Source organism: Hibiscus syriacus, unplaced genomic scaffold (genome assembly GCF_006381635.1).
Source record: "Hibiscus syriacus cultivar Baekdansim isolate YM2019G1 unplaced genomic scaffold, ASM638163v2 tig00111198_pilon, whole genome shotgun sequence".
Taxonomy (NCBI): domain Eukaryota; kingdom Viridiplantae; phylum Streptophyta; class Magnoliopsida; order Malvales; family Malvaceae; genus Hibiscus; species Hibiscus syriacus.
The window spans coordinates 47,395-168,856 of record NW_024063014.1 but is presented as its reverse complement, the minus strand read 5'-3'; the positions used below and the strand labels follow the sequence as shown (position 1 = coordinate 168,856).

The 121,462-nt window shown below is 34.7% G+C and overlaps 1 protein-coding gene and 1 pseudogene across 2 annotated transcripts in view; one reads left to right on the top strand and one right to left on the bottom strand.

Annotated features, from left to right (window-relative positions):
* Window positions 1-19,333: 19,333 nt before the first annotated feature.
* On the bottom strand, window positions 19,334-67,981 carry LOC120155584 (annotated as a pseudogene).
* A 51,941-nt stretch (window positions 67,982-119,922) lies between these two features.
* LOC120155574 (polyadenylate-binding protein RBP47-like) overlaps window positions 119,923-121,462 on the top strand; it is a 3,755-nt gene continuing 2,215 nt past the window's right edge. The window contains exons 1-2 of one of the 2 annotated variants that reach the window (XM_039167101.1): window positions 119,923-120,417; window positions 121,358-121,462. The exon at window positions 121,358-121,462 is cut by the window's right edge and continues 376 nt beyond it. In XM_039167101.1, coding sequence (XP_039023032.1) covers window positions 120,067-120,417; window positions 121,358-121,462 — 456 coding nt within the window. In that variant the 5' untranslated portion in view covers window positions 119,923-120,066. The remainder of the gene's footprint in view (window positions 120,418-121,357) is intronic. The other variant, XM_039167100.1, reaches the window with a different exon arrangement.

Here is a 121,462-nt window from a genome sequence, read left to right as displayed (position 1 = left end):
CATCATTTGATGGATCAACTTTGCCAGGTAGAGTTCATAATGAGAAGAACTCGTCATCTGAAGAAAGAAGAAGAAGTTCATAATGAGAAGAACTTGTTCAATCTTTTGCTTGAATTCATCATTTGATGGATCATCATCCCCAGCAGAAAGTTCATAATGAGAGAACTCATCTGAAGAAAGAGAAGAATTTATTCAATATCTCCATTATAATCAGTGAAGCCAAATGGATAAAAATTTTTATTATCTTTTCATCTTTGCCCTATTCTTGTTAACACAATAATGAGCAAAGAGGGGCAGCTGAAGATATTAATTTTTTATCCATATTATTATTATTATTATTATTATTATTATTATTATTATTATTATTATTATTATTATTATTATTATTATTATTAATTTATATTAAATATATTAAATACATAATAATATTTACAGGCCTAATTACAACTGGACCGGTCCAGTTACAAACCAACCAGAACCGGTCCAAAACTAACTAGAAACCCTAAATGTTTAGGTTTCCAGTTAGGGTTTCCTAACCCTAATTAATCAGCCGCCTCAGCTCACAGCCGTTGGATCTGGCAAGATCCAACGGTCCAGATGATGCCAGAAGGAAACCCTAGGGTTTGATACCCTAGGGCCACGCGGCGCCGCTCCAGCTTCCACGCGGCTGCCGACAGCCCTCGCCGCCTCCGCCGCTGCCACATCCCAACCAAAGACTCCAGAAGATCATATACCAGCCGTCCATGCAAGGCTACGGGGTGAGTCACCACTGGTAGTCCGGTGACTCACCGAAGCCCCCTCTTCGGACCGGTCCGAGACGAACACCGGTGGTGGCTATAAAAGCCACCACCCACCTGCGAAAAAAAAAAAGAAAAAACAGAGAGAAACAGAAAGAAGAGACAGGAACAGAAAAAAAATACAGAGAAAAGAAAAAAAAACAACAAACTAGTACCAAAGATCTCAGCAGCAAAGAACCAGAAGAAAAAAGAGAGAAAAAGGAAGAAGAGACTTACCGAGGAAAGATACACCACCACCGGAGTAACCACACGCCTCCACGCTCCACAGCAAACCTTCGAAAACCGAAGGTATTTTTCAAGATTTGCTCCGATTAGGAGCTGTTTAACGAAAAATAACATCGGAACCGTCATTAGGACGGTCCGATCTACGTTTAGATAAAAGAAAAATTTTTCCGGCCACCGAAAACGGTGGCCGGCGGCGGTGGTTGACGGCGGACGAACGCCGGCTAACGGCTGCCGGCCGACTGAGCTTCTCTCAGTTTAGAGAGAAGACAGAGAGTTCTTCTCTCTGTTTGAGAGAAAGAAAAAAAAAGGAAAGAAGAAATGAAATGGCTGGCCCTTCGGGCCAGCCGATTTGGACTCTTATAGTCCTTCCCGAACGACGTCGTTTCGGGAAGGACTATGCGCGTAATTATGGAAAAGTTAAATCCCTTCCGCAGTCCTTCATATTTGTAAATTTTACATTTTGGTCACTAAACTGAATTTATAATAATTTTAATTCAGTTTTTGAATTTTAATTTTATTCATTTTAGTCCTTTTTATTAAAATAATATATTTAGGATAAATGACAGATTTAATCCCTTAATTTTAATAAATAATTTTTTTTATCCCTAGTTCATATTTTTAATTTATTCTATTATAAATTTAAATTTTAAATAATTTCATTTTGGTTACTAAATTATTAAATTAGAAAATAAAATATTTAAACCCTATAATTTCAATTAATTAGGAATTAGATTTAGTTTTATTTTTATTTATTTTATATGTTTCATTTTAATGCTTAAAATATATTGTTTTAGTGATATTTTATTTTATTATATTATTAAATATTTTTCATAAATATACATATAATGAATAGTTTTTTTTAATATTTATTTTTAATATCGAAGAAAAGGACAGTCTTAATACAACTGGATGTCTTATTCTGATATTTTAAAATTAAAAAGTAAACAATATTATTTAAATCAATATTTATCAATATCAAAGAAAAGAGCTGTCTTAAGGCACCTAGAAGTTCTTTTCAGATATTAAAAATAAATAAATATTTTTTATATAATTTTGAAATAATAGGATTATAAATTAAATATATTTTTGAATTTTTAAATTTTAATAAAAGAGACAATTTATAATTAAAAAGTACCAATTTTGGGCGTTGTAGGGGTGCTAATCCTTCCCTAAACGTAACCGACCACGAATCCCTTTTTATTATTAAAAAGAACGAATTTTTGGTTATAAAACGCAGATCAGTTCATCTTTTAAATATGGTTTTCTTAAAAACTATTTTTAAAGATAATTTTAGGTATTCGACCTACCTGATCCAAAAGGCCGATGGCGACTCACAAATTATTTTCAAAATTATTTATTAACATTAATTTCCCCGCCAAAATTTAATATTTCGTGCCCGGACGAAAACCGGTTACGACAATTTCAATTTCAATATGTTTAAATGATTACTTTAATTATTATTTTATTATTATATTAGTCATATATATATATATATATTTGTTTAATTAATAATATTTATTTATTTTTCAAATATCGAAGAAAATGGCAGTCTTAAAGCAACTAGATGTCCTATTCTGATATTTTAAAAATTGAATAAATATCTTACTTATAAAAACCAGAAAATACATATTATTTAAATTATTTTCTATAAAAAATAATTATATTTTAAATATATATTTATTTTTTAATATAAAGAAATGGCAGTCTTAAAGCAACTAGATGTCCGTTTTCTAATATATTTAAAATAAATAAATATTTTTATTTTTTTACAAAGTGTATATATTTAAATTATTTTTAGATAAATATTTAATATTTATTTATTTTTTAATATTAAGGAAAGAGCTGTCTTAAAGCACCTAGACGTCATTTTCTGATATTTCTAAATAAATAAAATATTTATATATTAATAGATTTTCTTTATATTAATAAATTTGAAGTAACAGAATTATAAATTAAATATATCTTTGAATTTTTAAATTTCTGATAATAGAGACCGTTTATAATTAATAAAGTACCGATTTTGGGCATTTTAGGGGTGTTAATCCTTCCCTAAACGTAATCGACCACGAATCATTTTTTGCTAAATTTTTTTGTTATAAGCAGATCAGTTTTATCTTTTAAATAATGTTTTATTCAAAACTATTTTAAAAGATTATTTTTAGGTATTTGACCTACCTAACCCAAAAAAAGGTCAATGGCGACTCCCAAAATATTATTTTATAAAAATAATTTATTTATTCATTTTAAATTTTCCCCACCAAGTAAAAATTCGTACCCGGGCGAAAACCGATTACGACAGCTTGGCGACTCCACTGGAGACCTGGTCAAACTTTAAAATTAATTACAAATTGTCTCTATTAATTAGAAATTAAAAATACATATATTTAATTTATAATTCTTTCTTTTCAAAATTTTTATATATACTTATTATTTTCATAATATTTATCTATATTATTTTATTAATGTTTTATTTTATTTTTCAAGTATTAAATTTCATTATTGTCTGTCAGAGGTTTGAATATTTATCCTCACACACAACACTTGCATTGCATAACATAAGCTTTATAATCAAGCTTGTCCCTTTTAAGTGGGAGTGAAAGCGACGTCTTCGTGAGAATTTATTCTCCGTGTCAGACCTAGCAAGTAGCTTTCGGGGTTCATATGCTCTATGTCTTTGTGAGAATTTATTCTCCGTGTCAGGCATAGAGAAGTGTATCCCCTCGAATTAAACTCGATCCATTTTAGTCTGTGATGGACTAGGATTGAGGGTTAGCAGCCTAAGGGGCACTAACAAGGACAATTCGGGTACCTTTTTCTTAGATCTGAAACTCTACATATAATAAACCCTAGAAACTCTTCCGATCTGAAGCCATGCCAAAATTTTGTCCAAAATAGGTGTACACACAGGAGAAATGAATTCTAACTTTTCCTTTTAATTAATTTATTTATTTTTACTGAATAAATTACATGTGAATTTAAATTATTTAAAGTATGTAGAAAGCATGTTTAAATAAAGATATTTAGGTAGGTGTTATTATTAAATTAATTATTTCCCTTTATTATGTGAACTAATTCATTTCTTTTTGTGTGTTCTTTTATTTTTGCTGTTTGCATAGCATCATACAGGATAAAAGGTATTGATCTTCAAGTTAATCGTCTCATTGGAAAACCTTCATCTATGGATAAAAAGTGTTCAAATCAAATAGTTCCAAACTCATAAGTAAGACAGTGGGATGAAGACTTACAGAGACAAGGGGGAGACAGTCTACAGGATGATTATGTGCCTGAATTGGCAAGTTATGCTCCGGTTTCAATAAAAAGAAATTATATGCAAGATTTGTGAGGCATTTGGGAGAGTTGGGATTCAAATAAAAAGTTGCAGTTTTACCAGTCTTACGGGGGCATCCCATATTTTCTCTATGTTGAATTGATGATGACTTGCTTCGAGCCCTAATTCAATTATAGAATCCCAGTTATAATTGTTTCACTTTCAATAAGGAGGATTTGGTTCCTACTATTGAAAAATACACAACTTTGTTACATATAGAAGGGGCTTTGGAGAATCGAATATTTTCAAGGTCAATTAAAACTCAACCTTTCCGAGTTAAATTAGCAAAGATTGCAGGAGTACGAGAAGAATGGGTGGTATCCCGCACAAAACAAAAGGGCGAAGGCGAAGGCATTGCTTATACCAATATTAAAGAAATTATTCAGAGTCATCCAGACGATAAAGTACGATTTGATATTTTTGCTCTGGGTATATATGGTATGGTCATCTTCCCGAAAGCGTTGGGATACATCGAGGCTGCAGTAGTAGATTTGTTCGAGTAGCTACCAAAAAGGATTAATCATGTTTCTGTAATTCTAGCAGAGACTTTTCGATCGTTAAGCACTTGCAGAAGGCTAGGAGGTGGACGATTTTCAGGATGTGCACCATTGTTATATGTATGGATCCGTAGCCATTTTTGGAGGACAGAAAAGGTCTCTTACCGTCGCTTTAGTGCTGATTACTCACCGTTGAAAGAGTTTCTAGAGCAACAATGGTCGAAAGAAGTCACAAAAGATATGTGGATCAATGCCTTTTGAAATCTACAAAGCGATGATATCGTTTAGCGTGCCCCGTGGCAAATTCAAAGGGAGTTCTTTTATAAATGTGGTGACTACAACTGGGTGATACTACTGATTAATATCCCTCTACCGGATCAAAATGAGGATATCTCTATGGAATTTCGCATTAGGTTAGTTCCATCAGAGATTGAAATATTAAGAGCTGAGTTTGAAGTAGAAATATAAGGTTGGTCAAAAGAATTAGAGCAAATGAGACGAGATAAAGCTATGTTGGGCGTTGACGTTGACTTTCATTCAGCGCAATGTGCAATGCTGAGGGAAAACAAAGAAAAAGTTGATGATGAGTTCAGAACATTAAAGAAGAATTACCATGAGCTACACAAATCCCGGAGAGCGTCAGCATAGATGACCAAAGAATTGAACATTGAGAAATGTCGAGTTAAAGATTTGAAAGAAAAGAATAGCCGTTTACTCAAAAGCCTTGAGATAGGAAAGCAGAAAATGGAGGATTTTGAGGTTGACAGAAGGGAGCGAATTATAAAGCACAAAGCTGAAAGTCGCGAGATCATGAATGAAATGCAGAGAGAAAGGGATCGAGCCAAGGAATTAGAAGAGATGAAGAACAGTATGCTTGAGGGATTTAAGGTTGAGAAAAACACCATGTTCAAAGGATTTGAATCTAAAATGAATAATATGATTGACGAACTTGAAGTTAGGGTACAAAGGATTGAAGAGTTCAATGTTTAAAAAGGAAAATGGGAGCTGGAAAGAAAGAATTTCAACACCAGACTTAAAGTAGAGCAAGAAGTGGCCAGCACTTGGATGCAACGATGTAGAAACAAGAATGTGCAAATCCAGAAGCTTAATCAAATAACACAAGAAGCACGAACAAAGCTTGAAGAGGATCTGGATCAGTCTAGAAACAAAAACTCAGAGTTTAATACTTATATCTTGCAACTTGAAGAATCATTATTCCAAGAGAAGGTTTGTCTAGGACCTAGTGATCTTAAAGAGAGTTATGAGGAGAACGCTTCACTACGAAGACGAATCTGAGATCTTGAAAAAACTCTGCACAGCTGTCAAGTTAGAATCACTGAACTAGAGCAGACTCTCGAGGGAACTAACGAACAATGGTAAAAATCTACTGATTTCCATGAAGAAAGAAATGAAGAAAGAAGCAGTATGGTATTCGAGGCCATGGTACAAATGAGTGAGGTTGCCAGATATATTGGGGAGTTAGTTACTGAAGAAAAGATTATTGAGCATCACGTTGATTCAGTTTCTAAGTTTGGAAAGAAGATGTCATGGCTGATGAAAGAAATAATAGAGCTTAATAGGAAAGCTATGCCATATTTGTAGTTATGAACTATTATAAAGAAACTTTTGTATGTCGATGGAAGTTGTTCTATGACAGTTAACTTTTTAGGATCAATACCTTTTTGCATACATTCATTTTGCACACATTCATTATTCATTGTATTATTTTCATTATAGTTTTTACTTTGCATTAAAACAAACATTCATTAAATAAAATAAAAAATGATAATATAAAAAGGGTTTTCAATCGCAGTTATTCTGGCCAAACGAGAAATTCAACATCACTACGGTACTAGACAAGCTACTAAGAAAATCATGGAGGACAAAATACAACGTCTTGAAGAACAACATAATAAAGAACAAGCATAAATGAAAATGAAGTTAGAAAAGATTGAATCCAACATTGCAAATTCATAAGATAATATGATGTAGAAAATAGAAGAAATGTTCAGGAAGTAAGCTACCATTGGAAAAATGCATGAAAATCCTATACCTTTATATCAGGAACCTATGTATCCTTTAGGTTTCACACCAGAACCGGTTTATCATTCTGGTATCACACCTGTGCAAATCCATGCTCGCACATCGGCACTTCAAGAGACTAAACCAGATGATAGTCAACAAGTGGATCCTGCTTCTTCAAGCAAAAATCCGCTTATACCAGATGTGAAGATAGTGGAATTTAATACTGAGCATTTGATTCCAGATTTGAATGAGCTGAATGAGAAAGAAAAAGCCAATGAAGAATTGACCAAACAGATCAAGAGCTTAGAAGAAAGAATAAAATTTGTGGAAGTAACTGAATCGTTCTATGGGTTTGAAGCTAGTGAGTTGAGCTTGGTCCTGGACTTAATCCTCCCTATCAAGTTCAAAGTTCCTGAATTTGACAGATATGACGGTACTATATGCCCTTCGTTCCATATTACCATGTTTTGCCACAGAATGACAGGTCATGTGAAAGACGAGAAATTATTAATTCATTGTTTTCAAGATAGTTTGACAGGACCAGCCTTAAAGTGGTATACTCAACTGACCAAAGCCAGCATTAGATCATGGAAGGATCTGGCAATGGCTTTCCTAGAACAGTACCGCCACGTGACAGATATGGTCCCGGATAGATGGACTCTCCAAAATATGGAGAAAAATAACAATAAAACATTCAGACAATATGCTCAGAGATGGCGTAACACAGCGGCCCAAGTCCAGCCACCTTTATCAAAAAAAGAAGCCACAGTGATGTTCGTCCATACTTTAAAAGCTCCCTATTTAAGTCATTTAATGGAAAATGCAACCAGAAATTTTGCAGATCTGGTCATATCTGGAGAACTCATTGAAAATGTCATGAAAAGTGGCAAAATGGAATCAAGTGAGGGGTCTAGTTCCAAAAGACCCATGTACAGGAAAAAAGAGAATGAAGTTAACAATGCGAATGCTTACAACAAGGATACCTCGAAAAGTGTTACAATAACCCAGCCAAGGGTTAAGAAGGAGGAAACAAACACTAATCGAACGGAATCCAGAGGATCTCGCAGGGAAAATGAAAGACCTTCTTTTGCACCATTACCAATACCATATGCTGAGATCTATGTTTCGCTGTTAAAGGCAGACGTCATAAGGCCCTATCCTTTGATCCCCATGCAACCACCATTTCCTCCATGGTATGATGTGAAAGCACATTGTGTTTATCATGACGGAATTATGGGTCACTCTATTGAAAACTGTTTGGCATTCAAAAGAGTGGTCCAAAATTTGATTAATACTGGAAAGCTGGAATTCAATTCACCAACTACATCAAATCATCCGCTGCCAAATCATGGAGACAAAAACATGAGCGCGATTCAGGAAGAGAGCAGAAGGAAAGCCAAAATTGATGTTTCTGAGATTAAATCCCCCTTTGGTTGGATATTTCAACAACTTTCCCTATCTGGTATAATTCAGCAACAATTCAAACCAAAGCACGATGTAGACGAGAATTATTGTGAATATCATCAAGAAAAAGGACATAGAATTTAATTATGTCCCGAATTCAAGGTTTTGGTGCAAAAACTGATGAATGACAAAGAGATAGAGTTCTTTGAAGAAGAACCAGGAAAAAGAGAAGATGAAGTTTGCGCATCAGAAGATTCTATGCCTAAATAAAGAACAAGTGATCCCGTGATCATTAATGTAAAATCATCTACAGTGAATCCTTCTCCAATAAAGTCGAAGGTGGTTATCATAACTCTATTACCATTTCCATATAAAGATACCCGTAGGGTACCTTGGAATTATACTACCAATGTTTCAATGGTAGGAGGATATGTTTCTCTGAAAAAAAACTGAAGAGAAAGTACAGAGTATGAATTTAACATCTGAATCAGTAAGTGAAGTCAGGTTCTTTACAAGAAGTGGGAGATGTTATTCTCCTGAGTCATCGAATGCATCAGAACAGACAAAGGCAAAAGGAAAAGCTACGGTAATACCCCAAAAGGTATTTGATGATGAATCCCATCCAGCATTCAATGAGCCTGTAACATAAAAACAAGTACAAGAATTTTTGAAATTTCTGAAACATAGTGAATATAGTGTGGTTGAGCAGTTACATAAACAACAAGCGCGGATTTCAATTCTTGATCTATTGATGAATTCAGAAGCACACAGAAACGCCCTGATGAAAATGCTTAATCAAACCTTTATCCCTGAAGATATATCCCTCAACAAGCTTGACAGGATTGTGGGGCACATAGCCCCTGACAATTACATAACGTTCACGGATGATTAAATACCAGAAGGCGGAATGGGATCAGTGAAAGCCCTGAACATTACCACACATTGTCATGGCCATATTTTACCAGGAGTATTGATTGACAATGGATCTGCTCTTAACTTAATACCTCTGGTTACACTTCAAAGAATGCCAGTGGATAAACTACACATTAAGAATTATCAGAACATAGTGCGAGCTTTCGATGGCACTCAGAAAGAGGTGCTTGGAAAAATGGAAATACCACTGCTTATCGGACCAGTTATATAAAACATTGACTTTGTGATAATGGATATCCACCCTACATATAATTGTTTATTAGGGAGGCCGTGGATTCATTATGCATGAGCTGTTCCTTCGTCGTTGCATCAAAAACTGAAATTCGTTGTTGATGGTCAATTGATCTGTGTAAGAGCAGAGGAATAAATCATTACATCTGTAACAAGTGATGCTCCTTATATTGAAACCAATGATGATGCTCTTGAATGCTCTTTCCGAGCTTTAGAATTTGTTAATGCAACCTTTATTACTGAGGGAAACAAAATTCCACATCCCAAATTATCCGATTACACCAAAATGATGGTACAACAGACTCTAGGCATTGGAGCTAAAACTGGGAAATGATTGGGAAAGAATATTCAAGGGATTTCAGTTCCTATAAGTATGAAGATGAAGAAAGATCGTTTTGGGCTTGGATTTAAGCCCAATTTTCAGCAAAAGAACAAAGAGATGAGAAGAAGATGCGAAGATAGAAAGGCAAGGTTGAAAGGAGAAGAAATCCCTTGGGAACAAATGTTTTCCCTCAGTTAAAGACCATGTTCAAATCAAGAGGAACGGTTAATGTAGAACAACAGCTTGTTGATGCCCTTAAAGAAGAAAAGTTGACAAAAGATCAAAGCATAGTTGAAGAAGCTATGGGAGGATTATTTATCAACATGATCACAAATAACAACAAGACTGGAAAATACTTGGTTGGGATTCGCCCTTGTCTCCCTGGAGAAATACTCAACAATTGGACTGCTGAAGATTTCCCTATAGTTTTTAGTATTAACACAGAGTAATACTCAGAACTAATCTTATGCTTTAGCCCAGGAATATGAAAACTTTTTGTTATCTTGTAAGGGAAATTATGTTAAGTTTACCTAATATCAAATATAAGAAGTTTTCTTTAAAATTCTAAAATGGCAATCATTATTTACATTCTTTACATTTTTACATTCATTATTTTTCATTTGTTTCATAAATATACTATATCCTTTCGGAAATATGTCCAATTTAAATTTTCAGGTGTCACAATGTTAAGAGCATGCTTATTCCTAAATTTAATCATGAGATAAATTTAGAGCGGCCCATACGTCTGGAGGAAATCAATGAGTGTGAGGATGAAGTAGAATGTGATGTTCCTACTGAATTGTTAAGACTGGTAGAAAAAGAAGACAAACAAATTTTACCTCGCAAAGAAGAAGTTGAGAATGTAAATCTGGGAACTGATGAAGAAATGAAAGAAGTGAAAATTGGTATTACTTTGTCAACCCAGATAAAACTAAAATTGATAGATCTCCTCCAAGAGTTCAAAGATATCTTCGCCTGGTCTTATCAAGATATGCCTGGTTTGAGTACAGATATAGTGGTCCATAAACTTCCAATCAGTCCAACATATAAACCTGTTCAACAAAAGCTCAGACGAATGAGACCAAAAATGTTATTGCAAATTAAAGAATAAGTGATGAAGCAAATCAATGTAGGTTTCCTACAGGCAGTCAAATATCCAGAATGGGTAGCCAACATAGTTCTTGTACCAAAGAAGAATGGAAAAGTTTGAATGTGTGTGGATTACAGAGATCTCAACAAAGCTAGTCCGAAAGATAGTTTTCCATTACCTCACATAGACACATTGGTGGACAATACTGCAAGACATGCATGGTTTTCATTCATGGATGGCTTTTCAGGATATAATCAGATAAAAATGAACCCTGAAGACATGGAAAAAAACAACATTTGTAACTATGTGGGGCACTTTCTGTTACAAAGTAATGCCATTTGGATTGAAAAATGCAGGGCCAACGTATCAGAGAGCAATGGTTACTCTGTTTCATGACATGATGCACAAAGAGATTGAAGTATATGTGGATGACATGATTGCCAAGTCCCGAACTGAAGAAGAACATATTCAAAATTTGAGAAAGCTTTTCCAAAGATTGAGAAAGTATCAATTAAAGCTCAACCCCGCTAAATGCACTTTTGAGGTGACATCAGGAAAGCTTTTGAGATTTGTAGTCAGCCAAAAAGGAATCGAGATTGATCCATATAAAGTAAAAGCAATTCAAGATCTTCCACCACCAAATACAAAGAAAGAAGTTCGAGGCTTTTTGGGAAGATTAAATTATATATCTCGGTTCATTTCTTAATTAACTGACAAATGTGATATAGTGTTCAAATTACTCTGAAAGAACAATCCTGAAGTCTGGAATAATGAATGTCAAGAAACTTTGGATATTATTAAGAAATATTTATCAAATGCCCCCATTTTAGTATCACCAGTGCCTGATAGACCGTTAATTCTCTATTTGACAGTCTTTGAAAATTCGATGGGATGTGTACTGGGACAACATGATGAATCCGGAAGAAAAGAGAAAGCCAATTATTATCTGAGTAAGAAATTTACTGATTTTGAAATTTGATACCCACCAATTCAAAAATTATGTTGCGCCTTGGTGTGGGCTACTCGAAGGCTCAGACAATACATGTTATATCATACCACTTGGTTGATATCTAGACTTGATCCTTTAAAGTTCTTGATGGAATCGCCAGCTTTGACAGGAAAAATGGCTACATGGAAGATGTTATTATCCGAATTTGATATTGTATATGTCAACCAAAAAGCAATAAAAGGAAGTGTCATAGCTGATTTTCTGGCCAGTCATGTAACAGATGATTATCAGTCTCTGAGTTTTAATTTTCCAGATGAAGATTTGTTATGCATATCCATGAATGAAGAAGTCACAACAAATGATGAATCCTGGAAGCTTTATTTTGATGGAGCATCCAACGCCTTGGGAAGAGGAATTGGAGTAGTATTGATTTCTCCAGAAAATATTTATTATCCTTTCACAAGCATACTGGACTTCTTTTGCACCAATAACATGGCAGAATATGAAGCTTGTGTCATGGGATTGAAGGCAGCCATAGAAAGGAAAATTAAATTTCTCACGATATACGGAGATTCATCATTAGTGGTGTATCAATTACGAGGAGAATGAGAAACAAAAGATCCCAAATTAGTGGAATACCGAAATTTTACCATCGTATTAGTGAAAGAATTTGAGAAAGTCACCTTTAATTATCTCCCTCGAGAGGAAAATCAAATGGCAGATGCTTTGGCTACATTAGCTGCTATGTTTCAGGCAACTAAAAAAGTTGATATGATGCCAATCAAAATGCAAGTCTATGAAATTCCTGCACATTGCTACAGTGTGGAAAAAGAGGCAGATGGCAAGCCATGGTATGATGATATCTTGCAATATATCAAGTATCAAAGCTATCCATAAAATACATCTGAAATTGATAAAAGAACCTTGAGAAGAATGGATGATGGATACTTTCTTGATGGCAAGACTTTATACAGAAGAAGCAATAATCAAATGCTATTGAGATGTTTAAATACTAACGAAGCCAGAAGCATCATTGAGGAAGTCCATAGTGGGATATGTGGAACACATGCAAATGGTCTTTCCATGGCTAGAAAAATAATGAGATATGGATATTATTGGGCTACCATGAACACAGATTGCATTGATTTTGCAAGAAGATGTCATAAATGCCAGGTATATGCAGATAAGATTCATGTACCTCCATCACCTTTACATGTAATGACTGCACCTTGGCCATTTTCTATGTGGGGAATAGACATCATTGGGGCAATCACACCAAGAGCATCAAAGGGACATTGTTTCATCTTAGTGGCAATTGACTATTTTACCAAGTGGGTTGAAGCTGCTTCATATGCCAATATTAAGAGGTCTACAGTTTACAAATTTATAAAGAAAGAAATAATTTGCCGGTATGGGCTACCAGAGAGAATCATCACAGACAATGCTCTGAACCTGAACAACAAAATGATGACCGAACTTTGTGCACAGTTTAAGATCAAGCATGCAAATTCAGTGGCGTATCGTCCAAAGATGAATGAGGAAGTTGAAGCAGCAAATAAGAACATCAAGAGAATCATTACAAAGACTACTGAAACCTACAAAGATTGGCACAAAAAGTTACCTTTTGCTTTATATGCCTATCGAACTACTGTTCGAGCATCAACTGGGTAACACCTTTTTCTTTAGTCTATGGGATGGAAGCAGTCTTACCAATTGAAGTTGAAATCCCATCACTTCGAATTTTGAGAGAGGTAAAATTGGATGAATCTGAATGGATCCAAGCTCGATTTGATCAGTTTAACCTTATTGATGAGAATAGATTTAAAGCTATTTGCCATGGACAAATGTATCAGAAACAGATGATGAAGTCTCATGACAAGAGAGTGCATCCAAGAGAATTCCAAGAGGGTGATTTAGTGCTGAAAAAGATCTCGCCTATACATAAAGATTTTCGTGGGAAATGGATGCCTAATTGGGAAGGGCCATATATTGTAAAAAAGGCCTTTTCCGGAGGAGCGTTGATCTTGGCAGAAATGGATGGAAAAGTTCTGAGAAACCCAATAAACTCAGATTCTGTCAAGAAATATTATGCTTGAAGAAAAAATGAAAATGAAAAAAAATGAAAATGAAAAAGAAAAAAAATTGAATGAAAAATGATAAATATATATATATATAGAAAATGAGGGTCAAGATGAAAACCCGCAAAGAGCGTCTTGCAACTAAAGGAAGGATTTGAGTTGAAAACCTGAAAGGGCTGCTCAAATACATGTTGATATTAGGCATCTGACAATCAAACCCTCTTAAGAGCTTGATAGTTTGGGAGGAACTTTACATCTACAAGCATTCTGGCAACGTTTGAGATCTTCCAGACATAAGCTTACCTCAGTGCTCTAAATTACATCAAGTTGATTAGTTTAAAAATACTTATGCTAATGATTTATTGAGTCATTTGAATTTTTATCATTCTTATATTTGCCATGGCTTTGAATAAGTTTTTATATATATTTATTATATATTCCAAGATTATCTTTTTGAAATTCAATTTCTTTTGTTTGAAATTCAATTTATTTTTCACATAAACATCCTGTAAATAGATTAACATAATCTTAAAAACAAACAAAATATTTCTGGCTATTACTTCATGTTAATACTTATCGACATTTACAATCACTGTTGAAAAGCAAACAAGTTATGTCCATCATAGAGTCATTTGGAAGTGGAACAAGAGGAAATTTGTTCTCAATTGAAATATTATGAATATAGCCCCTTTTCCATGCAGCAGCGCAAACATACTTCGAATCTACAAATTCTGGCTCTACATTTGTATAAGTATCGTGACATTTCAGCCCAAATACAACTGTAGCAAATACCACATTCTCGTAGTAGAAATAAGGAGGCCCAATAGCATCTTCTGGAAGTGTTCTTTGAGTTATCTGATCTGGTTTGGTAAGAACCCCAAAACCAATCATTGGATTAGGAAGATGAACTGCATGATTGTCTTCATTAAGAAGCTTCTTTTCAAGCTACCTCTTCTTCTTCTTTTTCTAAGAAAATCATAGCCTAAGTTTCGCCTTTTCTTATAATTGGGATCATTGCATAATGGCTCCCTATCTTCTACCGGAAGAAGTACGTCAGCAACCTTAGCCATTTGAGCAGTACATATAAAATCTGTCAACTCTGCAATTGATGAATCCTTACCACATCTCTACGACTATTGAAGACTCAGTATCTGAGTATCCCATTTTCGTCAAGTATAACAGTTTACTCTCCTCATCAGAATCAGAATTCAGGATTTCCTCAGTATCAGAAGAACTATCAATATCTGTGAAATCATCCTGAAAAATCACTTCATAATCAGATGAGTAGTTATCAGAATCAACATGTTGCATGAGTGCGGACCTTTCAAGAGCCTACACCATTGAGTTTTGTTCTCAAGTGGTTTTGTGACATCATGCAAAAATTTAGGCATATCTACATCTACACTCTCCAAAGATGATAAATTCTCTTTTCAAAGAAGAAAGATTTATGGGATTTCTACACAATTGAAGAAAGACCGAGTTCACCACTTTGAGATGAACTTAACATTCATGCATCATATTTAGACATTTGCAAAATAGGAGCATTTTCATTCATTTTATCCATGTTAAATATTTGACAGGAATTTCAAAGATTTTAGCAAAAATTTGAATCCATCACTCAATGGATCAACTTTTCCAGAGAAAGTTCATAATGAGAATAACTCATCTGAAGAAGGAAGAAGAAGTTCATAATAAGAAGAGCTTGTTCAACCTTTGCATGACTCTATCATAGAAGGAGATAGATCAGCATCAACTTTTCCAGAGAAAGTTCATAATGAGAAGAACTCATCTGAAGAAGGGAGAAGAAGTTCATAATGAGAAGAACTTGTTCAACCTTTGCATGACTCTATCATAGAAGGAGATAGATCATCATCAAATTTTCCAGAGAAAGTTCACAATGAGAAGAACTTAACTGAAGATGAAGAAGAAGTTCATAATGAGAAGAACTTGTTCAACCTTTTGCATGACTCTATCACAGAAGGAGATAGATCAACATTTCCAGAAGTGTTCATAATGAGAAGAATTCATTTGAAAAAGAAGAAGTTCATAATGAGAAGAATTTGTTCAACTTTAAGAGATAAATTGTCATCCCCAGTGGAAAAGTTCATAACGAGAAGAACTAATCCCAAAGAAGAAGAATCGGTTCAACATTGCCATCATAATCAAGTGAAGTCAAATAAAAAAAAACTTATTATCTTTTCGTCTTTGATATATTCTCGTTAATACAAGAATAAGCAAAGAGGGGCAGCTGAAGATACTCGTTTTATTTATTTATTTTATTTGATTATTATCATTATTATTATTACTAAATAATTTTATTTACAAACATGCCCAATACCCGAGGCCCACTTACAACCAAACCCAAACCCGAAGCCTAATGGAAACCCTAAACTGATTAGGGTTTCGATCATCCCATCCCAGGCGCCGCTTCAGCTTCCAGCAGCCATGGCCGATAGTCCACTTCCAGTACCACGAAAACAAGGAAATACCAAACAAAAAAACAAAAAAAAAGATACACAACCACACCGAACGAACCACACAACCAACAGTAGCAAACGAGAGGAAAAACTCACCTACGGTCACGGTGGAAACCAAACGATGCCGAAATCGTCGTTTAATTAAAGGTAAAAACCTTTGGTTTATTTTAGATTTAGGGTTATCTAAGGGTTGTTAGGTAAAAGTAAGGTTAGATTTAGGACGAGGGAGAATCGAGCTTCAATTTGGGTAAGAAATTTTATTTCCGGCCACCATGTACGGTGGTCGACGGTGACGTTTGATGGCAGATCATGGCTGTCGGCTGATGGTCGGTTCTCCCAAAGAGGAGAAAAACCAGAGAGAATGGAGAGTTCTCCAGGAAAAAGAAATGAGGAGAACGGCTTATAGGGGAGCCGATTTTTGGGTTTATAAACCCCTCCCCAAACGACGTTATTTTGGGGAGGGGTATCTGTGTAATTTTAGAAAGGGTAAACCCTTTATGCAACCCTTATAGTTCTGTAATTCTTCAATTTAGTCACTAAAAGCAATTCCTGGTTATTTCAGTTCGGCCTTATAATTTTAGTTAATTTATAATTTAGTCATTACTCATATTTATATATATTTAGGGTAAATACCTAATTTAGTCCCTTACAGTTTAGTAATCATTATTTTAACCCTAATTAATTAAATAAGGCTAAATTACATTATTAGTACTCTGACTTTTTATTATTCGAGTTAGAGCCTTTAATTTTAATAATTATTATTTTAATCACCTATTAATAATTAGGGTTAATTACACCATTAGTAATTATATTTTTATAATACTATAAATAAGGGCTATAAATTTTAATATTTTATATTTTAATCCTATTACTTTAATTTTATATGTTTTAGTCACTGTTTAATTGCAATTTAATTTGTATTATTATCATTTCAATTCCAATATGTTTAAATGATTACTTTAATTATTATTTTATTATTATATTAGTCATATAAATATATATATATATATATATATATATATATATATATATATATTTGTTTAATTAAATAATATTTATTTATTTTTCAAATATCGAAGAAAATAGCAATCTTAAAGCAACTAGATGTCCTATTCTGGTATTTTAAAAATTAAATAAATATCTTACTTATAAAACCCAGAAAATACATATTATTTAAATTATTTTCTATAAAAAATAATTATATTTTAAATATATATTTATTTTTTTAATATAAAGAAAGGGCAGTCTTAAAGCAATTAGATATTCGTTTTCTGATATATTTAAAATAAATAAATATTTTTATTTTTTTACAAAGTGTATATATTTAAATTAATTTTAGATAAATGTTTTAATATTTATTTATTTTTTAATATTAAGGAAAGAGCTGTCTTAAAGCACCTAGAAGCCCTTTTCTGATATTTCTAAATAAATAAAATATCTTATATATTAATAAATTTGAAGTAACAAAATTATAAATTAAATTTATCTTTGAATTTTTAAATTTCTGATAATGGAGACCGTTTATAATTAATAAAGTATCGATTTTGGGCGTTTTAGGTGTGCTAATCATTCCCTAAACGTAATCGACCACGAATCATTTTTTACTAAAATTTTTGGTTATAAGCAGATCAATTTTATCTTTTAAATAATGTTTTATTCAAAACTATTTTAAAAGATTATTTTTAGGTATTTGACCTACCTAATCCAAAAAAAGGTCAATGGCGACTCCCAAAATATTATTTTATAAAAATCATTTATTTATTCATTTTAAATTTTCCCCGCCAAGTAAAAATTCATACCCGGGCGAAAACCGATTACGACATCCTCTTTGCAAAGTATACACGTTCAAGAGTTTTACATAAACAATATTTTTTTTCATATAACATCAGTCATTGGTTGATTAATTTAAAGTGGATGTAATAAAAATCTATGAGGTGATTCTTTCAACTTAATATTTTATATTTACAACGTCAAAATCCAATTTCATGATATATAAAGAATGTATGGACCTGCAAAATCAGGCATAATAAGATTATTTCAGTACAATCTAACCTGGGATAGGTAAGTTGGGATAGGAGGTCGCCCGGAAGGCATGGCGACCTCCAACCCTGAATGGCGTGTATGGCAACCTTCAATAGCTCGCCCGGAAGGCATGGCAACCTATGGCTAACATTGTGGATTTCACCTTATATCATCAATTAATCCGGCCAACGCATTGTCTCGTGAAATAATTTTTTCGAGAACATTATCTCCAGAGTTTTGCCTATTCTGCCCCCATCCACTCATGGGGTGTTGAGAATATTTCTTTTTTGTTTTTTATATTGATAATATGTTTTTGTGCATTTTAAATTTTGTAAGTTTTATTCTCTAAAATATTATAAGTTCACCCCTAACATAATATTGCTTAAATTAAAAATGATAAAAGAAAATTTACATTGATAGGTCTCTATCAAGAATCAAAACAATATAGAATACTACAGAATAACTACTAATACTGAACATTTGAATCAGGGTCAGCCCTGGGCCAGGGTAAGAGGGACGCCCGCCCAGGGCCCATATTATTTTCCATAGTGTCTATTAAATTAAAACTACAAGATTTTATAGTAACAATGGTCCGTTAAACAATTGATTCAGACAAACAACACTTACTTGGCACTAAATAAAGAAATAAATATGGCTCATTTCTTTTATTTCACCCTGGGCAAAAAAATAAAAAACATAAATAGGGGTCTATTTATTTTATTTACATAAATAGGGGCTCATTAATTTTATTTCGTCCCGGGTCAAAAAATACCCAGAGCCGGCCCTGATTTGAATGATGATAGCCATCTAAACACCACCATTAACAACGCCAACGCCGTGACTACATCCGATCATATGTTCACCAGTTTCACATGGAACCTTTCTTTTTTATTAACCATTTTTTATTGCTTCCTAAATGTAAGAATTGCAATGGATATTCATATTAGAACAAAGATCATCTAGATGCAAAATCATGTTCCTCGGTTTGTCTAATAATAAATTGGTCAACTATCTTCACAGTGTTCACTGGATCTAGTTGAATTGCAGATGCACTCCAATTGCTCGGATGTTCTCAGGTGGCTCCACTTCAGTGGCTTTTTCGCCTCCGCATCCCAATCGGGATCTAACTTCCATTCCTTGGGAAGCTGTACGTCAAATGTATATACAATGTGATGTAAGGCGAATCTACACACTTTGGTGAGAAGAGTAGATAGCCTTATTGTGTCCCGATCTAGGATTGACAAGTACTGATGTCCTTGAATTAATAAGCTTGAGCTGCAAAATAATAAGACAGAAATATGATTAATAATGGGTTTAAGAAATGAATAATAATATAAGTAATGGAATGAAAGAATAAGAATAGAGATGGCTGCGGAATTGATGGATTGATGGGTGTTGTTGATGATGGAAATGACGAAATGGAGATGGTGGTGATAGTATCCCAAACACGCCAAAGAGGAAACTATGCTATGTAGCACAATCCCGGTCTTTACAAACTTGCTTGAGGGGTGGTGATCGTGTCTTCAACCCACTAGATAACAATCTAGGAATTTAGGAATCAAAATGGAAGGAATGACGCCACAAGTATATGAATTATACTTGCTTAATCGATAAAGTTCACAAAGAACTTTGAAGAGAAATAACTCACAAGAGTATGTTTTATATAAGAGATGAGATATAAGTTACAAATGAAATGGAAATCTATTTATAGGCCTAAGAGATGTCTAGGATGCACATACAAGATTTAATGATTGAACATTCATGGATGAATGTTCATTCCTTAAGTAGATACAATGTACGTCCCCTATGCAAGTTCATGGACTAATAAAATAAATGAATGTTCATCCATTTAAGTGAATACATCTTCATAGCCGAATTCATCCTCTCTTGATGTGAACATGTTGGTTCATTTCCTTGCATGAATTTGGAGGAATGTTTCATTGTATGTTCGGTCCCTTTGGAATGCATGTACCAAGTGTGAACGTGACTCATAGGCTCCCTTCATGCACTTGGATTTGATGAATGAGTTTGAAAATAATGCACCATCTCCCTTGAATGTGAACAAGTCCTTTAGCCTCATTGTATGATTGTACACGCCATAAATGGATTCATGAAGGTGGAAATACATCAGGTGTGAACATGGCTCTTCATTTGGTTGTAAATCCCGTACTTATTTCCAGCCTGCACTGTCTTAATTAATCTGGGCATATCTTGGGCTCCCAATATCAGATTGATACGATTCAAAGTGCGTTAGAAAGATAAGATATAGGGCATTCAATGTTAAGAAGACTTCATCAACCAAAGATTCTTGGAACATGTTCAAAATGACGATCAATCTGACTGACGTGAACTGTCCATCCAACTCTTCAATTGCCTTTAGTCTATTTAGCATCCAATGTACCTAGACAAAGTATGTAAACAAATAATTAGATAGGAATTGAGCTATTATAAATATGAGTGCATTCTTCCACCAATGTTAGAATGCAAATATGTTAGAATGCAAATGAGCTAACTATGAATGCATATGGATGAATGAGTTATATAAAGTTGTGAATTAATGAGTCATGCATGAATATCATATATTATACATATAAATGACAGCATATAATATTCAAGCAAAAATTAAGAATAAGATAAACATATTCACGTGACATGTAATGCATAAATGAGTAAATAAATAATAAAATAAGGCAAGACTCCCTTAGAATCATCTTGGAAAAACTTCAAAGTTGTGAGCATGTTTTGTTTGAACTTGGTGGTCGGTAGGATCACATCATCCCCCCTTCTTTAAGGCGATTTGTCCCCAAATCGATGCTTGGTACATAAGGGAACAACTTTGATGTTCGTTGAATGGAAATTCTTTCATTCTCATCTTGCATCGTTTTCTTTGCTCAAAATGCTTCACATGTTCAAGTCTTTGCTTTTGAATCAACAATCTGAAAAATAGAACAAAGTTAGAAGTAGATAATTTAGAATCAAAGGAAAGGAAAGGATTAAATTCATGAATGAATGAGTTTGGACTCTTAATGTTCTCCATGGTTAGGTTCATTGAATCTTCCCTTCTATAAGGTTCATTCGATCTTGAGTATGAGGTGAATGTACTTTGAAGGTTAATGAACATGTTCTTTATAATTTCAAGTGACACATCTTTTAGAATTTCAAAAGAAATGATGCTTGAATCATCTGAATGTCCCTTGGAATAACCTGCAAATTCAAAGAATGAATAGAAGAAAAAAATTGATTAGTATAAAGAAAAACTTCATTCTCCTTGCATTCGTTCCTTTCATGCTCATGTTTTCAACACACTCATCTTCACTCTCATTTTCAACTCCAAATGTCTTGGTTTTCTCACAATGTTCTTCTTTGAATTGTGCATGTTCAACTCCATCATATCTTTTAACCACAACCTCACTTGTAATCTTTTCATTTTCTCTTCCACACGTACTTCCCCCTTTGCTCCCAAATTCAATCTTTTCAACTTTCTCATTTTCGACTCCAACGTTTCTCACATCAATTTTCTCATTTTTATTTTGATCTCCCTCCACTGTTATTTGTTTCTCTCGTGAAACTTCTCTTTCAACTTTCTTCATGGCTTTAGTTTTCTTCCATTCCTCTATACATGATTTGACGATAACTTGGCATTCATGGACTTGATTTGGGCACATTGGAACCAACAAGATCTTTCTCCCTTGGTGTTTGAATGAATACTTGTTGGAGAACCCATCATACAATGCTCGTTTATCAAACTGCCAAGGACGTCCGAGGAGTAGATGGCTTGAATTCATAGAAATAACATCACACAAGACTTCATCTTCATATCTCCCAATTGAAAATGACACAAGTACTTGCTCTATGACTTCTAACTCTTCATCTTCATTTAATCCTTGCAAAAAATATGGACTGGGATGTTTGAATGTTATAAGACCCAACTTCTCAACCATGTATGTGCTTGCAAGATTTGCACAACTACCACCGTCAATAGCTACAAGACACACTTTACCATTTACATGGCAACGAGTGTGAAATGTGTTTGTTCTTTGCTGTTCGTTCTCCATTGTTTGGAAAGATGAAAGATCATAAGACATTGTTAGTAGAAAGAAAGAAAGAAAAAAAAAATTAAAAACCTTACCAGCACACTCTCAAAGCCTCACAATCTTCACTCCAAAGAAAATTAAGAGATCACTCCACTCAACACTCGTGTTTACTCTCGGGAATATAATTTGGCTTTTAACAATTTCCCTTCTGATCTCACTCTCTCAGTTAGCCTTTTTCCACTCAATTTCTCTTGTTAAGTCCTTTGAGGAACTTACTCAAGATTAGAACAAGTTAATTCTTTCCTTGTGTGCTTCGGCTGCAAATAGGTTAGGGTAGAAAGAATAGAAGAAATGTAAAGTAGAAGAAAGGATTTAAAGGTATTAAAAGATAAAAATGGTTGAAGACAAGGAAAATGAAAGGATAGAAAAGGAAGAGGTGACTTACAATTCAAGAAACAACAATTACTGCAACCTTTCTCAAGAAACAATAAGGTTATCTTCTCTTAGTGTAGATAGGCCTCTTTGATGTACTTTGCAATGGTAGAGCACTTTCCTTGGCTTGCTTTATCTTTTTGAACTTCTCTTTTTCTTTTCTTTTCTTTTCTTCTTTTCTGATTTTTCTCTTCTTTTTGCACCCCAATTTGTTGAAGGAGTCTTTTTCTCTTTTGAATTTCTTTTTGCTTTGTACGCCAATGACACTTTTGTTGTCAATCCAACTATGCTCTGATTACCGCTTGATGTAAGGCGAATCTACACACTTTGGTGAGAAGAGTAGATAGCCTTATTGTGTCCCGATCTAGGATTGACAAGTACTGATGTCCTTGAATTAATAAGCTTGAGCTGCAAAATAATAAGACAGAAATATGATTAATAATGGGTTTAAGAAATGAATAATAATATAAGTAATGGAATGAAAGAATAAGAATAGAGATGGCTGCGGAATTGATGGATTGATGGGTGTTGTTGATGATGGAAATGCCGAAATGGAGATGGTGGTGATAGTATCCCAAACACGCCAAAGAGGAAACTATGCTATGTAGCACAATCCCGGTCTTTACAAACTTGCTTGAGGGGTGGTGATCGTGTCTTCAACCCACTAGATAACAATCTAGGAATTTAGGAATCAAAATGGAAGGAATGACGCCACAAGTATATGAATTATACTTGCTTAATCGATAAAGTTCACAAAGAACTTTGAAGAGAAATAACTCACAAGAGTATGTTTTATATAAGAGATGAGATATAAGTTACAAATGAAATGGAAAGCTATTTATAGGCCTAAGAGATGTCTAGGATGCACATACAAGATTTAATGATTGAACATTCATGGATGAATGTTCATTCCTTAAGTAGATACAATGTACGTCCCCTATGCAAGTTCATGGACTAATAAAATAAATGAATGTTCATCCATTTAAGTGAATACATCTTCATAGCCGAATTCATCCTCTCTTGATGTGAACATGTTGGTTCATTTCCTTGCATGAATTTGGAGGAATGTTTCATTGTATGTTCGGTCCCTTTGGAATGCATGTACCAAGTGTGAACGTGACTCATAGGCTCCCTTCATGCACTTGGATTGATGAATGAGTTTGAAAATAATGCACCATCTCCCTTGAATGTGAACAAGTCCTTTAGCCTCATTGTATGATTGTACACGCCATAAATGGATTCATGAAGGTGGAAATACATCAGGTGTGAACATGGCTCTTCATTTGGTTGTAAATCCCGTACTTATTTCCAGCCTGCACTGTCTTAATTAATCTGGGCATATCTTGGGCTCCCAATATCAGATTGATACGATTCAAAGTGCGTTAGAAAGATAAGAGATAGGGCATTCAATGTTAAGAAGACTTCATCAACCAAAGATTCTTGGAACATGTTCAAAAATGACGATCAATCTGACTGACGTGAACTGTCCATCCAACTCTTCAATTGCCTTTAGTCTATTAGCATCCAATGTACCTAGACAAAGTATGTAAACAAATAATTAGATAGGAATTGAGCTATTATAAATATGAGTGCATTCTTCCACCAATGTTAGAATGCAAATATGTTAGAATGCAAATGAGCTAACTATGAATGCATATGGATTGAATGAGTTATATAAAGATGTGAATTAATGAGTCATGCATGAATATCATATATTATACATATAAATGACAGCATATAATATTCAAGCAAAAATTAAGAATAAGATAAACATATTCACGTGACATGTAATGCATAAATGAGTAAATAAATAATAAAATAAGGCAAGACTCCCTTAGAATCATCTTGGAAAAACTTCAAAGTTGTGAGCATGTTTTGTTTGAACTTGGTGGTCGGTAGGATCACATCATCCCCCCTTCTTTAAGGCGATTTGTCCCCAAATCGATGCTTGGTACATAAGGGAACAACTTTGATGTTCGTTTGAATGGAAATTCTTTCATTCTCATCTTGCATCGTTTTCTTTGCTCAAAATGCTTCACATGTTCAAGTCTTTGCTTTTGAATCAACAATCTGAAAAATAGAACAAAGTTAGAAGTAGATAATTTAGAATCAAAGGAAAGGAAAGGATTAAATTCATGAATGAATGAGTTTGGACTCTTAATGTTCTCCATGGTTAGGTTCATTGAATCTTCCCTTCTATAAGGTTCATTCGATCTTGAGTATGAGGTGAATGTACTTTGAAGGTTAATGAACATGTTCTTTATAATTTCAAGTGACACATCTTTTAGAATTTCAAAAGAAATGATGCTTGAATCATCTTGAATGTCCCTTGGAATAACCTGCAAATTCAAAGAATGAATAGAAGAAAAAAATTGATTAGTATAAAGAAAAACTTCATTCTCCTTGCATTCGTTCCTTTCATGCTCATGTTTTTCAACACACTCATCTTCACTCTCATTTTCAACTCCAAATGTCTTGGTTTTCTCACAATGTTCTTCTTTGAATTGTGCATGTTCAACTCCATCATATCTTTTAACCACAACCTCACTTGTAATCTTTTCATTTTCTCTTCCACACGTACTTCCCCCTTTGCTCCCAAATTCAATCTTTTCAACTTTCTCATTTTCGACTCCAACGTTTCTCACATCAATTTTCTCATTTTTATTTTGATCTCCCTCCACTATTATTTGTTTCTCTCGTGAAACTTCTCTTTCAACTTTCTTCATGGCTTTAGTTTTCTTCCATTCCTCTATACGTGATTTGACGATAACTTGGCATTCATGGACTTGATTTGGGCACATTGGAACCAACAAGATCTTTCTCCCTTGGTGTTTGAATGAATACTTGTTGGAGAACCCATCATACAATGCTCGTTTATCAAACTGCCAAGGACGTCCGAGGAGTAGATGGCTTGAATTCATAGAAATAACATCACACAAGACTTCATCTTCATATCTCCCAATTGAAAATGACACAAGTACTTGCTCTATGACTTCTAACTCTTCATCTTCATTTAATCCTTGCAAAAAATATGGACTGGGATGTTTGAATGTTATAAGACCCAACTTCTCAACCATGTATGTGCTTGCAAGATTTGCACAACTACCACCGTCAATAGCTACAAGACACACTTTACCATTTACATGGCAACGAGTGTGAAATGTGTTTGTTCTTTGCTGTTCGTTCTCCATTGTTTGGAAAGATGAAAGATCATAAGACATTGTTAGTAGAAAGAAAGAAAGAAAAAAAAAATTAAAAACCTTACCAGCACACTCTCAAAGCCTCACAATCTTCACTCCAAAGAAAATTAAGAGATCACTCCACTCAACACTCGTGTTTACTCTCGGGAATATAATTTGGCTTTTAACAATTTCCCTTCTGATCTCACTCTCTCAGTTAGCCTTTTTCCACTCAATTTCTCTTGTTAAGTCCTTTGAGGAACTTACTCAAGATTAGAACAAGTTAATTCTTTCCTTGTGTGCTTCGGCTGCAAATAGGTTAGGGTAGAAAGAATAGAAGAAATGTAAAGTAGAAGAAAGGATTTAAAGGTATTAAAAGATAAAAATGGTTGAAGACAAGGAAAATGAAAGGATAGAAAGGAAGAGGTGACTTACAATTCAAGAAACAACAATTACTGCAACCTTTCTCAAGAAACAATAAGGTTATCTTCTCTAGTGTAGATAGGCCTCTTTGATGTACTTTGCAATGGTAGAGCACTTTCCTTGGCTTGCTTTATCTTTTTGAACTTCTCTTTTTTTCTTTTCTTTTCTTCTTTCTGATTTTTCTCTTCTTTTTGCACCCCAATTTGTTGAAGGAGTCTTTTTCTCTTTTGAATTTCTTTTGCTTGTACGCCAATGACACTTTTGTTGTCAATCCAACTATGCTCTGATTACCGCTTGATGTAAGGCGAATCTACACACTTTGGTGAGAAGAGTAGATAGCCTTATTGTGTCCCGATCTAGGATTGACAAGTACTGATGTCCTTGAATTAATAAGCTTGAGCTGCAAAATAATAAGACAGAAATATGATTAATAATGGGTTTAAGAAATGAATAATAATATAAGTAATGGAATGAAAGAATAAGAATAGAGATGGCTGCGGAATTGATGGATTGATGGGTGTTGTTGATGATGGAAATGCCGAAATGGAGATGGTGGTGATAGTATCCCAAACACGCCAAAGAGGAAACTATGCTATGTAGCACAATCCCGGTCTTTACAAACTTGCTTGAGGGGTGGTGATCGTGTCTTCAACCCACTAGATAACAATCTAGGAATTTAGGAATCAAAATGGAAGGAATGACGCCACAAGTATATGAATTATACTTGCTTAATCGATAAAGTTCACAAAGAACTTTGAAGAGAAATAACTCACAAGAGTATGTTTTATATAAGAGATGAGATATAAGTTACAAATGAAATGGAAAGCTATTTATAGGCCTAAGAGATGTCTAGGATGCACATACAAGATTTAATGATTGAACATTCATGGATGAATGTTCATTCCTTAAGTAGATACAATGTACGTCCCCTATGCAAGTTCATGGACTAATAAAATAAATGAATGTTCATCCATTTAAGTGAATACATCTTCATAGCCGAATTCATCCTCTCTTGATGTGAACATGTTGGTTCATTTCCTTGCATGAATTTGGAGGAATGTTTCATTGTATGTTCGGTCCCTTTGGAATGCATGTACCAAGTGTGAACGTGACTCATAGGCTCCCTTCATGCACTTGGATTTGATGAATGAGTTTGAAAATAATGCACCATCTCCCTTGAATGTGAACAAGTCCTTTAGCTCATTGTATGATTGTACACGCCATAAATGGATTCATGAAGGTGGAAATACATCAGGTGTGAACATGGCTCTTCATTTGGTTGTAAATCCCGTACTTATTTCCAGCCTGCACTGTCTTAATTAATCTGGGCATATCTTGGGCTCCCAATATCAGATTGATACGATTCAAAGTGCGTTAGAAAGATAAGAGATAGGGCATTCAATGTTAAGAAGACTTCATCAACCAAAGATTCTTGGAACATGTTCAAAAATGACGATCAATCTGACTGACGTGAACTGTCCATCCAACTCTTCAATTGCCTTTAGTCTATTTAGCATCCAATGTACCTAGACAAAGTATGTAAACAAATAATTAGATAGGAATTGAGCTATTATAAATATGAGTGCATTCTTCCACCAATGTTAGAATGCAAATATGTTAGAATGCAAATGAGCTAACTATGAATGCATATGGATTGAATGAGTTATATAAAGATGTGAATTAATGAGTCATGCATGAATATCATATATTATACATATAAATGACAGCATATAATATTCAAGCAAAAATTAAGAATAAGATAAACATATTCACGTGACATGTAATGCATAAATGAGTAAATAAATAATAAAATAAGGCAAGACTCCCTTAGAATCATCTTGGAAAAACTTCAAAGTTGTGAGCATGTTTTGTTTGAACTTGGTGGTCGGTAGGATCACATCACAATGTATACATTCCGAAATTTGAAACTTGAAATAACTCATTGATCGTCATGTGTGTGAAGGCTGAAAAGGTGTTTGAGGTGGCGGTGTTCTTAACACGCAGATAAACGAAAAGCCGACGAGAAACCTAAAGAAAAGTATGACAAGGGTATAAATACCAGTTTCTTACCGTATCGATTGCAAGAGTGAAAACTTCAAGATCGTCGTCGGGATTGATATGGAATCGTGTGAATGACTTGTAATTAGCAATTCTAAGAGATGAGAATGCTTCATCAAAGTGTATGTGAAGCCAGTTAATGCAGATATACAAGTAGCTCCCGAACACAAGCGAAACGACAGGAGTCGAAGACACCCAGAAGAAGAGAAAAACAGAAGCATAATATATGATGGCACCTCCTCGGGAGAGTGACTGTATTCCATTCTTGCAAATATTGGTCCGAGTGGCAGCAGCAATAACCTAACAGACAATGTTTCCTCCAGGCTCCATCAATGTTAACAAGTGAAAAAGTTATCAGATCTACCAAGCAAGGGGAGGCTTCTCACCTCTGGAATATCAAATGCAGACATAAGATATTTAATACATGCTGGATAAAAGCCAAATTGTTCTATCCGTTCTCGAAGACCGGTGGGATCAGGAAAATGTTCACTTTCCACCGATCTGTACCACTGGTACAAGGAGTGATAACCTAGACACAACAACTAATTGTTACTACCTTCACTTATAAAGACAACATGAATCCAGCATCACAAAACTATCATGAAGAAAACAATAAAACCATAAGGTAGTACACATGAAAGTTAGAAAGCTAATAGTAGGGCTGCATTGTTTCATGAACAAATTTAAACTACTCGAGCAAACTACGAAATAAAGATTTGGAGTTCAAGTGCTCAAAGGAAACAGAATTCATAATCTTACTACTGCAGAAGAGATAATTAAAATGTAACTCACCAGAAGTAGCTATCAATTTATGCTGGATACATGTCTCTAGACCTAGCTCCAAGAGCAGCATAAGAATGAGGGCAGAAGCTAGATGTGCAGAAACATGAAGAATTCCAATTATTGCACGTTTCTTGCGAGCCAACTTGGAAGGAACAAAAGCAATTGACGCAATCAACAATAGCACCACACCAGTCAATGTCACAAAAGAATGTTTCAGAATATATACAAAAGAATTCCATACTGTGCCAAAGAAACTCATCAGATGATCAGAAAATGAATCATCTTGCAATATGTGATCGAGCTTACACTGAAAAAATGGAAACAGATTAGTCAGTACAACAGTACCTATGTGTGAGTTATGTTGTTTAGATGTAACTATTAGTGTCTTACTCTAATACTAACTCGAGAATCCTACTTTATAGATAAGATAGCTATTAGTGTCCCACTTTAATACTAGAATCCTACTTTGTAAATAAAATAACCTCTAGTCTATCTAGGACTCTTGACAATTGCTTGGATAAATATCTCTGTTGTATTCTCACAATTTGTGATGTGAATAAAATGATTTTATTTTTCCAAGAATCCTATTTCTACATGTTATCAGTTTAGGTTAGATCCTAGCCTATTTTTTTTCAACGATGGTCCATTCTCAATTGTCCACGGTTCCTCCGGAGGTAGGCACCTCTGTCTGTCACCCGATTTCTGCCGATGCAGGTTCAACCTTCTTCACATGTCATCGCTTGTATGGAAAAAATTATCTTCCCTAGTACCAACTTAGTTTTAAAAGGCGCATCGAGGCGCAAAGGGTACCTAGAGCTTAGGCTCGAGGCGCATGACGAAGGCGTGAACCTTTTGTAGGCGAGCACACTTGTATACTAAAAAAATCTATAAATCAATCATATAACATATTTTGTACTCATAAAGTTATGATCAATATTAAATATTTAATATTAATTCATTATGTTGTTTAAAATAATGTTAAGTATTCAACATTAATAACATAATCATATATACATGTTTAAAGTAATATAAATTAAATTCAATAAATATAGATAAAAGATAATACGTTAAGTATTAATAATTCACTGTTGTACTACATAATTTGGGAAAAGATAATGTAATAAATAATATATTGGGAAAAGAATATGGCATTAATGTTATAATTTGAGAAAAGATAATGTATTAAATAACACATTGGCGAAAGAAGATGACATTGTTGCTATTAACAATTATTGTACCTGCATAATTTGGGAAACGATGATGCATTTAATATTTATAATTCACCCTATTTGAGTATAATATATATCCGACTCCTACAGGTTGTTGGAGTTCTCTTATCTGCTTTTCTATTTTTTCAGTTCTTAGAGAAAAGTGGTGGTTATACATGTTAGCATAAATGAATAAAATAAAGAAAAAATTGAGTGTAAGTGTACGACGAAGAAGAGAGACGACTTGGTGGTTGACAGTTAGTGACTAGCACCGTGCGACGATGGCATGGTGGTTGCGCTGTGGTGACAGGAGAGACAGGGGACTTCCTTTTAGAACTAATTTTCCCTCCCCGAAAGTCACTACTCTAAAAAAGCGCTAAAAGTGCAAGAACCGCCCGCCGTTCATTGCCTCACCAGTGTTTCCGGAGGCGATTTTTACAATTTCCACCTACGTCTGGCACCTTAGGTGAACTTTTTAAAACTAAGGGTCCCAATCAGTACGCCTCTTCATGGTCGCCGACAACAGCAGTACCTTTCGGCAAGTATGTCCGTTTCAGATTATTCTGATCTTCAATACGACACTGGCAGCAACTTCATTCTCTGTCATCAGTTGGTGGAACTCAAGAAAATCTTCGGTCAATTATAGTCATCTTTCGTGCCCAAACACGCATGTGTAGTACATGAATGTGGCCCTAACTTGGCTTAGTTATCTTCATGTTTTGTTTCATGGATTGTTGACTCAGGCGCTAGTGATCATATGACTGGTGATTTCACCCTCTTTGAGAATTTTACAAAGGCAATTTCTTCCTATAATGTTCGTATGGCTGATGGTCCACTTTCATCTATTGCGGGTAGTGGCTCCATTCGGATTAATCTCCATATTATTTTATCTAATGTTTTTATGTTTCAAATTTGGCTTACAACCTTTTTTTGGATAGTAAATTGTCTGCAGATTTGGGTTGCACTTCCCGTTTAACTTTGATATTTGTGAATTTCAAGATTTGAGCTTAGGAATGGTGATTGGCAATGCTAAATGTCGTGACAGACTCTACATCCTTGAACCCCCTCATCCGGTTAAAAATATGTACCCTCTACTTTTATGTCCTCATTTGTTTCCATATCTCCATCTCCTAATGATGTGTCCGTTGAAATTATTTTATGGCAGTTTAGGTTAGGTCACCCAATTTTGCTTATCTTGCAAAGTTGTTTCCCAAACTATTCATTAATAAAAACCCTACAACTTTTTCTTGTGATATTTTCCATCTTACCAAACACATTCAATGTATATATCCTTCTTCTTTTTTATCATTATTCCAAACATTTTCAATGATACACAATGATATTTGGGATCCATATCGTGTAAAAGGCTTGAATAGGGTCTATTGGTTAGTTTCTTTTATCGATGACTACTCTCGTACCACATGGACTTTTCTCATTTGGGATAAATCTGAGGTTGAGGGTATTTTTAAATTCTTTCATAAAATGATTGAGACCCAATTTCATAGCTCTATTGGTATTCTTAAGTCTGATAATGGTAGTGAATATTTTTATAATTTGTTAGGGTATTTCTTTCAGGAAAAAAGATTGTTCGTCTCACTTCTTGTGTCGATACACCACAACAAAATGGGGTAGTCGAACGTAAAAATCATCATCTTCTTCAGGTAACTCGAGCCCTTTTTTTTTCTACTCATGTTCCTAACTACCTTTGGGGTGAGGCTCTTTTAACTATGACTTATCTCATTAATTGCATGCCCAGTAATGTTCTTGGATTTAAATGTCCTCGGGAGGGATTTTTCTTCTTAATTTTCCCTCATTTTAAACCATTCACTACAGTTGTTCCTCTTCATGTATTTAGTTGTACTATTTTTGTTTATTATCATACCCACACTAAGTCTAAACTTGATCCCTGGGCAGTTCGATGCGTCTTTGTTGGGTACTCCTCTCTTTAAAGGGTTATCAGTGTCACTCTCCTTCTACTAAAAACTTTTACTTCAATGGGTGTTACTTTCCTTGAACATAAACCTTTTTTTCTCTAAGTCTGAAATCCAAGACTAAAGTGAGTGTGTATTTCAGCTCTTTCCAGTTAATATTGAACTACCCATCACCTATCTCCTACTAAACCTACCGAAACTCAGCCATCGCCTGAAACAATCACTCAAATACCTGATACTGAAAACCTACACCAAACCATTAACCCAATGGAATCGACTCAAACACCAAATCCATTTGTGTATCAATTCATTTACCAAACTAATCTTCTTACCTACAAAAGGTGACCCAAACACACCTCACTTGTCCCCACACCACTAACACATTGTTAAGAGCTAGAACCAGGTTTAAATTCCTTAGAAAGTGAAGAAGGCAATTAGAGTAATTTGGATGTTTTGGTTGATACTAGTGCGTTATCGATTACTTAAAGAAATTGAGTAAAAAGGTCTACAACTCATCCTATTAATAAATTTGTTGCTTATGGTAAACTAATGTATGGTTTTAATACATTTACAGCTAAGATTAACAACATCTATATTCCAAAGACCATAGAAGAATTTTTAAAAAGTCCCGAATAGAAGAAGACGATGAAAAAGAACTTTCAGCTCTTGAAAACAACAAAACCTAAATTATTGGTGATCTTCCTAAAGACAAGAACGCAATTGGCTGCAAATGGGTCTTTACATTCAAATACAAGGTAGATGACTACATTAAGCGGTATAAGGTCAAACTTATGGAAAAAGGGTTCACTCAAACTCATGTTGTAGACTATCAAGAGACTTTTGCTCCAGTTGTGAAACTCTACACTGTAAGAGTAATTTTATCCTTAGCAGTTAATAAGGATTTGATACTTCATCAACTTGATTTCAATAATACATTCCTCAATGGGAATCTTGAAGATGAGGTTTATATACAAATTCCACTGGGTATAGATGCAATCGAAAAATCAACAAGTGTGTAAGTTGTTGAAGTCATTATATAGACTGAAACAATCTCCTCAGGCTTGGTTCAATAGATTCACAAAGGTACTTTTGCAAGACAACTATAAGCAATGTCAATATAATCACACTCTATTTGTAAAGACCGCTCCAAACAAGAAAAAGACAATCTTAATTGTCTATGTTGATGACATCATCATCGCAGGTGATGACTCGGAAGAAATCGAGAAATTAAAGGCATTACTAGCAAGAGGATTTGAAACTAAAGACTTAGGGACCTTGAGATATTTTTGGGCATGAAAGTGGCGAGATCAAAAGAATGGATAATCACAAACCAAAGAAAGTACCTTATGAACCTACTTTCTAAAATTGGTTTTATTGGTTGCAAGCCTGTGGAAACTCCCATGGAAGCAAATCTGAAGTTAAAGAAAGATGGAAGTCTAGTAAATAATGAAGTTAGTAGGTAAACTCATCTATTTGTCACTTACTCAACCAGATATAGTCTTTTATATTAGTATTGTGAGTCGGTACATGAATGATCATAGAGAAAAACATTTTGAGGCAATATATCAAATTTTGAGGTATTTAAAGATGACACCGAGACATGGGTTAATTTTTAGAAAACATGAAGATAGAATAATCAAGATTTTATCAGATTCAAGTTGGGCTGGAGAATTAACAGATAGGAGATCAACTACGGTTTATTGTTCATTTGTATGGGGAAACTTGGTGACTTGGAGAATCAAGAAACAAATTGTAGTTCAAGGAGTAGTGTTAAAGCAGAATATCAAAAAATAAACTTGGAATCTATGAAGACATTTTTGTTGAACCAAGTTTTTATTTTGATATAACATGAAATTTTAAATGATTTAAGTTGTTAAAATTTGCATTTCATAATTTTATAAATAATTTGTCATAATAGATTTTAAAGTGTTTTTTAAGTGTGAAAAATAATCATAAGTGTTCTTGAGTAATTTCACAAATTGTAAGTATTATTTTAAAGCTCAAAACACTTGTATTTTAGCCAAAACCCCTCCCAGTCTCGAGACCAGTGTGCTTGTCTCGATATCAAAATCCTAGAAGGCTTTTCAGTTTTGAGACCATGGTCCTAGTATCGAGATCGATGGTTGAGTATCGATACTCATTCAAATAGTATCGATACCAAGGATTCAACGACTATAAATTTGATCATCAGGATGCTCGGTCTCGATACCAACATTCGGTATTGATACCAAAAGTGTAGGTGAGCATTAAATACTCAAAATTAATGATTCCAACGCTCAAATCAATCCCCCAACAACTAGATTGATGTTAGAAGAAATAAAAGGGACCAAGATCCAAATGGAGAACAATAAGAAAGTCAATTGCAATATCAAACCAACATCAATAGAGTTTTAGAGAAAAAATTATCAACTTCTTTGTAATACACTTGTGAGCTAGATTGTTAAATTTGCTCATGTGTGATTTTTGGTGAGTGCTTGATTTGTGCAAACATATTTCCTTTCGTGAGGTTGTTCTTTTGTTTGCTAAATTTGTAATTACTCTTTGGGAGAGTATGTATTCAATGTTTTGGGGTATAATCCTTGAAGTGTTTGTAAGGTTACATTTTGTCCTTAAAGGTTTGTAAATCTAGTGGATTTGATAAATCCTTAGTGTGGATGCTACCGTAGTGGATGTAGAATTAGGTTTAGAAAGTCGAACCACTCTAAATTCCTTATGTAAAAGTTTTTTATAACTTCCACTACAAAGTTTTAAAATGCTAATTCACCCCCTCTTGGCTATTTCGGTTGATCGATAAAGTCAACAATTGGTATTAGAGTAGGTCACAATCAACAGTTTAACAACCTTGTGAAGATTCTAGAAGAGCTCTATCAATTTATTCTATCAACCGATAAAGAAGGCTTCAACTTCTAGTTCTTACAGTATTGACGAATCTCAATCCATTTCAAGACCTCCATACTTCAATGGTGTAAACTATACTATTGGAAGAATAGAATGAGTTTGTTCATTCAAGCCACCAATCTTGATGTTTGGGTTGTAATTTTCGATGATTCTCCTAACCCTCCAAGAAACCGATCGGAGTGGACCAATGAAGATAAGAAGCTTGCCCAACTCAACGCTAATGCCATGCACATTCTCTTTTGTGCACTTAGCCTAAACGAATATGGTAGAGTATCTTCATTCTCTAATGCTAAGGATATATGGGACAAGTTGGAAGTCACTCATGAAGGAACAAGCCAAGTGAATAAATTCAATATCGGCATTCTCACTCTTAATTACGATAACTTCAAGATGAAGCCCGATGAAGACATAAAGACGATGTATGATTGGTTCACTTCAATAATAAACGATTTGAATAACTTTGGGAAGGTATATCCCAATGAAGAAGTAGTGAGAAATATGTTTGCCTCGTTGCCTACATCCTGAGAAGGCAAAGCAGCCGCCATCGAAGAGTAAAGGATTTGAATTTGTACACCCTCGATGAGCTAATTGGGTCATTGCATACTCATGAAAAAAGCTTCAAAGGAAAGAAAAAAAGAGAAAGAATGAGAAAAAGAAAAAAATGTTGGCATTGCTCTTAAATCCACCAATGAACACAAAGAAGATTCAAATGAAGATATGGATGATGAAGATGAAGAGATGGCCAAACTCTTCAAGAAATTCAAGAGATTCATGTCATCCAAAGAAACAGAAAGGAATTATGAATCAAAGAAGGAGAATAATCCTATCATATGCTACCATTGCCAAAAAATATGACACTTTAATATGATTATCCCCACTTAAAGAAGAAATGATCAAGCAAGTCAATGAAGAAAGCTTTTATGGCTACATGGAGTGATGAAGACGTCATCGATGACGAAGGGAATGGATTAGCCAATATTTGCGTCATGTATAATTTAACTCATCTAATTCAAATTCATATATGTTTGATGAGTTGCAAGATGCCTATGATGAATTAGTGTTAAAATGTGAAGTCATGATTTCAAAACATAAAAAGATTCATTCAAAATTAAAAAAAAAATCAAATTAAATGTTTTTTGAGAAAAAGAATTTAGGCTTACAAAACTTGCTTTCCAAAGTTCATGAGGATCATCAAAGGAAAATTGATGATCTTGAGAAAGAAAAGGCTAATTTTGACAAAATTATCAAAAGTAAATTTGAAAGAGGAAATTGCTCCAAATCAAATTTTGTCAAAATTACTTTTACAATAGACATACTTATTCCCTTAAATTTTATAAAATAAAAATGGTTAAGAGTATGGGTCCCTAAAGGAATCATTGTTATCGAAAATTTGGATATCCTATCGTCATGGATACCTAAGGGAACTAGATTGTTCAAAACTAACATGAATGAACCCAAAAAAATTGGGTACAAAAAATTCCATAATTGTCTATTGTAGGTGTGTTGGAGTTATTGCGAACAAAGTCAAGCTATTTTGGAGCTTCAAAAACAAACTAAGGAATAAAACTTGAATAAAGGAGACTTAACAAATCAACCTTACTTCAAGTGGTAAAATGTTTTAATCTCATGCAATTTTATGCTTTTATGTGATTATATTTATTTTTGTGCTTGATTGTATGTCCCCTCTTAATGCCTTGTTACATTTAGTTAGGGGAGTTAATATTGCATAAACTGGATTCTTATGGCCTTATATGCTTAATTTGATATCTTGTGACCTTAAATTTTTTTGTGATATATTTTGGACCTTGTTTGATGTAGATAGTAAATTCTTCAAAAATCCATAACATACACTTTAGTAAAGTACCTAGCAAAACATTAATTTTGGTATCAAATATTTATCTATAGTGCCTAAATAAGTTTCTGGTGCTTCATATAGTCTTAAAATAATTAGGTGCTTATTCCGGAATGCTTTGAGGGTTTAAAATGTTAATTTTGGCATTTTCAAGTTGTTGGTATCGAGACCATTTCATCGATATTGAGACCAAAATTCCAATAACCAAAGTCGTTATATAATACCGCCTATCAGTATCAATACCCATCAGTGAGTCTCGAGACCTTCTGTCTCGGTATCAAAACCATGCCCCTGTATGCGAGGAATCGTGCTTTTTACTTCAAAAATGGCCAAATTCTTCATTATTTTTAAAACCCTAATTGACCATTTATTAAAATCCCCTCAAATACACTTTACGAATATCCAATTTCACCCAAAATTTCACTCACATTCATAATCCTTGCATAGTATCAAGTGGATTTACATCAAGGGACTCATCAAAAAATCAATCTTTTTGTCAAAATTTTGAGGTATTTTAGAATGGACTCCTTGATATAATTTTTAAAATTTATTTATTGACTCTAATCATGTTTTTATGATGATTCTTAACACTAAAATTTATTATATATACTTTGAACACATTTCCAACTCATTAAAAACATGTTTTCTTAAAGAATCTTTCAAAATTGTTTAATATAGGATTGCAATTTTTTAACTTATGCAATTTTTGAACAAAATTGATGAAATTGATTGGTTTATTGGGTTGTATTATATGTGTTTTCATTGTAGGAGGATAACCCATTCACCAATATTTTCTTAGAACCATTGTTTTAGGCTTATACACAGTGTTCGAAAAAATCCCAAGAGAATTTTTTTTTCTTTACCAATGTTTTTTTGTCTAATTATGCCTCCTAGAACGAACCTAAAGTGTCTTAGGACTAGTGACACTACCGAACATGGTCAAACCTCAAATATCGCTAGTTTTAAAAACACATGCTTTCGTAATCCTAATGCTCTTGAACTCTTTAATATTTTTTTCAAAACAAAACCTCTTCGAACTGAACGTACCATCGATTCAAACTTTCTTATGTCGGAATTATCAATTTCCTATTTTTGAAACTTTTGTCACTAGGGGTGGGTTGGATTTGTTTAGCATTCATTCTTTAGTCAATCCTAATCTCGTTTAAGCTTTCTTCTCGAATGTTGTTCTTATCCATGAAGAGGATGATGTAAAAAAAGTTGTAAGGATAAATTCATACCTCATGAGAAAGACTTTCACTCTTAGTCCCGCTTCAATTGGCTCATTCTTAAAATTTAATAATGTTAATGGTTTTTAAAGAAAAATGCACATGTTCTTATAGAGTGATTTCCAAATGATAACCCTATCTCTCTCGAGTTCCCCGATTGTCTCCTTTTACTTCTTATTACATGGTTTTTTCGTCCTTCTGATGGTAAAGCTACCAATATGCGTATTTACTATTATTGGTGGTTTTATCATATCAAGAATGACATCCGTCCTAACATTTCCATGATAATTTTCCTTGAGCTTGTCAATTTCGTCTCTAAAGTGACAAACTATGCCAAAATTCTTCCCTATAGTTGTATCCTTAGTTACATCTTTAGCAATAAGCTTAGAGTGTCCACCGTCTATGACCCCTCCATTTATCTCGTTAGCATCATCGATCTTAAATCGCCCACAAGGCCAATTAGGATTTCGATGTAAGAACCAGTGAGTGGTGTGCTTTTAGATGACATCTTGAGGACATCATCGAAGAACAAGAATAAGAAATGGATGACCCACCGATGCCCCCTCCTCAAGAGGAGATATCGATGAAGACCATGTATGATTTTATGGTTCAAACCTTCGGGAACATAAATGCTCGCTTTGATACGCTTGAGAATGATTTTCGTTCGATACGTTATCATTTGATGTCTCCCTCTCATTCTCTACTGCATTTGAAAAAAATAGGAATATTTATGATGCTTTTAGGATTATTGCATTATGATTGGCTTTCATGCACTTTATGTTGCTTTGTCTTTGATACTATTTATTTTGGTACTTTATGTTTGAACTACTCTTGTGATGAATTTATGCTTATTTGATCTTATGAACTTGTTTAACTTATGTTAAGGATGAATATGATCATATGTTTATTGTTGTATATATGAGTTCCCTATTACACTAACATATTTTCTTTTTTAAAGCTAAATTTGATTTTGTTATTATATAATTTTCAAAAATGTTTTAAAACCTATATATTATATATAAGTTTTCAAAAACGTTTTAAAAAACTATATAATATATATTTTCGAAAACCATTTTTTGAAAACTATATATTATATTTTTCAAAAACATTTTAAAAAATTATACTATATTATTATATATATATGCATCACAAGCAGGACAGCCATTAGATCAGATCAGCAGATCCAACGGCCTACAACAAATTAGGGGATTAGGGTTTGTAAAACCCTAGGGCATCATTTACGCAGCCAAATTTGGACCGTTGGATTTGACCCAATCAAACGGCCAAAAACTGATCTGCCAATTGGCCGAGATAATTAGGATGACTCTGAGATCCCCGTCACCCAAATACGGAAAATCAAGTAACAACAGCCCGGAGAATGGGTATCCCATAGACTGAAAATTGCGCCACAAACACCAAACGGGACTGACCAATCCCGTGATGTTTGCCAACGTTCACCGGCCGAGAGGGTATAAATACCCCCACAAAGAATGAGACCACAACATCAAGGAAGCACCATCGAGAGTCAGTGAAACAACGGTACCAAAACGACCATCACAGTAAACCGAGAACCATCAAAACATCATCGTAACCAAAAAACCACAACACAAGTCAACAACCAAAACCCGAATTTATTTTTCACAAAAAACTAAATTGACAAATCATTTTTAAAGCTAAAGAAAATTTTCACAAAGTGTTTTGTTATATCAAAAAGGGTGAGATTGTTGAACCAACTTTTGATTTTGATATAACATGATTTTTTAAATGATTTAAGTTGTTAAAATTTGCATTTCAATATTTTATAAATAATTTGTCATAAATGATTTTAAAGTGTTTTTAAGTGTGAAAAATAATCATAAGTGTTTCTGAGTAATTTCACAAATAGTAAGTTTTGTTTTAAAGCTCAAGACACTTGTAGTTTAGCCAAAACCCCTCCCAGACTCGAGACCAGTGTGGTAGTCTTGATACCAAAATCCCAAAAGGCTTTTCAATCTCGAGACCATGTTCATAGTATCGAGACTGGTGTTTAAGTTTCGACATTCATTCAAACAGCATCGATAACAAGGGTTCAACGGCTATAATTTTATCGTTAGGATGATCAGTCTTGATACCAACACCAAATATGCAGGTGATCATTAAATACTCAAAATTAATGATTCCAACTACTCAAATCAATCTCCAACAGTGATATTGGTGTTAGAAGACATAAAAGGGACCAAGATTCAAATGGAGAACAACAAGAAAGTTAATTGCAAGATCAAACCAACATCAATAGAGTTTTAAAGAAAAATTGTCAAATTATTTGTAACACACTTGTGATCATTAATTTGTGCAAACATATTTGCCATTGTGAGGTTTTTTTTGTTCGTTAAATTTGTAATTACTTTTTGGGAGAGTGTGTATTCAAGGTTTTGGGTATAAACCTTGAAGTGTTTGTAAGGTTACACCTTGTCCTTAAAGGTTTACAAATCTAGTGGATTTGAGAAATCCTTAGTATGGATGTCAAGGTAGCAGATGTAGACTTTGGTTTAGAAAGTTGAAGCACTCTAAACTCCTTATGCAAAAGTTTATTTTTTGATAGTGTAGACACTCATTTTCGTCCGAATTTGTCTTACTTTTTATTTATTTTATTATAGGTATATATATATATATAATATAGTATAATTTTTTAAAATGTTTTTGAAAAATATAATATATAGTTTTCAAAAAATGGTTTTCGAAAATATATATTATATAGTTTTTAAAACGTTTTTGAAAACTTATATATAATATATAAGTTTTAAAACATTTTGAAAATTATATAATATATAGTTTTGAAATCATTTTGAAAATATAATGTATAGTTTTTAAAAACATTTTGAAAATTTATATAATATATAGTTTTAAAAAATGATTTTGAAAACTTATATAATATTTTTAAAATCATTTTTGAAAACTATATAATATATAGTTTTCAAAACATTTTTAAAATATAATATATAGTTTACAAAATATTTTTTTGAAATATATATATTATATAGTCTATATTATATTATTATTAGTATTTATTATTATTATTATTATTTCTTTTCATTTTATTCATTTAATTTAATTTAATTTAATTTAATTTATCTTGTTTTATGGTCCAGGTCCAGAATTGGGTCCAAGAGAGTCCATTGTTCGGTCCAAATGCAGTCCAATGAGGGAGATAGGCCTGATCTAGCCGAGTAATGTTTAGGGTTTGGATACCCTAAAATTAAAGCATCACAAGCAAGACATCCATTAGATCAGATCAGCAGATCCAACGACCTACAACAAATTAGGTGATTAGGGTTTGTAAAACCCTAGGGCATCATTTACGCAGCCAAATTTGGACCGTTGGATTTGACCCAATCTAACGGCCAAAAACTGATATGCCAATTTCCCGAGATAACTAGGATGACTCTAAGATCCCCATCACCCAAATACGGAAAATCAAGTAACAACAGCCCAGAGAATGGGTATCCCATAGACTGAAAATTGCGCCACAAACACCAAACGGGACTGACCCATCCCGTGATGTTTGCCAACGTTCACCGGCCGAGAGGGTATAAATACCCCCAGACAGAATGAGACCTCAACATCAAGGAAGCACCATCGAGAGTCAGTGAAACAACGGTACCAAAACGACCATCACAGTAAACCGAGAACCATCAAAACATCATCGTAACCAAAAAACCACAACACAAGTCAACAACCAAAACCCGAATACGACCGAAGACAGAAAAGCCAAACACAAACAGTATAAAAAACACATGACCGAGAAACATCAGCACAGTGAACAAAAACAAATACCATACAAACAGCACAAAAACACCTACACGAGGGAATCAAGCCGAAGCTCACCGGGAAACAAAGGGTCACCAATGAAAAAACGGTAAAGGTCGAACCTTTACTCTTAGATATGCGCGGATTGGGAAACTTTTAGGGGAATCGAGCCTCGATTTCTTGTTTGGGGTATAGAGAAAGGCATTTGGTGAGGATTTAGGTTTTTCTAGCCACTGAAGGTGTTGGCCGAAGTAGTGGCGAGCCGTTCATCAGAGAAAATAACCAGAAGGGAGAGGGTTAGAGAGAGATGAGAGAAAAAAATGTCTCATTTGTGGAGAGAGGTGGCAATGAGCAAAATGAGGGAGTTAGGGCTTTTTGTCTCTTATGTGGGCTATTTATACTGTGCAAAACAACGCCGTTTCAGGGGGTAGGAGTCTGCATGTTTTAATAAAAAGGGTAAACTACATTATGGGTCCTCCTCGGTTGTAGATCTTATAGTTTAACCCCTAATTTCTTTTAAATTATACTCCCAAGTTATTATTCTTTCAATTTAGTCCTTTCATTTGTTTTTTCTTTTAATTTTTTTATTTATATTTTTTATTTTATATTTATTTATTATTTTTCCTTATTTCCTTTAAATTTATTATTCTATTATTTTCATTTTTATTCATTTATTATTTATTATTTTAAGTTAATCTTTTTTTTATTTATTATTTTTTCTCTAACATTTCTATCTTTTTAAAGGTCTTCGTTTAAATCAATCAAATGTAAGTAATTCGAACTGAATTTTTAAATTTTGATTTAAATTTTTAATTTTCGCAATTAAAGACAACCGACAAATTAATTGGTACCGAAAGGGCGGTTCAAGGGTGCTAATCCTTCCTTGATCGTAACCGACCCCCGAACCCGACACATTTCTGGTAAAACGCAGATCAGGTAAGATGGTGTTCGATCTACCTAAAATATCATTTTAAAGTGATCGTGGTGACTCTAACTCATTTTTTCAAGTCGAAGCCCAATTCCGAGCCCAGCATAAAGACGATCGCTACAGCTTGGCGACTCCACTGGGGACAAGTAAGTGAGTCAGGCCGAAATTAATTTCGGTTATCTTTTTGCGCGAAAATTAAAAATTTAAGTTTTAATTTATTTATTCGATTCTAATTATTTATCTTTGATTATTTTTCAGATAAATATTTGTACTGACGTTGTTTTTAATAATTTCAGATTTTTTTGAAAAGTTTTCATCTCAAGCTCTATACCCGAGCTCCAAACCGTTTTTTAAGTGGGGGTGAAAGCGACGCCTTCGTGAGAATTTATTCTTCGTACAGGCCTAGCAAGTAACCTTCGGGATTCATATACCTTATGTCTTCGTGTGAATTTATTCACTGTGCGAGCATAAAGGAATGTTTCCTCTCGAGTTTAACTTAGTCCCCATGAGCTTGTAATGGGCTTAGGACTAACGGTCTGGCAAGCCCAAGGGGGCACCAACAAGGAGAACTCGGGTATCTTTTTAGAACCTAAACCGAGAGACTACAGGGAATTAGAGCCCACCCCAAAACCTCATTTCAAACCCTAGGCTACTTTGATGTTATTTCCTGCCTTATTTTCTGTTCAAAGCATACGAACTAGAAATTTATACGGTTAGGACTTGTTCAAAATCAACTTGTGGGATAGAGATCTTGTCCGGGTAGGAATTAAAGCATGTGGGGTAGATATCATGTGGTATAGGATTTTTTATTTTCATTATTATTTTTATTTACCTCACTAACTCTTTTCATTGTTGTTTTCTTTCATTTTAATTTTCATCATTTGCATCATTCAAAAGAGGTGTTGATCCACCAAAAACATGTTCGTTAAACGTAAATAATCTGCATTAATGGACAAAGGGGTTATAATACAAGAGATGAAAAGCTCAGAAGTCCAACTATGGACAAACAAAACTCAGGATGGACCGGGATTTACACTGTGCACAAAAAAGTGACTGACCTGGAGAATCCCTTCAAAGACAACAAGAACAAGATGACAAAACCCTAGATAAGCTGGAGACCATTGTTGACGAAACAACCAGAAAAACTTCAGATAGTTCTTGTCTTGGGAGGGCTCCATGACGCTTTCATTAGAAACAAGCTCAGCAAATAGTGAAAGCTGGAGATGCAGTTATTCGAGACTTTTTGGAGCAACAGCTCGTCACTTGCACAGTTTAGCCAGAGAAGTCAGAATGGTTTGACAGAGCATTCAACCAGTGATAGAAAAAAGGCAGAAGACGAATCAACCAGTCCGAAGCTGTTCAGGGTCTATACCTTTAAAATGTTTTTGTCTCCTAAGATGTAACACTTTTGTCCCCAATGAGGATTATTTATAATAACGGACACATTTTTGGATCAATGCCTCAAAAATTTCATGCATCATTCATTTAAACATATTTTGCATTTTTTTTCTTTACATTCGTATTAACTAATAGAAGAATGTCTCATCAAAAGGGAACAAATACTGGATACACCATCTCATGAGTTGGACACACCTCATCCACATAACACTAGTTCAAATAGAAAAGAACGAGAATTCTACGATGAAAGCAATGACACTTCCAAAGAAGAAATATGTTCATCTCATAGTACATCAAAAGGAGCCCCGGCAAGTGAAACAGTTGAAAAATGGGGAGCAAGTGCAGATGAAGGCCCTAATCCTCGACATTTTGGGGCATCCTAATGAGGCTTTATTCCATTTTGCAGCATCCTGTTTAGACTTGTTTTTCTGAACTTTCTCATATTTCTTTTTGAAACCGGCTTTTGAACTTTGACATATTTCTTTTTATGATGATGTTTCAATGAATTTATGCTGAGCATTGAATCAAATTTACAGCTTTAAATTCTTTGAATATCAGCTCAATTAAAAACTCTGTAAATGATTCAGAGTTATAGATCTTTGACAAGCTAATAAAACAAAGGACTCTGACCTTACCCAGAAGATACGTTCAAACACCGTACCCTTCTCTTGCAAATAACCAATATAGCCTTCTCCCTTCATAAGGATTGGTATTTAGATATGCATAGGTGCGGACAACATGAGACATCTTTTTCATATGACATTACTATACTTTTTGTTTAAGACGTTCAGTGATGATAATGATCTTCACAGATGAAATAGTCGAGTAGGTGAATCTAGTTCAGGTCAATTGCTTGGAAATTGAACTCTAAAGATGAGGTTCCTTGACTTTCAACAACACCTAGACTATAACAGGTTCTTCTTGACAAACTTAAGAAATTGGATCCGTATACCCATATTATAATATTACATATATACAATAAAGCTTGAGCTGTCCCTCTAAAGCAATTGATTAAATGGTCCGGCTTTATGGATAAGATTCAGCTAAGCCTGATAAAGGTGATTATAATATACAATAAAGCTTGAGTTGTCCCTCTAGAGCAATTGGCTAAATGCCCCGGCTTTATGGAAAATATTCAGCTAGCCTGTTAAGGGAGATTTTAATATCTATGCAATGATATTGAGCTGTCCCTCTAGAGAAATTAGTTAAACGCCCCGGCTTTATGGATCCAGCTAGCCATACAATGACAAAATTAAATAAGGATTTTAATTAAAGATGGACTAGGGAGTTAAGGAACACTTGTTATAGTCAACTTCACACGAGCACTCAAGAATTTCATTTTTAGACCGATAATTTTGTACTACCTTTGTTAGAGGAGCTTACAAAACTTGAACAAATAGAAGATTTCAGAGAACTAAAATAGAGGGTCTAGTAATTGATAATACTAGTTGTGTCATTTTGTCTGCATCCAATTGAAATGCCAAGCCAAAGAAAAAGCATGTTGCAATAACCGAAAAAATGACATTTTTATGATGGATGAAACCTTAGGTCAACCTAAAGACAACTCATCCACTTGAATATTTGTCAAAGAGCTATAACTCTGAAAGCATTAAAAGAACTATTGATTCCTTTGATATTCTTTGAACTCATGTTTATAATTTGATTCGATTTGATTATGAGCCTGAATTAAGAGACTATGTTTTACAAAATTCTTGCATTTTTATCTTTTTTCTTCCCCCTAAATAAGAGAAATGAAAAACATTTTCAAATAGGACAGTCTCAAATGTGAAAGGTCCTTGAAGATGTTAAGGCTCATTTTGCCTCTATTGAAAAAAGAACGAACAATGTCAAATTTCAAGCATTTCACAAGACAATCAGTCTGAGAGATCAGATAGAACTTGTGACATTGCCAATAGCCTGAGAAGAAAATGGGGCAAGGTCGATTTCAAGGACAAGACCAGCAGACAATAATGAGGCTCCATCCAAGAGACAAAACAAAATTCATTTATGTTGCATGCATCTTAGACATACTTAAGAGCATCACATTTATCATTTTTAGCATACATAATTTTTTGTAGCTTTTTGAGTCAAGTTTCAACTTCAAGACGAAAAATACTCAATTCAAAAGCATATTCAAAAGTTGATGGTGGTTGCTCGACCTCACAGCGAAGGGGTCACTGTCTGACGACAAACAACTTTCCAAGTTTCGTTCAGAGTCAATTTCAACTTCACAACAAAGGATATTGAACTCGAAGCGATACTAATTACTCGAGATTAGATTTCAACTTCACAACGAATGATATCCAACTCAAAGAAACATACAATTCTTGGATTTCAACTTCACACCGAAGGATATCCAATTCAAAGCTCAACTTCACAGCGAAGGGGCTTCCCAGTTTCATTCAGAGCCAATTTCAACTTCATGGAGAAAGATATTGGACTTGAAGCAACATTCATCTTTAGATTGGATTTCAACTTCACGATGAAGGATATCCAATTCAAGGCTCAACTTCATAACGAAGGGGCCATCCACGATTTCAACTTCACAACGAAGGGAATCGTGCTCACCAGCAACTTTCATCTTTAGATTGGATTTCAAATTCACTACGAAAGATATCCAATTCAAGGCTCAACTTCACAATGAAGGGACCATCCACGGTTTCAACTCACGACGAAGGGAATCGTGCTCACCAGTATTGGATTTCAACTTTACGACGAAGGATATCCAATTCAAGGCTCAACTTCACAACGAAGGGTCCATCCACGGTTTCAACTTCACGACGAAGGGAATCGTGCTCACTAGTAACATTCATCTTTAGATTGGATTTAAACTTCATGACGAATATCCAATTCAAGGCTCAACTTCACAACGAAGGGGCCATCTACGGTTTCAACTTCACGACGAAGGGAATCGTGCTCACCAGTAACATTCATCTTTAAATTGGATTTCAACTTCATGATGAAGGATATCCAATTCAAGGCTCAACTTCATAACGAATGGGCCATCCACGGTTTAATCTTCACGACGAAGGGAATCCTGCCCACCAGCAATATTCATCTTCAGATTGGATTTCAACTTCACGACGAAGGATATCCAATTCAAGGCTCAACTTCACAACGAAGGGGCCCTCCATGATTTCAACTTCACGACGAAGGATATTGTGTTCATTTGCAGCATAACTCAAGGCTAGAAGGCTTATCTGCCAACAAAAAACCTTTGAGTTCAACTACGCTCAGCTCCAAGGTACATCATTTGTAGGATAACTCAAGGCTATCTGCCAACAAAATACCTTCGAGTTCGACTACGCTCAGCTCCAAGGCACATCATTTGCAACATAACTCAAGGCAAGAAGGGCTATTTGCCAACGCAAGACCTTCGAGTTCGACTATGCTCATCTCTAAGGCACATCATTTGTAGTATAACTCAAGGCTAGAATGGTTATCTGCCACCAAAGATCTTCTAGTTCGACTATGCTCAGCTCCAAGGCACATCATTTACAACATAGCTCAAGGCAAGAAGGGCTATTTGTCAACAAAGATCTTCGAGTTTGATTACACTCAGCTCAGAGGTAAATCAAATTTACAACATAGCTCAAAGCAAGAAGGGCTATCTGTTAATAAAATTATCGAGTTCGATTCCATTCAGCTCGATGACACCTCAATCACACTACTGTCCGGTTGAAATCGAGGTTTACAAGTCGAGAAGAAGACCTGGGTTAACCGTGCCTTAGTGACAAGAAATCGTTTTCTGGTAGCATAGCTTAAGTCGAGAAAAGCTATTTGTCAACGAAGACCTTTCGAGTTCAATTTCATTCAGCTCAAGGACCAATCAACCATATAGTGAGGTCAAAGAATTATTTTCCAGACGAATTTTTAAACCAAGATCTTTAAACCGAGAAGAAGATCGAATGGCAACGAGAAGCCACATTCTGATTCAAATTTCAAACTATGGCTTCAATTCCATATCATTTCAAGATGGACTCGACTTCGCGACAGAGGAGCCATCCGCAACCCAATTTGACAGGGAATTATTCTTCAACTCCACCGGACGAAAATTTGTGTCTTTTTTATCTTTGTCCTATTTTTTGTTCCATGAAAAATGACAAAGAGAGGCAACTGTAGACACTCATTTTCGTTCGAATTTGTCTTGCTTTTTATTTATTTTATTATAGGTATATATATATATATATAGTATAATTTTTGAAAATGTTTTTGAAAAATATAATATATAGTTTTCAAAAAAAGGTTTTCGAAAATATATATTATGTAGTTTTTTAAAACGTTTTTGAAAACTTATATATAATATATAGGTTTTAAAACATTTTAAAAACTATATAACATATAGTTTTAATTTTAAAATCTTTTTTAAAAACTATATAATATATAGTTTTGAAAACCTTTTTTTAAAATATAATATATAGTTTAAAAAATATTTTTTGAAATATATATTATATATCAATATATTATTTATTATTATTATTATTTCTTTTCTTTTCATTTTATTCATTTAATTTAATTTATCTTATTTTATGGTCCAGGTCCAGAATTGGGTCCAAGAGAGTCAATTGTTCGGGTCCAAATGCAGTCCAATAAGGGAGATAGGCCTGATCCAGCCTGGTAATGTTTAGGGTTTGGAAACCCTAAAGTCAAAGCATCACAAGCAAGACAGCCATTGAATCAAATCAATAGATCCAATGGCCCACAATAGATCAGGGGGTTAGGGTTTGCTAAACCCTAGGGCATCATTTGCACAGCCAAATCTGAACCGTTGGATCAGACCCAATCCAATGGCCAGGAACTGATCTGCTAACTGGCCGAGATAACCGGGATAACTTCGAGATCTTCGGGACCCGAAGTCGGAATCCTCGCAAAAATCAAGTAACAACAGCCTAGAGAATGGGTATCTCACAGACCGAAAATCGCGCCACGAACACCAAACGGGACTGACCCATCCCATGATGTTCGGAAACGTTCATCGGCCGAGAGGGTATAAATACCCCCAGACAGAACGAGACCACAACATCAAGGAAGCACCATCGAGAGTCAGTGAAACAACGATACCAAAACGACCATCACAGTAAACCGAGAACCATCAAAACATCATTGCAACCAAAGAACCATAACACAAGTCAGCAACCGAAACCCGAATATGACCGAAGACAGAAAAGCCAAACAGAAATAGTACACAAAAAACCACACGACCGAGAAATATCAACACAGTGAACAAAAAAAATACCATACAAATAGCACAAAAACACCCACACCGAGGGAATCAAGCCGAAGGTCGCTGGGAAACAAAGGGTCACCGACGAAAAAACGATAAAGGCGAACCTTTACTCTTAGATTTGCGCCGATTGGACACTTTTAGGGGGATCGGGCCTCGGATCCTTGTTTGGGGTATAGATAGGAGCATTTGGTGAGGATTTCGGTTTTTTTACCGCCGACGGTGGCGGTCGAAGCAGTGGCGGGTCGTTCATCGGAGAAGATAACCGGAGGGGAGAGGGTTAGAGAGAGATGAGAGAAAAAAAATTCTCTCATTTGTGGAGAGAGGTGAAAATGAGCAAAATGAGGGAGTTAGGGCTTTCTGTCTCTTATGTGGGCTATTTATACTGCTCAAAACGGCGCCGTTTCAGGGGTGGGAGTCTGTGTGTTTTAATGATAAAGGTAAACTATATTATAGGTCATTCTCGGTTGTAGATCTTATAGTTTAACCCCTAATTTCTTTTAAATTGTACTCCTAAGTTATTATTCTTTCAATTTAGTCATCTCATTTGTTTTTTTTTCATTTTTTATTTATATATATTTTATCTTTTTTTATTATTATTTATTATTTTATTTATTATTTTTCCTTATTTCCTTTAAATTTATTATTCTATTATTTTCATTTTTTATTTATTATTTTATGTTAATATTTTTTTTATTTATTATTTTTTCTCTAACATTTCTATCTTTTTAAAGGTATTCGTTTAAATCAATCAAAGGTAAGTAATTTGAACCGAATTTTTAAATTTTGATTTAAATTTTTAATTTTCGCAATTAAAGACAACCGACAAATTAATTGGTACCGAAAGGGCGATTCAAGGGTGTTAATCCTTCCTTAACCGTAACTAACCCCCGAACCCGACACATTTTTGGTAAAACACAAATCAGTTAAGATGGTGTCCGATCTACCTAAAATATCATTTTAAAGTGATAGGTGGTAACTCTAACCCATTATTTCAAGTCGAAACCCATTTCCGGGCCCAACCGAAAGACGGCCGCGATAGATAGCTTCCACCACAAAGTTTTTAAAAAGTAATTCACCCCCTCTTGGCTATTTCGGTTGATCGATAAAGTCAACAATTTGGTTACAAAGACTTTTAACTGAGCTAGAGGTTTGCGGCAGAACCTACTTTGAACTTCAGAGTGATACTAAATCAACCATACATATTGCCAAAAATCCATTACATCATGACAGAACCAAACATATGGATATAGACTGACACTTCATTGCTGAGAAGGTGAATGGCGGAACAGTAAAGCTAAACCATGTCTCTTCAAAAGATCAACTAGTCGATGTCTTGACTAAGGTGTTTCCAAGGATCAATTTCAACGAGATTACATCCAAGTTGGGTTTCTATAACATATACTCCCCAACTTGAGGGGGAGTGTGAGTTATGTTACGTTTAGATGTAACTATTAGTGTTCTACTTTAACACTAACTCTAGAATTCTATTTTGTGGATAATTATTTGTGTTCTACTTTAACACTAGAATTCTACTTTATAAATGAAATAACCTCTAGTCTATCTAGGACTCATGACAATTGATTGTATAAATATCCCTATTGTATTCTCACAATTTGTTGTGACGTGAATAAAAAGATTTTATTTTTCCATGAATCCTATTTCTACAATGTGTAAGCTTTATGATAGAGAGTAGCCAATGATCTGGTCAATTTTTGTTCAATGACAGCTAAAGTTGGATAAACAATCAAATGGGACGAAGTTCAAGGAATTTAAAAGAAATATACTTGTGGAAACATAGAGAAAACCAATATGAAGTATATAATACCACCAATGAAATCAAACTGCCAGTTCATCTTACAGAACAAGATATTTCCCAGTTCAATCTATACCAAGTTAAAATCCCTATTTGATTGAGAACTTAGGAAACAAGATAAATGGATTCTAAGAAAAAGAAAAGAAATGAAAAGTACCCTGCTTGAATCATAAAAAGAAGGAAAAGAAGCTTTACACTCGTATGTTTTCCCACAAAATTGGCTAAAATTACCAACACGTGAGTGGGGTGTAAAAATGCACCTCCGCACCCATTTACAAGAAGATGCTGCACATGAACTGTGCCTTCTGAAGGAATACACGAATGACGCATATAATGATGCAGGTCCCCAGCAATTCGAAGTTTACACCTTCCTTTTAAGTAATCACATATCAGGTGGGAGACATTCTCGCCCGAAACATTATTCCAGTACCAATCAAGAAGCAAGTGTGGTTCATGGGTCATAATGATAACAAAATCATTTTCACCAAACTGGAAGGAAAACGTAGGATCTCAACTATCATAATGTTATATATAGAAAATATAATAAATAAGCAAAGGAAGCTAAATCTAGGAATAGCCAAAAGCATATTGTGTAATATGTTGTACTAGTGACTGTATATCAATTGGTAATAGTATCAGACTTCAAAAGGTATGCACTAGTTGAAGAACCAAAATTTGTTATCGATCGATTCCATACTATACGAATCACTATTTATGTGCATCAAAGCTAGCATACCTCTTGCCTTGGGCATCAGAATCAAAATGCAGCATACGGAACTCAGAAAATAAACCAGAATTATAGCAATGGGAATACTCTGGAATGCATTAATGCATGAGAATTAATGACACCATAAAAGATATAGGAGTGTTCCATTAAGTTAAAATAAACCCCCCTTCACTTGGGTGTATTTCATAATCTTAGACAAATCAAATGTGAAGTTAACACCAAATGTAACAGACAGATCTTATAAGTAGTTAGTAACAATACCTTGGTCTTTACTAATTCAGGAAAGAACTGGAATTGGTACACATCAATGTCAGCATGGAGTGATAAATCGAGACCGAATACCCACCATCTTTTCGGGAGCTGCAAAGCAAAGTAACTCTTCTTCTGAGGCATAAACCAGCCACCCAACCAGCTCTTGTGGCATATATACCTCATAACATATGAAGTCCATTGAACCAATCTATAAAGTCAAAAGAATAATTCCACTACACATGGTTGAATCTTTAAATAACAATAATAGTACTAAACTTATTCATTAACAAGTACATGAAAAAAATATATACATTTTTTTGAACTTTTCTTACATGCAAAAATAGATCATTCAAGATAAAAGTTGGGACTAAAACTGTTGGTTATAGAGCCCTAAATTGTAACAGCCCGTTTTTACCCCAAATTAGAAACCCTAAAATTTGGGGAAAATTCCCAAATCCCTAATTCGAATCTAGGGACCAATTTGTAATTAAGTTAACATATGTAGCTTGTTTTGGAAACTTTAAGAAGTTTAAGGATTTATAATGTGATTATTTCATTTTTCTTTATATCACAATTCTCACTCCTATTTCTTCGCGCGACCGCTCACTCTGCTTTCTCCTTTTTTTTTTATTTCCTTGCGCCATCTTCATCTTATCTCTCGCACGGCTTTCTTCTTTCCCTCTTCGAGCGTTGTAGCTCTCATCTCCCCTCTATTTTCACCCAGTCATTCGCCAAGCCCTCCACCGTGTTGGGAAATAAAACGAGAACGAGTAATTTCCCTATAACTAGATTACTGAGAATGCGAAATAAAAGACGAAAATAATACCCGAAATTGATAACGGAGTTCAGCCAATTATGCCTACGTCTTCAGACTGCTGCAGATCTTTTACTAAAGAGGGAAAATTTACAGGTGTTTACAAAACACTCACAAAGAAACTCTCTAAACTCTTTAGTATTGGGAGAAATAAATGATTTGGGATGATTTTGAAGTTAAATGGGTTAAGGTATTCATAGTTGAAGCTTAGAGACTAATCTTGTAAATATCCTAAAGTATGTAGGGACTAAAATGTAATTTCCCATTTTTATTTTTAATAAAACTTTGTTGAATTGTATGTAGGCAGTGCTCCCCCACTGCTCCCTTTTTCTGATTTTTAAAGCCACCAATTTTGACTTTTCTTTTCCAACAATCTCCCACTTGAAGGCTGATTTTAATCTGTCTTCATACCTCGATCAATGCAGCAACATTTCTGGTCTTGTTACTCTAGCATGCCAACTGAAGCTGAACACAACTTCAGTTTTCCGTAGTCACCGTCTTTGTTAACATGTCTGCCGGATTTTGAGCTTCACTAATCTTTTCAAGTTTCAAAATCTCATCTTCCAGAAGAGACCAGATAAAATGATATCGTAATTGTATGTGCTTCATTCTGGAATGAAAAGACGGATTCTTCGCTAGATGGATAGCACTTTGACTGTCGCAATACAAGACATTGTTTTCTTGTTTCTTGCCTAACTCTTCCAATAAACTTTGGAGCCAAACCATCTCATTGCTGGCTTCCGTAACAACGACATATTTTTCTTCAGTTGTGGAGAGAGAAACTATCTTCTGTAGTTGAGAAACCCAACTTACTGCAGTTCCTCCTAGAGTATAGACATACCCTGTAGTGCTTCTTCTGATATCGACATTTCCAGCTAAGTCAGCATCTACATAGCCTGTGAGTATCGTATCTCCACCTTTGAAACAAAGTGCTTTGTTTATGGTACCCCGCAGATATCTGAGGATCCATTTGACTGCTTCCTAGTGTACCTTGCCCGGATTATTCATGTACCTGCTAACAGCTCCCACTGCTTGAGCAATATCTGGTCTGGTACAAACCATGTCATACATCAGACTTCCAATTGCTGAGACATACGACACCTTAACCATGTGTGGACATTCTTCCTCCATTTTTGGTGACTGTTCTTTGGAGAGTCTAAAATGAACACCTAAAGGTGTACTTACTTGTTTAGCATCTTGCATGTTGAACCTGAAGAGTACTTTGTTGATGTACTCAGCCTGTGATAACATCAAAGTCCCCAACTTTGTGTTTCTCTTAATCCTCATCCCAAGAATCTGCTTTGCAGCGCCCAGATCCTCCATAGCAAACTGCTTCGACAATTTTTGCTTCAAGTATATAATCTATTGCATGTCTGAGCTGTAACGTGCATGTCATCAAAGTACAATAATAAAATAATGAAGTTGTTGTCGAACCTCTTGATGTAGCAACAATGATCTGTTTGGCATATGGTAAAACCACTGCTACTCATGAAGCTATCAAACTTCTTGTTCCACTGTCTAGGAGCTTGTTTTAAACCATACAAGCTCTTCTTCAACCTGGATACCAGATTTTTCTTGCCTGCCTCTATAAAGCCATCCGGCTGCCTCATATAGATTTCTTCCTCCAAATCATCATGAAGGAAAGCTGTCTTTACATCTAACTGCTCAAGATGTAAATTCTCTACAGCTGCAATTTTCAACACCAGTCTGATTTTAGACAATTTTACGTCTGGAGAAAATTTCATTGTAGTCAATACCTTCTTTTTGCTGAAAGCCTTTGACAACCAATCTTACTTTGTAGCGTTTGCTCCCATCGTGCTCTTCTTTGATCCTGTAAATCCACTTGTTATTGAGCGCTTTCTTTCTTGGTGGTAATTCAGCTAATTGCCACGTCTGATTTGACATAAGCAAGATCATCTCATCTTTCATGGAAGACTCACACTTGACTGAATCCTCTACCTGCATTGCTTCATCATAGTACTCTGGTTCACCATTGTCAGTCAGCAACAAGTAGTGCAAAGAAGGAGAATAACGTTGGGTTGGTTTAGGAATTCTGGAGGAACTTCTCAATTCTGGTGTGCATGGTTCTTCTTGAACTGCTTCAGGACTGATTTGAACATCATTTCCAGAAATCTCCTCAAACTCAGCAAATTCTTTTGTTTCAGCTTCGGTATTGGAGCTACTTGATTCTATGGTTGACCTGTCTTTGTATATCACATTTTCATTGAAAATGACATCTCTGCTTATGATGATCTTTCGATTTTCGTAGTCCCAAAACCGGTAACCGAACTCATCACCACCATAACCAACAAAGGCACATTTGTTGGACTTGGCATCAAGTTTACTTCTTTCAGCAGAATTTATGTGTACATAAGAAATACAACCAAACACTCTAAAGTGTGAAAGGTTTATTTCTTTCGTGCTCAAAACTTCCTCTGGTATTCTGTCATCCAAGGGAACTAAGGACCTACGGTTGATCAGGTAAGTTGCAGTTTTGATAGCTTCAAACCATAGAAATTTGGGCAATCTGGAATGTATCCTCATGCTTCTGGCACGTTCATTCATAGTTTGTTCATGCGTTCTGATGTGGTGTCATGGGAACTGTTGTCTCCATCTTGATCCCATTGTGGTCTCATGGGAACTATTTTTGTACTCTCCTCCATTATCAGATCTCAACCGCTTGACTTTTAAACCAGTCTCATTTTCCACCATGACCTTCCATTTTCTGAAGGTATCAAATACTTTTAATTTCTTCTTCAGAAAATAAACACACACCTTCCTTGTTGAATCATCGATGAAGGTGACATAATATAGTGAGCTTGCAGGAGATGGAACTCGAGATGGTCCCCATACATCAATATGAACCAACTCTAACTTTTCTTCCTTGGGTGTCTTGACAATCTTTGCAAAACTGACTTTCTTTTGTTTGCCAAAATGCAATCTTCACATAGTCTGACATCTACATTTTTTAGATCCGACAGCTTCCCTTTTGAAAAAAGTGTCTTTATCTCTTTTTCGCTCATATGACCAAGCCTTTGGTGCCATAGGTTTGATTTTCCATCAGCATCTGCTACTGTAATGATATTCTCTAAATTTGAGGTTACATAGAGAGTATCAGTCTTCTTACCACGAGCAATGATGAGTTCTCCTTTGGTAATCTTCCATTCACAGCCTGAAAATGTTGTATTATATCCTTCTCCATTAAGTTGTCCTACATAAATTAAATTTCTTTTGAGGCCTAAAATATGTCTCACTCCTTTCAGCTTCAAGGTGGTCTGGTTTGGCAACTTTAGTCGGATGTCTCCTTTTCCGACAATCTTCAAGGTTTCATCATTAGCTAGATGAACTTTCCCAAAATCACCACTGACATAGTTCTCCATGATTTCTTGGCATGGGGTGGAGCGGAAAGATGCCCCTGAATCCAAGATCCATGATTCAATCGGACTGTTGGCGCTTAGAATCATGACATCACCTGTCTTATCTGCCATGTTTGCAGATTCCTGTGCATCGGTATCTTTATTCGGTGCTCGACAATCTCTTTTAAAATGACCATTCTTGCCACAATTATAACAATTATAATCTTTCTTTCCTTTCTTAATTTTTCCCTTCTGGATTTGAATCTGCCACGATTTGAATTTCTTTCATAAGTTCTCCCTCTAGAATTCGTGTGCAAGGCTGAGGAGGTTGACGCTTTACTCGATTCTCTACGTCAAATTTCTTCGCTCAATACCAGATCCTGAACATCGTCGAATTTCAATTTAATGTTTCCCGACGAGCTGATGACTGCTGTAACAGTAGCATTCTAACTATCTGGTAGAGATGATAAGAGAATTAAAGCTCGAACTTCATCATCGAATTCAGTTTCCACATAACTCAACTGGGTTGTGATTGTGTTGAGTTCATTTAGGTGTTGAGCCACTGATGCCCCTTCCGCCATCCGCAAATTGAATAATCGCCTCATTAACTGAACTTTGTTTGAGGTTGATGGCTTCTCATACATACTGGAGAGAGCCGCCATAAGACTCGCAGTGGTCTTTTCCTTTGCTATGTTGAAAGCAACATTTCGGGATAACGTCAGTCGGATAACTCTGAAGGCTTGACTGTTGAGAATAGCTCAGTCTTCATTCTTCATGCCCTCTGGTTGCTTTCCTGAGAGAGGTTGATATATATTTTTCTGGTACAGAAAATCTTCAATATGCATCTTCCAAAAGCCAAAGTCTGTACCATCAAACTTTTCAATTTTCACATTCCCTTCGTCAGCAGCCATCGCTCCCACTCGAATCTGGCTTCGTTTAGATTGTTTATGACAATTCTTGTGAACCAGCATGTATTAGAACACATTCGTCGACAAATTCGTATCGCCTATTTTTTTTTACTATTAACGAAATTCATTATTCACGTGAATAGTAATGAATAATAACCTCGCACAAAAAATTGACAAAATTCACAACCAAAAGCTCTGATTACCATTGTTGGGAAATAAACAAGAACGAGTAATTTCCCTATAACCAGATGACTGAAAATGCGAAATAAAAGCGGAAAAATAATACCGAAATTGATAACGGAGTTCAGCCAATTATGCCTACGCCTCTGGACTGCTGCAGATCTTTTACTAAAGATAGAAAATTTACAGGTGTTTACAAAACACTCACAAAGAAACTCTCTAAACTCTTTAGTATTGGGAGAAAGAAATGATTTGGGATGATTTTGAAGCTAAATGGGTTAAGGTATTTATAGTTAAAGCTTGGAGATTAAACTTATAAATACCCTAAACTATGCAGGGACTAAAATATAATTTTCTATTTTTATTTTTAATAAAAAAATTGGGGCACCGAATTGTATGTAGGCGTTGCTCCCCCACTACTCCCCTTTTCTGATTTTTAAAGCCACCAATTTTGACTTTTCTTTTCCAACACACCGGTGAAGCCTAGTCGTTCGATCGTGATCCTTCCATTGTCCTTTGCTTTGTTGCTTCGTCGTTCGCATCTCGGTAAGGGAAATCGAGACACAACTTTCGATTGAGCCAACCACGGTTGTTTGTGATCATTCGATTGGCCGTGTACTCGTTGAGGTTGTAGAATGTTAGCAGCTCATTTGTATAGTTGGGTTATAGCCGTGAGTGTAAGGATTTGTAAATTTAGTTTGGTGGTGGCAGGGAGTGTGTTAATGCTAATGCTAGTTGGTATTTCTATATTGAAGCCTTTGTTCGAATCGACAATTTTTAATTGGATTGGAACCCCGCTGCTCGATTTTCTCGTATTGAACCAAATATTTTTTTACATTATTATTATCGTAAAATATATTCGAAAACATTGAATTGAGATATTAAAGCGGATATCTTGATTTTTGCAGGAGTTATCGAAATCGGAATTACTTTTCCGTTGTCGTTACCCACGAACTTCGAACCAAATTAAGTTGCTCGTGTTGACCGTGAGTGTAATTAGTAAATTTTCAGTGCGTCTGATTTTGTAGTTAAACATATAATAATTTATTAATTATTAAATATTTGTCATAGACATTGATTCGGATCGATCTACGGATCGAACAGATCATGGGAAGTGTTATTAGCGTCGTTAGATGTCTGTCAAGGTATGTCTCTATCTGATACTAAAATCTTGTATGTGATAATTTGTTTGATTGTATGAAATTGAGTGGAAACATGATTATTTTGTGGTGATGTTGAATTAATTACATTTTGGATAAGCATGTTGATTAGAAGTTGATTTCGAGCATGATGGTTTTTTGATATTGTTGTATCAGTTGAAAATTCAGAAACTTGTGTTATGTGACATATGATATTTAGCAGATTTGGATTATGCTATGTGTTCAGACTCGGAGATCATGTAATTGTATTCTCATTCGGATCAAAACGGAATTTGGATATATTATATTCCAGTATATGTTATTCAGATATGTGTTATTCAATCGGATTTTGGATATGTGTATTATTTGCATGTCATATTTAGACGAATTTTGATAAGGGAAGTTCAGTGCATTCACTCGACAGAGTGAATGTCACTTTTTTTTGGATTTGGTGGCCTCTACCTTTGTGACATATCCTACTCATATGGTGTGTTTTAATTGTAGATGGTGTGGTTTTAGGGAACCCATTATTCGAGGTGTGACAGGAGTACGAGCGGGTGCATGAGCATTTGCATACCTTTAAATATTTGATTGTCATTGTTTGATTCGAAATGTGATTATTATTGTTTGGTTCGAGTTATACTATGATTTGAGTATGTTGCACTTTAGAGACACCCCTACAATTTTTTCTTCAGAACTCAGATTTAGGTGAACCAATACTTGGAGGATTACATCATTTATTTTCAGAAAAATTACTATTTTGAGTATGGAACTTTACTCAGATTTTTTATTTCAGATTTATATTCATAACTTTATTTTATGGTTATTACTATTATTATTTATGTAATTTGGGACTTTGAATACTATAATTATTTTTGGACCGTTCATGCATGACTTTTCAAATATTATTTTTTATCGGATTTTACTTTGACATTTATTTTAATAAAATTATGAAGTTGAAATTTGAGAATTGTTTCATTAAAGTATAGTGTAAGTTTTTAAGTTTTAAATTGAACATGGTTTACTCGAGGGAAAATTTATTTCAATTGAACTATCTAGATTCGACCTAATTCTCTTAGGTTGGATCTAGTGGTTTACATAAACATTAGGCAATTAGTTCAAGTTTCAAATTTAAATTTAAAATTAGTTTGTTAAACTTATCTCTAGTTTGTTGCAGAGTTTTTTTTTTCTAAGGTTTTATAAGTTAGGGAATTTCTCTAAGTTGTAAGTTAAGTGAGAAGTAAATAAAAAGTCTTAAAGAGAATTTCCAGATTATCTAAAACTCACATGGTATCAGTCTAGGTTTTATCGTTGTTTTTCATTTTCGATAGCTCCTTCATCGTCCTCGGAAATCAATTCTGGCAGTAACAATCATCCTACCAGTGATATTCTTGCTGATTCTTCCACCTCTGTAACCGTTCACAAACTTATAGGCCACAATTACCTTCAATGGTCCCAATCAGTTAAGATGTACACCACGAGCAGAGGCAAACTTAGCTACATCATAGGCGGGGCTGCCAAACCTGATAACACTGATCCTGGGTATGAACGATGGCTTCAAGACAATAGCCTAGTGATGTCCTGGCTGATCAATACCATGTCTCTAGGATTGGTGAAAACTTTTTACTATGTGATACAACCCATGACATCTGGTGCGTTGTCAAGGAGACGCATTCCAACACTGATAACATATTTGAGTTGTTTATGATTGAGAGTAAAGCCTCTGATCTCAAGCAAGATGACCTTAGTGTTACTCAATATTATAACACGTTGAACATGTATTGGCAGCAAATTGATTTAAGTGAGACTAATGCATGGACTTGTGTGACACATGTTGCTCTCTACAAGAAAATAGTGAACTACAAACACATTTTCCAGTTTCTTAATGGATTACATAAAACCTTGGATGTTGTTCATGGCAAAATTCTAAACACCAAACCTCTTACTTCCATTACTGAGGTGTTTTCCAAGGTGCGTCGTGAAAAAAGTAGATGGACCCTGATGATGGTCGAGTCATTGCCTTTGGATGCATTTGCCATGCTCACACACTCTGTCAATTCCAGGAAACAAAAGACTGGTCGACCGTGGTGTGACCATTGTCGTCAGGTTGGCCATCTCAAGGAAAATTGTTGGAAATTACATGGTCGACCTGCTGATTGGAAACCTCAACGCCTCCTAATACAATAGATTGTTTTTACCAGTGTCACACAATCAGAGTCATCCCTCAATTTCAATCAGCAACTTGTTGAACTCCAACAACTGATTTGACAAAATTTGTATTTTGTTGACCCAGCATCTACAACCATCAATCAATCTGGTAGTGTTTTCCTTCTTACCATTACTTCTTCATTTTCGTGGATTGTGGATTCAGGTGCCACTGATCATATGAAAGAGAATCGATAATTGTTCACTGATTTCAAACAACCTATTGATCAATGATTTGTGAATATTGCTGATGGGTCTTTAACAGAGGTTAAAGGAATTGACACAGTTGCCATTACTAAGGATCTTATGCTCCAATTTGTTTTATTTGTCCCTAAGTTGCACTACAACTTGTTGTCAGTTAGCAAATTGTGCAATGATCTCCACTGTTTTGCTAATTTCAATTCTCATGGTTGTGATTTTTCACGAAATGGACTTGGAGAGGGTGGTTGGCAGTGTTGAAATGTGTAGTGGTCTTTACATTATTTAAGGTTGTTCTTCTCCTCCACGACAAGCTCGATCATGATGTTCCTTTTCTTCTATTTGTCTCTCTTCCCCTTTGCCATCCTTAAATTCTAATGAAACAATATTGTGGCATTTTTGCCTAGGTCATCCGAATTTTCATTTCTACAAAAATTATTTCATACATTGTTTATCAATAAAAAAGCAACTTCATTTACCTGTGATGTATGTCCCCTTTTACTGCCAATTCAGAAGTACGTGGCATATGGCTGGCTTATGCCTGCATTCAAGCCTTTTACTGCCACGGTTGATACCTGCTACATTCCTAAAACTATTGATGAGGCCTTAAAGGATCCTAGGGGGAGAAATGTTGTTGAAGAGGAGATTAAGGCATTGGAGGAAAACAAGACTTAGATTATGATTAATTTACCTCAGAGAAAAAGGACAGTAAGTTGCAAGTGGCTATGTACAGTTAAATATAATACGGATGGGAGCATTCAACGATTCAAGGCCATGCTGGTGGCGAGAGGGTTCACTCAGTCGTACGGGATTGATTATCAATAAACATTTGCACTGTTTGCAAAACTCAACACCATTTGAATATTGTTATCCCTTGTTGTAAATTTAGATTGGCCACTTCATCAGCTTGATGTTAAAAACGCTTTCCTCAATGGTACCTTGGAGGATGAAGTGTATATGCAGAAACCACCTGGCTTGTATTTGACTTCGGATACAGCGCAAATTTGCAAGCTTATGAAGTCTTTATACGACCTTAAGCAGTTATCACGTGCTTGTTTCGAGAGGTTTTCCAAAGTCATTCTACAATTCGACTATCTTCAGTGCCAAGCTGACCACACGCTATTTTTAAAACAACTCTCGGGAACAAGAAGGCTATTCTATTAGTTTATGTTGATAATATAATCATCACTGGTGATGATTCTTTTGAAATTTCGAGGTTGAATAACTTTTGGCAAAGGAGTTTGAAATTAAGGGCCTTGGTTCATTAAGGTATTTCCTATGGATGTGGCTAGAACAAGTAGTGGTATTGTGATAAACCAAAGGATATATGTATTGGACTTGATATCCAAAAATGGTATGATACCCATGGAGTACAACTTAAAATTCAAAATCAATGGTGGTGGTCCTCCAATTGACAAGGGACACTATCAACGATTGGTAGGTAAGCTTATTTACCTATCCCTTACAAGGTCGAATATTGCTTTTTCGGTGAGCATTGTAAGCCAATTTATGAGTAATTCCAAGGAGGAACATCGAGGGGCAGTAATCAGAATCTTAAGATACTTAAAAATGACACTTGGTCATGGATTTTTTTTTTTTTTTTTGCGAAAAACTCGAGCAGGAAAGTAGAAGTTTTCACAGATTCTAACTGGGCTGGTGAACTCACATCCAGGAGATCAACAAGCGGGTATTGTGCTCGAGTTTGGGGCCATTTAGTGACATGGAGAAGTAAAAAAAAACAGAATGTGGTTTCAAGGAGCAGTGCAAAAGCTGAGTTCCGAGCATTGACACAAGGGTTGTGTGAAGGAATTTAGGTACAACAATTGTTAACAGAACTGGAGTTAAGTCAAAGCACTGTTTTTAAGCTCAATTGTGATAATCAATCAACAATTAGTATTGCAAAGAGTCCGGTGCATCATGATAGGACAAAGCATGTAGAGATAGATCATTTTATTTCTGAGAAGGTTACAAATGGGATTGTCAAACTCAACTATGTTTCTACTCATCAACAGCTAGTTTATGGACTCACCAAGGCACTTCGAAGAACTACCTTTGATGAGCTTACATCCAAGCTGGGTCTCTACAATGTATACTCCCCAGCTTGAGGGGGAGTGTTGATTATAGATCCCTAAACATTAGGCAATTAAGCTCAAGTTTCAAATTTAAATTTAAAATTAGTTTGTTAAACTTATCTTTAGTTTGTTGCAGAGTTTGTTTTCTAAGGTTTTATAAGTTAGGGAATTTCTCTAAGTTGTAAGTTAAGTGAGTAGTAAATAAAAAATCTTAGAGAGAATTTCCAGATTATCTAAAACTCTCAAAAACATATGACCTACCATGATTTCCAGGAATGCCGAAACACTGGGGTCCTTTGTATTCCTTGAGTTCAGATACCCCTTTTGGTAATTCGGGCTTGTTTACAGCTATGTGATCTGGTTTGTACCAAGCTGAAGGCTGGAGAGAATATTGAAAAGGACAAAAAAGATGCCTTTCATATGTAAACCTTGACGGATTAGGATACCTACACATAACCACTTTATGAGTAATAAACTGTTAATGAGAAATTGAGAATACTATATGACCAAATCATCAACCACACATTACAACTACGATAAAGGTTAAGCTTCATGAATAAAAAAACAACCAATAAGAAAAAATTGTCAAGTAAAGCTACAAATTGTACCGAAGACAGAGAACTTACGCAAGATCTCCTCCAATAAGTAGCAGTTCCCCACGTGGTAGCTTAAGCACAGTATCATCTTTAATTAGCCTCAAGGAAGGTTGAGCAAGTAGTTGAGCCACAGCATATGATGAGTTTCAACCATCACCAGTATCAGCCATGAAATCAAACCATAGATCTGTCTTTTCACTTAAATGATCATAAAGAAGATCATCTTGTTCAGCTCCTTCATGAACCCTGCTCATTGCAGCCTAACAAAGGCAAAAAAGGATTTAGGAAGTCATTTGTTGATGGAATATTTATCCAGAGACTTAAAACACTGTAAAAAAACACATTAATGAATAAATACCAAATTTTTGAACTAAACCTGCATCATTCGCATGTCAAATCGACCAACAAACACAGTTACTGATACTAAGAGGTCAAAAACAGTCTTGAACAAGTCAGCTGATGTTCTGGAAAATTTAGGATAAGCATACTAAAGTTAAAAGACTGAAACATTTTCCCTTCTACCACATAGTGAAGAAAAAAATAAATGTAGAAGGTAAAAGAAAAAAATATTAAAGATTTACCCTGAATACCAAGGAACCATATCTAAGAAATCTGGTCATCTGATTCTTGTTTAGCTTCTCATATTCTTCAACAGACACAGGGTGAGTAAGAGCCCGCCTAGATTTGATGTAGAAAGTAAAACGAAGAAATAAGATATAGAATAAGGATCAAAGCATGTAGAAGAAAGTGCATCTGAATCTTATAAAAGATACAAATCTTAGACTCAGAGACTGATATGATTGATCTAAAGGATGAATAATCAAGACATTCGGAAACGATTATCAATAGAATAATCATGAGTGTACAGTACAAATGCCATGAAAATGAAACTCAATGCAAGAATACCAAACAGTCTAAACAGTGGAGCCCATGCAAGATATAGTACAATTCTCATTCAAGAATATGCAACCAACACAAGTAGTTCACACATTTTAGAACAAGCTAATATGCTCCTACCCACCCTGTTGACCTTTCTACTACATAATTGACAACGTAAAGGCCGATAAATGTAGCCCACAATGAGTATATGGGAGAAATTTCATCTGAAGGACCTGGACATGAATTGCTGCAAGCTATCTGCAAATAAAATATCAAGAGGCGAATATGTAGTAAGGATTAAAACTGAAAAAATAAACTGACCATAAGAATACTAAGAGTTGTACAGATAATTTAAACCTCATATTCAATAAGAACCTTACCTCACCATAAATTACCCACTTTGACAAAAGGGGATAATCACTTGCAGAGCCAACTGGAGCAAACCAAGAGGAGCAGACCTGGTCTTTCAACTCATTCATACGAAGAAAATTTGCAAGCCATGTGTTTCTTTCGCCTTTTCTCTAAAACCAATTAGAATTTTTTTGTTCAAAAGGTCTCTTCTTTAACACAGCATGGTTGCCACAATGACTATAAAATACACAACAGGCTATGCTAATAACCTACAAAGGGCGAGATAAGAAAATACCTATCAGAAGAAGCATTACACAGGCTAAAACCTGTAATGTAAATAAAAGACCATCATACACATCTTCAACACTTACAGTACAATTCTGGAGAATGGTCAAAAGTTCTGGTGTCCTTCCGACCACACGAGAAATAAGACCAAGATACCAAATTAAGGTTTAATCCAAGTCAATAGTGAAGTATTTATTAAAGGACCTATTAAATGAAGTCTAAAGTCAAGACTCCAATATTTATCCTAATATATTAATTTTAAATTTTATTTTATTAGTCAAAACAATATTCTGAAAAACCAAAAATTGTTTTCATTATCTTTTCTAATTAAACTAAATTAAGGACCTAATTAAAAAAATATTGATGAATCAATCCACCAATACATATTGCTTTATGAGATTGGCGGGAGTAAATCCGATTAAAGTTTGATGGTTGGGGTTTGGGCCCAAGAAACCCTTCAAGGCGACTTCCTTTTGATCTCAATTTGCATGCATTGAGGAAGAAGGGAATCTTTTCGATTATTCGTTCGAATATTGTCTCTAAAGCTGAATCATTTCTTTGTATATGAAAAGATCCTTCGGATTAATAGTAAATAAATTTAATCGAAACGAATTAAAAAATTTCTTCTGTGATCTACTTTAAAAAATAATTACAAATGATTCTAAAACCAGAAGCAAAAAATATTTAAAGCGGTATCTTTTACTTAATAATATATTGTTAGGTCTTAATACACTTTTAGTGTTTAAACTATATCTCAAAATACAATTTGGTATCTAAAGAATATTTTGTTAATAATAGATGTTTAACGTTTTTTCCGTTACACTTTTAGGTGCATACCATTATATTTTTTAAACTTGTAGGTGTCTATCGATATATTTTAATTTTTTTTAAAAAATTTTAATAATAAAAATATTATTTTTTAAAAAAAGAAAAAATTAATAAAAACCAAACCCCCTACATTGTCCTTTTTCCTCCCATTCCCCACCATCGACAACGAAGGGTCACCATCGGTTGAGTTTTGTTCGGAGCAAGAAGAGAAATTCAATGGTGGTGGTCGTGTAACGGACGGACGGTTATGGCGTCGAAATCTTGAAAAACAACAAAGAAAAATCCTAGAAATCTGGTGATTGTGGGGGACTGAATTTATGGTCGTGAATATGAGACGATTCTGATGGTGTCAACGGTGATGACCACGAACCGAGACGACAAAAGATGTAAAATTTAGGTTTTTGTTTTTTTAATTATAATATTAAGTTTTTTAATAACATAATTTTTAAATTTTATACACGTGACATATGTCATATAATGGCCGAATTTAAGACATTACGGTCCATACACCTAAAATTGTAATGTTAAAAACTTTAAGCACCTATTGTTAACAAAAAAATTCTTTAGGCACCAAATCATTTTTTAGGTATAGTCTAAGCACTAAAAATTATATTAAAACCTATATTGTTATATTAAAAAAAATTCTTTCATAACATTTATATCCATCTTAAAATCTTCAAAGGATCTTAGGAGTATCTTCAAATTTTTAGTCTCATATGTACCGCGGGGATTATGAAAAATTCAGAGGAACTTCTTTAAAGAAATGATCTCGAATACTTAACATTCATTAGAAAGTTGTGTTATTTTGACATGACCTCTAACAGACATACGTGATTTAATAACTAAATCTATTGTCAGTTGACCATATTCATTGAGCATATACGCTTGACACCAATACTAGGGTTCCTATAAAGTTTCTTGATCAAAATTGAGAGAAGGAAAAAAACCTATTATTCTCCTTCGTAATTTACTTCTCCTCTACCTCCATATGGAGACATAAGATTTAGACATCGACCAATGATTAATCTCTCATGGATTGTGGCTCTTCGCTCAAACACTAAGTTATAGATACTTATTTTTGTTTGGGGTTTAATTTTCCTTTTGATTTTATGTTAGATTAGATGAATTTATATGTATATGCTTATTATTAGCTACTATTACTATCGTTAATTATTATTAGTATTAATATAATATTAGTTTTTATATGATATTTAGTTATTTTTAATTAATATTTAAATAAGTATTTATGTACGTTAAAACATTAAAAAATACTAATGTTTTTGTATTGTTTTTATTTTGCAGATTACGTAATCACAACCCAATTTAAACTGAATACAATCTACTTAGTAGGCCCAAACGACAAAGTCCAAACAAGCTAAGGGTTTTAGGAACCCTAGAGATTTCACGCCGCCAAACAAGAAAGAAAACACGAGATTGATGCAAGCCATTGGATCTGGCCTTTCAATTTAACCACTCAAATTGATGTAGATATATTTTAGGGAAGCTAACCCTAGAGATCGTTCGTATTCAGTCATCATCACCTTCCAGAATGTTTCATGGAGATTGGCCCCGGCTGTCGTGCGTGGCCTCACGCGGAGGCTTTTGAGCTCCTTCACGCGCTCTCCGATAAACACCATGCTCGTGCACCCAGTCGTGGTTTCATCATTTGATTGTCAATAACTATGCCACATCGGCTGCACATATCTAGGCACCACTTGCACTACCAGACGTGTGCATGATGGCCACACCACTGGTACCCCAAATGCCACAAAGATGAAATTGATAGAATAACAAACTTGGCAGAGGAGAAACATACCCAAAAAATATAAGGAAACTCATGAATATATAACCTACAAAAAAAATGATCATCAAAACGGGGGAAGAAACGAGGGAAATCAAGAACCATTTCATCACCAGAAAAGAAAAACAAAAAGTTATATTAAAAAAAGCGAGAAAAGAGAGAGAAAAGAAAATCCAAAGTTTCACACCCCCAATTTTTAATATAAATTTATTAAATTAATTAATTAAATTTTTAAAGACTAAACTGTAAGATTTTGAAACTTTTTGAGTTAGTTTTAAAAAATGAAATATTATGGTTGAGGGGGCTTGAACCCATTACCCTAAGGTCATGGGTGCCATGCCCTATGCTCCTGTTTGTGTATTTTTTAATAATATATTTTATTATAATTTGGTTGGGTTATATACCCAAAAAACCAAAACCCTCTAGCGTGAGAAAATCCCCAAAATTTTTCTCCAATCCCTAGCCCGTCGTCCTCCCTCTGTTGATCTACCCTACTCGGTCGACGATGCAGGTCACCACCACCTCTAATCGAAGAACCAGGTCATCGCGACGCAACCACAACCAATCATCGAAGTTAAACATCCGTCATTTTTCGTGGGTGAGCATTTGAAGTTTCGAAGAACCCCTCGTCGCTGCTCATATTTTCCTCGTTTTCGATCGAATCCGATGTAGTGTTGCCTCACCACCCCCAGCATTGTGTTCCCCGACCATTTTTGACCAAAATGCAATCGGTAAGTGAGGTTGTCACCGTCATTTTCATCTGTCCACCGTCGAGGTAAGAGTTCAACCATTTTTTTTCTTTTGATTTTGTTGATTTTAGCTTGATTTGTGCGTTGATATGGTTGTGTTTTGGCGTTTGGATGCTCCCTGTGTACTCGACCACCACCCCCGATCGTTTCTGGCATCTCAAGCGCCGCCGCACGCCACCACGTGTGTGTGGGACTCGTGATATCTCATAAAAGAAACCTTCTAGAAATGGTCCAGGTGGACCGAACCAGCCCAACTTGGTCTGAATCGGTTAGTTTGGCCGAATCGAGTTAACTCGGATCGAATCGGTTTGAGTCAACTTGAATCGAACTGAGTCAACTCGAATCGAACTAAGTTAACCCGAACCGGTCTGACCCGTTGACTTTGACCTGAACATTTAACTTTGACTTTTACCAGTTTGACCGTTGACTTTAACCAAAAAGTTAAATTTTTTAAAAAGTCATATTTTATGTTTTTCGATGTTCTGAGTTCGAATCTGAAGTCCGTTTCACCAAATTCGAACTTGACAAATTGTTTTTCAGCATTTTATCTTGTAATTCGATCTATTTTTCCCGATTAAGATCCGTTTTTGATGTAATTTATTTTGTCATGCATCCGAGACATTATGGTACGTGGAATTAAAGTTTGAGAGTAATCGATTGAATTAAAATGATCTACCGATGTGGTTTTAAGATCGAGGTAATACTTTATTACCCTATACATGCTTTATGGTACATGTTGTTGATTTGTTAATGCATGATTAAAGTTATTGGTCAATTACATAGAGTTAATGATTGATGGACTTGAATTGAATATGGTATAAACACAATAAACCCAATAAGACTCAATTGACTCGTATAAGGAACTAGAAGAGCGATAAGAGATAAATCTAAGTTCAGTGATTTAATCAGTAAATCAATTAATCTTAGGACTCGTAAATTCTGATTAATCACGTTAAAGGTTAAATGTTGGAAATACATGGATAAGAAACTACGAAAATACCCGTGTAATGTAAAAGACAAGAATTGTCCCTGAAAGAAAAAATAACCATGTTAATTGATCATAACCTCTGAGATGGGAAAACAACATAGAATTCCTAATTCTTGAGCGAACATCTGGAGGCTAAATTGTTGAAAGAACTTTACACGTTTGAATTACTCGAAATGACTATATTATATGACAAAGTTGAACTAAATAAAAGTATTATACGTATCTAAATTGTTGAAATGATCAAATTACTCTGGAAACTCCAAAATGATATGGATAAACTTGAATATTAAATTACCTAAGTACCCTCAATGAAATAGAATTAAGTGGATGACTTGGATAAGTCTGGAAACACTGATGAACTTATATTTTGTAATGTGGGTAATTCATAATTCTGACTATTGGAGGTCTTCCACGGAAGTTGCTCTCAACCTGGCGTTGGGGGCAGCCTACTACCTTACCTCCCCCTCACCCCATTACCTATGGGAATAGGGTCAGCTAATTTAATCAAGCACATCGATATTTCTTGATACCGTTGCAACATAAATGAAATAAATATCATTGGATTACCTGTTCGTCTCCCTAAGATCTATTCAACGATGATTCTGAAGGAACAATTCAACTAAAGCAATCAGTATTAAGAAGTGAATAATGGTGAAGTACCTTGGTCTGAATGGTTGGCAAGTATAGCAGTGTTGGGATTGATTAGTTTAATTTGAATCGAAATCCTGATAATTCGATATAAATCCTAAATTCTATTAATTGTTGTTTTACTCTCACTGGGTTAAATTACTAAGAATTCTTCGAGAAACAAAAATGTCTAAAATGCCTCTGATTGTCAGAATAATGGAATCACTCCAGTCATATTTGAAATCTCATATAACTCTAATGTAAAAGATTTTGAATACCTTTCTAATTACTTAGTGCATCCGAAAAATATATAAATACTATATGATCTTAATAAATCACTTCCTGAATGATTGATGAATCTATTAATTATCAAACCCTTTTTTTATAGGGATATCATTTCAAAAATTCAATCAGTTTATAGAAGTTTCGTATTTCCCCACTTGATGATTGCTAAGTACCTCCGGGAAATAACTGGATCCTCTAGTGTGTTTCTTATGTGCCATATAGTTGTTTTACCTATTTTGAAATGAGATTTTATGAAATTACGAATTTACTGATGTATAGATTTAATGTTTATAAACTATGGCTACATGATATATGTTCTTTGGTTACCTGTTTTCACTGGAAAATATAATCGTTCATGATTTATAGATCATGGAATCTACTACTTACTGTATGAATAGATTATTGGGGTACTGTCTGGATAGGATTCTAAAGTATATTGGTTCAGCTCCAATCAAGCTGGTAATTCCTCATGCAAGTTTAGCACCGATCAAGTTGGTAATTCCTTATGGACCTAAGGCGACCCTTGGGTGGGCTCTTAGGCCTAATGGACCTAGTTGTAAAATCTTATGGACCATAAGGTACTCTCTTAGGGTGGCTCCTCTGTTGTGTGCATTGGGAAAGTCCTTATGGGCATGAGGGCACACCATTTAGGTGGGCACCTACGCTTCAGCTAAGGTAAGACCTTATGGACCCAAGGTGCTTCCTTAGGTTGGCACCTACGTCCAATAGGACTAGGGTAAGTCCTTATGGATGCAGTTATGGGGAAATGCATATCATTGTTCGGTTGGAGGGGATTACCGTGGTTTTAAAATATGTTTTAAACTACTAATGTTTTTAAATGATTTGTACACATTTCTCTGTTTTGTTAAAACACACTAAGCTCCCCATTTTAATCTTCTGAATCTGTCTCTCTCTGAATACTTCCTTCAGACCGTAAATTCATATTTGTAACTGAAGACTTAGCTAATGAAATCTGAATTCACCGCTAGAATCTGATAATGATTGTCATGCTAAAGAATTTATGCTTTACCTTATACCCGATAACCTATTACATTCATATGGTAGTTTTGAATTACTGAGCTTTCCAAAGCTCAATCTGTTACTTACCATTTCAGTTAAATAGTTTGATCATATGCTTTTACCTACATCAGTAAGGGGGTTCCACCGACGTTGCTTGCGGAGTACGGTGCATGTAATTAGTAAGGGCATGTAGGTTGTATTCTGTTTTTATATTCGAGTTTAAAATTTGTTTTACTACAAGATATTGGGGGATTTTTATTTTAATATTCAAACGAATTTCTAAACTTGTGTTTTATCTATAAATTATTTTACGGTTTTAAATGGACTAATAAAAATTTTATTTTTTTTGGATTTTATTGTGATTCACTTAGGTGGCCCAATTGTGACACCTCGGATCGGATTGGGTTACCCACATCAGTCTGATAGTGTTACATTAGTGGCATCAGAGCTTAGCTTGAGTTGAGTCTTTCTGGGTAGACCGTCGGTCGACTGTCATAGGATGTCTGGTTAGTACATGCCCCTAGACTATAAACATACTTCTCTAAGATGGAACGCCAAAGTCTAGTTCCTTTTTATAATAAGTAACCTGAGTTTTCTATCTGTTAGGGCTCCACCTATGCATAAAAAGAATACCTATAATGTTTGTCCAAATTTTGTAAAGTGCCTCACGAGTAATGTGAGAGTTACTTATCTAAGAAATTCAGACCCGACTCTAGAAATGAAATTGGAATATGTTACCGCTCTTAGAACCTAACCTCATAGCCAAGGTCGAATTGTTTCCACAAGGATAATTCTACTTAGATTCTTTTATTAGGATAAGGGAGAGTTATGATGAGAATGTATATTATGCTGGTTAAGGATTAGTAGAGGACCCATACTTCTGTAAAAGCTACATAAAGATATTGAAGAATTGTTGAAAGCTTCACTTCTGTATTTCTGTGACTTGATTGTATTTTGAGGACGTAATTTTAAGGGTAGGAGTGTTGTTTCACCCCCAATTTTCAATATAAATTAATTGAATTTTTAAGGACTAAATTTTAAGTTTTTGAAACTTTTTAGGCTAGTTTAAAAAATGAAAAATGGTGGTTGATGGGGCTTGAACCCGTGACCCTAGGGTTATGGGTGCCCATGCCCTAGCCACTAGACTAGTCTTATGTTTGTGTATTTATTTAATAATTATATAATTTATTATAATTTTGTTGGGTTATATTACCCAAAAAACCAGAAACCCCCCAAGCGTGAGAGATTCCCTAAATTCTTCCATTAATCCCTAGCTCATCGCCCTCCCTCCGTCGATCTACCCTTCTCTGGCTGGCGGTGCAGGTCACCGCCACCTCCAAAAATGCCACTGATTTCCTAAATAATGGAATCACTCCTGTCATATATGAAATCTCAAGTAACTCTGATGCAAAAGATTTTGAATACCTTCCCGATTACTTTGTGCCTCCGAAAATTATTTGAATACTATATGATCTTGATAAATCACTTCCCGAATGACTGATGAATCCATTAGCTATCAAACCTCCTTTTATATGGACCTTGATTCTAAAAGTCCTATTAATTTACAAAATTTTCATGGTTCCCTACCTGATAAATACAAGTAGCTTCGGAGAATAAATTGATCCTCTAGTGTGTTCCCTATGTGAAATATAATTGTTCTACCTATTTTAAAATGTGATTTTTCGAAATTACAGATTTACTGAAGTATTGATTACTTTTTATAAATTATGGCTACATGATATGTGTTCTCTAGTTACTATTTTTATTGATAAATAAATATGTTTGAACTCTGATTTCTGCCACCACTGGTTATAATCTAAAAAATGTTTTTCTTCGGGGTATTTTGGGATTTGGTATGAAGTCTCTACAGGTTCAGTTCTTATCAAGCTGGTAATTCCTTATATAGGTTCAACATCGATCAACTGGTAATTCCTTAATGCAGGTTCAGTTCTGATCAAGCTGGTAATTCCTTATATAGGTTTAACATCGATTAGCTGGTAATTCCTTATGGACCTAAGACGACCCTTGGATGGGCTCTTGGGCCCAATGGACCTAGTGGTAAGACCTTAGGGACCCTAAAGTACTCTCTTAGGGTGGCTCCTCTTCTGTGTGCATTAGTTAAGCCCTTATGGACCTGAGGGCACACCCTTTAGGTGGGCACCTACGCTTCGGCTAGGGTAATACCTTATAGACCCAAGGTGCTCCCTTAGGTTGGCACCTACGTCTAATGGGCCTATGGTAAGTCCTTATTGATGCAGTTCTATAAATTACATATTGGTGTTCGGTTGGAGGGTTTTATTGTGGTCTTAAAAATATGTTTTAAATTATTACTGTTTTAAAAAGATATGTACTTTTTCACTGGTTTTGGTTGAAATACACTAGACATCCTTTTTTAATCTCCTAAACCTGGTCCTCTAAACTTTTACTCTAAATAGTAAGCTTTCTGTCTCTTACTTGAAGAAATATTAGTGGAACCTCATTTCCTCACAAAAACCTGTAGACGTCTGAACCAATAAGGAAAATTTATGCTTCCACATTTAACTGTATGTCCTTCAGCATCACTTGGTAGTTCTGCATTACTGCAGTTCCCAAATCTCACTATTTTACTCACCATTTCAGGTTAAAAGAATTCATTCAGTGCAGCTATCGACATCCGTAATAGGAGTTCCTTTGGCTTGGGTTGAAGAGTACGACACAAGTGTAGTTAGGGGGCACGTATTTCATATTTGATTTTTTATACTAAGTATGAAACTTGTATGATTTTAATTATGTTTATATTATATGAATGATTTTCTGAACTTGTATTTTAATTATAAATTGTTTTATGATTTTACTCCTTTTAACAAAAAATTTAAATTTTCTTGGATTTTTAATGTGGGTCACTCCGATGGCCCTAATGTGACAACTCAGATTGGATCGGGTCACCTGCATCAGTTTAAGGGTGTCACAGCTAAGTACCTCTGGAAAATAACTGGATCCTCTAGTTTGTTCCTTATGTGCCATCTAATTGTTTTACATGTTTTAAAATGAGATTTTTCAAAATTACGGATTTTCTGATGTATCAATTTACTGTTTATGAACTATGGCTACATGATATGTGTTCTCTGGTTACCTGTTTTCACTGGAAAATGTAATCATTCAGGATTTATGGATCATGGAATCTACTATTTAATGTATGAACCAATTATTGGGGTATTTTATGAGTATGATTCTAGAGTATGTAGGTTCAGCTCCAATCAAGCTGGTAATTCCTCATACAGGTTTAGCACCAATCAAACTGGTAATTCTTTATGGACCTAAGGCGACCCTTGGGTGGGTTACTAGGCCCAATTGGCTTAGTGGTAAGACCTTATGGATACTAAGGTACTCCCTTAAGGTGGTTTCTCTACTGTGTGAATTTGGTAAGTCCTTATGGGCCTGAGGGCACAACCTTTAGGTGGGCACCTACACTTCGGCTAGGGTAAGACCTTATGGATCTAAGCTGCTCCCTTAGGTTGGCACCTATTCCTAATGGACCTAGGGTAAGTTCTTATGAATGTAGTTTTGGGGAACTGCATATCGGTGTTCGGTTGGAGGTTATTATCGTGGTTTTAAAATATATTTTAAATTACTAATGTTTTAAAGGATCCATACACATTTCTCTATTTTGTTGGAACATAATAGACTCCCAATTTTAATCTTCTGAATTTGTCTCTATCTGACTATTTCCTTCAGACCATAAATTCTTGTTTGTAATTGAAGACTTAGTTAATGGAATCTGAATTCACCGCTAGAATCTGATGATGATTGTCTCGCTAAGTAATTTATGCTTTACCTTATGCCCGATGGGTATTGCATTCATCTGGTAGTTTTGTATTTATGAGTTTTCCAAAGCTCACTCTGTTACTTACCGTTTCAGGTTAAATAGATTGATAATGTGCTTTTACCTACATCAGTAAAGGAGTTCTACCGGTTTTGCTTGCAAGTATGGTGCATGTAATTAGAGAGAGGCATGTAGGTTGTATTCTATTTTTCTATTCGAGTTTGAAACTTGTTTTACTACTGGATATTGGACGATTTTCTTTTAATATTTAAATGATTTTCTGAACTTGTATTTCATCTATAAATTATTTTACGGTTTTAAATGAATTGATAAAATTTTAAAATTTTCTTGGATTTTTACTATGGGTCGCCTTGGTAGCCCTAATATCACACCTCAGATTGGGTTACCCGCATCGGTTTAAGGGTGTTATAGTAGAAAGTGTACTTATGCACAAAGGTAAGGTTGTTCTTGTAAAAATTGATTGATTAAAGTTTACCTTTGGAGCTATTGAGGAAAGCAAACCTATGGGAAAGGTAAACTTTAATCAATCAATTTTTCCTTTTGATTATGGGTAGTTCTTGTAACCTTAAGTGATATATAAGCTTAGGGAAAGGTTATATAGGATTAAAACTATGAGATGGAAGAAATAATAGAGATTTTAGAAAATGGGTTTTGAAATGATATATTAATATAAGAGTGTTTATTGATGTTTATTGGTAGAATTGACTTGTCAAAGTGGTAAATGAGAGATTAGAAGCATTGGATGAGTTTAAAAACAAGTTAGAAATTATGGTGTGATTCTTAGAATCAAATGATCTTGAAGGATACTATATGTTCTAAGTATCTAAATGAAGTAAAGTTAGTATGAATAGGTAAAGAAGAGTTTAATAGTATTGTATGGTGTAATTATAATGAAATTTGACCGTATCTGGGTGATAACCAGGTTGAGAACTGGAAATTTTGGGCACGAGTATCGGTACTAATAGAACATTATCGATACTATAGGCTTAAAATCAATAGAATCTGATACCGATTCAATTGGTATCAATACCGATTCAATTGGTATCGATACCAAGAGGGGAGTATCAATACCATGAGGAGGGTATCGATACCATTGATCACAAAATGCAAAAATGGTATTGGTACCGTAATAGAGTATCGATACCATATGATAGTAGTATCGATACCATAGTGGGGGTATCGATACTAGTGAACCAGAAATGTTAAAAATAGGTTGATATTGTTATAGAAAGTTAATAATATGTACTCTTGAGTAATGTTTAAGTATAATTGTTAGGAAATATACCAACAATTAATATTGTACATGTATTTGTTAGAATGCTTGAGTAGATCGAAATCAAGCTCCCGAGTCAAGCAAAACAAATAGCAAAAATAAAGTAGTTGAGTAGTCAAAATTGCGTTTTGAATATAATAGCGAGGCAAGCCAGGTGAGTGCATTTAATTGTTTAACTATATGTTGTACTAATCATACATGTATGATTGTTTAATATGTATGTGGTGATTACCAAATAGGCACTAAGTGTGCATTTCACGGAATTCATCCTATATGGATGAATAATCGTTTCGGCACTAAGTATGCATTTCACGAAATTCATCCTATGTGGATGAATAACCGTTTTGGCACTAAGTGTGCATTTCACGGAATTCATCCTATGTGGATGAATAACCGTTTCAGTAATAAGTGTCATTTCACGGAATTTATCCTACGTAGATGAATAACCGTTTCAGCACTAAGTAGTATTTCAAGGAATTCATCATATGTGGATGAATAACCGTTTCGGCACTAAGTGTGCATTTCACGGAATTCATCCTATGTGGATGAATAACCGTTTCGACACTAAGCGTACATTTCACGGAATTTATCCTATGTGGATGAATAACCGTTTCAGCACTAAGTGTGCAACCTAGAATTCATCATAAGTTGATGAATAACAGTACATGCACTATGTGTGAAAACCCACATAATTCATCATGAGTTGATGAATAACCATACAGGCACTATGTGTGCAAATCCATGTAATTCATCATGAGTTGATGAATAACCGTACATGCACTATGTGTGCAAATACACGGAATTCATCATGAGTTGATGAATAACTGTACAGGAATGATGTTTGCAACCCACAGAATGCATCATAAGTTGATGAATAATCGTACAAGCACGATGTGTGTAAACCACGGAATTCATCATGAGTTGATGAACTACCGTATAGGCATTACGAGTGCATCTTAATAAATTAACATGAATAGGAAGTTAGTAAATTACCATGTTAGCAATAAGGGTGCAAATGTATAAGGCTTATAATAAATTAAAAATAATTAATTTTCGTATTTGCAATGGGGGTGCAACCCATGTAAATTATAATAAGTTTGTGAATTACCATATTGACACTATGTTTGCAAACTATAGAATTTATAATGAATTGAATGAGTTAAGTGATATTATGAATAATTTTTAGAGTAAAAATAGTTCAAAAATAAAAGATTAGTGGCCTAGCTGTGCATTTGACAAAAAGGTGTCAATTATGCCAGTTAGATGAAAGACTAAGTGCCTTTGAGGCCTATGCATTTGACAGAAAGATGTCAATTATGATAGTTAGATGAAAGACTAAATGCCTTTGAGTAAAAGACTAGATGTGTGACAATGTATAACGTTGTATAGAAGGGCATAAAAGGATGTTATAAATAAAATATATAATAGCGTATAAAAGGTCATGAAAGGATTCCATAAATAAAATGCATATGGGTGCATTATCGGTATGAAAGGGTACAATAATTGAAATGCATATGAGTGCATTATTAGCTTGAAAGAATGCCATAAATGAAAATGCATAATGGTGCATTATAAGTATGAATGGCTGCTCTCAATGGAAATAAAGAATAATGACTAAGTAACTACTTAATGTGTGTTGTTTCCATGCGTAGGTAAAAGAATAGACAAAGCAAATAAGGAGTGCAGCAATAGCAACGAATATCATCAATTAAGGGTGACTCTTCAGTAACTATAGGACAATCTATTGTGTTTTGGAAAAGAAATAGTTGGCATGTAATTAAAGTATGAAAAATGCTCTGAATTGTATTTAAGTAGGACCTTTTATCATATTTTAATTAACTTTTTTCTTTATATTAAAAACCATATGATTTAAGAAAATCTAGAAACAAAATTTTACGGGTTTATAAAAGCGGAAATATTTTACAAGTGATGTGATATATGTATTTCGTGTACGGAAAGGTATTACCGAATATAGTTGTTACATACCTGACCGAATTGGGACATACCATAAATCTGCACCTCAAACCATCAACTTTAGCTCGGGTTTTTCTTTCTATCCTCTCATTCATCTCTACAAACATGATGTCCCTTTTAAACATCATATTTATAGGTGTTTCAGACTGAAAAATAACTCCGACCTCATTTTCCATAATATGTCCATTGTAATGGACAATTGTGAAAATTTTGTTGCTCGTTTTCTCTACACGTAAAATATAGATATTCAGAATAAATTACATTTATAATTATAACGAAAATAAATTATTTACTAAATTATAATTAATAAATGTCAATACGTTAACAATTTTTTTAAAATAATGTTTAAATACTATGATTACATTATAATAATGATTAAATTTATTACTTCATATTTTTTATAACTACTTATTATTACTTCGAATTTATTACTCACTAATTTATTATATTTTCCCGTGCAACCGACAACCACCAAACTATCTGGGATATTAATGGATAATTAATAACCTCTAACCACCAACCTACCCAAGTTATTAATGGATAATTATTAACCACCAACCTATTGATATTATTAACGGATAATTAATGTTGCAATTATTTTTGGTCATTATAATAAATTTTTATTTTTCTACTACAAATATTAAATTTATTATTTCTGATTTTTTATAGCTACTTATTATTACTTCAAATTTATTACTCTCTAATTCATTGTACTTTCCCGTTTAACTACCAACCACTAACCTACTCGGGTTATTAATGGATAATTAATAACCACCAACCTACTCGGATTATTAATGGATAATTAATTACTGGTGTCATTATTTTTTGTCATTATATAATATTATTTTTCGTCATTATAATAAATATTATTTTTCTACTACAAATATTAAATCAAATATGTTCATCTAAATATCTTAAAATTTATACTACAAATACTTTATTGAAGTGTTTAATTTTTAATTATATTAACGATAAAAATCTATTTATTTATTTTATTCATAGGAATTAATGAGAACAAATATACGAAAAAAATTAAATTACTTTTTTTAAAATAGGAATCAAACTTAAATTTAAAAATTTAAAATTAACAATAATATTTAAATAGATTAAGTTTGTGAAGCTAGAAAATAGAATTCGGTAGCGAAATATCAGTAAAAAGAGCCACAGAAGCATTGGATGTAAAACTTATAATATATACGATTGTGAAACCTGCAATCTACATAAACTGTATAGCTCATAACAACATCGGGAAAAAGCAATGCAAAAATAAGATAACTATAAAAACATTGGATTTTTAACAAATATATACACATCAAAGGTAAACATAAAATTTAAAATAAAAATAATGGAAACATAAAATTACAAAATATTCGAATTATTTCTTTCTTTGTTCGAACTTTTTTATCTCATTTTTTCCCCTCTCTCTCGGCCATGCAAGCTTTCTTCCCTTCTTTTCTAACTCTACCCTTCTCCCCCGAACTCCCAACACCCCATATTTATAAATCTGGTCGATATGAATTATCGGTGCACAATAATGGCACCATTATTGGTGCCCAATAATGATATCAACCTGTAGCGCTTCGCCCGGTCCCCTAACGCTCTGCATGCATGCAGAGATTCCACACCATGCAGCTTTCCACGCCATGCAGCAGTGCTGAAGACGTCGGGATTTCCCAAAGCCTTCTTCGTTGCATGAAGAAATCCTAAAGACGCCGAGAAATTCTCCTGGTTGGCTTGAAGACGCCGAGAAATCCTGGAGACTTTAGTATTGTAATGTAGAAAACACCCTAAATGAAGAAATAATATGTGAAGTGGATTATTCTGAGAAACAATTATCCTAAACCGTATTATTTGGGCACTTTTGCCATTATTTTATTCATTACTATTATATATATCATTTTATATATGTTATATATATATATATAATTATGCTTGTTTGTACATATAAGCTTCAATTATCTAAATTAATGTGTATGTTATCCTTATCCTTATCCTCATTACTCAAATTAATTTCATAACTAATCTCAATGTAGTATTTTATTATTTTAATATATTTAGAGAATGATAGTTTTAATATAATTAGATATCCTATTTTGATATTTTAAAATAATTTAATACCCTATTAAGTGAAACTGTAATAAAATTAATTGCGCTTAAGATTAACTAAGATAAAGGAAAGAAAAGGTTCTCCTATTTAAACATACCGAGGAGAAGTAGTTTAATGCAAATTAAAGGCTTTGAATCGATATTTTTAAATAATTGAACATTTTTTTATCTTTTCTAAATGATTTAATAATTAAAATAAGTTGGTTAATTTCCTCATTTCTTTTTTTATTAAATATTTATTTTGTTAAAATTCTTTAGAAGGAAAGTGATATGATATCTTTTCAATTGGTTTGAGAAATAGTTGTCCCATTGTGAAATTTTTTTCTCTTCGATTGGAAATGGTGAAATATCATCCCTTTATTCTAAGAACTCTTAGCTTAATAAAATGAATTTTCTTAAATATGGAATTCTCTAAGAGAAAAATATGAAATTTCATCGTTTCAGTTTGAGAGAAATAGTCGTTCCAATTCACGTTGGGAGATTTCGTCTCTTCGATTGAAAACGATAAAATATTGTCTTTTTCTTTTTAAAATTCTTGGGTTAATAAAATGTTTGTGAAAAATGGATCTTTAATTATATTAATGTCAGATTCGTAATATTTTTCCTTGGTAAAGACAACGAATTAATTGATTGGGTACTAATTTTGGATGTTGTATATTTGATCATTCTTTCTTTAAGTGTTACTAACTCTCGAACCCTTTTCAAAATGAGTTTTTGGTTAAACGCATATCATTTTTATCTTTTAAAATGATTTTTCTTAAAATTCTTTTAAAAAATGTTTTAGGTGTTCGACATGCCTAACTCAAAAGTCGATGGCGACTCCCTATATATTTATTTTTCTAAAATCAAAATTTACATTTTAGTACTTTAAAATCCTAAGTCGAGATTGGTCTCACCCCATTAATCGCCCAAACACTTGATACCAACATTAGGATTACTATAAAATCTCTCAATCAAGATTTGAGAGAATGAAAGAACCTATTATTCTCGTTTACCATTTAATTATCCTCTACTTTCATAGAGAGACATAAGATTTAGACATAGACCAATGATTAATCTCTCATCGATTGTAGCTCTTCACTCAGACATTAAGTATCGTACATTTAACTTCTTGAGTCATTCAAGGAATAATTATTATGATGTTTCCCTAAAATTGACCTATTAAATGCCCACAACATTTCAAAGATCATATCTCATGTCAAAAAACTTACAATAACATTCTCTTGACTAGGGGGACAAATATTATACCCCTTCCAGAGCTCCTCAGTAGGATTGATCTCCACCTTAGAACTTTAAGAGGACCCTATGAGCATTTCTGAATATCTAGTATTTTCTGCATCTCAAGGGTGATTTGACCAAACTGACACCCTTTAACCGAATATCTCCCTTTTTAGCACCGTTTGTTCTATATTTCCCGAAATGACACCCATTCAGTTGAGGTGGCGAAAGACACATCCCTGGGGACGCGCTTTACCTGGTTTTACGCTGAGTTGGATGCCACGTGTGAAAGGCGCATCCCCGGGGACGCGCTTTACCTTTATTTTACTGATTCAGTTGCCACGTGCGAAAGGCGCATCCCCGGGGATGCGCCTTTCATTAAATGTCTTAAATGTCTATCCGAATTTTCCCCAACTACCCCTCCTCCTCCCCTATATAAACCCCTCAACCCCCCTCATTCTTAAATGCATCAATATTTTGGTTAAATAATAATAACAGATGACTAGATTGATAATATTTAAATAATTAAGTGATAAAATTAATAGATCGATAATAAAAAAATAATAATAATATAACCATACGTGTAATATAATAATTTTATACATTTTTCATATAACTACAATAAAATAAAAACTAGTTTTCATCTGTTGTTCTATCCGATTAATGTGGATAATACACTCCACCTTTAACACATATTAAAAAAATATATTCGATAATTATTAAATTATAACTGAAACAATTTACATAATATATTACTAATTTATAATAACAATAAAAATAAAATTTTTATTATTAAAAAAATACAACGTGGCAACTGAATCAGCAAAATAAAGGTAAAGTTCGTCACCGGGGATGCGCCTTTCACACTTGACATCCAACTCAACGTAAAACCAGGTAAAACGCATCTCTAGGGATGCGCCTTTCGCCACTTCAACCGAAAGGGTGTCACTTCGAGAAATATAGAACAAACGGTGCTAAAAAGGGAGATATTCGATTAAAGGATGACAGTTTGGTCAAATCACCGCATCTCAAGGACTTCAAAAAATCCCAAAGGAAGGGTCCCCAATACTTAACATCCCTCTAAAAAGTTATTTTTTTTGTTAATATAATTTTTAATAAATTCACGTGATCTATCAAAACTAAATCAATTGTCAATTGATCATATATAAATTTATTAACATACGAATAATTATAATGACCTTAAACCTACTTTAATATTAAAATTTACTATAAAATCTTTCAATTAAAATCGAAAAAATAAATACAAGCAGCCGAACTCCCACTTCTACAGTTGATGTTGCTAAAAAGTCAAAACTCAAATCTGCATCGCACAATTAGCAAGTAAAAATGGAACCCATTATTGATTATAAAAACTTACCTCAATGGAGTTCCTCAACCCGTGGAGCTAACTATGCACAATCCTACCCGTCAATTTTGAAGACAATTTTGAAGACAGAGTCTGACATTATAGTGGAAGCTCAAATCATTACATCCATCCTTTTACACACTCATACATACATTACCTTTGGGTACTTTTGGATTTCCGTGGAGCTCAAAGGGTGGATCCACTTTTTTCATTTTTCTGGTAAAAGCTTTGACACTGCACTTGTCTTCCCATCACTCCCACTCATCATCAAGTGCTTTCCCTAATAATTTCATCATGGGCCACTTTCATAGGTTACAGTCTATTACAACTCTACTTAGTTTCTTTACTATTAATTCAAAAATAGATATTTTAATCTTTATATATTTGAAAAATTAATTATTTTAGTCCAAACTATTAATATATGGTTCGTTAAACTAAAATTTTGAATTTAAATATCTCTTAAGTCATTATCAATTTATAAATTAAGTCAAGTAAATTTTCTAAAATATTATTTAATTTATAAAGTGAGCAAATAAAAATAACTCATCAATACATTTCCTCATTGAAAAGTTTATATACTATTTAAAATAATTGTTAAAACAATCTAAAACTAAAAATTATAAAAAATAATTTTTTAAAAGAATATATGAGAAAATGATTAAAATTTTAAAATAAGAAAATTTAAAAATATATACATTTTTGAAAAAGTATTAAAAAATCTTCAAAAAAATTGAAAACATTTTAGAAAAAATTTTCAAAAAATATATTACAATTCCAAAAAATAATAATTTTAACTTAAATATTAAGAACGATGTTATTAAGAGAACATGAAAGATACCGTTACATTGACTATTAATTTATGAGAAGCGTTTTTGTCTATTCTTTATTTACACAAATTTTTAATAGTTTTATTTATATGCTCCTTATGATAAATTTTAATTCTAATCTTAATTTTATTAGAGTATTTAGAGGGAAAAGAAAGGAAAATGAACATACTTAAACCATTTGTTTACCCAATTTAATTAAACAGTTTAATCAATCAATTAAACATATTTTTTCTTTATTTACACAATTTAACTAAATAGAATGATGTGTAGTTACATACTTAACCAGCTGGTTTAGCATGAATATCAAATCGTGATCAACCGAAAAGAAAAAGAAAAAAATATAAATGACTTAATTATAAAAGGAAATATTATTCTTTTTAGAGAATATATGTTCGAGCAGCTACATTTGTAATATATACATTATGATAAATTTTAAAAAATTAAATACACATCATATTATTAAAAAGGGTAAACTACATATTTAATACTTAAATTATTACTTTTGTTCCATTGTGATATTCAAACTTTATTTTATTTCAAAATCATATCTAACGTTTAATTTAGAATTATAAGAGACTTAGAGTGATGTCATGTTATCATAATGATAATGTTGACGTGTAACCATAAAATAATAACGTGTCATTTATCAGAGTGATGACCTAATTTTTTCTTGAATCAAGCCATAAAGTTCCAATGGTAAAAGTGTAAGGCCTATAGAACGAGCGAAATGAAATTTAGGATCCTTTTGTTTCCTATGTCTATAAAATAAAAGCAAGGAATAGGATTTGGTAATGAGATGTGTACTAGTTGTAATAAATCTCGTACTCTTTCAACATAGTGAATTTTTCTTCTAATTTATATGTGAATTTTTCTTTTTGAGTTTTTTTATGTAAATCTTGATGTTCTTTAATTTTTTTGATCGTGTTTTTATTTGTAGTTAATTATAAGCTACAAAATCATCATTGAAAAAAATAGAAAAAATATTAAGTCAATAATCTTATTTTTTAATGATGTGATATCAAGTTGAAACATAAATTAAACAATAGACGTGATTTTAAAAAAGATAAATTTTGGGTACCAAAGCATAACAAAAATAATAGTAGGTACTAAATATGCATGCTAACATGAAAAATAACTTGATTTCATTAGGGTGAATGACTATAAATTATATTAATTAAATTTAAATTAGTTTGACCTAAACACAATGTGACTCACCAATAGAAAAGGAGATTCTGGGAATATATGGCGCATACAAAAACCTGGTTAGAATCTTATCAGAATAAGTGACACATTGCACACAAATAGGGTGTCACGCAACTTTAAAATAGTGATAACATTTGTAGAAGCAAAAATAAAACTGTATTGCAGTAGAAAAAATAAATAACAGCCATCAAATGTTGAGCCACCCGTCTTCAAGTCAAATAAGGTATTGTTTGGAATACGAACAACGGTTGAGAATTCATCATCGGTTCGAGGAGCACAACCAACGTTGGAAGACACTCGGTTTCCCACTTTATGTTCTTTGGGGGCAAAACAAAACAGGTCCGTATCAATTTTGATACTTCCCTCCCATATCTACTCTATGCTATTTTTGTTTTAAAAATACAAAAAAATTTATTTATATTAAAAGTTGAATTTATAAAATTGTAAGAGATAAAAAAATTATTAATAAAATATATATAAAAATATTTTAAATTATATAAGAATTTAAAATTTTAAAAGGTGATTGTTCTCATCAGCCCTCGCTTGATCTATCATTGGCTATTTCTCACTCCCTACCGGTGGCAAACCTATGCTTTACTCTGCGTGAGTATTATTTATTCTGAAATCTAAATTTTCTTTGATCGGTTAATTATTTTATTGATTATGCCCATTTTGAAATCTAAAAGTTCTGTTTTGCTAATATATATGTGCCATACCTAAAAAATATCTTTGAATATGCTAGTCCTTAGTCGAAACAATTGCAAAAAAAAAAAAAAAAATTGGAAACTAATCAGTACACTAAGACTCAATTTTAACTTCATATGTCGAAAACAACTAAATTTAGGTGTGGTTAGTTGTAATTATACATTTAAGTTTAATGACATATCTAAAAATATTTTTAACAGTAGACATATATATATATATATATATATATATATTAAAGCATACAATTTTGTACAGAGTAAACAAAAGTAAAATTTTAAGGTGGGTACAATCAATAGCGTGGATCAACTAACGTTTGAAGTATTTGGAGTTCAAATCTTTTATATTTAGGAATGGAGAGGATTTCATCTATTAACTTTTTATAATCAAATGAATTATATCACACTTGGAGATGAAAAAAAATCAAATTTTGGAATAAGAATTCACCTACCTATATCTTCTGATCAGCACGTGGTAGATGATGCATGAACAATAGTTCCAGGAACTTTTGAAGGCAAATTGGAGGAGAAAATTTAAGCAAACTCAGCATTATATCAGAAAAAAAGTTGTGATTTTAGGTAGCAAATGCGTGTAAGTTTCCACCTCCACCATACATATAAAATTTCCTTTTGTGCACTCCAACAATTCAAAAACAAGAAACAATGGGGAGCAGTAGTTGCATGGGACATGCAGAAAACAGCACATTGGATTCTCAACCAACATTGGAATATACTGAACCTTTGCTTTCAGAAAGGAATCCAAGTGGGGACATCCATCATAATAACCCATGCCATAAGCTTAAGGCCATGGTGTCCTCCTACAGGATCTATAAACACCCACCACGCAGGCCAAAGCTTAAGGCCATCTCTCAACACTACACTGCTTTCGGTTTCTACAATTCATATTCTTAATTTCCAGCTTCTCGAAACGTTTCCATGGCCAAGAACAACCTCGCTTTACCCGCTGCCCTTCTCATTGTCTTGTTGTTTGCTTATGGAGTCGCATTTACTGAGGAAAGGGTTCTGTTAGCACATCATAAAGCCGAAAATGTCTCTGCATATGACACCGATGATTTCCGGCCCACGACTCCCGGTCACAGTCCCGGCGCCGGTCACTCTACTGGTCCAAGTAGCGATCCTAATAACTAGATTTATCATACTATTTCTTCTACGTAACCGTGTGTAAATTTATATTTTATGCATTAACGTAGAAAATGCAGTGTTAATTTTATCTCTGTGTTATGTTATTTTAAATATTATGTAGTTTGCATTTGTGTTTTTAATTTCATATATGCTGGTGTTCCAATGTTAATATATATTTTATTCAGTCTTTGTTGGATTAAAGAAGATGGGTAGGAGTTTCATAATCTTTGACTTTCTTTTACTACTAGCGGTGTAATATTAGAACTGATACTTCTAAATTTTTAAAAAATTTAAATTAAATAAAAAAACTATTTTATTTTTTCTCTTTGACAAATATCAAATGGGATTTCGTTTCTAGTACGGCAAAGTGTCCGATCGACAAAATTGCGTCTATCTGTGTCGGATTTGAGAATTGGGCCCAAGCTGCTATGCCTTTAGCTTAGAGTCTGAAAGTATCATCATTGGGCTGCCTACCTTCATCATTTTCTTGAGTAAACTACATACTTAGTCACTCAACTATCACTTTTATTATGTTTTGATCATTCAACTATTTCTTTTTCTTATTCCTCCTAAAGTTATTCGCCGTTAAAAAGTAAATAGAACCCCTGATAAAATGATTTTCAATTATGAAAGGATATTACTTAATGATGACACATCAATATCATCATTAATTTTTAACGAAAAATAACTAAAACAGAATTAAATTATAATATTAGGTATAACTTTGAAAAATAGTAATTAGATGACCAAAATGAAAATAAAGTGATAGTTGGATAACTAAATATGTGGATTATTCTTTTTCCTTAATTCATGTCCCGGAAGCTAAAAAGGTAAACAAAACTTGGATAAAACCGAGTTTGTCCAACCAGTTGGAATAATTGCTTGATTTGGTTTTAGTCTTTATGGTAAATTACTTTTATTAACCATTAAATTCTTTTTTATTATATTTTGAATTTTTCATTACTAAGTAAAAATATCTATAAATGAAATTATATTTATAATTAACAAAAATTATATTTAAAATTAAATTGTAGAACAAATCTAAAACTTAAATGTTAAATGAAATTAAATATTTATTTTATGATTAATAAAAATTATTTAATTCATTTTTGTTACACCCCAATTTAGGGGTCAAATTATAAGTTTTCGAAATTTGTAGTCAGTTTAAGAAAGTGCACGAAATTTAGGAACCCAGTCCTAAATTTATCCATTTTTGTTGGATATAGAAAAATAAACCATCTTTCCCTTTAGTGATACCCGAAAATCCCTAATTTTTAAAACCAAATCCCTAAATTCCCCCTCAATCGAAGCCTCGCCGGGCTCTAAATCCCTCGTCGTCCGGCCACCGTTCGGCCACCCACTCCCCCGTTTGATTTGTCGTTAACCGGCGACCAAGGCCCAGATATCACCGAAGAGTAATTCCGTGTCGATCGGCGCGAATCAACACTTGAAATCACCATTGCGAACCCCACCCACCTTTTGGATTTATGCGTTTTCCGACCGATCCGGTGACCGTCGCATCTCACCGTCCTTCTCATTGAGTTCCTCAGCTCTGTGCGACCAAAACCTGACTGGGTTCGTCGCCTATCGTCGTCGGTTTCGTTCGATCGTCGACGTGGGTAAATTCTCCAAACTTATTTCGATTATTTTATGTTGTTTTGTATGAAATTTGATATGTTTTGGGTTTAATTTGGCAAGTGATTGAACATGGACTAATCAATCGACCGCCTTGACCCCTATCACCACCGCACGCGTCGACAGTGCGCGTGGGCTTACTCTGCCTGCCCTGGAAATATTCTATAACCGGTCCAGCCTGTTTGGAGTGGTCTGAACAGTCCCAACCCGACCCGTATGTCCGACCCACTTGACCCAACCCGAACTGGTATGATCTGACCCAGAACAGTTGACCGGTCTGACCATTGACTTTGACCGAGTCAACCCGTTGACCTTGACCGAGTCAACTTGTTGACCTTGACAGAGTCAACCCGTTGACCTTGACCGAGTCAACCCGTTGACTGTTGACTTTGACCGAAAAAGTTAAATTTTTTGAAAAGCCCTATTTTATATTTTAAAACGTCCTGAGTCCGAATCCGAAGTCTGTTTTGCCAAATTCAAGCTCGATAAGTCATTTTTCAATGTTTTATCTTCGGATTCAATTTGGTTTCTCATTTAAGTTCAGTTTCTGACGTAAATTTGGTTGCTATGTGTTGAGTTAATCGATTGACGGAATCGGCCAAGAGGGGGTGAATTGGCAATAAAAATTTTGGTGGAAGCTTTTGCAGAAAATTGAAAATAATTGCACAGCGATTTAGAGTGGTTCAACTTTCTCAATCAAAGTCTACGTCCACTACCTTAGCTATCCACACTAAGGATTTTCCACAAATTCACTAATTTGTCTTTCTTTTGAGGACAAAGAGTAACCTTACAAACCCTCAAGAATTATACCCCAAATTCTTGAGAACACTCTCTCCCAAAGAGAACAATACAAATTTTGCAAACTTACAAGGAAATCCTCACAAGGTAGATTGTTTGCACAATTCTAGAACAAAGAAAAGAACACTAAAAAATGAATACAATTGAGAACAATAAGTGTTCTTGAAAACAAAATGAATATTGAATGAAAAATAGGCTTGAAATGCTCAAACTTGAGGTTTGATGCTTTCTCTTTGATTCTCTCTTGATTCTAGTTGCTTGATGTTTTCTTGTTATTGATCAATGGCTTCTAAGCTTGCTTAAATACACCTTGAATCACTTCTAAACATTAGGGATGATTAGAGAAGATAATATAGCCGTTTTAGTATGAAAACAATTAATAAAACAACTTGGAGCGTGGGGGGAATCGGTTCCCTAAGTGTAAAATTCAAATATTTCGACCGTTACACAGGGGGGGAATCGGTACCCCCTGGGGGGAATCAGTTCCCTCCGAGCATACTGGAATTCTCGGAGCCAAACCATTCAGGGGGAATCGATACCCCCTTGGGGGGGAATCGGTTCCCTCTGAGCAATCTGGAATTTTTGGCTTTGAAATGGTTCGAAATACTTTGTAAAATTATTTTGAAATTGTTTTAAGATTAAAACTTAACTTTACACTTGAGTAAGGATTAAAAATGATTTTTGAAAGATTTAGAGTAATGTTTTGATATTCGAATAATTATATCAAATATACTTAGAAAACCTTATTGCACAATCTTAAAATTCATTTAACTTAATTTGTTATATCGAAATATCAAAATGTTTTTAACAATCTCCCTCTTTTTGATATAACAAAACATTTTAGTAATTTTAAGATTTTGAAATAAAAAACCGAGGTTTTTTGAAAATTACTCCCCCTTACTTTAACACTTACTTCTCTTTTAAAACATTTAACACATTTAACACTTCTCCCCCTTTTTGTTAAATCAAAAAGACATTTGTAAAGAATTTAAACAAGGTTTTGAAATCATTTAGCCAATTGAGTATATAGATTAAGCTGCTAAGATCACAATCAAGAGAAACGTTAGCCATTAGTTTCATAATCAATATTCATAATTAATGTGACATGGCAAAATTGGTCATATTGCTAAAATGATGTAAATGATGCAGTAATGAATAAATTTAACCACACCAAATATATAAGTTCTCATAAATCCAAACAAATTCAAAATCAATCAATCCACAAATTCAAACATTCCAAAATATTCAAAATGTTAAAACAATAATCTTTTAGGTCAAAGTTTTTAAAAACTAAGCATAGAATCAAACATCCGGATCGGGAGGAAGAAAACGAGCTCGCATAGCGGCCATCTCGTGTGAGAGTGCATCAATACGTTCATTCATCGAAGCATTGTTTGAGCGTATCTCTTGGAGGATTTATAATTGTTGAGCTCCCACTGTGGATAAATGAGACTCTATAGAAGTAAAGCGTTAATCCATAGTAGCATATCAGAAATCGAATGTCTCCATAAAAGATTGAAAATATGGAGGCATTTGATGTGTTTGTTGTGCTTGCTCCTTGGGCTGCTCAGGCTCATCTTCGGCTTCATCGATGTCTCGAATTAATTGTTGAAGCTCGGGATCGTCGTCAGCTTCTGGTTGCGCTCGTGAAGAACTTGCTCCCGGAGTACTTTCAGACGATCGAATCCATTCACCAGTTTCCTTATCCTTAATCCATCCCGCTCTCGTTAAGGAAAGAAGATTAATTTGTTTCTTTAGAGGAAAAGAGGAATCTAGACCAACTCTAAGCCTGGCTTTAGAAAATAGGTTACTCAAAATGCAACCGTAAACTAGAGATGAACAGAGTTTCTTGTTAGGAACAAGGTTTACAGTTTCAACAATTTCAGCAAAAATGATATGAGGTAGGTTTATTTTAATACTATTTTCAAAACAATGTAACCACCAAAGATCCAAGGCTCTAAGAGTAGAATAACGACCTCCGGATGGTCGAAACCACCAAGAAATCGTTAGATGAAGAAAACGTTCATGAAGGTCTAAGACACTTGCACTATCCCTTCTTTTATAACGAGATCCCAATATTTGTTTCTCATTTGAAATACCATCATTATCTAATCCGAATGCATTGGCTATATAAGCCAAGTCAATATATAAGAATTGTCCTAGGAGGTAGGAACGAATTCCTATGGTTTCGGTTTCAGTTCGGTTTTTAACACAAACGGCATTAGAATAGAAAATACGAACAAGTTGATGGTAGACAATGGGTTCAAGATCAAAAAGTTTATCAAATTTCCACTCCTGTAAAAGAGGAAAATATTTAAAATTAATATCTAACATAGCTTGACGAGAAGGGATACGTTCTTCTCTAATTTTGTAAGAGTCGAAATATTGATAATACCAAAAACGATGATTTCTAGGACCAGGATGATTAAAGCACGAATTTTGGATAGTCAAATTAGGATCAATAGGATTAGGATTAGGAATTGGATTTTTAGGAATAGGAGGTGGATTTGGTTGACGGTGTGAGCAACTAGGTGACGACCTAGCACGTTTAGGATTGGACATGGTTTAGGAAATCGGAATAGAATGGATAACCTGCAATTTAGAAAATACATGTATGCAATTCAATCAATCCTAAAACTCAATTGAGTCCTCAATATTTCAAGGTTCTCTAAATCAATCCTAATGGGCAAGGTTTTTGAAAACTTTTGAAAAATACGATTTTGAGAAACAATATATGTATAGTTTTCATAACAACACCATAATTCAATCAAAACACAATAATTTGAAAAACATTTTTTTTATTTCGAAAATTTTAAAATTATTGAAAAATTCTTTTGTTTTTGATGAAATTAGTTGTAATACCTAGTTTCTAATCACTAAACAATCAATGCCCGATCTAAAGTTCAACCCAGAACTAAATAAAACTAGTTTTATGTTCATAAATTGATGAAATAGAAGTTTTGGAAAAATACCTTGAAGGATTTCGGATTTGAGTGAGAATAGATGAAGTTTGCACTTTTTTTTATGATTCCAACAGGTTTAGAAGATGATATTTGAAGTGAATTTCGATTAAAAAAGTTGATTTGAGGCAAGAATGGAGATTTGAGAGAGTAGAGGGAAGAAAAGGTGGAAGGAAGAAGAAAAGAAGAGGGTTTGAACAAAAACTAAGGGTTCTGCCCGATAAAACTAGAACCCCAGGGGGGTACCGATTCCCCTGTGGGGGGAATCGGTTCCCCTTTGTCGTAACCGTCTTTCGGTTGGACTCTGAAATTGGGCTTCGACTTGAAAAATATGGTTAGAGTCGCCACCGACCATTTTAAAAATATTTAGGTGGGTCGGACACCATCTTACCTGATCTGCATTGCACCATAAACGTGTCGGGTTCGGGAGTCGGTTACGGTCAAGGAAGGGCTAGCACCCTTGAACCGCCCTTCCGGTACCAATTAATTTGTCGGTTGTCTTAGTTGTGAAAAAATTAAAAAAATTAAATTAAAATTCAAATAATCAATTCAAATCATTTACCCTTGATTAATTAAAATTGTCCCTAAAAAAGAATTTTTTTAAAAAATGTTAGATTAAAAATACTAAATATAGCATACATCCCTTCAATCTCGTATCTAATAGTAACGAAGTCTATCATGATGTAACAGTCAAGCCTAATTAACATGCACAAATAACAGCAATGTACGTAGACTAAAACTATTAAAATGCTCTGCAAATTGTATTAAAGTAATCCTTTGAACCTTTGATAGATTTTAACATTTTAAAACAAAAAATTGATCAGAAAACTTTCATGGAAACAAAAGCCTGATAAACATAATGAAAGAATACTTCCATATGTTCACACAAGTATGAAGGTCATGACCCCGTAGCATATTCCAATAAAAGTAAGCTAGCAGAACATACCCAGTAGTACAAATGGAAATGGGCACTCCAAGCATATATAAGAATAAACCAAGGACCAGAAATATACACATATTCATCTCTAGTGCTTGTGTTATAGAGAAAATAATTGTGTAGTTCCATACCTTATTTGAGGCATAGCAAACAACCAAATAAAGGTATAAGGGTGTCGTTTGTAGAAGCATTACCGGTGATGGGACTGTAACAAAATTTCATAAGCAATAACACTCTCGGGCTACCAGTACTCTCCATTGTGGTAGACACGATTGTCTGACACATTGTGAAAACCCTAAATCAAATGCCATGAACAACACCAAGATGCTCAATCACCTTGTACGTCCTCCTGGTACTGTTGAATTTTTGTCCCTTGCGGAAATCGGATGATGCAGCTCTGACTTCTCGGGATCAAGGGATGGTTGTGTACGCGAGTGAGAGCATGCTTTGCCATTTTTTCGAACTTGAACGGATATTATCGGTTAGCATTGATATTACGTGGCGTGAAACCTTAGCAGCGAAGCAAAGCGCGCCAGACGTTGTAAACTTGTGATAGTACGCTTAGCCGCTTAGGTAGATACGCCTTCGTTAACGCGTCGCGTTCACTCTCGTAAAGCATCTCGAGCAGCGATTTGGCATGTTATGGCATCCTTCTTAACTTGTAAAGTGGAAACCACATCCAATCATTTATCAATATCTGGAATTTTTGCTGTTTACTTCCTTGTGATTCATGGCCTAATCCCACATCCAAATTCAAATCTTTTAAAGTGCATGTTTCACTGCATGAAGATGCATGGCGACCAATTGTTTCTCTCTCTCTACACACACGTCCCCTCCTCGAGACACAAGCACATAAAAGAGGTTAAAAGAATAGTAAAATAAAATTAAAAAATTGGATTGCGTAGATAGAATTGAATGCAATTTCCATTGAAGAGAAACTTAAAAGAATTTTTTGCACTAACCGTTTCAACATCAGGTCGTCACTTTTGCAATCTAGACCATTGTTCTTTTTCTGGTTTTCTCCCCCGTGGTTCCTGGCTGGTTCAAGCATGGTTGCATCAATTTGGTTTCTTTGGGATACATGAAACTGACGAAGGTTGTTGATTCCCGGGCCATGAGCGTTTACTTCGTTCAACACTTGGTAGACGAACATGTCTTGAGAACCATTCTCGTTAAACGACAGCTGATGATCACTCTGGGACTGGGAGACATTTTAGCTCTCTCTCACCTTTTTAATTCCAGTATTCCCCTTATTTTCTTTTCGGTTCGATCTCCCTCTTTCTCTCTTCCATTCCTTTTTGCTTTCCCCCCCTTTTCTCATGGGATCAGAACCAAAAAAAAATCCCACCTGATCACTTGAATTTATTTAGGAAAAAAAAGTTGTTGGGAGGTTGCATTGGCTAGAGATTCTAGCCAGATTTTTAGGGGTTTAGTGGAATGGTTGCGATACTTGGGGGTTAAAAATGGGGCCATTTAGATCATGCCTCTGCTGATGTTGAGTTGACTCAGCAGTCATTTCCTTCAACATAAGTTGATCACTGGAACGTTGCATGGAGGGCAGCAAAATAATATAAATTATTATTAATAATAATGATAATAATAATAATAATAATAATAACATAATATATTTTTTGCCCGGATAAAAATGGGTGTCTACAGCTGCCCCTCTTTGCACATTTTTGTGTTAACAAGAATAGGGCAAAGACGAAAAAAGATAATCAGTTTTTATCCGGTCCTCTCAAATGTGATTGGGCTTCCTAGAATTGGGCCTTTGTATTCTTCTCGTTTTAAAGATTTCGGCTTACAAATTCTTCCAGAAAATAGTTCCTCGCTGTCATCGAGCTGAATAAAATCGAACTTGTCAGGTCTTTGGTTGGCAGATACTCCTTCTTTGAGTTGGATATCATTCGTCGTGAAGTTGAAATCCAATCTAAAGATGGATGATGCTTGTGTGCACGATTCCCTTCGTCGTGAAGTTGAAACCGCGGGTGGCCCCTTTATCGTGAAGTTGAGCCTGAAATTGGATATCCTTCGTCGTGAAGTTGAAATCCAAGTAAGTAGCATTGTTTGAGTCCAATATCCTCCGTCGTGAAGTTGAAATTGGCTCTGGAACTGGGAAATTGTTTGTTGACAACCAGTTATCCTTTCGTTGTGAAGTTGAACTTGTGTTGTCTCGAATCCAATATCCTTCGCTGTGAAGTTGAAATTGAATCTGAATGAAATTTTGTTGACAATCAGCCGCCCCTTCGTCGTGAAGTTGAGCTTGTGTTGTCTTGGGTCCAAGATCCTTCGCTGAGAAGTTGAAATTAGCTCTGAAATTGAGAAGTTGTTTATTGACAACCAGCGGTCCCTTCATCGTGAAGTTGAACTTGCGTTGTCTGGTGTCCAATATCCTTCGCTGTGAAGTTGAAATTGGCTCTGAAATTGGGAAGTTGTTTATTGACAACCAGCGGTCCCTTCGTCGTGAAGTTGAACTTGCGTTGTCTTGAGTCCAATATCCTTCGATGTGAAGTTGAAATTGGCTCTGAAATTGTGAAATTGTTTATTGACAACCAGCGGTCCCTTAGTCGTAAAGTTGAACTTGCGTTGTCTGGAGTCCAATATCCTTCGTTGTGAAGTTGAAATTGGCTCTGAAATTGAGAAGTTGTTTGTTGACAACCAGCGGTCCCTTCGTCGTGAAGTTGAACTTGCGTTGTCTGGAGTCCAATATCCTTCGCTGTGAAGTTGAAATTGGCTCTGAAATTGGGAAATTGTTTATTGACAACCAGCGGTCCCTTCGTCGTGAAGTTGAACTTGCGTTGTCTAGAGTCCAATATCATTCGATGTGAAGTTGAAATTGGCTCTGAAATTGGGAAGTTGTTTATTGACAACTAGCAGTCCCTTCGTCGTGAAGTTGAACTTGCGTTGTCTTGAGTCCAATATCCTACGCTGTGAAGTTGAAATTGGCTCTGAAATTGAGAAATTGTTTATTGACAACTAACGGTCCCTTCGTCGTGAAGTTGAACTTGCGTTGTCTAGAGTCCAATATCCTTCGATGTGAAGTTGAAATTGGCTCTAAAATTGTGAAATTGTTTATTGACAACCAGCGGTCCCTTAGTCGTAAAGTTGAACTTGCGTTGTCTGGAGTCCAATATCCTTCGTTGTGAAGTTAAAATTGGCTCTGAAATTGAGAAGTTGTTTGTTGACAACCAGCGGTCCCTTCGTCGTGAAGTTGAACTTGCGTTGTCTGGAGTCCAATATCCTTCGCTGTGAAGTTGAAATTGGCTCTGAAATTGGGAAGTTGTTTATTGACAACCAGCGGTCCCTTCGTCGTGAAGTTGAACTTGCGTTGTCTTGAGTGACACGATATCCTCCATCATGGAGTTGAAATCGCGGATGGCCCCTTCGTTGTAAAGTTGAGCCTTGACTTGAATATCCTTCGTCGTGAAGTTGAAAGCCAAGTATTGTATGTTGCGGGTGGACACAATTCCCTTCACCGTGAAGTTGAAACCGTGGAGACCCCTTAATTGTGAAGTTTGGCTTCGAGCTAGATATCCTTCGTCGTGAAGTTAAAATCCACTCTCGAGCCAATTGTGTTGTTTCGAGAGAAACTTTCAATCTGTCGAGTTGGTCGAAGTGTAGCTTCTTGCTGCTGAGTTAAGCGACCATCATCGTTCTTTAAAGGTGCTTGCGAATCGAGTATCCTTCATCCTGAAGTCGAAACTTGACTCTAAAAGTTGCCAAAAATCTTGTATGCTAAAATGATGAATGTGATGCACCTAGGTATGTCTAAGATGCATACAACATGAATGAATTATGTTTTATCTCTTGGACTGGAGTCCCGTGTTTTGTCTGTCAATCTGGTCCATGGAATCGATCGTGCCCCATCATTTTTCTAGCTTGGGCTTTACAGACCCTTCATATCTGAGACTGTTCTGTTTGAAAATGTTTTTCTCATTTTTCTTATTTTAGGAGGGAAAATGATAAAAATGATGTAAAATATTGTTCGCAATTGAATTAAATTGTAAACGTGAGTTCAAAGAATATCAAATGAATTAAGAGCTCTTTTAATGCTTTCAGAGTTACAGCTCCTTGACAAATGTTCAAATGGATGAGTTGGCTTTAGGTTGGCCTCCTTTCTAAGGTTTTGGTAACCTAAAATGTCATTTTAAATACCGCAAAATGCTTTGGTATTTTAATTGGGTGCGGACAAAATGACGCGACTAGCATGATCAATTACTAGACCTTTTATTTCGGTCCTCTGGAATCTTCCATTTGTTCAAGTTTTGTAAGCACCTCTAACAAAGGTAGTGCAGAAATATCGGTCTAAAAATGAAATTCTTGAGTGCTCGTGTGAATTTGACTATAACAGGTGTTCCTTAACTCCCTTAGTCCATTATTACCAAAAGTTTCTTGCTTAGATAAATTTGATTTAACTTGCCGTTATCTGGCTAGCTGAATCCATAAAGCCGGGGCATTTAACCAATTGCTTTAGAGGGACAACTTAATATTATAATCACTTTTACCAAGTTCACTGAAGGGTTCATCTCATCACAGAGTCTTCGGCCTGACAAAAGTAGTGGAGCAAACACCGAATTGCCAAGTGTCCGAGCAATGTCATGGTTTGAATGCAGTCTATTCATAAATCCAGGGATTTTGAGTTCCCTCTGTAACCAATTGCCTTAGTGGAATAGCTCAGCTTTACGGATTTAATTTCTTAAGATTGCTAAGAAGAACCTGTTATAGTCTAGGTGTTTTTGAAAGTCAAGGAATCTCATCTTTAGAGTTCAATTTCTAAACAACTGACCTAAACTAGATTTGCTTACTTAACTATTCCATCTGTAAAGATCATTATCATCACTGAGCGTATTAAATAAAAAGCATAGTAATGTTATATACAAGAGGATGTCTCATGTTGTCCGCACTATATGAAAGGAAAAGGTTATATTGGTTAATTTGCAAGAGCAGGGTACGGTGTTTGAGGGTATACTCTGGGTAAGGTTAAGGTCCTTGTTTTAAAATATGTTACTTTGTCAAAGATCCGTAACTTTGAACCATTCACAGAGTTTTTTAATTCAAATGATATTCAAAGAATTGCAAGTTTGCAAATGTGATTCATTGCTCGTCATCATTAAAATAACATAAATGTTCTTACAAAACTTGAAAAAGTGAGAAAAAACAAGTTCAAACAGAATGCCTCAAATGATGAAATGATCTTCCTCACTTGGATGCCCCCAAGTTGTTGAAGTCGATCCAGTTCTAGTTACGCATCTTCTGTACGACTCTCTTGAATGCGTAACAGTTCTCAATTGTGTGCCCTGGGACACCGCCGTGATATTCACAATGTGCATTATCATCATACCACTTGGGGTATGGGGGCTTCATGGATTTCTCTGGATATGGTGACACCACATGTGTGCCAACAATAGTTGGTAAAGCTCCTTATATGTCATAAGATCGAAATGTTCTCATTTTTTATTAGACACGTGAATGTAATAAAAAAGAGAAAAGTAATGCGAAATATACAGGAATGCATGATGCATGCAATGTTCGAGGCATTGATCCAAAAAATGTGTCTGTTATTAGAAATAATCCTTATTGGGGACAAAAGTGTTTTATCTTTTAAGAGAAAAAATATTCTGACAGCTTCTGATATGTTGACTAGTCTTTTGCCTTCGTCTGTCAACGGTTCAATAACCTGTTGAACCGCTCTGGCTTCTCTGGATGAACCGTGCAAATGACGAGTTGTTTGTCCCAAAAAAAAAAGTCTCGAAAGACTGCATCTCCAGCTTCCACTCTCTTTTAAGTCTGTTCCCTAACGACAACACCATTGGAGCCCTCTATCGATAGAAACTATCCGAAGCTTGCTTCTTGAATTCGTGAGCAATGACATTCAACTCAGCTAGGGTTTCGCCATCTTGTTCTCGTAGTTTTTGAAAGGAGTTTCCGGGTCAATAACCTTTTCCTCGTCTTGCCCCTGTAACCTTTGCCAGATAGTTCTTCAAAGATAGACTTTCATTGTACTTGATGCAGACCTAGTTCATTCTGAGTCCTTTATAATGCAGCAGAGTGATATACTCCTCAATTGTGGGCACCACGTCTTCTAGATTGAATATGACACATAGTCGCCTTGTAGACTGTCCTCTGCATTATCATCTCTTGTATTACAACCCCTTTGTCCCATTAATGCATATTATTCATGTTTAACAAACACGTTTTTTGTGGATCAATACCTCTTTTTAATTATGCAAGTGATGAAAATAAAATGAAAGAGAATAAAAAAATAAAAAAATAAAAAGAGTTAGTGAGGTAAATCAAAACAAAAAAAATGAACCAAAAAAAAATCCTACCCCACATGATATCTACCCCATATGCTTATTATTCCTACCCGGACAAGATCTCTATCCCACATGCTAATTTCAAACAAATCCTAACCGCATATTTTTCTAGTTCACATGCTTTGGAATAAAAAATAAAGCAGGAAATAATCTCGAAGCAGCCTAGGGTTTGAAATGAGGTTTTGGGTGGGCTCTAATTCCCTCTAGTCTCCCGGTTTAAGTTCTAAAAGGGTACCCGAGTTCTCCTTGCTGGTGCCCCCTTGGGCTTGCCAGACCCTTATTCCTAAGCCTATTACAAGCTTGCGTGGACTAAGTTAAACTCGATAGGACACATTCCCTTATGTCTATGCGGTGAATAAATTCACACGAAGACGTAAGGTATATGAATCCCGAAGACTACTTGCTAGGCATATGAGGTGAATAAATTCACACGAATGCGTCGCTTTCACCCCCACTTAAAACGGGTTCGGAGCTCGGGTTTAGAGCTTAGAGATAACAATTTTGAAAAAATCTGAAATCATTAAAAAAACATCAGTACAACTATTTATTTGAAAAATAATCAAAGGTAAATAATTAGAATCAAATAAACAAATTAAAATTTAAACTTGTAATTTTCGCTAAAAAAGACAACCGGAAATTAATTTCGGCCTGACTCACTTACCTATCCCCAGCGGAGTCGCCAAGCTGTCGTAACCGTCTTTCGGTTGGAATCTGAAATTGGGCTTCGACTTGAAAAATATGGTTAGAGTCGCCACCGACCATTTTAAAAATATTTAGGTAGGTCGGACACCATCTTACCTGATTTGCATTGCACCATAAACGTGTCGGGTTCGGGAGTCGGTTACGGTCAAGGAAGGGCTAGCACCCTTGAACCACCCTTCCGGTACCAATTAATTTGTCGGTTGTCTTAGTTGTGAAAAAATTAAAAAAATTAAATTAAAATTCAAATAATCAATTCAAATCATTTACCCTTGATTAATTAAAATTGTCCCTAAAAAAGAATTTTTTAAAAAAATGTTAGATTAAAAATACTAAATATAGCATACATCCATTCAATCTCGTATCTAATAGTAACAAAGTCTATCATGATGTAACAGTAAAGCCTAATTAACATGCACAAATAACAGCAATGTACGTAGACTAAAACTATTAAAATGCTCTGCAAATTGTATTAAAGTAATCCTTTGAACCTTTGATAGATTTTAACATTTTAAAACAAAAAATTGATCAGCAAACTTTCATGGAAACAAAAGCCTGATAAACATAATGAAAGAATACTTCCATATGTTCACACAAGTATGAAGGTCATGACCCCGTAGCATATTCCAATAAAAGTAAGCTAGCAGAACATACCCAGCAGTACAAATGGAAATGGGCACTCCAAGCATATATAAGAATAAACCAAGGACCAGAATTACACACATATTCATCTCTAGTGCTTGTGTTATAGAGAAAATAATTGTGTAGTTCCATACCTTATTTGAGGCATAGCAAACAACCAAATAAAGGTATAAGGGTGTCGTTTGTAGAAGCGTTACCGGTGATGGGACTGTAACAAAATTTCATAAGCAATAGCACTCTTGGGCTACCAGTACTCTCCATTGTGGTAGACACGATCGTATGACACGTTGTGAAAACCCTAAATCAAATGCCATGAACAACACCAAGATGCTCAATCACCTTGTACGTCCTCCTGGTACTGTTGAATTTTTGTCCCTTGCGGAAATCGGATGATGCAGCTCTGACTTCTCGGGATCAAGGGCTGGTTGTGTACGCGAGTGAGAGCATGCTTCGCCATTTCTTCGAACTTGAACGGATATTATCGATTAGCATTGATATTACGTGGCGTGAAACCTTAGCAGCGAAGCAAAGCGCGCCAGACGTTGTAAACTTGTGATAGTACGCTTAGCCGCTTAGGTAGATACGCCTTCGTTAATGCGTCGCGTTCACTCTCGTAAAGCATCTCGAGCAGCGATTTGGCATGTTATGGCATCCTTCTTAACTTGTAAAGTGGAAACCACATCCAAGCATTTATCAATATCTGGAATTTTTGCTGTTTACTTCCTTGTGATTCATGGCCTAATCCCACATCCAAATTCAAATCTTTTAAAGTGCATGTTTCACTGCATGAAGATGCATGGCAACCAATTGTTTCTCTCTCTCTACACACACGTCCCCTCCTCGAGACACAAGCACATAAAAGAGGTTAAAAGAATAGTAAAATAAAATTAAAAAATTGGACTGCGTAGATAGAATTGAATGCAATTTCCATTGAAGAGAAACTTAAAAGAATTTTTTGCACTAACTGTTTCAACATCAGGTCGTCTCCTTTGCCATCTAGACCATTGTTCTTTTTCTGGTTTTCTCCCCCGTGGTTCCTGGCTGGTTCAAGCATGGTTGCAGCAATTTGGTTTCTTTGGGATACATGAAACTGACGAAGGTTGTTGATTCCCGGGCCATGAGCGTTTACTTCGTTCAACACTTGGTAGATGAACATGTCTTGAGAACCATTCTCGTTAAACGGCAGCTGATGATCACTCTGGGACTGGGAGACGTTTTAGCTCTCTCTCACCTTTTTAATTCCAGTATTCCCCTTATTTTCTTTTCAGTTCGATCTCCCTCTTTCTCTCTTCCATTCCTTTTTACTTTTTTCCCCCTTTTCTCATGGGATCAGAACCAAAAAAAAAATCCCCCCTGATCACTTGAATTTATTTAGGAAAAAAAAGTTGTTGGGAGGTTGCATTAGCTAGAGATTCTAGCCAGATTTTCAGGGGTTTAGTGGAATGGTTGAGATACTTGGGGGTTAAAAATGGGGCCATTTAGATCATTCCTCAGCTGATGTTGAGTTGACTCACCAGTCCTTTCCTTCAGCATAAGTTGATCACTGGAACGTTGCATGGAGGGCAGCAAAATAATATAAATTATTATAATAATGATAATAATTATAATAATAACATAATATATTTTTTGCCCGAATAAAAATGGGTGTCTACACCCTTCAAAGGGGGAATCGGTTCCCTCATGGGGGTATCGATTCCCTCTGCACCAAAATGCTAAAATCTGATTTTAAACACACAAAATGCTAAATTATTTTTCTCTAGTGGTATTGGTAACTCATATATTGAAAATTAATCATGTTCAAACAATCAAATTATTCTTTAAACGATATTTGAACATAAAATTAATTTTTCATCAAGAATCATAAACTCCCCCTAACTAATAGCAATGAATGCAATAAAAAATTAGCATTTTTAGTCTTAAAAGTGCTAGAATTAGTTTAAACACTAAGTGAAGATAGGTTGGTCAAACCTAATTCTCTCCTAAGTGTCTAAAATCTTTCCTTGTCTAAAGGGTTTGTAAAGATATCCGCTAATTGGTGCAAAATATCAACAAATTCTAGAACTACATCTTCCTTAGTGACATGGTCTCTAATGAAGTGATGTCTTATTTCAATGTGCTTAGTTCTAGAGTGTTGGATGGGATTTTTAGTGAGACAAATAGCACTAGTATTGTCACAGTTGATAGGAATGGTACCAACTTCAATTCCATAATCAAAAAGTTGTTGTTTCATCCATAAAACTTGTGCACAACAACTACCAGCTGAAATGTATGCGGCTTCAGTGGTAGATAATGCAACACAATTTTGTTTCTTTGAAAACCAAGAAATCAACATATTTCCAAGGAATTGGCAAGTACCGGAGGTGCTTTTCCTATCTAATTTGCATCCTCCATAATCCACATCAGAAAAAGCATGCAAGCTAAAGCTAGAGTCTCTAGGATACCAAAGTCCTAAACTAGGAGTGTCTTAAGGTATCTAAAGATTCTCTTAACAGCTAGTAAATGTGATTCTTTAGGGCATGATTGAAATCTGGCACATAAGCAAACACTAAACATAATGTTCTGTCTACTTGCAGTTAGATAAAGTAGAGATCCATCATTGACCTATATAATTTAACATCTACACATTTACCTCATTCATCTAAGTCAAGCTTTGTTGAAGAGCTCATTGGAGTGTCATGAGGTTTTCCATTTTCCAGTCCAAACTTCTTGAATATATCTTTGACGTACTTAGCTTGATTGATAAAGATGTCATCTTTTATTTTCTTGATTTGGAGTTCCAAGAAAAATGAGAGCTCCCCCATCATGCTCATTTCGAATTCACTTTGCATTAGCTTGGAAAATTCTTGGCAAAGGACATCATTAGTAGAACCAAATATTATATCATCAACATAAATTTGAACTACTAATAAATCTTTACCTTTATGCTTTAAAAACAATGTAGTGTCAACCTTCCATTTTGAAAAATCTTTTTCAATTAAAAAATTTGACAATCTTTCATACCAAGCTCTTGGAGCTTGTTTTAAACCATAAAGTGTTTTTGTCAATTTAAGAACATGATCCAGAAATTTTGAATCTTCAAAACCTGGAGGTTGTTCCACATACACTTCTTCTTTTATAAAACCATTTAAAAATGCACTTTTAACATCCATTTGATATAATTTAAATTCATGAAAACATGCAAATGCTAGTAACATTCTAATTGCTTCCATCCTAGCTACGAGAGCGTATGTTTCATCATAATCTATGCCCTCTTCTTGAGTATACCCTTGAGCAACAAGTCTAGCCTTGTTTCTCACTATATTACCACTCTCATCAAGCTTATTCCTAAATACTCATCTAGTACCTATAGTAGATTTATTACTAGGCCTTTTAACTAATGTCCATACTTTACTTCTCTCAAATTGATTTAACTCTTCTTACATAGCCATAATCCAATGTTCATCATTTAATGCTTCTTTAATATTCTTAGGCTCTATGCATGAGATAAATGCAACATAATTACAAATATTTCTAAGAGAAGATCGAGTTGTTACCCCTTTGGATGGATCACCTATAATTTCACCATCCTTGACATAGTTGTACTCTATTGGATAAGATAATTCCCTTTCTTCAATGGTTGGATTCTCAAGAGGATCATGAAATTCCTCATTTTTTGTTTTTTGCTTTGATGATGGTTCTCCAACGTCATGTCTAACGTCATTTGTATTTATAACACCTACATCATCATTCACACAAGAATCCTTCCTCAGAAGGGGATTATCATCGAAAACAACATGTATAGACTCTTCTACAACTAAAGTTCTTTTATTAAATACTCGATAAGCTTTAGAATTTAAGGAATAACCCAGAAAAATTCCTTCATCACTTTTAGCATCAAATTTGCCAAGGTTCTCTTTTCCGTTGTTTAAAACAAAACATTTACATCCAAAAGGATGAAAATAGCTAATGTTAGGCTTTTTATTTTTGAAAATTTCATATGGAGTTTTCTTTAAAATTGGCCTAATCATTACTCGATTTATAACATAACAAGCGGTATTTGTGGCTTCCGCCCAAAAATATTTTGGCAAATTATTTTCACAAAGCATGGTTCTAGCCATTTATTCTAAAGTTCGATTTTTCCTCTCAACAACTCCATTTTGTTGAGGGGTTCTAGGTGCTGAAAAATTATGGCTAATACCATTAGAATTAAAAAACTCAATAAATCCAAGATTTTCAAATTCAGTGCCATGATCACTCCTAACACTAGTTATAGAGTAACCTTTTTCATTTTGGATTATTTTTGAAAATGTGATGAAATGTTCTAATGCTTCATCTTTAGTACTTAAAAATAGAACCCAAGTATATCTAGAATAGTCATCTACCAAGACATATGCATATTGTTTTCCACCCAAGCTAGTAGTCCTAGTTGGCCCAAAAAGATCTATATGGATCAATTGTAATACTCTACTAGTTGATACGTCATTAATGGATTTAAAAGAAACTCGCTTTTGTTTTCCTTTAGCACAAGCATCACAGATTTTATCATTATCAAATTTAAGATTAGGCAACCCTCGAACTAAATCACCTTGAATTAGCCGTTGCAAAACATTCATACTAGCATGTCCTAGTCTCCTATGCCATAACTAACTATCATGTTCATCCTTAGCAACTAGACAAAAATTAGTCATATCAATAGAATCTAAATGCACTATGTATATGTTTCCTATTCTATGACCAACAAGCATAATCCGATTAGATGCAATGTCAATGACTTTACAACCATTAATATCAAACATGACATTGAATCCCTTATCAAAAAATTGACTAATACTCAATAGATTATGCTTTAATCCATTCACATATAAAACATTCTTAATTTGTATGGAAGAGGTATTACCGATAGTACCAATACCTTCAATGTGACCTTTTGAATCATCACCAAAAGTCACTTCTACTCCATTTTTGGCGTTAAGCTTAATGAACCGGCTTTTGTCTCCGGTCATGTATCTTGAGCATCCACTATCAAGGTACCATGAGTTTGAATTTGTTTCCCGTGCCTTGTAGCAATGCTCCTTTTCCTACAAACATAGATTAATTTCTAATTTTTGGTACCCAAATTCTTTTGGGTCCATATTCATTAGTTTCCAAAATCCTAGTCCCCTTAGGTATCCATTTGTGTAGGATATCCTTATCTTTAGTAGTAATGAGCTCCTTAGGAACCCATATACTTCTAACGATTTTTCCATGTATATGTTTCCTATTCTATGACCAACAAGCATAATCCGATTAGATGCAATGTCAATGACTTTACAACCATTAATATCAAACATGACATTGAATCCCTTATCAAAAAATTGACTAATACTCAATAGATTATGCTTTAATCCATTCACATATAAAACATTCTTAATTTGTATGGAAGAGGTATTACCGATAGTACCAATACCTTCAATGTGACCTTTTGAATCATCACCAAAAGTCACTTCTACTCCATTTTTGGCGTTAAGCTTAATGAACCGGCTTTTGTCTTCGGTCATGTATCTTGAGCATCCACTATCAAGGTACCATGAGTTTGAATTTATTTCCCGTGCCTTGTAGCAATGCTCCTTTTCCTACAAACATAGATTAATTTCTAATTTTTGGTACCCAAATTCTTTTGGGTCCATATTCATTAGTTTCCAAAATCCTAGTCCCCTTAGGTATCCATTTGTGTAGGATATCCTTATCTTTAGTAGTAATGAGCTCCTTAGGAACCCATATACTTCTAACGATTTTTCCATTAGAGGTTCTTTGGGGACCTCTATGATTGTAGTTTTTAAAACTTTTTCTAACAAAGTTGGATTTTGAATTTTCTCCACTTTCAAAATGTTTTGTTCCAACTTTATCAAAAGAAGCTTTAAGATCATCAATTTTCTTTTGATGATCATCATTGACCTTTGAAAGTAAATTTTGCAAATCTAAATTTTTCTTTTCAAACTCTTCTAGTTTGATTTGCAAATCTTTGATTTTACTTTCAAGATCGTTGTTGGTTTTGGATATGAGTTTATTTTCATTTTTCAATTTTGAAACATCATTTTTATATTTTAAAAACAATTTCTCATAATCCAAAGCAAACCCATTATATTCCTCTAATAGCTCATCATAGGATAAATCATAAAATCAGATGAGTTAGAGGTTACCTTAGAATCTTCCCCGAATGCCATCAAGCACAAGTTTGCTACTTCTTGTTCCTCTTCATCGGAACCTTCTTCATCACTCCATGTAGCCACATGAGCCTTGTGCTTATTCTTTGATTGACCCTTGTGGGCAATCATATTTGACATGCCCTGGCTTTTTGCATTCATAGCAAATGATCGAGTCCTTTTCTTTTGGTTCATTTTTGAGGCCTTCATTTCGTTTGAATTTTCTTCCTCGGTAAGGTCTCATCATTTTTCTGAACCGTTTGGAAAACAATGCCATTTCCTCATTATCGTCATCTTCATCCGAATCACTTTCATTTTTGGTGGATTTGAGAGCAACTCCAATATTTTTCTTCTTATCCTTCTCCTTTGGTGTCTCTTCAATCTTATCAAGGTCCACCTCATCTTCAAGCATCATTTCATGAGTGAGGAGTGAACCGATTAGTTCTTCAAGAGTTAAGGATGTTAGATCCTTAGACTCGATGATTGCCGTCTTCTTTGATTGCCACGATTTTGGGAGGGGGTAGACTAACTTCCTCACAAGCTTTTCATTTGAAATGATCTCTCCATATGATTTGAGACCATTGAAAATCGTTGAAAATCTATCCGTCATAGCTTTGATATCTTCATTTGGTTTCATCCTGAAATTTTCATAGCTATGCGTTAGAATACTAATTTTAGATTTCTTTACCTCATCGGTACCTTCATGAGTGACTTGAAGTTTGTCCCATATTTCTTTGGCGGTTGTACAAGATGAAACTCTTCCATATTCATCTGGTCCAAGAGCACAAAATATGATATGGATGGCTTTGGAGTTGAGCTGGAACATTTTTGTCTCTCCTTCACTCCATAATCTTGGATGAGTGAGAGGCTTGAAGTATCCTTCTTCTACGACATTCCATGCTCCCATGTCACTTGATTGAATGAAGTACATCATTCTATTCTTTCAATAGGCATAGTTAGCCCCATTGAAGAAAGGAGGCTTGTTGACGGGCATCGAATCGAGACTGGAGTCGAAGTTTGAAGCGGAGGCCATTGATGACTTTGATTATCGATATAACTCTTCCCGAATCGACTCAAGAGGCAATTAAACCTTCAAATGAGTTAGGCTCTGATGCCAATTATTGAGTTAATCGATTGACGGAATCGGCCAAGAGGGGGGTGAATTGGCAATAAAATTTTTGGTGGAAGCTTTTGTAGAAAATTGAAAATAATTGCACAGCGATTTAGAGTGGTTCGACTTTCTCAATCAAAGTCTACGTCCACTACCTTAGCTATCCACTAAGGATTTTCGACAAATTCACTAATTTGTCTTTCTTTTGAGGACAAAGAGTAACCTTACAAACCCTCAAGAATTATACCCCAAATTCTTGAGAACACTCTTTCCCAAAGAGAACAAAATTTTTTGCAAACTTACAAGGAAATCCTCATAAGGTAGATTGTTTGCACAATTCTAGAACAAAGGAAAGAACACTAAAAAATGAATACAATTGAGCACAATAAGTGTTCTTGAAAGCAAAATGAATATTGAATGAAAAATAGGCTTGAAATGCTCAAACTTGAGGTTTGATGTTTTCTCTTTGATTCTCTCTTGATTCTAGTTGCTTGATGTTTTCTTGTTATTGATCAATGGCTTCTAAGCTTGCTTAAATACACCTTGAATCACTTCTAAACGCTGGGGATGATTAGAGAAGATAATATAACCGTTTTAGTGTGAAAACAATTAATAAAATAGCTTGGAGCGTGGGGGGAATCGGTTCCCTAAGTGTAAAATTCAAATATTTCGACCGTTACACCGGGGGGTAATCGATACCCCCTGAGGGGGAATCGGTTCCCTCCGAGCATACTGGAATTCTCAGAGCCAAACCATTCAGGGGGAATCGGTACCCCCTTGGGGGGAATCAGTTCCCTTTGAGCAATCTAGAATTTTTGGCTTTGAAATGGTTCGAAATACTTTGTAAAATTATTTTGAAATTGTTTTAAGATTAAAACTTAATTTTACACTTGAGTAAGGATTAAAAATGATTTTTGAAAGATTTAGAGTAATGTTTTGATATTCGAATAATTATATCAAATATACTTAGAAAACCTTATTGCACAATCTTAAAATTCATTTAACTTAATTTGTTATATCGAAATATCAAAATGTTTTCAACACTATGTATCCGAGCAATTATTGGACATTGAATTCAAGTTCGAGGACGATCGAATAGAGTTTAAATGTTTGATCGGTGGGGCACAAAAATTGAGGTAATATATTACTACCTAATGTATGCTTTAAGGAACATGTTGGAATTGATACATACATGAATGAATACATACATGAATGAATATGATTGATCACATCTATATATTAAATGATTCTAAACTCGATCTGAACAAGATAAAAAGTTGGTAACCGATTATGACTCAGATGACTCGTATAAGAAATTGGGGGACCAATAGGAAATTTAATTGCAAGTTCTATTATTAAGTGGTAAAGCAATCAACCCTAGGATTTGTAAATCATGTTTTATCTCATTAAAGATTAATTACCAAAAGTACTTGGATAAGAAATTATGAAAATACTTCGGTTGGGTAAAATTATGAATATACCCTTATGGGGTAAAATTATGAAAAACACCCCTGACTTATAAAAGTGGTATGTATTGATGTTGATAGTGGAATTACCCCGAGAATATGTATTACGACCCGATAAAATTTATGATGCACATGTTAACTTCTAATTTATCTAGAAAATATATTTTAATTAGTTTTAACAATGGAAGCCTAAGTTATCAGAAGTAATACCACTGACAGAATTTAATGGAAGTAATATATGTATTCGAATTTGGGGAAACGACCGAATTACTTTGGAAACTCCGAAGTGACCGGGATAGACTTAACTTATAAATGACCTAAATAACCTCAAATACCTAGAATTAAAGGAATGACTTGGATAAGTCTGGAAGCAATGATGAACCTATATGTTGTACCATCCATATGGATTTTGAATCACGAATCAAGCACGTCGACATTTCCTGATATCGTTGCAATGCATGTGTGAAATAAAAACCATTGGAATATATGTTAGTCTCCATAAGATCCATTTAGTGATGATTCTGAAGATGATCAATTCGACAAGAGTTATCTGTATTAAAGAGTGAATACCCTTGAAGTGCAACGATTTAACCGGTTGACAAGTATCAGTGCTGGGATGTGTACAGTTCGAGTTAACTCGATATCCCGATAGAACGACACAAATCTTAAATGCCCTGAATTTTTGTTTCTCCCTTATTAGATCAAATCACTAAGAATTCTCCAAGAACTTAATACCCAAAATGCCTCTGAATTCTTGAATAAGGGAATCACTCATGTCATATCTGAAAATACGAGTAACATTAATGCAAAGGAGTCTGAATCCCTGATTGATGATATAGTACCTCCAAAAAATATTCGAATACTATATGATCCCGATAAATCACGTTCTGAATAATGGATGAATATGTCAGCTATCAAACCCTTTTATGGGGATATCGTCCCTGACTTTAATTAATTTATAGAAGTTTCATGACTCCCTATATGATAAATACCAATCACCTTTAAATAATATCTGGAACCTCTAGTGTGTTCCCTGATTATACAAATGTTTTCTATGATTTTAAAATTATGTCTATGTTATCTAAAATACATTTTGACCTCTGATTTCTGCTCTAAACTAAGATATCTATTCTAATATGTGATTTAAGTTATAATCTTTGAACTCTGCTGTAACACCCCTAACCCATATCCGACCCGAATATGAGTCCGAGGTGTCATATTGACTTTTCAAACTTTGTCACTTAAAGAAAAACAGGGAAATTTTAAACTTTCATTAAAACAAAATAAGTTAGTTTACATAAAAGAGATTAGGAAATACAAAATGGATCAGAGCATTCGTAATTAATAACTTATTACATGCCAACACTCTATACACAACCCAAAATACCAACTTTGCCAATTACTTCTGATCTGATCTTTTAGTAGTGATGCTATTCTTGCCACTTCTAGTACTGCTCTTCTTATTCCTGGTACCTACGTGTAAATCTTACACGCTAAGTCATAGACTTAGTGAGGCAAAAAAACATGTAGCTATAGATTCATGAATATGCCTTCTTACCATTTGATCATGACATTTCAATATGCATGTATATATTTCACTATAACCGATATAATCATGTCATATACATATTAAACTTATCTTCTTGTATCACTTTCACCTTAATTTATCTTTCAATTGCCCATGTACATTATTGAGAACAGAGGTATTTGAGTACATTGAGGTTGTGCACTAATGCTGTCACCACAGCTCAATAAATTCCCTCATGGGGCATTAAACATTTGTTCAGTATTTGTCCCGAAGGATCACTATATCTTGAAGGACCACTGGATACGTCCCGAAGGACTAATATACCCTCGACTTTTGGCATGCCAACTATACCTATAGCTCTCGTATCATATAGCATGTGCTTTAATATGAATACATTTCTCATTTCATATCTCTTTCATCACTTTTCATATAACCCATATCTTTTCCCTTCACATACCTAGATTATATTCTCTGGAAATGATATTCGTTCATTCAATGTCATATGACCATATAATGAATTATGCATGCAATCACTATTACAATAGTATATGTATGCATATACATGGGTATGGAATCATTAATTCAACCATCAGAGATAGACTTATCACAAGTCTTTTCTCTATACACTTTAACTATAAAATGCACTCACCTTAGCCTTTCTTTGATTCGATTCTAATCCTTCGATTATTCTGGAATAAGCTTACGCTCTAAATCTACGTAGTAATACATTGATACTTATCAGCATACAAATTGATATATTCCAAACTATTAATCCTTAGGTTAAACGAAAGCTATTTCCATCTCTTACTGAAGGTATGCATCGATGCACTACACCATGTATCGATGCATCCCTTGACGGGTGCATCGATGCACTACCCATGCATCGGTGTATAAATCCTATTCGATGTTTGTATTTTAAGTATATGTATGCATATACATGGGTATGGAATCATTAATTACACCATCAGAGATAGACTTATCACAAGTCTTTTCTCTATACACTTTAACTATAAAATGCACTCACCTTAGCCTTTCTTTGATTCGATTCTAATCCTTCGATTATTCTGGAATAAGCTTACGCTCTAAATCTACGTTGCATACTTATCAGCATACAAATGATATATTCCAAACTATCCTTAGGTTAAACGAAAGCTATTTCCATCTCTTACTGAAGGTATGCATCGATGCACTACACCATGTATCGATGCATCCCTTGACGGGTGCATCGATGCACTACCCATGCATCGGTGTATAAATCCTATTCGATGTTTGTATTTTAAGCAACTGCATCGATGCACTCCTTATGCATCAATGCACTAATGGCATTCGATGTTCATTTATTTTAAATGAATGCATCGATACACTACATGTGCATCGATGCACCTTTAACAAATTCTAGGATTTTCTCTTGATGCATCGGTACACGTTGAATGTGCACTGATGCACTTTGCCCAGAATTCATTTCTTGAACCCGAAAACTTATCCATTTCAGCTTAAATCTTTCATGTTTCATCCCCTTTTATATTCTTAACTCCAGTACACATACTTAAACCAATCTATACTCATTTATTTCATCTTAAACCTGAGAATTCTATCCTCCTTGTGAAATCCAAGAATTATACCAACTTTGCAACATGATTTAATTCCACTTCTAACCCTTAATATGTCTTAACTAGATTGATGACAAGTCAAATTTAACTTCCAATTTTAGATATGAACTCTATTCTAAGATTTCATTCAATAAACTCTAATCTTTAATCTCTTCTAACTTCATCATCTTTGATTTTAAGATAACCTAAGCTTTCCTTAAGCTTAGTTATCATCTAATAATCAAAACCTAATCTTAAATTTAACAAGAAACTCAATAATCAGAAAACTCACCTTTGTTTTGCTTTACACATACAAGGAAGAAAGAAGAAGAAAAGAACTCTGGAAGCCTTTGTGTTCTCCCCTCTTCAACCCACGTGGGTACATATATAACCATTCTTTTCTTATTCCCTTAGAAAAGACCTCTTTGCCCTTCTATTCCTTCTTCTTTTCAATTCAAATCCATACAATAATTTACAAATAAATCTTTATACTATTCAATCATTCTATTTTAGTCATCAAATTATGAGACTTTATAATTTAGTCACTAATCCGATATTGAGGATGTTACATCTGCTCTGATTTCTGATATCTCTATTTACGGACTGAAATTATTTTTATACGGGTCTCTCTGGGACTCAAACATGACTGAAGACACTGGCAGATTCAATCGATGTTGGTAATTACTTGTATATGTTCAGCATCGACTAATAATTCCTTATGGACCTAAGATGACTCTTGGGTGGGCTCCTAGGCCTAATGGGCCTAGTGGTAAGACCTTATGGACCCTAAGGCACTCCCTTAGGGATGATACCATTGTTATGTGATTTTGGGTAAGACCTGATGGACCTGATGGCACTCCTCTTAGGTGGGCACCTACGCTTCGGCTAGGGTAAGACCTTATGGACCCAAGGTGCTCCCTTAGGTTGGCACCTATGCCATTGGGCCTAGGGTAAGTCCCTATGGATGCAGTTCTGGGGAACTGCATATTGGCGTTCGGTTGGAGGGTTTTACTATGGCTTATGAAAAACACATTTTAAAATGCTACTATTTTGAAAAGAGATATATACATTTTCACTGGTTTTATAGGAACACACTAGACAATCTATTATGATCTACTAAACCCAGTTGTCCAAAACATTTCATTTGAACTGAAAACTTCATGTCTTTTACTATATGACATATCAGTGGGACCTCTGCTCAACATAAAAATCTATAGATGTCTGAATCAATAAGGAAAATTATGTTTGTCTATTATCTGCATGTCCTTCGACATCTTTTGGTAGTACTATATTACTGAGCTTCCCAAAGCTCAATCTGTTACTCATTATTTAAGGTTAAAATGATTGAACCAATGCAACTATAGACATCAGTAATAATTCCACCAGTGTTGCTTGCGGAGTACGGTGCCTGTGATGGGGGCATATAACTTGTATTTTGTTTTTATATCCAAGTCTGAAATCTGTTTTATTTATGAATATTGTTAAATTTTACTATTGTGTTTATAAATTATTTTATGATTTTAAGCGTTTTAATAAAAAATTATTTTTTTTGAGATATTTACGGTGGGTCACTCCAGTGGCTCTATTGTGACACCTCGGATCGGAGCAGGTCACCCGTATCTGTATGTGGATGTTATATTTAGTGGTATCAAAGCTCAGGTTGAGTCAAGTTTTCTAGATAGACCGACCGATCGATAGTCAAAAGATGTATGGTAAGTACATTCCCCTAGACTACAACCATACTTCTCTAAGTCGAAACTCTAAAGTCAAGCTCTTCTCTGTAATAAGTTAACCTAAGTTTTCTATTCATTAAAGCTCGACCTATCCATAAAGGAATACAATAACATTTATCCAAATTCTGTAAAGTGCCTCATAAGTAATGTAAGAGTTACACATCCGAGAAATTCTGAACCAGATATAGAAATGAAATTGGATATATTATCGCTCTATGAACCTAACCTCTTACCCAAGGTTTAAGATTCCACAAAGATAATTCTATTTAAATTCTTTTATTGGAATGAGGGAGAGTTCTGACGAGAATGTATACTCAGTTGGTTAAGGATTATTAATGGACTAGTACTTCTGTAAAAGTTACCTGAAGATAATGAAGAATTTCTGAAAGCTTCTCTTATGCATTTCTATTACTTGAATGAATTTCGAGGTTTAAATTATTTTAAGGAGGGTAAATTTGTAATACCCCAATTAAAGGGTCAAATTATAAGTTTTTGAAACTTATATTATGTTTTAGAAAGTGCAGAAAATTTAGGAACACATTCCTGAATTTGCCCATTTTTGTTGGATATTAAAAAATAATCCTTCTTTCCCTTTGGTGATACCAAAAAATCCCCAATTTTTAAAACCAAATCCCTAAATTCACCCTCTCAATCGAAGCTTCACTGGGCTTCCAATCCCTCGCCTTTCGATCATCGTTCGGCCACCCACTACCCCCGTTTGATTCGTCGTTGAGCAACGACTAAGGCCCAGGTATCACAAAGCGTTATTTGGCATTAATCAGTATGAATCAACGCTTGAAATCACCATCGCGAACCCCATCTGCCATTTGGATTTATACATTTTTCGACTGATCCAGTGACCGTCGCACCTCACTACCCTTCTCATCGAGTTCCCCAGCTCTGTGCGACCAAAACCCGACCTGGTTTGTCGCTCATTATCACTGGTTTCGTCCGATCACCGAAGTTGGTAAACTCTCTGAACTTATTCTGATTATTTTATGTTGTTTTGATTGAAATTTGATATGTTTTGGGTTTAATTTGGCAAGTGATTAAATAGGGAGTAATCGGCCTACTACCTCTACCCCTGTCACGGTCACACGCACCGGTAGTGCGCGTGGGCTTACTCTGCCTGCCCTGGAAATGTTCTAGAATCAGTCCAATCGGTCTGGACCAGCCCAACCCGACTCGTTTGCCCGACCCACTTGACCTAACCCGAATTGGTACGACCTGACCTGAACCGTTGACCGGTCTGACCGTTGACCTTTGACTTTGATCGAGTCAACCCGTTGACCGTTAACTTTGACCGAAAAAGATAATTTTTTTTAAAAGCCCTATTTTATATTTTTCGACGTCCTGAGTTCGAATCCGAAGTCCATGTTTCTAAATTCGCACCCGGTAAGCCATTTTCAATGTTTTAATTTAGTAGTATCAGAGCTTAGGTTCCTAAGTGCGCATGGGCTTACTCTGCCTGCCCTAGAAATATTTTAAAACCAGTATAGACCGACCCAATCCGACCCGTCTGCTCGACCCACTTGACCTAACCCAAACTGGTATGACCTGACCCAAACAGTTGATCGGTTTGACTGTTGACTTTGATCGAGTTAACCCGCTGACCTTTGACTTTGACCAATAAAGTTAATTTTTTTTTAAAAAACCCTATTTTATATTTTTCGATATCCTGAGTCTGAATTCAAAGTCTGTGTTTCCAAATTCGCACCGGTAAGCCGTTTTTCAATGTTTTATCTTCAGATTCAAGTTGGTTTCTCATTTAAGTTTAGTTTTTGACGTAAATTTGGTTGCAATGTATCCGAGGAATTATTGGAAATTGAATTCAAGTTAGAGGACAATCGAATGGAGTTTAAATGTTTGATTGGTTGGGCACAGAAATCGAGGTAATACATTACTACCTAATGCATGCTTTAAGGAACATTTTGGAATTGGTAGATACATGGATGAATATGATTGATCACATATATATATTAAATTATTCTAAACTCGATCTGAATACGATAAAAAGTTGGCAACCGATTATGACTCAGATAACTCGTATAAGAAATTGAGGGACTAATAGGAAATTTAATTGCATGTTTTGTTATTAAGTGGTAAAGCAATCAACCCTAGGATTTGTAAATCATGTTTTACCTTATTAAAGGTTAAATACCAAAAGTACTTGGATAAGAAATTATAAAAATACTTTGGTTGGGTAAAATTACGAAAATACCCTTATGGGGTAAAATTACAAAAACACCTCTGAGTTATAAAAGTGGTATGTATTGATCTTGATAGTGGAAATACCCCGAGAATATGTATTACGACCCGATAAAATTTATGGCGCACCTGTTAACTTCTAATTTATCTGAAAAATATATTTTAATCAGTTTTAAATATCAGAGAAAACACAAGGCCTATAAACTTCGATTATTGATTAAACAATTGAAGCCTAAGTTATCAGAAGTAATACTACTGACATAATTTAATAGAACTAATATATGTATTCGAATTTGGGAAACGATCGAATTACTTTGGAAACTCCGAAGTGACCGGGATAGACTTAACTTATAAATTACCTAAATAACCTCAAATACCTAGAATTAAAGGAATGACTTGGATAAGTCTGGAAGAATTGATGAACCTATATATGTACCGTCCATAAGGGTTTTGAATCACGAATCAAGCAGGTCGACATTTCCTGATATCGTTGCAATGCAGAAGTGAAATAAAAACCTTTGGAATATATGTTAGTCTCCCTAAGATCCATTCAGTGATGATTCTGAAGATGATTAATTCAACAAGATTTTTCTGTATTAAAGAGTGAATACCCTTGAAGTGCAACAATTTGATCGGTTGACATGTATCAGTGTTGAGATGTGTACAGTTCGAGTTAACTCGATGTCCCGATAGAGCGACACAAATCTTAAATGCCCTGAATCTTCATTTCTCCCTTATTAGATCAAATCACTAAGAATTCTTCAAGAACCTAATGCCCAAAATGCCTCTGAATTCTTGAATAATGGAATCACTTATGTCATATCTGAAAACACGAGAAACACTAATGCAAAGGATTCTGAATCCCTGTCTGATTACATAGTGCCTCCGAAAAATATCTGAATACTATCTGATAAATCACGTTATGAATAACGGATGAATCTTTTAACTATCAAACCCTTTTATGGGGATCTCATCCTTAAATTTAATCAGCTTACAGAAGTTTCATGACTCCATATTTGATAAATACTAATCACATCTGAATAATATCTGGAACCTCTAGTGTGTTCCCTGATCATACAAATATTTTCTATGATTTTAAAAGTATGTCTATGTTATATGAAATACATTTTGACTTCTGATTTCTACTCTGAACTATGATATATGTTCTGATCTCTGATTTCAGTTATGATCTCTGATCTATGCTCTGATTTCTGATATCTCTATTTACGGATTGAAATTATTTTTATACGGGGGTACTATTGGACTCAGGCATGACTAAAGACACTGGTATGTTCAGTCGCTGTTGGTAATTCTTTGTATAGGTTCAACACCGACTGGTAATTCCTTATGGACCTAAGGCGACTCTTGGGTGGGCTCTTGGGCCTAATGGGTTTAGTGGTAAGACCTTATGGACCCTAAGACACTCCCTTAGGGATGACACCACTGTTATGTGCTTTTGGGTAAGGCCTTATGGACCTGATGGCACTCCCCTCAGGTGGTCACCTACGCTTCGGCTAGGGTAAGACCTTATGGACCCAAGGTGCTCCCTTAGGTTGGCACATACGCCCATTGGGCCTAGGGTAAGAACTTATGGATGCAGTTTTGGGGAACTGCATATTGGCATTTGGTTGGAGGGTTTTACTATGGCTTATGAAAAACACGTTTTAAAATGTTAATATTTTGAAAAGAGATATATACATTTTCACTGGTTTTGTGGGAACACACTAGACAACATGTTCTGATCTCATGAACCAGTCATCCAAAACATTTCCTATAAACTGAAAACTTCTTTTCTTTTACTCTATGAGATTTCAGTAGGATCTTTGCTCAGCATAAAAATATGTAGATGTCTGAATCAATAAGGAAAATTATGCTTTCTTATTATTTGCATGTCTTTCAACATCTTTTAGTAGTACTGTATGATTGGGCTTTCTAAAGCTCAATTTGTTACTTAATATTTCAAAGGATTGAACTAGTGCAACTATCGACATCAGTAAATGAGCTCCACTAGTGTTGCTTGCGGAGTACGATGAATGTGATTAAGGGGCATGTAGCTTGTATTTTATTTTTATATCCGAGTCTGAAATCTGTTTTATTTCTGAATATTGTTAACTTTTACTGTTGTGTTTATAAATTGTTTTATGATTTTAAACGTTTTAATAAAAAGTTTAATTTTTTCGAGATTTTTACGGTGGGTCGCTCCGATAACCCTATTGTGACACATCGGATCGGATCAGGTCACCCGTATCGGTACGTAGGTGTTACATTTTTTATATTAAATTAATATAACGAACTAATTATAAATTCGAAAAGGAATTTGGTATCACAATCTTAAAGCACAATTTTCCATCAAACACCAAAATCAAACTAAAAATAGGACTCCAAAGTCCAAAGTCCAAAGTCCAAAGCTCTAACGAATCTTGTACATGAAATATATCGATAAAATAATAAGAAAAAATAAACCCTGATTTTTTAGGAATTAATAAAAGAAGGCAGCTGGCGGCGGATCCAGGGTGAGGGTGACCATACGTCACATTATGCAAAATCCAACGGTTGATATTCAACTATCGCCTCCCTCATCCAACAGTCAATCAAAGCCCACGTTTCATGCTCCTCGTCACCCTTAGCTTATATCATCTGCTTAGAATTAGTAGTAGACCCTAGCTCTAGCTCTATCTTTTCTATTTTCTCTCTTCCCCCGAAAATACTCAGATTCAGCCTTAAAACAGAAAAAAAGGAAATCAGATTCAATTCTAATCAACATTCAAATCTTCTATTATAATTTTTTTAGAAGAAAAATAAGAGAGAGTGATACTAGGAATAAAAAGATAAGGATGCAACAGAACAGTGGTTCGGATTCACAACCGTCGCAGGAACAGAACCAACGGCCTCAACAAACGCCGCCGCAACCTCAGCCTCAGTGGGTGGCGATGCAGTATCCGGCGGCTGCTATGGTAGTGCAGCATCAAATGATGCAACCGCAGCACTTCGTGGCGCCGCAACCGCCACCTCAGCACTACATGCCTTATCACCATCACCATCACCAGTACCAGAACCATCACGGTCACGCGCAGCAGCCGCAAGGATCCAGCGGTGGCGGCGAGAACAAAACTGTTTGGGTTGGTGATTTGCATCATTGGATGGACGAGAACTATCTTCATAGCTGTTTCGCTTCCACTGGCGAGGTTGATCAAATTCTCATATATAAATCTGACTTATAATTTAGATGCTTATTTTTAATTGAATGATTTGCTATTAATATGCTCATATTTCATCGATTGTTATTTTTGATCAGTGACTACAGTTATGTTGTCGTTGTCGTGGAATCTGCAGTCATGACACTGTGTTACATTTTGTATGGATGATGATCAGTATGCTTGTGTCCATGTAAAAGGCACGTGGGAGTGCTATATGAACACTTGGTACTATTTATGAAAATTGCTGAAATTAAATGCATCTACGTTGACTACTATTTATGGAAATAGTAATCTTACAAGTATTGGTCAGGTATTCAGTAGCAAAAGATATGTGTTTGTGTGATTGGTCTATTGAAATATAGGATTTGCACTGTGATTAATATATCTGGTGCCTATTTAGTGGATGTCATGTAGACTGTAGCTTTCATGGCTGTATACTTAAGTACTACAATCAAATGCTATGAATGGGATGAGTGTCAACCAGAAAACTGGGTGAAGCCAGTTCTTGATTTGGCTATTTGAGACATTTTTAGAAAATGATGTACAAAGATAACTTGAATTAACTAGAGCCTGAAACAACTTTGGAATTTAGTTCTGGCTGGAGATATAGTTTTGAATGTCAAAAAGCTTTTTAGAACACTCATTATTTTTATTTTATGAATGTTGAGGTTAAATTACATGTTAAATTTAAAATATCTTGATGTTTTGGCCCATGTTGATCCACACAAGAATATTGTCACATTTGGCTTAAATGTAAGGTTCACACATTGTGACTATGACTGCATAAGTTCAAACCAAGTATTGAGTGATTTGAGAAGGCAGAGGTATATACTTACAATGAATAATAATTCAAAGAAACAATGAAATCTAATTTAAGGGTTTCAATTGCTTGCCTAATTTTAATTGATATTTGGAATTTATTTTGCAGATTGCGTCCATTAAGGTTATTCGCAATAAGCAAACTGGTTTATCTGAAGGATATGGATTTGTTGAATTCTTTTCGCATGCAACTGCGGAGAAAGTTCTTCAAAAT